This window comes from Spermophilus citellus (genome assembly GCF_964194105.1).
Source record: "Spermophilus citellus genome assembly, chromosome: 2".
Classification (NCBI taxonomy): domain Eukaryota; kingdom Metazoa; phylum Chordata; class Mammalia; order Rodentia; family Sciuridae; genus Spermophilus; species Spermophilus citellus.
Genome location: NC_138183.1, coordinates 228,470,612 through 228,614,790, shown reverse-complemented (window position 1 = coordinate 228,614,790; position 144,179 = coordinate 228,470,612). Strand labels below are relative to the sequence as shown.

Genomic DNA, 144,179 nt, shown 5'->3' with positions numbered 1-144,179 from the left:
CAACTATACAATATGATTATAAATAGTATATAATACTTGATATAGATAATAAGTGACTATATTACCAGTTTGTGTATTTACTATACTGTACTTTTCATTATTATGTTGTTTTAGAGTGTGCTTCTACTTATAAAATTTTACTGCAAAACATTATACTTTGTAAGACTGGAAGCAGCCTGGTACATCTAGGATTACTGCATTTCTTCTTCTCCTTTTTTTTTTAGTTATTTTTGTGAAAAGAATACTTAACATGCAACCTTAAAACAAGTACTAGGCACTATGTCATACAGATCTCTAGAACTTATTCATCTGGCATGAGTGAGGCTCAATGGGTATAAAGATTTTCTTTGATTTCTAACATGGTTAAGATAACTACTACTTCCCCTAAATGGTTTCTGGTTTCATTTTTTTACTTGCTTTATTGTCATTTAAAATAAATATATTGGGCTGGGGATGTGGCTCAAGCGGTAGCGCGCTCGCCTGGCATGCGTGCGGCCCGGGTTCGATCCTCAGCACCACATACCAACAAGGATGTTGTGTCCGCCGAGAACTAAAAAATAAATATTAAAAATTCTCTCTCTCTCTCTCTCTCTCTCTCTCTCTCCTCTCTCTCACTCTCTCTTTAAAAAAAAATAAATAAAATAAAATAAATATATTTACTTCATATATACAATACAAATAAAATCATAAAATATATATTTATGTGACCTTTCATACTATACACAGTTGGGTTTTTAAAAAATTTTTTTTAGTTGTAGATGGACACAATATCTTTACTTAATTTATTTATTTTTGCATGGTGCTGAGGATTGAACCCAGGGCCTCACACCTGTGAGGCAAGCGCTCTACCACTGAGCTACAGCCCCAGCCCTGTACATAGTTTTATGTATTCTTCTATATGTATAATGTATTTCAGAGTTTTCTAAACAAAAAAGAACAAAAATAGCTAGCATAGATGGATAAAAAGATGGAGATAAAGAAAGAGAAAAGGGAAACAATGAATGTGGTAATAGAGAGGCTGTTCTTGTTCTTGGTATACTCTCAGATTTAAGGATCACATATAATAACATGTGTACCTTACTTTCAAATCTTTGGGAAATTAAAAGGCAGAAAGAGGAAGACAGGGAGGAAAAGAAGGAGGGAGGGATAATCAAATAAGCAAGTTTTTGTTGTTGTTTTTTTTTCATTTGCGGATCTTCTGTTTTTGTTTTTGGTATCAGTGATTGAACCCAGGGGTACTTAACCACTGAGCCACATCCCCAGTCCTTTTTATTTTTTATTTGGAGACAGGGTCTCACTAAGTTGCTTAGGGCATCACTAAATTGCTGAGGATGGTTTTGAACTCTCAATCCTCGGCCCCCTGAGCCACTAGGATTACAGTCACACACCATTGTACCCAGCAAATAAGCAAGATACTTAAGAGATGTGATGAGGAAATCATCCTCCACAAGTCAATATGCATGAATTTTGACCCATATTTTAAGAGTTAAAATCTCTTGGGCTAGATCCTTGTATAGTATGTGCAAGGCCTTGGGTTTGATCCCAGCACGGATACAAAAACAAAAAATAACCTCAATTAAGGGATCTTTAATATCTTACTTGACTGGACAAATACAGCCATCCATTCTCTACATTGATGTTTCATTCACCCAGGTAAATGTCATACCTCTTTTATCTGCCTAATGCTTTACTGGATAGACACTGCAGCCTTTTTGAAATGCATAACGTCATTACCTTCAGCCTTTTCCAAGTGCATCAATGTGTGACTCCAAAGTCCAACCCTCCACTGCCCTCGTCCCAACTAGATGTCCTTGGATCTCATCTTCCATACTGGGGTATCAGCAGGACACTCCAGGCAATGCTGAAGAGGTGGCTTTAGTGGCTGCTCTCAGAAAGAAAAGCTGTTTTCAAAAATGTAAGGGGGAAATTATTAGTCTTCACTTTTTAACTTCAGGTAACATGACTCTCTTATCTTGTATGTGAATTTTATTTTTAAAGTTTGTGTGTGAGTGTGTGAGTGTGTGTGTGTGTGTGTGTGTGTGTGTGTTTTAATGCAATCCTCAATCAGCATCCTAGAGAGAATGAGTAAGATACACACTAAGAGAGGGGAGGGGAAGGGGGGATAGGAAGGGCAGCAGAATAAAATAGACACTAGTACTGCTGTATGTATATACGTGGCTGTATAACCAATGTGATTCTGCAACCTTTATACTTGGAAAAATGAGAAATTATACCCCATTTGATTCAAATGTATGAGATGTCAAGATCATTGTATTGTCATGAGCAACTAATAAAAAAAAAGATACACACTAAGAGCTGGGTGACTTACAAATTGATACAATCTTTCTGGGCAGTCATTTGTAAGAGGAGTCATAAATATTCATAGCTTTGACCTACCAATTTGCCTTGAAGGAATCCACCTTAAAGACATCATGGGAGAAAAATTTATGCACCAAAGTTCATTGGCACATTGCAAAATCAAATCTAGTAGAAATAACCTGTTGTTCAACCTTACAGGAATAGCTAACTTACTTTAGTGAGGTACAGCCTTACAGATAGGAAACTATATACTCTTTAAGATTATTTGGTGACACTTTAGTTACAAAGGAGTTAAAAGGAACAAGTAAAAGCTATTTTTAAGAGCAATGGAACTAAAGCTCTTGAACTGTTCTACTTCTTGTGGTCCAATTTCTAATAATTTGTTTCTTCTCTGCAATATGATTTTTGTCACTTCTAGAATTTAGTTCTATTCCTACCAGAAAACATACCTCCCTGGTTATGGCTAAACATTATCCATTGGTCATGGATTTCTAATTTGGCCTTTTATAACCCTAGTTCCCTGGAACAGAAACCCAAAAAAAATGTCAACAACCCTTAATAAAAGCCAAAAGAAGACATTACCACCACCACTGTGCTCAAAGAACCAACTTAGAAATTTTCCAATATGAACATGTCGAATATTCAGAGAACATTATTAAATTAACATGATTCGTATCCCCTACAGAATCTCCTTGAAGATAGCAGCAGTCCTATGACCTGTCACTCAGAACATGAACAGAGCCTTGTTACAAGGAAGTGAACACTTCCATGTCCATTAAAGCAATTTCCTCCCTCATAAATACAGAAAAAAAAAACCCTGTTCTGGCAGGAGCTGGGGTGAACATGATATTTTTGGTGGATGAAAGGTGAAAGTTAACTTTGGGTTTAAATTTATTTTGTTCGTAACAGTCGTAGGTATTACCTGCAGCACCAGGTAAAAGAGGCAGGTGTGCACAGAGACGGTGGGAACCTGGAATGTGTGTCCTACTTTACGTGATAGACGACTAAAAGGTGTGATAGCATCAACAAAACACACACACACACACACACACACACACACACACCCCACGTGCTTGCCCATACCATGCACTTATACAAACTTTCCATTTCCTTTGGAAGGAAGCAGTTTGTAATTTACCTAGTTTTGTCGTTGCAAGAAACTTCACCTTAGGCCATTCCCAATCTCTAAAAGAACTGAATATCCCCTCTACCCAGAAGCATTTCCATTTAGTTGTTTAAAACAAAATATCACTTCCTATGGGGCTGGAATTATAGCTCAGCAGTAGAGTGCTTGCCTAGCATCTGTAAGGCACTAGGTTTGATTCTCAGCACTACATATAAATGAGTAAACAAAATAAAGGTCTATCCACAACTAAAAAATACTTTTAAAAAGATGGCACTTCCTATAAAATCAATGTTAAAAGTTTGGGATTAGTTTCCAGGTCCACCCCACCAAAAAATTATTTTTTTCATATTGCATCTGAAATAACATTTGCAGTGAACAGATACTGAAAATAATACTATTGCATAAAAAGTATTTCAAGTAGGTTGTGGGTAATTCATGGAAATGAATCATTATTGTGTTTTGGGGGAAATTAGTCTATAAATTCTAAACAGGAACACAGGAAACACATCTCATTCTTCCGGCCAAGTTCAAGCCACCAGGTCAAGAACTTCCTGCTGCCCTATCTCAGACTCCCTCAGCTTTTGCTGCTGCTTTGAGAGTCTCCATACTAAGCAGTCGCCAGGAACATCCATAATTCAGGCTGTAATCTCAGACATGGATGAACCTCCTCCAGTTGTTTCAAAACATGGGTATACCAGAAGCTTAAATACACGATTTTTAGTGTTGTGTTACAGCATATGATTAAGATTTATTATGAAGTTCCCAGTACCTTGAAAGATTCAACATTCTCAGATTCAACACGTCACAAACATCAAACATGCCACAATCAGAGGGAGCACTATTTATTCAATATGCAAATACAAGGTAAAACAGGAGTGTTGTGATGGGAAAGCATAATTTTCAAAAAGTTAAACACAGGACTGATACAAATGCAGAGTGAACACCTATCTAAGGTTTTATCAATCCATCAATGAACAAAGAAATTAATAAAATGATCAAACTGGCTCAAAGGAGAATTTAAGAAATGGAGATTTTATTCAATGTCAAAGAAATGCTGAAATGAATTCACCTGCTCAATAGATACCAAACTGGTTAGTATCTTGCAGTACATTAACTTCTGTGGGTATATTTTTCCCAGACAGACATCTATAAGTTGCCGTGTATCTTCAATGTCTGGTCTCTAAAAAGTTCATAAAGAGCAGAGACTTACATAAGCACATACTCCAATATAGAAAATAAACTAACAACGAGGTAAGCATGACAAACGAGGCTATTGGAAGGACATGTAGACACCCTTTTGCTTTATTTTTTAAGTTCTGGCTGATTTTTCTTAATAGTAATTTCCTGAAAATGTGTTCAGAAAGGAATATAACCAAATTCATAGGCATTGTTCTCTACAGTGAATTAACATGGCCCTTAGCTCTATGGATTCTAACATTGATTTTATCTACACTGTGTACCTGTATACTATCTCAACTCATAGGAAACACATAAGCAAACCAGAGGAAAGCAATCCATGTGCTTTAGAACTATAATTCACAAGTAGATCACATACCCACCTCCTCTGATGGGCACATTCTTTTCCTCACGGAAAGGAGTTAATTGGGTCAATTTATTATCTTAACATTGCTTGCTGAGCAGTGATGAAACTAGGAAAAAATTGGTCCCAATGAAATGGAAATGTGCCCTCCTTCCCGTCTGTCCCAAGTGAAAAACAAAAGAGATTCCCTCCTTGATCCAAGAACAGGGAAAATTAGTATGGCCACAAAAAGCCTATGTTCTTGATTGGGATTTGGGCATGAGAGTAGGAAGGTACACTCTAAGACAACTCATTGCCATGAACAACTTGGAGATCGTTAGACCACGACGCAAGAAAAGACCACTGACTCCAATTAAAATCAGATTAAAGCAAGCTTATTATTTCGACCGGCCTGGCTGCCTTGCCCCTCAAAATCATGGGAGCCAAGGACAACCCCGAGGCTTCTTTGTGGCCCAGTTTTATAGCCCAAAAAGTTACACAAAGGGGGGTTACAGATAACAACACTCTGAAGAGCATAACACAAGTTTACATTTTTTGCTGGCCCCGGCATCAGAATTTATGGAGATCTTAGAGACTCAGAGAGGGTCGTTATCCAGCCAGGGAAGGCCAGAATTTATGAGGTGTCACTAAGGTTTAGGAAAGGGTTGTTATATGGTCAGGGAAAACCGGACCTGGGTGAGTTCAGGGCACGGGCAGGCATTCCAATCAGCTTTACAACATCAACTAATGGCCAGGCCATACAGACATCCTGATATTTTTACAGGAAACAGAAATGAATCCTTCATAACTTGTGACAAGCTGGCTTCTGATCTAATGAGATAACTAGGCTAGGTATATCGAGATTTCTCTAGATCCTGATGGAGTCCCCATGATTGAATCCTGATGGTTTTATAAGAAAAGGGAGGGAGACCAGAATATTCCCGCCCCCCACACACACCCTGTCTTGCCATTCAGTATCATGTGCTGTCTTAGAATTCCACCAGCAAAAAAAAAAAAAAAAAAAAAAAAAAAATCAGAATTTTGAGCTAAGTAAACCCCGTCCCTTTATAAAGTTATCCAGCCTCTGGTATTTTGTTACAGTAACAAAAGACTAATGCACAAGGCCATTCCAAAACTAAACTTCTGCCTCCTTTTGGCTAAAACTCTGCTCTCAGTCTGGACGGTTGAGTGAGACAAACGCATAGCTCTAAAACCTGTTATTACTATCTGAAGTTTCCCCAGAAGCCTTCCTGTACACACCCATGTGTCCACGCCTCTTATCTACCCTCTTTGTCCCCCCACCCCTTCAATTCTCATCACCTCCACCCTCCTCTGCTCTGAGCACTTTGCCTCATTTTGGTGGAGGAGGAGGAGGGGGAGGAGGGTGTGGAGAAGAGAGAGGATGGTAGGAGCTGCCCTGAAACTATCTGTTCTTGGAGTTTTCCAAAACCATAGTATCCTATCGGATAGCTCCCCTTCCATGTGCTCCTTTGGCTTCATTTAACCACTGTTGTCAATTATGAAACCATTCAATACATAATGACTTTACAATTCAAAGATTAATGACATCAGGATGACTCCCAAACGCCTGCTTTTGAAAACAGTTGGCTAGAGGGGAAATTTTGATCCAGGGTACCTCTTCCTCCAAACAGAAAGTACTTGGGAAATGTCTCACTGGATCTCTGACCTTTTTATAGGTTCCCTCATATCTAATTCTTCTTCTGATGAATGCATTCTTCCTTGGTCTGCAATTTTACCAAAGATTAACCTATTGACATCTTTGTTCTTCCTGCTTCTGGCATGGGTAAGATTCTGGCTCTAAAGTGCTTTTGATATATACAACAGATTGTATCTTTTCTCAGAACCCACAGTCTCCCTGGGTGATACCACCTCCAAAAGACTAACTGGGCACAGGCACCTTCTGGAAAGCATTTATGTCTCCTATTTATGGCACCTTCTTTCCACTTCAGCTGCACCGACTTGATAGATCCTGAACTACAAAGCAAGCTTATTTTAGCTTTATGGACTTCACAATCGCTGTTCCCTCTGCCTTGATCACTCTGCTTAAGGGTGTTTGCATGAAGAAACCATCAATGAGTTCAAATCTTTCCTTCCCAAAGAAGCTATCTCTGAATACTCTAAAAGGCACACTTTGTCCCAGGATTTCTGAACTTCCAGACCTTTCCACAGCATTTGTCACTATTTGACATTATCTCATTTGTTTATCATATGGTCTGTCTCTCCACCCACACTGAAATGGGAGTCCAGGAGGAACAAGTCTGGTTTATTTTATCCAGCACTGTATCTCCTGGGCTGTACACATTCTGTGTGTGGCAATACGTTCTATTCGTTATCTGTGACAGAAGAATAAATCATCCAAAATTTAAAAGCATAAAACAACAAATAATTAGTACCTCGCACCTTTTGTAGGTCAGGAATTCAGAAGCAGCTTAGCTGGTGATTCTAGCTGAGGATCTCTCATGAGGTAGCAGTTACAATATCAGCAGCTGCTGCAGTCAACTGAAGGCTTGATTGGAGCCAGAAGATGGCCTTCCAAAAGGGCACACTTAGAGGGCTTTAGCAATCCTCTGGCTATTGGCAGGAGGGCTCAGTTCCTCATCACAGGAGCCTTTTCCAAAGGGATATTTGGGTATCCTCAGAACAGCACAGGGCTACCCTCAGAGTGAATAATTTAGAGAGAACAAGCCAATCTCTTCTACAGCTTAACCTAGGAAGTCACATTATGACATTTCCACAACAGTCTATTGGTTAATGTATCAGCTCTATTCATTGGGGAGGGGAGATTATAAGTGGGCATAAATATGATCTTCAAGGCTGGCTACCACACACATATAATGGTTGCTATATAAACATCTCTTGAACTAATGAACTGTGTCAATTTTATAATTCAACTCTTAGAAAGCCATCTCATATCCAAATGGGAAAAAATCGCTCACCCTCCCAACCCTACCCCCACAAATCTTTTAATGTGTGTCCTGTTTCATTTTTCAAACAGAATGTGAAAAAGAACAATCCAGGAATGATAAATTGTGGCTATGTTTTGTTCTTACTTTATTTACTCATAGAACACTTGAACCCAATATTTAAAAATTAGCAGCACTTCAGGAAACCGGAGCATTGTGGTTGTTAAACCAATATCAGGTAACTCTCCTAGTTAAAATATGCAATTGCTTCCATCCGTACAGTACTTCCTATTTTGCAAAGCATCTTCCCATATGGTCTCATTTGAGCTCTGAAAAGAAAGCAAGGTAGATTTTATTTCAACCTTATAGATGGGGACACCTGGCCCGATTCCAATTTTAATAAGAAGCAGAACCAAAAGTACAATTTTGGTATTCTGATTCCTAGTATCAGAAAAGACTTAAAGAAGGAACTCTGCATAATAAGTTGGGTTATGCTGCAGAAAAGAAAACCCAAATATCTCCAAGGCTTAAAGCAACATAGATTTGTTTCTGATCATATTAGTTCAAGGCAGACTGGTTGACCTTCCAAGGCTATAGCCCTCGATGCAGCAATTTAGTGCCCTTCTGATTCCTTATTATAGCTATCCCATGATTTCTGTGGTTGAACACAAGGAACAGAGTATTGCAATGAAAATCAAATGTTTTGACCTATAAATGACAAACATTCATTCCACTGCCTGCTCATAGAGCAAGAACTTGTTGTTTGACCAGGACGCAAGAAAAGACCACTGACTCCAATTAAAATCAAATTAAAGCAAGCTTATTATTTCGACCGGCCGGGCTGCCTTTCCCTCCCAAAACGGCGGGAACAAGACAGCAGCCCCACCTTTCCTAAAGCCCAGCTTTATAGCCCAGAAAGTTACACAAAAGGGGGGTTACAGATAACAGAACTCTGACAAGCATCACACTAATGGTAGTTTACATTTTTTTTTTTTTTTGCTGGCCCCAACATCAGAATTTATGAGGACCATTAGAGCCTCAGAGAGGGTCGTTGTCTGGCCAGGGAAGGCCAATATTTATGAGGTGTCACTAAAGTTTCAGAGAGGGCTGCTATCTGGTCAGAGAGCCAGGCATGGGTGAGTTCAAGGCACGGGCAGGCATTCCAAGCAGGTTCAGAATTTGCAGTAATTTATAGTAAAGCCGAAATTAGCTTTTCATGGCTTTGTGGCAAGATGGCTCCCAATTTTAATAAAAGATCAGGTTGGGTCTATCATTCCCCCCTTTTCTTATGTGTCCCTTTCAAATCTTTGATAGGGTAGGGGAAGAGCACTGATGGAATTTTAATCCCTCAGGTAACATTCTCCAAATTTTTAGAACTCACCCAAAACCGGTCTCCCTGATTTTACCTGACTTAATTAATTACTTATATTGATAATCTATTTATTTTTGGCTCCATTGTTGTAAGAAGAGAGGTGTCACTCATTTTGGCTTCTTTTGAGCTGAGAAAGGATGACGTGAGGGGGCACGGTGTGAGGGACATGAGTTGCCTTTTAGAAGTCAGTTGAGGGACATGAGTTGCCTTTTAGAAGTCAGTTCGGTTTGAAGTCTGGTTGGGGAAGAACAGGTTGTAAAGTCATCTGGGGATAGGTGCTTCTATGAGAGAAACAAAAACCATGAGTACTGAGTAAATGTTGCAGCAGCTGGAACGTGTCACTGTATAGAAGTTCCCTCACCAGGCTTTAACATCCCCAGTTATCAGGACTGTAAGCATAACATTTAACTTTTAGTGTTACAGATGTCCTTCCCCATAAGATACAGTTTAATAATTTAATGTCATCTGATCTTGCAAAATTTTTTTACTAGTATGAGCTCTGTGTCTAATAGAGAAACCTTTAATTCTGTTACTCAGGGCTGGATAATCATACTAGCAAACACGAAGCCTACCTGTGTAGGTTAGGAATATCTGTAGGCCTTAAACTAAAAACTTCTGTCTCTGGCAGCTCCTCTTGATAGTCTCTTTTTATAGTTATCAGGCATTTCTGTCTGAGAATCCTTCTTTGTAGCCTCCAGTCTTACTTATTTTGGGAGGCTAACATAAAGTGTATACCTTAAATAACAATAATAATAATAATTATTATTGTTATTATTATTATCATCATTATTATTATTTAAAATGCCCAGGAATGGCTGTATTTTGGTTTTAACTGTCTTTGCTAAGTGTTTAAGATGAAGCAGTCAAACTGACTTTTGTTTCTATCTATTGTTAACAGTCAGCTGAGCTTTTATGGGAGTCATTTATGGGGAAACTTCTCAGTTCTGCTAATGCCATTTGCGCTAGGATGGGTCTAGGTCTTGCTTGACCATGTGGCTTCCCTCGGAAGCACCAGGGATGTCTCCCTTCTCTGATGACCCTCCTACTCACAGCAAGTGCACTGATTGGCTTTTTGTTCTCCAGTGGTCTCATTAGTCTCCCTGATCGGGAGGTTATGTGGCCCAGAGTTGTAAAGCTCTTTAGAGAAGTCCCCAGTTCCCTGGATTCAGACTGACTCAGAGGGCAAGAGCCAAATATTGGTTTTTCTGGCCCTTTTAATTAAATTTAATTTTAAAACTAAATTTTAAACATCCAGCAAATAAATTTTAACAGCCTTATATTAAGAGTACTGGGCTTTAATGTCTATAACTTTATAATTATTTATCTTTTATTAATTGGGATCTGTATTATCCTATACTAACCCATGTTGTGTTCTTAAAGCAACACTTCTATAAAACACTAACAGGGAATCTTTAGATCACTTATAAGGAAATTACAAAATAAAATTAACAAGAGTAAAAACACTTAGTTCGTGTAACAGCTACCCTGAATTTTTGGCTGAGTTATACATTATATCCCCTGTTTGAGATCCTAGTAATCTTGAAGAAAAAAAAAACAAAAAAACTTTTGAACATAACTTTGAACTAAAATCTGGCCTACTGCTTTCATAGTCATTCTCACATGTAGTAAGATGGGACACAGAGCCTCATCTCAGGTAAGGCAGGGCTCTTTATAAATCTTAAGTGTTTTAGTTCTAAAGCTGATCTTTGTATTTTTAAATATCATTTTACAAAGTTTACATAAATTGTTTGAGGTCACATGAACATTAGCTAACACCATATGATATCACATTTAAAACATGAATTAAAGAAAGGCTGAAAGTTTTTGACCTTTACATAGATTAGGCTCTCATTAACTTAAAAATACATTTAAATTGTTCCCCAATGTAAGAAGTAACATAAAACTTTACATATCTTATTGATAACAGGTAAATAAATCCCCAATATATTTTTTACCATACAACTTCCAAACACCAGCTTGATATAATGCTCTTTCAAAGTTTCTACCTTATAGACTTGTATACCTGGAAGATATGAGCACATTAATAGCATCACAATTACATTGATGTTTCTACATTAACCAAGTTTAGCTTTTAAAGAAATGGCAGTACAGTGCTCTAAAATAACAGTTCTCATTTAACCAGTTGTTTAATTTTTATGGTTGCTTGCTCTAGAAAAAAATAAAACTTAATAAACACAATGTTATGGGTAAACTTATGTTTTAAGAAATTTTTGTCAAAAAAAATAGAAATTACAAAAAAAAAATAAAAAAAAGAAATTTTTGTCTCTTTAACACATGACTGATTTTTACAATCTTATACAGACTTTAGTACAAACTTATACAGACCTTAGTAAATCAATCAGATATCTAACAAAAGTACTCATGAATGAGTAATCCCATATCAAATTTACTTTACTTATTTATCAAAATATTAGACAAATGTATTGAACAGTGTAAACCATTTTTTTTGTTGAAGGAAAAGTCCTAGAACCAAGGCATATTAGACATTTTATAGACATTAATATTTTATGAGTTTTTTGAACACCTATAAAAACTTGTAAGCTTAAATTTAAAGACATTTATTTTTATCTGTTTATCCAATTTAAATTGAACCATTTAAATCATATGAATTAAAGATCTTTGGATCCATTTTTTAAATTTGTTTTTATGAGCGCTCCTTATATATGCTAATTTGTATATCATATATATGATATACAGACATATGTATATATAGACATACAACACATAACAAAAGTGTGCACACATAACAATAGTAAAGGCCTTGTAGCTTTTCGTAGGTGAAATTTCCATTGCAAAGTTTCAAAAACTCCACAGTTGGTCAAAGATAGAACTGATAAGAAAAACATTAACCTAGGTCTGTAGAATCAAAATCAAGAGCTCAAAAAAATACAGAATCTAAGGAAAAAACAAGAGTCCTAGAAAAAAAAAATACTGGCCAGTAATTAGTAAATACCATACAATTCACTTTTTTTTTTTTTTTTTTTTTTTTTTTTTTTTTTTTTTTTAGGCCTCAGATCAGTCTCCTACTGAGCTTGCAGGCTTCTTTCATTTGCATTTCAACATAAGTCCTGGCTGAGGTCTGAAGGAGCAGGGAAAAACTGCTATTTTGAGCAGACACCTCAGGCCTAAGGCATTTTAACCATAAGTCATAACTTTCAGGTTCCGATGTTGAAAATTATGATAAAAGTTTAAGATACAATTCACAAAATTTTATATCTTTACATCTTGTTTTGTCAACAGATACCATACTATGGTTTACTATCCTTGTCCAAATTAATGCACTGGTACACACAGTAACATTTTCCCAGGCTACCCAATTCAAAATTGGTGAAAAAAAGACTGAATGATTGGGAAGTTACTTGCCAACTTGGAAGTAGAGTTCTTTAGTTTTCCATCCTAAGTATTTAAGTTCTCTGGCATGAATTATCTGAAATCATAAACTAAACAATTACCTAAACCCAACTTTTAACTGCAGCATTGTGCAATGCATCAAAAACCCATTCAGATTGTTACAATAAAACATCATCTTTTAGACACACCTTCAGCCAAGATCATTCCCAAGAAACAATTTATAATATCAACACACTATTGCACATGTCTTAAAGGGTCAGAAACAAAGAAACAGGACGGACAGAGAGGAGCTCCAGACTATGGCTGACAGACAGAAACCTTTAAAACAGAGCAGATAAGAGAAAAATCTCCTACACCAGTGGCACCATAGATGTCCCCACAAGGGGACCAGATGTTTTCACAGAGGGGCAACCTGAAATATAAAATCAAGGGTCTGCATGGCAACTTTACTGCATTAAGTGTCTCCTTTTTCTTTTTAAGAAGACAGAGGTGGCATAATCCTTACAGTGCAGGGAAGGAAGGAGGGAATTCCCCGAAGCAACAGGGCTTCGGCAGCTGCTGGGAGTCCCTCAGTCCCTCCTTTTACTTACAGGATTCCACCCCAAGCACGCTCCATCTCCTAACATTTCAGTAGTCAGCTCTCAAAAAGTTCCGGGGGGGGGGTATCAAAATTTGTAACTGAAAGTTCGGTTCCTGACCTTAGAGCCAATTAATGCCAATTTAATAATGAGGACAGGGTTTTGAGAAAAAGAAAAAGGGAGTTTTATTGCTTTGCTAACAAAGGAGAAACACCGGGGACTCTGCCCAAAGGTTGTGACTCTCTTGATCTGGAGGGACAAGGGGTTTTAAAGGAGTTTCACTTGTTAACCTGGGAGATACTCAGTTCTTAGATCCCCAGCAGGCATTGCCCTCTGCAGTGGGTGTGCTCCAGCAGCCAGCCAGGGGCTTCTCTCCTCCTGCTTAACAAAGGGGGGTAAAGTTCATTGCAGTTCCTTAAAACACAGTCCAAAGGGGTGTCAGGCTGACTTGCTTTATTACCCATTTTCACGTCCAATATCCTTAAGTTTTTACCACAGAAATCACACAACAAAACGCACAAAAACAAACAAACAAAAAACATATAGAACACAGAACAAAGCACAAGAAAACAGAAACCTGGCGCTGAAACAGAAAAACAGAGGAGCAAAAAGCTCCGGGGTAGGAGTGCATGCGTGCCCGTCGGCACCTCTCTACCCTTCCAGAGGAATTCCCTACAGAACAGAACAGAAGACAGAACGATTTCTCGTTACTGTCCGGACAGGAGTATATGTGAGCCTCGCCAGGCCACCTCTCTGTCATCAGAAGAGATCTCCCTTAACCGGATATCAGATGTTATAAAGGCGCCACTTACCTATGGAGGCCTCCTCCACCAGGTGCTTGCTGATAGTTTTAGTGCGGCAGTTCACTGCAGTGCTCCGGGGACAGAAGGCTCACTCCGAGGCCTTGGAACGTCTCAAGTTACGCACCCCCTAGAGTGGCTCTCCAGCCCGGAGCCCTGGAGCGAAGGCCGGCTTCAGAATTTCCAGCAGTCTGGTCTTGTGGTCTGGTCGGGCAGGGTCATCTCGCTGGGGCCTCCAAAATGTTTGACCAGGACACAAGAAAAGACCACTGACTCCGATTAAAATCAAATTAAAGCAAGCTTATTATTTCGACCAGCCGGGCTGCCTTTCCCTCCCAAAACGGCGGGAACAAGACAGCAGCCCCACCTTTCCTAAAGCCCAGCTTTATAGCCCAGAAAGTTACACAAAAGGGGGGTTACAGATAACAGAACTCTGACAAGCATCACACTAATGGTAGTTTACATTTTTTTTTTTTTTTTTGCTGGCCCCAACATCAGAATTTATGAGGACCATTAGAGCCTCAGAGAGAGTCGTTGTCTGGCCAGGGAAGGCCAATATTTATGAGGTGTCACTAAAGTTTCAGAGAGGGCTGCTATCTGGTCAGAGAGCCAGGCATGGGTGAGTTCAAGGCACGGGCAGGCATTCCAAGCAGGTTCAGAATTTGCAGTAATTTATAGTAAAGCCGAAATTAGCTTTTCATGGCTTTGTGGCAAGATGGCTCCCAATTTTAATAAAAGATCAGGTTGGGTCTATTACTTGTCTCATGACCCTGCCTGATTGCAAGCAGACAGAGAACTGAAGTTTCCTGTTGCCCAGGCCATGCCTGAGTCCTAAGACACTTCTTTACATGTAAGATAGTGGAAAAATAAATAGGATTTGTAGAAGTAGGAAAAGGCCCCTCAAAGACACTTGTGAAAACAGTGTAAAGAAATACACATAGGACATTTGATCTTTTTGAAAGCCTCAGACTGGGTTGTTTCACATACATTTTTCTTAGTTGATCCTGGTGACAGTCCTGTAAAGTAGACATAATCACCCTTTTTATGATTTTGGAAACTGAAGCTCAGAAGGCTACTTAATTTGCTCTAGAGCTCACACTAAAAAGCAGAGGGAAGTCTGACTCCCTTGCTCTTCCTTTTCTCTGTGTCCCAGTTTCATATAACGATCTCTTCTATATCCCTTAAGGGATTTATTTTTATACGGGAAGTTACTGGAGACAAATATACAGGGGCTGGCAATTCTACTGGAAATGTTTCATTTCTCAAACTGGGTGATAAACACACAATTTGTGTAACTCATTGTACTTTTTATAACAAATATTTCAAAATACATTCTTTTAAAAAGGGAGGCAATTGAGTCTGAGAAATAATCACAGATTGTTGTCTTGAAAAGATATGAATTTCTAATGAATATTGGCAGTCAAAAACCCGGAAATACAATATTGCTAATAGTTATTGAGCACATAGGATTTCCTAGATAATTTGAAATCATTTTTTTACATATATTTACTTATTCCATACAACAACCTTAATATTATCCTAGGATAACCTATTAAATCCTGGGTTTTCAATTCCACAGAGATTTCAATGAAACTGACACAGGGACATGGAAATAGGCTGGAGATCATAATCTAGCTCTTATAAATATTATATTAATATTATCATAATTGTATTCTTATTTTATAGGTATATTACATATTGAGAATTATGTTGTACATATATATTATATTATATAAGCTTTTATATGCATTCCATATTTGGGACAAAATGGGTTAATATGAGATGAGAAAACTGAAGCAAATGAAAATTGTTACTTAATCTAAAATCAGTTCATAAAGGGAAAAAGAAACTGAATTTGAGCAAGCATTCTAGTTTCAGGGTATGGACACATGACCACTACCCTGTAATACCTCCCCTAAGAGGTGGAAGAAGGATGAGCCAAATTTACAGTGATGGTTGAAAATCTTTTGCGTACCTCTTGCAACGTTCCAGTCACATTCCATAGACGTTTGCGTCCAGTTAAACAGGGAGTTCAAAATAGCTTTCCCATGACTTGACAGAGAACAGGCTAGTGTAGTTGGCAGCAATTTCAAAGAAAAGTTCCATGCTTGGGTTGACTCCCTTAGACTACATCAAGGGGAAAGGCCATGTGATTAATAGAGTGCTCTATCTATCCGGAATACTACCTGGGCAAGGAAGGTGGAGTTGGGGAGGGATCAAATAATTTCCGAAGGCCAAGTGAACTAACCCAGTTGGGAGTTGGAAACTCCCCCCAAGCAGGACTTTGATAGAAGGCTATGAAAATATAGTTTGGGATATATTGCTTTCAGTGCTGCTCAACAAATCAGTTACTCCGGGACTGATCTTCTCATCGCCTTGATTCTTATTGTAATTTACACCACCACCACCACCACCACCGCGCGCACACACACACACCAGTTCCGAAATATGGTGTAAGGAATTTCCAGAAGGGGCAGCCAAGCAGGAGGAAAGCGAAACCTGAGTGCTGCGGACTGACAGCTGGAGTTGCCCCGCGCCTGCGCAGCAGCTCGCGCCGTGGAGGACTGGCGCCAGGGGGCGCGCTCGCGATACTCCGACGCTCTGTCTACCCGCGCGCTCCACGACTCTCTTAGCCCTTAGCCGGCGGAGAAGGCGGAAGAAAGCGGCGTCAGAGACTGGGGTTGGGGCTCCCGGAGGCCCGCGGACGCGGCGGCCTTCGGCCCTGGAGATTGGCCTGCGGGCCGTCTCGCCTCGGAGCGCTGCATCTGTCCTCTCTCAGCACCTCGGCAGAGCGGAGTTGGGCAGCGGGGCTGGAGCCCTGCCCGCCCTGTTCGACGGCCCAGAGCGCTCCAGCGGTGAGTCTGTTTCCGATGTCCGCTCCTGACGGTCGGGGCCTCACTTCCCGCAGATCGGGGAGACGCCCCCGGCCCTTGCTCCACACGGCTCGGGGACGTATCTCTCAAACCCCCCACACCTCTAGTTCCTCACGGATTGGGGACGCCTAACCCCAGTCCCCTGTCCCCTGGCTCCTCACGGGCAGGGGGCCCTCTCCCCCAGCTCCCCATCCCCTTGGAGGACTCTTCCCCCATCTCCCGTCCCCTTGGTCCCCAATGGTCGCAGACGCCTCTCTCCAGGCCCCCCTAGTCCCCAGTCCCCCCTAGTCCCCAGTCCCCTTCTGGGAACCCTCCCCCGGGCCGCCAGTCGCCTGTCCCTCACTCCCCACGGGTCCGGGACGCCTCCCGTCCCCGCGCCTCCCCACCTCCTCGCCCTCGCTCCACTCCCAGGAGGGAGTCCCAAGCCAACTTCCTCTGCCCTGCTTCCCCTCACCTCGCTTTTTCCCTTCCCAGAAAAGGAAATTGCCTCTTGGATTTTCCCGTCCTTCAGAGCTGTTACCAGCTTAAATTATTAGTTTTTTTTTTTTTCTTTAAATTCCCGGCGACTCCCTGTGTCACCATCATGGGAAATCTAGTCTTGGATTCCCTGTTAAACTCTATAAAGGTCCCGGGAAGCAAGTTAAAAAAAAAATAAAGATTCAGATGACACGAATATTTCCTCCCCGCCCCTGCACTCCTTAGTTGTATGATTGTTCCAGGCTCTGGGTTGATAAAGCTGTTCCTAGTATTTGGCTTTAGGGGAACTCCAGCGAGAGTTAGGACTATCTTGAATGTGAACAGAAAGCACCTAAAGTACTAGCAGCTTGAATGTATAGTGTTTGTTTCTCGGAGAGCAGATTACTGACTGTCTTGCTACACAGATCTTTTAAAAAAAAAAAAAAAAACCTTATAAAGAAATTCTGGTGGCCTTGTGAACTTGACTGCTGGCATTTTATCCATTCTCCTTTGATACCAGAGAAGGTAGGGGGCTTTTCTAATTTTGAGATTAGAAAAATCGAATCTCAAATGGTTTAAGGACATTGTAGCCTTGTGACTCAAGGAAAGAATGTGTTTCAGGCATTGGTTGCCCATGTGATGATTACAAGGATCACATCGGACTTTCAACCTCACAGCAGAGTATTTGGTACATTTCTGGCAACTTGGACTGTGAATGAAATTGTCCAAATCCTTGCCTCTTGGAAAATAGTGTCCAAGAGGAGAAATGCAAGCTGAATTGGGATTAAAAATTTAAGAGCAATTGTTTTTGTATCATATTTTGGTCATTGCAGCACATTTCAACTCTGTATTTTAGAAATAAATTTTAAGGAGTTGGTAAATATTTCCTGTGTCTAAAGTTAGGAACAAATTGAAGGTAATTTGTTAGTATTTTCTTTTACGTAGTTTTTACTTTATGAGTACATAGCCATGTATGAATTTCATTTGACTTGTAATTGACTCATTCAGGACATAACTTGTTGATTTATGTAGGTTCACACATTTCTCTCATTAGCATCTGTTCATCTCAGAGGAACAAGTTTTGGTGGATCACCCTGTCCCTTTACCCCAAAACATTTAATAGTATTCTTTTTAGATTGTATATGCCCAAATACTAATAGGTGAATTTAAACCATGATTTATGAAAAGGGTAATTTCAATATGTATTCATATTGCAGTTGAAATAAGTTGGCACAGGTTAACATTCCACAGCATTTAATTAAGCAGTACTTAACCAAACTAGATTCCCAACTACAAAAAGAGAATGGCAGTCAGGAAGCTCTTATCATACAAGTTAAGGAACATTTGAAACTTTGTTTCATCCCCCTCTAATCATTTACATAAAAAACACATAAATAAGTAGAAAAGGAGCTGTGAAATACTTATTTTACAAAGGCATGTTAATTCATGCTTATGTTAGCGTATCTCAAGCCTGTTTTCATAATAGCTCAAAAAGTGGATCCTTGTGGTACAGAATGAGATTTTAAAAAATCTTGATGGAGTGTGATATTTTCTGTATATATGCCATATTATCTTCATTTCTACTGCAGACTCAAGTCACTTTTAGTTCTCATAGTTTTAATTAAAAATAGCTATTCATTGTAGTTAAATTAGAAAAGTGGTTTTCATTTAGGTCATTGCAAAATGTAAAAACTAAAGGAAAAAATATTTTAACTTTCCAAAGAGGAAATAAACATAAAAATATCAAAAGGCACTGAAAATACCATTTTTAGCTTAATTTTTACTTTGCAGTGTAGTTACATGAGACTATATACCGTAGATTAAGCTGGCAACTATCGGCAAAAGCTTATTTGTAAGATATAAAGCTTTTAAATCTGTTGCTTATTAAAACATGGAACATAATGTGAAAGTAATTGGGTGTCATCCAGAGTTTTTAAGAATGTGCACTTTAATGTCTGCATTTCCACAGTGGCATTCCTTTTAAGGAATTGTGACTGATTAGACAGGTTTGCATTAGCTATAAAAGGAATGCATTAGCTATAAAATATAAAATGTCTCTTCAAATCTAATGATCTTTGAGTCTTTTAAATTGGATAAGAAGAAGGTAGTATATAGACTTATCAATAAACTGAATTTTACTGATATACAAATGCTAATTCACAATGAGGGGGCTAGGGAAGAATAGAGTTACTTTAGGTAGAGGGGAGTGAAGGGAGAGGAGGGGTTAGGGGTAGAAAAGATAATAGAATGAATCAGCCATTATAACTCTATGTGCATATATAAAACTATATGACTGGTGGGATTCTACATGATGTATAACCAGTAGAATGAGAAATTATACTCCATTATATATGATGTATCAAGGTGCCTTCTACTGTCAAGTGTAACTAATTAAAACAAATTTAAAAATAAACTGAATTTTAAATTGGACATTGAGAAGAAAGAAAGATTAAATTCAGTCTTGTTTACTGTTGTTCTGGCTAGCACTTTGCTATGTGCTCTATGGCTAAACAACAAATATTTAATTTCTAAAAGGTGATTTTACTAAAAAGATAGTTAGATATAAAAGATAAATATATCTGCTATTGTCAAAGATATAGAAAATGGGCTCTCATATATACTTTGTAAGAGTGAAAAATTAGAGAATCTTCAGTATCTTTCAGATAACCAACATTACCAATCAGAAAACTTCAAAAGTTAAATACCGTTTGACCCAATTTCTAGGAAATTTACCTAAGAAAGTAATTAGACACAATAGATATATGAGAAGGGAAATAACAAAGATATACTCCTAGAGTGGCATAACTGTCATTTGTCCTCAAATCCGAATGGGCACAAAGGCGGCCTTAGACTCCATCTTAGGACTCATACATGATTAGTTCTGCCTTTTGCCAGCATCTTGCAGTCCTACCTTTCTTTCACTCTGTGAGCCTTCCCTAGGAGTACACATTAGAAATAATAAGGCTTTGAGAACTCTTTTTAATTTTTCAAAAAATATTTCAAAAGTAAGTAAAACAAAATGCTAAGTTTCTTCGATAGTTCTTTGAAACTATCAACTCAGTGTAATAATGCTGGAGAGTTTGTGTGTGATAGTTATGGTCAATACCTCAGTTCAGTGTAATTAAAGAAAAGGGCAATAAATCTTAAATGCTATTTCATTGACAGATTTGTCAAAACGCAGATAAACATGGTGTACGAAGTGCACAGTTTCCAGGGTCAGGTAGGCTTGGGGGGTGATCCAACTCTGTTACTTGCTAATTTGGTAATGTTGGGCAAATTACTTAACCTTTTAAAGCTTCATAGTTTCCGCCTTGATAAGTGGAGGCAATAAAATACTTCATAAAACCGTATGCAATAATAACACATGCATTTCTAGGCACAGTTCTAAGTGGTTTACACATAACACATTTAATCTTAGCAATAACTTTCAGGTGGTTCCTATTGTTAATTCTATTTTACAAATGAGGAAATTGAAGCATGGAAAAGTTATATAACTTGCCCAAGTTGTACACTAAGTGATTGGAAGAAAAGAGTTCCTCTTCAGCCAGAATTGTGCCTTATCCTTTGTAGGTTCTCATCATATGGTACTTGAAATCTTAGCGGCAAATAAGGTGTTGGTACTGGTAAAAAGATTGAGGACTAGTGTCATAACTCTCTGTGTAGCAAAATGACAGGCACAATTTTTGTATAAAAATGAGATATTCGTGGGGATATTTGTCTACTATGTTGACTAGAGCTTGCATTCTGCTTCTAGAGCTTATCTGGCATATATTACCCTCAAGGGTAACTACCTAAAATAGACCTGGTTACATGAGCTGTGAATTACTTTTAGACATTAGCTTCTTATGTAAGTACCATAGCAGTCTAAAACTTGAAAGCTGCTCATGAAAGTGGTAAGTTTTCCATTGGCAAAGAAACCTCACTTGTTTTTCCAGTCATTAATAATGAAGCATAGTCACTTGATCTGACTGAAGGTAAGAGGACATAAAGACATACTTTTTTAAAAAATTCCATTCTTTCTACATAGTAGAAAACCCCTCACTTGAGCATTTGGAAATAGAATTTTAAAATTTCATAGAATTTTGGATTTAGAAGAAGAAATCCAGATCCAAACATTTAAATAAGTTTAAACGTGCCCTAAATTACACATCCAGTAGTGGTGCGTGATCAGTTGATCCTTGTATACTGCTGTTCAATCACTGTCCTGCTAACCACACTATTCTCTTCAATTTAGGATACTTGAAGGAACTTCAACATGATTAAGGCCTTCAGCAGATGCTTAATGAACACCTATTAATATGAATTGGCTTGTGCTAATGAAAATTAAACGTCTTAGTCACAGGAAATAGACATGTGCTGATAATATGATATAGGGGTCTTACAATTGAAGTGATTTTCTTTTTTTAACCTGATATTTTCATTCAACTATGTTGTGAACTCCTTAAAGGACCCAGGCTTTGTGTACTACAAGTGCTTTACACAGATGATGATATATATTTTTTGAAGGAGAGAATCTGATAACTTAGAAATAGTAGTCATGAAGCAAAGCTCAAAGCACCTTAGGAGTTATTTTGTAAATAACATTAACATAGCTGATGTATATGAACTTGCATAGAGAAGCTATGAGATGTGTGTATATGCATGTTAAGGCATTTTTTTCCTTGCTATTTTTGCAGGACAATTAATAAGTTACTATGAGTCTGTTAAATTGTGAAAACAGCTGTGGATCCAGCCAGTCTGAAAGTAACTGTTGTGCTGCCATGGCCAACTCCTGTAGCACTGCAATCAAAGATGACAGTGTGAGTGGAAGTGCCAGCACAGGAAATCTCTCCAGCTCCTTTATGGAAGAGATCCAGGGATATGACGTAGAGTTTGACCCACCTCTGGAAAGCAAGTATGAATGCCCTATCTGCCTGATGGCCTTACGGGAAGCAGTGCAAACACCATGTGGCCATAGGTTCTGCAAAGCCTGCATCATCAAATCCATAAGGTATGTGAACATAAGAAAGAATGGTACCCTATATCAGAACCAAATGCAAAGAACAGTATTACATAGAACACAGGCCATCCCAAGACTCTTCTTACACATAAAAAGCTACTTAGGGGAAAAAAAAAAGCAATGAACAGAAAATTGAGAGATTCGTATCCCACCTCCTACAGTGATGCAAAAAGTTAATTTCTGTTTCTTCCATTCCCCTGACCTTCAGATAAATAAGAAAGTAAATAGCTTAAAACTATTCTAATGTAGACTAGGGGATGACTGGATGCTTTTAAGATGTACTGTAAATTATGCTCAAGTATGATAATCTAAACCATATAAAGAATGCTGATTCTGTAAGTGATTGGTTATTCTGGTTTTAGCCATGTTAAATTTTTGTTTACCTGATTTCTGTCAGCAATGTGAAGTAGCCAGTATTTTTTTTTAAGAGAGAATTTTTTAATATTTATTTTTTAGTTTTCGGTGGACACAACATCTTTATTTTATTTTTTTATATGGTGCTGAGGATTGAACCCAGCGCCCCATGTATGCCAGGCGAGCACACTACTGCTTGAGCCACATCCCCAGCCCATAACCAGTATTTTCAAAGCAAGTATTAATGAAGGCTATGCCTTCATAATATGTCCATAATCTAATCCCTTCTTACTGCCTCACTGACACTACCTTTCTGAATCACCATCAGCTTTAACAGGTCTTCCTGCTTCTACTCTTGTCTTTTCCCTGTCTCATTATAGCACCCATAATGAACCTGGTAAAATAAGTTAGATGATGTCACCTCTGCTCAGAACATTGCAGCAGATACAAGGGTAAAAGCCAAAGTCCTTAGAAGACCATGTATGATAGGCCCATGATTCATTTTCTTTCTCCTCTTTACTGTGCTCACTTTCCTTCCATTTATTCCTCCTTTGCCATTCATTGAACATGTCAAGCATGCTCCTTCCTTAGTGAGTTGCTTTAGCTGTTCTCTTTGCTTAGAACTTTCTTGCTGTGGCTAACTCTTTAACTCTGTCCACTTGCCTGAAATACCATTCTCTCGTAGGTTTGCTGGACACACTGTTTATACCACATCATGCCTCTACCTACTTGTCTCCAACAATCCTGGTCTTCCTTCCTTGGCCATACTTCTCATTTTTTTTTTACCTAAGCACTTTTACTTTCTAAGACACCAGATAATTTAAGCATTTGTTATCTGCTTGCCCAATTGAAGGTAACCTCCTTGAGAGTAAAAGTTGACAGGTAAATGAGAATATCTTTAGGTGACTAAGGATTTTAATGCAGGACAAAAAAGGTGGAAGAGGAGATTTGTGTTCTTCAATAGATATCCATCTAGTTATATTGGTGAAATCATTCCTAAGTAGATTAGTCCATCTCTGGCTATTAGACTCATAAATTTTTATTTCTCAACTTCTATACCAGCTTTTCTATAAAATTTGAAATTAAGATAACTATATCCATTCTCAGTACTTAGCTTAATTTAAGTTACATGGAAGTGTGTCTCTTTTCTCAATTTTGGAGGGCGGTGTGTTGTCCAGTGTTGAATTTATAAAATCTATTTAGAGTAGGTTTTCTCAGTCTTAACACTGTTGACATTTTGGGCCAGACAATTTTTGCTGTGGAAGAAGGTCCTGTTTGATGTGGGCTATTTAGCTGTATGCCTGATCTGTATCCACTGGATACTAGTGTCCCCTCTTATCCAGCTGTGAGATGCACTGTCTCTTGTGGGCAAAAAAGCCCCTGGTTGAGACCACTGGCTTAGGGTATATAGGATAACAGCTTTAAAAAGGCCCAACCAGGGGCTGGGGCTGGGGCTCAGCGGTAGCGCACTTTCCTGGCATGTGTGAGGCACTGGGTTCAATTCTCAGTACCACATACAAATAAATAAATAAATATAAAGATCTTTCAACCATTAAAAAAAAAAACTCAACCATTATTCTGTTTATTAAGATTTTTAAATTTATACTGTATTTAGATAAAAATGTTACCATATTTTGAATTGTTGATTTTCCTGTAGGTAGAAATGTGCAGTATTTTATCAGTTGCAACCCATGCCCAAGAAGGTAGCTAATCTTTAGCAGATTTTTAATAGCAGAATATTTATGAAAGTAGTGAGACAGTGGTCTAAAAGAAGGTAAAACCCACAAAAGGAAATGTGAGTTTTTCTCCTCCCCTATTTCCCTCTAAGCTAGAAGTGACCACTTGGCCCCAATATTCTTAAAAGAACTGCTCTGAAATTCCTCATGGGGTATAGTCATTGAAGGAATCAAAATGCATTTCAGTCTAATTTCATTTTCTTTTGGAATCCTTGCTAATATAGTGGATAAAGGTTTTCAATTTATTTTGTAAGGTTCATCTTAATTTTTTATTAGATAAGTTGCTTTAGGTTTGACGCATGTGTTTCAGTAAATTTATTCGTGGCCTCTTATGCTCTCAGAGTATATTCAATGGTACAATAATAACATTGTAAAATCCAAGAGAGGCTCCAAAAATTCAGCTGTCTTTCACCTTTATTCAACAGAATTTTTTTCCTAGCACAGCAGCTAGCACTGTTGAGCATATAAGAGGAATTCACCAAATGTTTGAGTGATTGATAAGGCTTCTGTGGCCTACTTGACCCATCACATTTTGTGATTGAGGATTGAGATATTCCAAAAAGTTAAAGGGGAATGACACTTAAGCTGGAAACAAAACACAAAAACATTGGGAAGCAGGATATAGAGGTTCTTTAACTCTACTGCACTGTACCATGTATGTACAAATAAAGGAAATCTTTTGTTCCCTTCAGCTCAAATGTCATAGTGACTGATTTGGATTAAACCTTAAAGTGAGGCTTCATGAGGATATTGCTGATTGGTTATATTTTTGCTTATGACTTGCTGTAGCCCGGCTGGCTGGGCAAAATAACTGGGGGGTGACGAACAACTTGTATGGATTGAAACAGCAGGAGTGGGAGCCGTTTATTATAGGACAACAGAGGTATTTATACATTCCACACAGCTTATCTTAATTTACATAAACTAGATACAGCAGTCAACCAATAAGGAATCTCCACACTTAATGGCTCGCTGGTGCCACCTCACAAACCACTCCCCCTGGCAAAATGCCAGGTGCCATCCTGACTTGTTTACAGACACTAACAATGACTTGAGCAGTATACTGAAGATATGTTTTAAGTATTCTGAGTAGCATATTCCATTTTACCAGTATACTCTATAGGTGCTGACAGAACAGAGGCCAGCCAAACTGTCAAAATTTGCATTCTTAACTTGACTTCATTTTATGCCAATAAAATATTTTTATTCAATTAATTATTCTGATTATTTAGCTGGAATTTGTCCCACAGTCTACCTGTACTTTGGAAGCTAGTTTGGCTTTTGATTACCTATCAATAGCTAGTTTGTCAATGGTAGAGTGCTTGCTTAGCATGTACAAGGCCCTGGATTTGATCTCTAGTACTGCAAAATAATAATACTTATTTTATAAAATAATAGTTAATAAGTTGTCCATAAGAGAACTTTTCAAATCCAGGCATGAGAGTTTATGCCTGTAATCCCAGCTGCGTGGAAGCCTGAGACAGAAAAATCAGAAGCTCAAGGTCAGCCTGGGCAATTTAGTGAGACCCTCTCTCTAGGTAAAGGAGTCTGAGGATATAGCTCAGTGGTAGAGTGCTTGCCTAACATTCATGAAGCCCTAGGTTCAATCCCCCAGTACAGCCAAAAGTGAATTAAAGGAATTAAAGTTAGTTTTTCTAATGTGAATGTTTAAATCTACTAGTTATATGTATCTTGTTTCTTTTAGGGATGCAGGTCACAAGTGTCCAGTTGACAATGAAATACTGCTGGAAAATCAACTCTTTCCTGACAATTTTGCAAAACGAGAGATTCTTTCTCTTACGGTAAAGTGTCCAAATGAAGGTTGTTTGCACAAAATGGAACTGAGGCATCTCGAGGTATTAAACTTATTTTCTAGCTGTTAGGATGTATGCAAGTCAGTTTCTAGAGTAGGAACTTTGTTGTGTTTATCTGTATTGCCAGTACCTACCATATAATAATTGGTTAAATTCTTGCCAAGTTCTTACTAATCCTTTGAAGCAGAAACCAGAAATTTTTTATTCTGTCTACTCTGGCTTTGCCCTGTAATTTAAAAAAAAAAAAAAAAAAAAAAAAAAAACTGCAAGTTTTTTGGTTAAATTTTGCACCAAATGAAATGCTTCTATAGTTTCAGATTAACTGAAGCAATCATATAATAAAAGAATTTACTTTTAAATACAAATAAATCAATTATTTTTAAATTAGTTCAATTTAGTTACACATAATATTTTTTTAATATTTATTTTTTATTTATAGGTGGACTCAGTATCTTTTTATTTTATTTTTATGTGGTGCTGAGGAACGAACCTGGTTCCTTCCGCATGGTAGGCGAGCGCTCTACCTCTGAGCCACAACCCTAGCCCTACACATAATATTAGGATTCATTTTGACATAATTATACAAGCATGGAATATAATTTGCTCTAATTCAGTACTTCCCCTTTTTCTTCCCTCTTTCTGTTTCTTACCTCTGCTTTACTGATCTTTCTCATATAAAATAAATAAATTCTTAGCTTGCAGATTTTTATCAAAAATTATTTTTAATGTTCTGTTTGAAGTTAAACGTTTAAAACAGATTTGCATCCTGCCCCCTTTTACTTAGCACTTTTTGAAGGAGTAGCCCTTTTAAAAGTACTAAATTGCTAATCTAGAAATCCTCTTTTCCCTAATTGAATGTATGAACTTGAGAATTCACATTCCCTTTATAAACATGCAGCCCACAACCATCATTTGAAAAAAACTCATTAAGTCCTTCATATTGTGAATGTTTCTGTGGTTTATGTTAGATTATATAGGTTCAGTAGCCAGCTATATAAAAGAGAATGGTATATTCTTAGAAGAAATTATCTTTAAAAAATTTCTTCAGGAATAGCAAATACTAATCAATTATTTTTTTTTCTATATTACAGGATCATCAAGCACATTGTGAGTTTGCTCTTATGAATTGTCCACAATGCCAACGTGCCTTCCAAAAATGCCAATTTAATATTCACATCCTTAAGGATTGTCCGAGGAGACAGGTTTCTTGTGTAAACTGTGCTGTATCCATGGCATTTGAAGACAAAGAGGCATGTACTAATTTGGATTTGTTAATTCCACTACTTCTTTTTTTTTCTTTTTTTTTGTTTTGTTTTGTTTTTAATAGCCAAAACCAGATTACCTGTTTATTTGACCAAGAACATTAAAAAGGACCACAAAATTAAACAATCTTTAATTAATTAAATTCTTATAGAAAACTCAGTCACAGAGCAAGTACTTAGTTGTCTTCCCCCTGTTTTTAAGGATTGAGAACTCCCAATATTCTTTGGAGAATAAGCAATAATTTTGTTGAATGTTGCCAATAGTCAGAGCATCCATTTACACAAACCGGTAGTTCCTATTGCACATATTAACTCCAGTACTTCTTAAAACAATTTTTTAAATGTATGTCTGAGGGAGGTAGCAATAGACTAGGATACGATTACAACTCAGTCTATTCTATCAATTTTTAGAAAATTGATTTTTAAGGAAGAAATGAAAGTTAGATAAATCATTATTAATATGTATGGAGTTTATATTTACATGTCTTTCTTAGAAAATATTATTTATGCTAGTTACTACTATTGTAGATCTGCAAGTGACAAGTCACTAGAAAAGGCTTATGCTACTTGACTGTTCGTTTTCATGTATTTTGATGACCATTCTGATTGTAGACAAACAAGTAGAATGGCTACTATATAAGACTATATAAATTATTTTACAAAAGAAAAAGAAGTTATTCTACAACTATTATGAAGAAAAAATTAAATTTCACAAGTGTGTTCCATAGCTGATAACCCAGTGTGCTATTATATTCACTTTCAGTATGTGTGTTATTTCAATTAAAAAGTTCACTTTTAAAAAGAAATTTCACTGTGCCTGACAACATCTTGATAACAGGGCAGTTTTTTTTTTCTTTTAGAAACTAGGTTAAATAGTTTTATATTATGTTGTCAATATCAAAATCAACACTGAAATCCTAATTCTTGATCCCTATCCTTCATATTATTGGAATAACCTACTTATAACTTTTATGTTCTTTTATAACTAATACTTAGTTCTTTAAACTTCAGTTCTTATAAATTTGTGTTATAATTTTTCTTACTTCCCTTAGCAGATCAAATATATTATACTTAGTTGAAATATTCCAAAAAAAGTCAGCTAATTTGCTAAAAATGTATAAGTCTCAGTCATATTTTGAGCAAATTGACATTTCCTTCCAAAACCTGAGTAAATTAGATGAAGTTAACCTGAAAGTTTTAATTATTCTTCAACACATCACCTAAATTAAAATCATTGTATTCTAGAAAACAAGGCTCACCCTTCTGAGGTACTAGAGCCTCATGCCCTGATAATGCATTTGTTCTTTAACAGCACTGACAAGAATTTTAATTAAATGGTCATGCTGCTGCTGAAAACTTGAAAGATTGCCTTTTATAGCATTGGTAGATGATATCCAACTAGTTATAGATAGTCTGCCTTGGGTTAAAAGGAAGTACTACCATATTCTTTGAAAGAGCTGGAATGATGAATGAATCTCATTATACTAGTAAAAGGAGATAAGTATCCTTTATATATGTTTTGCACATTTTTGCTTTATACAAATTAATGTCCTTAATTTGTGCATAGTGAAAAAATCACTTTTTACAAAAATTTTTTCAAATTTTCTCATGCTTTTCTTGTATTTCTCTGATAACATTCAGATACATGACCAGAACTGTCCTTTGGCAAATGTCATCTGTGAATACTGCAATACCGTGCTCATCAGAGAACAGGTATAATAATTCTATTTCATAAACTAGTATTTCCATAATAGCTTAAAGAAGTGTTATTTTTTTAATTGATAATTTAAATCAGTAAGGCAAAATCAATATGTATTGTAGAAGTGTTAGAATTGTGCAGAAATTTTTCATTTTTCACATGAATTAATGTAATTGGGCCAGGGGGTATGGCTTAGTGACAGAGTGCTTGCCTAGCATGCAAGTTGATGGATTCAATCCCTAGCACCACCCCCAAATTAATAATCACTTCCAAAAGAGTAAAACATTCAGTACTTCTAAAGTGCCAAAAATTCCTAGGTTGTTAACATAATAGCAAGGGTCCACATTTAAAGAAAGAAATGCATATATACACACTGAAATGAGGATCATAGTTATCCAGGGACTGGCTGAAAGAATAAATGAGAATAATGAAACAAGAGAAAGCAAATCCTGTTTGGTAGCAGAACATTAGTCATAGCCCCTGAAGCATATAGGAAGATTTTTAAATTTTCAGAATTTATGGCCCCTCTGTTCAGTTGTTCATGAGGCCACTAATGGAGTATAATCAGATTTAGCAGTTATAATAGAAAAGTATATATTTTGATTATTAATAAAGAAAATTCCATCTGATTGCTATCTTCTGGCATTCGGAGAGTTTACCCACAAAATATTAATATTAGTCACTAAACATATTTGCCCATGAAATCTGCGTACCCAGAGATCATTGTTGATTAACTTACAGAGAAGAAGCAGGCAAGACCTTGATTAAATTTTTCCATTTGTCTGTTAATTGAGTCCCTTAGTTTCTTTTTAACAAAACTAGTTCAAAGGTGTTAAACTTTTCTTTTTGCTTTTGAAGTCCCACCTCTCTGGTTTTCCTCTTTGCTCTCTTTTAATATTGAAAGAAACCATGTAGCACATTTAAAACTCAGCAAAAATAAAATTAAATGTAAGAAAATATTCTATAGTAGGAAGCATCAGAAAACCTAGGATTTGATCCTGGCTGTGTCATTAATTAGCCCTTTTATCTAAACTATAGCAGAACTAAAATTTCTAAAGAAAATTTGACACTACTTTTAAAAATATTATTCTATAATGGATCATGTTCTAAAGAATGTGTCTTTTGAGTCCCCAAATTTAAGACTTTCTTTTAGAGCTTTTAACAGTGTGCTTTTACTTTCTAACATCTGAGTCCTTCAGTATAGCTAGGATATGCCCAGGTTAACAAAATGTAAGAAATGTATGAAAGGTGATCATGAGGGAATTTACTGGTGTAGTCAGTGACTTTAATGTGTGCAGTTCCTTGGTCCTTAGTATGGCCTAGACCACATAGAGTCTTGGTTGAGTTTGCAGTTGTAGTTGTCAGAAGGTGTTTTTTTCTTGGAAGTGCCACTAGAGGGTGCCAATTCCCAACAATAGGAATAAAATGCCTTTTATGAAGTGAATTTTAGTGAATTTGTAGGGTGTGTTGTATTATGAGATGTTGATATCTTATTTCTCTCTGACTTTTTGAAGTATTTTTGTTTTAATCTTTGTGGGCTACAGGGTTCTGTAACATTTTAACTCTTCCATTATGACCCAAAGGCAATACATAGTTTTGTTTAGGTGAAACAAATTTCTTTTTAAATGTAATCGCATTCAGCTAGAACATCCTCTGCAGGGAAAAACAGTTTTCAGCCTTTGTTTTGATTTTCAGATGCCTAATCATTATGATCTAGACTGTCCAACGGCCCCAATCCCATGTTCTTTCAGTACTTTCGGTTGCCATGAAAAGGTAAGTTTTCTTTTTCCTTTGAATTCTTAAATATAAATCAGAAATATTCAGTTATATAGTCTAGTGGACAGTCTCAACAGGAATGTACATGTTTATAAAACAACATGATAAATTATATAATAAAGCTAAGTACTGATGCTGTGAACAGAAGCAAAAGCACACTTACCAATGCTTAAAGCATTTAGACAGACATGAAAAAAACGTGATGTTTGGGCTAAATCTTGTCAGAATAAAAAAAAAAATTGTTCAAGAAGACAAGAGAAACAAAAGTGAGTGTAGTGAACAGTACTAGAAATAGGTGAACCAGACAAGAAGAAAGTATTGTTATGGTCTCCCAGATTAGCTTTGAGACTACTGATCAGGAATATTGGATTTCTAACATAAATCCCAGTTTATGAAAAGCCATTCTTTGGAGAGTGCAATTATACTTTGGCTTTTCTGTATGTTTATTTATTTATTTATTTATAATAAACATACATTTAATAATTGAAAAGATAAAGTAAAATGGTATTTGGTATGATTATATTTTGTGGAAAAGTTCTGTATTCATGTACATGAAGAAAAGGACTTGAAAATACATCAAAATATTAAGTTAGGGAGATATATATAACATTTTCTTTCTAATCTGTATTTTCTATAGTATACACAGTTTCTCTTACAATAACAATTTTTGTATCATAAATGTTTTTCATACAACAGGATGTTTTTAATGATCTTAGAATAGTATGGAGACAGCAAAGATTCCAGTTGGCAGTAGATTCGTATTACAAATAAGGAATTGGGGACATTACAGTAGACTGCCATGATTAAATTTTAAAGGAAAGAGGAGAAAATGCTGTGAACTAGAAGAAGACATAAAATCAATAGCGAGGTTCATCTAGTTTTCCTAATGGGAAAGATTTTAATAATTATATTCTGAGGGAAGGGGTTAGAGGAAGAGAACATTTGGAGATAAAGGATAAAGGGGATGACTTAGTAAAACCTCTGAGGTGTTAAAAAGGGCTGGGTGTCTTAGAGCACAGGTGGAACATTCATCTTGGATAAGAGGAAAGTCATCTCTTGAGTCAGTAGAGGAGGGTAGGTATGGATACTGACATTTTTGTAGTTGGGATGAAGATTTAGCCAAGTGTGTTCATAGGTAGTCTCAGTTTTTTCGTGCACTCAGAGCAGCGTTCATCTCATTAAGAATCTGGTGAAGGCAAAGGATCCTCTACTTCCCTCTACAACTTTGTAGAGGATGCAGGGAAATATTGACACTATGTAAAAGCCTCTTATTTGTCTTGGCCAGGTCCTTTCCTAGTCTTTAACAGTGTCTGTTCCCACCTAAGGCTTGTGTTTGGTTTCTAGATGCAAAGGAATCACTTGGCTCGCCACCTGCAAGAGAATACCCAGTTACACATGAGAATGTTGGCCCAGGCTGTTCATAGTTTAAATCTTGCTTTCGATGCTGCCTCTCCATCCCAGATGCCTTCTGGGTATCGCCCAGAAATTGAAAATTTCCAGGAAATCATTCAACAGTTAGAGGGTCGCCTTGTAAGACAGGACCATCAAATCCGGGAGCTGACTGCTAAAATGGAAACTCAGAGTATGTATGTAAGCGATCTCAAACGGACTATTAGAACCCTTGAAGACAAAGTTGCTGAAATTGAAGCACAACAGTGCAATGGGATTTATATTTGGAAGATTGGTAACTTTGGGATGCACTTGAAATCACAAGAAGAGGAGAAACCTGTGGTCATTCATAGTCCTGGATTCTACACAGGCAAACCTGGATATAAATTGTGTATGCGCCTGCATCTTCAATTACCAACTGCTCAGCGGTGTGCAAACTACATCTCACTCTTTGTCCACACAATGCAAGGAGAGTATGATAGCCACCTGCCTTGGCCCTTCCAAGGTACAATACGCCTTACGATTCTGGATCAGTCTGAAGCACCTATAAGGCAAAACCATGAAGAAATAATGGATGCCAAACCAGAGCTGCTTGCCTTCCAGCGGCCCACAATCGCCAGGAACCCGAAAGGTTTTGGCTATGTAACTTTTATGCACCTGGAAGCCCTAAGACAGAGAACCTTCATTAAGGATGATACGTTATTAGTGCGTTGTGAAGTCTCTACCCGCTTTGACATGGGTGGGCTTCGGAAGGAGGGTTTTCAGCCACGAAGTACAGATGCAGGGGTGTAGCATCCCCCTCATTTGTTTAAAACAACCAACTGTATGGAAAAAACAGTGCCTTCCCTTGCCTTGTTCTCAATAATATGCAAACAAAAACACAGCAGGAAAGATGTAATACCCACCAGTGAATGTTGTTAGAGAGGTTGCTTCTCACTTTTTCCTGTTACAAATATCGAGGCAGTTTTTTTTTTAGGGATCTACGCCTTCCATGCTTTTTCAGAAATGTTATATCTAAAGTGCCTGTGGCATGCAACAGCTCTTTTGCCAATGAGTATACCTCTTTGTTGTACTTTCATGGGCATTTACTCCAGTGTTTTATTGTCACTAAGCCCAGAATTGAGTGTGGAAGCTCAAACCTTTTAATAATAATGAACTTTACTTTAAAACTTCAGCTTATTTTTATATTATTGTATATAATATATTAAATGTGAGAATCACTACTACCTTGTGCTAGTGCCAGTATGAAGAGTTGTTGCACTAGAGTGAAGTTCTCATTCTCATTTCAGAGGATTTGAAGCATAATCCCTGGAAAGCTTAAGTTCTCATGTTAACTAAGGATATTCAGGGACTAGTTTAACCCCTGAATATAACCTTACTTTTTTAGTATAAACATGTCATCTGTTGAATAAAACCCGTTGAAGTATTTAATTCTGCATTGCTTATATATTTCCTATGACCACAAAGTGGCAACTTCTCCAGAGTTTATGCTGAGAACCATATGGATACCAACTGCTCAGCATTAAGCTGTGTACCTCTTTTAGTCTGTTTAGTGCAGAGTGAATGCAAAGCCCTGCACATGGCTTCTGTGGTTTATATACACAAAATCCCAGCATAAGTAAAAGTGATTCAATTAGTCAACCATTATGACAGTTCAGATTGGTGGTGATAGAAGCTGTATGAGCCAGAAATTTTCAGCCCTTTTCAGTACCCTCTGGTTTAGTTTAATTAAATGGAATGAAATTAACTTCCTACAAAAAAGCAACATTTTTTTAAACGAGATCATAGGAGGTATGTGAATGGTCACTAAACCAAGGTTGGAAGTCATAATGGTAATATCACAAATTAACTTAAGTCCAACAGCCCACTGCAGGTTCTGAGGGGGCATCCTATGGTATGTATTGAAGTGACTAATAGGGAGAGGTGATGTTTATACTATTATATATTTGTTATAAAATTATACGTATAAGAAGTGGAATTTAGTTCTCAGGGATCCCTAAAACTAGTATGAGTGCTTATAAAGAATCTAAGAAGATTCATCCACTCTTGTTTTATACAAGATTAAAGTTTCTGGTAAAGAGAGATGGTATTGGTCTCTATTAGGTCAGATCAGAGGCCCCCCCAGCCGGCATTCAAGATCTGCCTTAATTTCAAGAGGAAGCAGAATGCTTGTCTGTGGAGAGGAGTCTGGTTTTCAGTTCACAGAAAACCAGCAAGTGTCACTATGATCTTTCCCTTTGTTTTTATAACCCTCTCTCCCCGCTCCACCCCATCTTTGAGCTTTTGCTCTGTGGAGTTTGTTATAGAGTGAAAATAAAGGTCAAGTAGAGACCTTGTTCGGCATGATGTGAGTACCACAAGCTCATAGCTAGTGACCAGTTTATTGCCTAAGTGGTTTGTATCTCTTTCCAACCAGTTTCTGAGAATATTTGTAGCACCACCTCTAGGTTGAAAAACAAGTGCTACTGGTGTTCCTGTGATTGTTTTTCAGTGAATAAATAATTATCAAGTTCCATTTTAAAAGTAAGCAGCAATCATTTTTTGTATTTGCTTAGAAAAAACCTGAAAGAGGTAAACATTTTTGATGGCTTATTTTCTTTTTGCATTCTTAGATTTTTTTTTTTTTTACATTTTCTAAATGAATGTACTTTTATCAGAGAAGAAAATTAAGTTGCCACAAAGCATCACCCCCCCCCACCCCCGCCGCTTTTAAAAAAGGAAATGATATTTAAAAGCTTCCTGGTCAAATTTCTATTAAAAGCAAGTCTGTGCATTAAATACTAAGAAGAGTCATTTCCTGCTTGGTTATGGGTTGTTTTTTTTTTTTTTTTTCCTATTCTAACTCAGGAGTCTTAAAAACAGTTTTTTGCTAACTTAAACTTTTCTTAGCTTCAAATTTCCCATCTATAAAATTAATTGAACTAGATGCTTCTAAGGTCCTCTCCCCAATCATAAAATTCTGTCTTTAAGAAATTAAGTTCTAAACACCAGAATATTGATAATACTTAAGTAAGGATTATACCAGTAGAAAATTGCTTTAATTTTTTTCTTTGCTGAGATTAATATTGTATTTCAATTTAGTGTCTGCCAACTAAGTCATATCTTAATTAAAATGAACGTTTTGGCATTTTATATCAAACCAGTTAACTTATGCTAGTAATTCATTCTAAATGCAGAGTAGAAATAATCATCAATTTGTCATTCAACTAGAAATCTCAAGTCTCAGAATCAAATCAATGACAGCTTTTACCTAAAAAACTGGGTTCAGGGGCTGGGGTTGTGGCTCAGTGGTACAGCATTTGCCTAGCATGTGTGAGGCACTGGGTTCAATTCGAAGCACCACATATGAATAAATAAAATAAAGGTCCATTGACAACTAAAATAATATTTTTAAAAACTGGGTTCATCTTTATAATTTATGAATCTCCTACCCCACTCAAACACTGGTTTCATCCAGTTGGTCTACAAGCATTTGGGCTGTGCATTTATATTTTTGTGAATTGTCTTTTAACATATTCATTTTTTGGCATTATTCTGGGTCATTGCTAAATTTTTTTTTAAAGTCATTTCCTCTTTGTTCAGAGATGTCCAGCCCAATGTTGGATGAAATTAGCTCCAAGTCAAACATTTTACTATTAGAAAATAAGTCTGGATACTGACTGATAGTTTAGTAGTTTATTACTATCCTTTGGCTATTGTAGCAATGACAGCTTCTGGCTCTCCTACAATATGCTTCAACTTTTATTTGGGGGATGAATAACAGAAGAAAGTGAAATAGTAGTTTTTACCCGAATGTGTTGGACAAGTAGATATATATTGGATGATCTCTAGCAATTAATTTTTTGTGACTAGTATAATGCTATGTTTTCCATTACTGGTTTTTTACCAGTAAGTTTCAGGTAAACCAAAAACATTCCCATGAATTATGAGTGCAGTTAAAATTCTTAGAGCAGAGCAAATGCTTGCCATTCTTTTATCCAAGAAGTTGACCAAAAAAACGTTTTTAATTATTTGAGAGATTTTTCTAACTTAAGACTTTGAAGTACTTTTCTTTGATTTAGTTACTAATATAGCTCTTTACCTCAATTAAATTCTCCTAATTATACCATCAGGTATTTTTTGGATTTAAGTGTGTGTGTGCGCGCACACACCTAGTTCCCTAAAAGCCTTAAAGAAATGAAAAAAGGAACAACAAATACTCATTTCCTTTGAAATATTCTTTTTAAATTCCTAGGTTTAGATTCACATGATAAGCTACAGTTAGTTTCTCCGTTGCTATCATGTCTGTAGAATGGGTTGGCATTTCCAGATTCCTAATATTCAGATAGGTGATCATTTGAAACCAAACTGACTAGATGTCAACAGGTTCTAACACTCTTTTACAGCCTTCACTTTGAGTCAAGGACAGACACTTGCAAGGAGATGTCTAGTTTCACAAAATTTCACCTGTTTCTTCATGTTTTAAAGCTTCACTTGCTGAAAATTCAGATTATTATAAAATAAAACTGAAAAATAATTCTTTTTTTAAAGAGAGAGGAGAGAGAGAGAGAATTTTTAATATTTTATTTTTTAGTTCTCGGCGGACACAACATCTTTGTTGGTATGTGGTGCTGAGGATCGAACCCGGGGCCGCACGCATGCCAGGCGAGCGCGCTACCGCTTGAGCCACATCCCCAGCCCTGAAAAATAATTCTTGATGGGGAAGATGTTCTGTGGAATGAGATGTGGTGCTCCTTTTCCCATCAAAATGCTTTCTCAGCAGGACACTAGGCCTGCCTCTTAAGACAGGGAAGGAGGTCAGGCATGCTTCTCTGCTCTGGAGATTTGCAGCTCTGCAAGTAGTTCGTCCTCCCAGGAAAATCACCAAAGCAGCAGTAACCACAGTTCGCTGACCTGGTACCCAGAAGAAGGTACTATATATATATATATATATATATAGGACATGGACACCGTTCTGGTCAGTGCTGAGTCCCCTGTACTTAGCACAGTGCCTGGCACTTAACACACACTCAAATATGTAATAGCATTCAGTGAAAGCAAGGGTGGAAGATCAGATAACCAGTTTGGTAGCCTGTTTGTCATGAAAGCTGTAGGTGGTAAGGCACAGATGTTACTTTTTCAGTTTTTTCCTCCCAGTACTCGATTATTAAATTTTTTAAACATGCAGAAATGTTTAAAACTTAGTGAACATCCACCACCTAGACTCTACAATGACATTTTGTTGCATTTGCTTTATCATTTAATAAACATTGCTTTTAATGAGACTTCAATTTTGGTTTCTCTTAAAAATTCTCAGTCTTAAAATAATTGAACAACTTTAATCAAGTTAAATTCTTTGGGAAAACTTGTGATATGTGTGTTGTAACTGGAATTGTAGTCCTTACTTTAAGCTAATTTTATACTTCTGTATGACTATTATGCTAAATTTTAATCTTATTTATTTGGCCTGAAGGGGTATTTGTGCAGACTATTCTAATGTTCTTTTCACACTTGATAAATTATCCAATTAATTTCTCTGGTGAGAAAGTACTTTGGGGTCCATTTGCTTATACAAATTTCCAGGATTATGTTCCTGGGGAGCTGTAGGGCTGTGTAATTTATCATATAAACCCTAATTTAGGAGCTAAGAGACACTTTCTCCTGAATGAGCATGGACAAATCAGTTTTCTTTGTTTTTATTATGGTTTATTTACCTATAAAGTGAGAACTTGAACTTGAAATTTAGGTATTATGTAATGGGTAACATTTATTAATGTTGAAATCAATTTTTAAAGATACTTTATATGAGTACAGGAAAGCTTCTAACAATTCTGTAACTGTATAACAAACTACAAAATGAATCTGACTTTTGAAAAAATTGGAACATCCAGTGGTCAAAGTGTCTTATCTGAAAGCCTTCCGTTGTTTAGAAATCATCTTCCCATGAAATATGTGAGTTTCCTAATCCATTTGGCCTTGGAAAACATGTGCTTTACAGGAGGGAGTGAATGTAAAGATGGGGATGGTGATAGTAATCACAGAAAAAACTGAAATTCAGTGTTCAATTTAAGAATAGCTTGTTTTAAAGGAACAGAGGAAGAGAATTATCCAGATTCAGTGCAACACCCACCCCTGTACTGCCCCTAACTTTACCAGGAATGGCACCTGAAACAAGCCCTATTCCTGCCCACAGCTTTGCCTCAGATGTCTTCCTCAGGTCAGTATGGTTGAATTGGTAAGAGTGACCGGTTCCCTCCAAACCCATGTCATGAAGGTAGATTCACATTTATCTCACAAAGGCACCTAGAGTTTTGATTTTAGATTGTGTCTTAGTATTTGCAAAGATATGATCTAACCAATGTTCCTGGAATGTCACCTTATTGAATATGAATTTAGAAGAAAACAAATACCTACTCCTTCCTCTCTGTTGTTATTCCCATACCAGCCTGTATATTGCACCAATACATTTTTAAAATTTTTTTGATATTTTGATTTTTTATACCTTTATTTTATTTATTTATTTTTATGTGATGCTGAGGATAGAACCCAGCGCCTCACACATGCTAGGCGAGTGCTCTACCAATCAATCCCAGACCCAATACTTTTTTGAAAAGTACTTTTAATGAAAATGAAATATAGAGCTGGGAGTGTGTCTCAGTGGTACTACAACACTTGCCTAGTATGTGTGAGACACCACTTTCAATCCCCAGCACCGCATAATAATGAATAAAGGTATTGTGTCCATCTACAACCAAAAAAGTAATAAAATTTTAAAATGAATTATATATTAAAATAGAAGCAATATTCCAGGTGGTTTTTAATAACTATCAATTTTTGCTTTAGTATTGTTCTGTTTGGGGATTGCAATTCACTCTGTTGGGAAGAAAGAATAATGCCAGGCACGGGTTTTCAATCAAAATTAAAAAATAAAATTAGTATTTTTTTTCTTCAAGAAATGGTAAATGAGGACTCATTCTCATTCTATATACAGGATGCCAGGGCATAATGGGTTACTATTACATTTTATGAAACACATTTAGGCCCAATGAGAGAAACTTCTATAATCCCTTTAAGTCCAATAGGAAAAAAAAAAAGGTAAATAAAATGTGAAACCAGATAACAGCATGAAATCTTTCTCAAAAAATAAAGCAAAGCCTCTGTTTCCCCCAGTTCCGTAGCTGTGGTATCCCTGCCCTCTCCTTAGCAAATGCCCCAAATGGAATTTTAAATAAAGTTGCCCCCATTGAACTGGAGTTTTGAAATGAAATCAGATTCCCCGCTTCTCCAATTTCCTTCTGGGTTCTTGTCACACAGATTTGAATAATAGAAGCCACAGACAATAATGGAAGGCAAGAGTAAAGAGAGTAGGATTCATGAAATTGAGAAGAGAATAGGTAGAACTCTCTCAATGCTGGAGGGGACCTGATAACAGGAAAACCACTCTGGTATACTACTGTAAGGGCTTAAATAGTTTGGGGCATGAGCATTGACCAAAACCTGTTAAACAGGCATTGAAAATGTATCAAGGCGTTGGCTGTATTCTTTGGTTTTTGAGTTTTAATCCTTCCAGTAACTCCCATCCAGGTTCACCTCCACCTTCCTTTTTCCTGCCACTTTGGGACAAAGGAGTTGGCTAAAATGTTTCCATCCATAAGCCTCATGGTCTTTACACTTGAAAAAAGGTGTTGAGGGGGCCCATTAATGTATCTACTAGTAAGTCTCATGGTGTGGACCCTACATATGAACAAGTCCTTAACGGGTATGCTATCCTGACTGCCTGGTCATTGATTATTCTTACTCACCATTGAGGAGCTATTAAAAGCATTTAGAAAACTTTTATGGGTTAACCCAAGTCTCCTTTTTTTTTTTTAGCTTTTTGCATATATCATTTCATTTTTTTCCACTTTTTAAAATATATGTACAAAATGGTGGGATTTATTATTACAAATGCATACATGCACCTGTTCAGCTCCTTTCCCCATTTATTGATTGGGTTGTTTGATATTTTGTGAGTTCTTTGTATATCCTGGAGAGGTGAGAGGCCAAACTCATTCTCTTTCTTCCTCCCCATCCTGGCCCCCTACACACACACTAACACTGCCAAGGAACCTTTAGGACCCTATGTTTGGGGGCCTTGCTCCTGTTCCATGCATACTGGCTGGGCTCTAGTCGGTCCTGCCCCTGTGGCCAAATGCCTTCTCAGGACCTGGTCCTGTGATTCCTGTTGCTCTCTCCTCCCTTCACCTGGAGGTAACCTCATGGTTTAGTGAAAGGAAAACCCCCATCTATTCTCCAAGACTGAGGACCTTTCTCCCTTCTCTAGATTTTTCTAAGAACTTAAACTTTAGGAAAACAAAATCCAGATTTACAAGCTCCTTTGTTTTTGTTTGGCCACATACCTCCCCTGAAGCAATGAGGTAGGGAGGGTCTTACCAGTTTTGATGGAGCAGCTGGGAGAAGGAGGTTGGGGAATGTGTTATATCTCAAAAATTACAACATTGAACATCTCCTTAATTAGACTGTGTGCTCCCAAGGAAAGATGATACTCTTAGATGGAAACCAGCGATATCTAATTTGACTTCAGTCCTTATGAAAGGATAATTTTTTAAAAAAGCAATATCTTGGCTCATATAGATATCAAATGAGTATGCGTTGAAGATTTTATTTAACTTTTAATGAGGGAACCAAGCAGATGTTATAACCAGTTCAAAGGAGAAACCAAAAAACAGACACATTTATGGACCAGAAATATTGAAAGAAATATACAAATGAAGGCAAAACTAGCTTCTTCCTCAGTGGAGGAGGGAAGTCAAGAGAGTAGGACATAATTTGCATTTCTTGAAATAACAATTATTTAGCATTATTATCATCAGTTATCTACAGGACTGTTATAAGATAAATTTCATTACAATCAGAACCAGATAAACCTAAAAGGTCTGCACTAATCAATGTTGAGTGTCCAATAATGCATATAGTTTTCCCCACAGGCTGTACTAAAGATAATTCAGTTGGGGTCCTTGTTTCAGCTTAGAATTGAACTCCTCAGTTACTGTGAGAAAATACCTTCTTAGAGCTCTATAAAACTCCAGATAAGGAAACAGAGCAAATCTAGTTTAAAAACCATGTGGCAGTAGGTGGCAGCAAAACTCTATGCCTAAAGAATGCAGCCTTCAAAGAAATTTGTGAAATAGAGTTAACCTCAAGTCCCTGGGCTTTCAGGAGTCCATAAATCCCCTGATGAATGTATGCAGAAAGTTGTCCTGGATTCATTTTTCTGGGAATCCAGTCTTTTTTTTTTCTTTAAATTTGAAAAAAGCTACAAAGAACTTCCCTCCAGTGATGGAAATCCCTCATCCCAATAATTGTATCCACAAATTGGTTGGCAAATCAGCTCAAGTTAGAAACACCTGAGGAGTTATTAGAGAAAAGGATACAAAACTGGCATTCTTGTAAGGTCAATAAAGAGTTGAGTATTAGGCAACCTATTATGGTTCAACCTGTGTGCACAGGTGCGTGGTTGCCCCCCCCCCCATTCCCATAGAACTGATAGATGCATGAACATCTGAGATCAGCTGGCTTGTCCAAGTTGAAGTTTAGGAGAATGAACTCTTGGATTCCAGACTCTATCCCAAGGCCTCAATGTTTAACTACAGTCACCTCTGTCCACCCTGGACAGTGAGAACCAATATGGCATTGCCCTAGGGGGCTTTTTCAAGGGGATATGACCAGCCTTCGGATCTCCTAATGTGCTATTCAGACACATGCAATCAGGCTTCACACCTCTCACTCTCTGAATTAGACTCTCAGAGCCACTTGAGGAACCTGCATTAGAGGGAGCTCCCACACTCTTCTGAACCTAAAGAGTAATAAGTAGTCCCCGCAGATGGGAGAGAGAGCATGAGCTGAGATATATCACCTTTCAAAATGCACTTGTTAAAGTGTTGAAATTGTGACTGATTAAAATGTACAATTGGCACACGTCAAAGATTTTGCTCCACTCATTAATTTGAACCGTTATGTGAGTGCTGCCGACTCCAGGAACACTTGAGAAATCTACCAGGAGAAGCATTTTCAGAAAAAAAAAAAAAAGAACATTAGAATAAGATTACGAGGTTACAGATAAAGCTGTTTAATATACTTCAGGCTAATTATACCCTAACCTTTGAAATATCTTTTCTAACCAGATAGATTAACACATAACTTCACAGTTCTAAAGTAAAAGTAATCAATTGCCAAGTCATACACAGATAGATTCTTTTGAAAATCAAATAATCCTTGGGGGGCCTTGTCAAAACATACCCCAGTATGACATTGAAAGTACATGCTGCCCAATGTTTTTTTTTTTTTTTACCTTATGTTTGAGTTTTAAATAATTATTTTTTAGAGTGAAGAAAGATAAACATGGAATGAGTGGACCCCATACCTCTGGGTGAGAACATTCAGGCTGAAACTGATGTGTTCAAAAATAAGACCCAATTAACTCAGAGGGACAAGGACTGACCGAGATTCAGAACTCATATATCTTAGAATTATTTTAGACACTAGTTATAGTCACCGCCTCTTAGTTTTTTAATAAGTGCTTTTTCATCTTTGTAATTATTTTTCTTAAAAACTAGTTATTCCCTAAAAACTTATCTTGGAAGTTTATCATAAAAGTTTGCTACAATTTTAAACTTTGTTCTTCTGTTTTTAATTTAAAAATCCAGGCTCTTTGTCTAAAGATCAAAAATATCCTTTGATTTCTATGAAACAATTGTTTACCTGGGGGATTAAGTTATGATCACCAAAAAACATGAACTTAAGTGAAAAAAAAACCATGTGTTCCAACTCCATGATTTTTTTTGTAACTTTTTTTTTTTTTTTTGCCTTTGGAGAATAGTTTAGGAATGAATATCTGTTGTGAGTAAATATATAAAGTTTAGCAACTTCTTCAATTCAGTTCTTTCTACTAATTTCAAGTAAAATTAAAACAGTAGCTTTTTTTTATAATAATCTTTCAGTGGTTATCTCTAAGTGGGATTACCAATATTTCCAATATTACCAATATTTTTCTTCTTTGGGCTTTTTTGTTGTTTTCCTCTTTCTTTAACCAAGAACAAGACTTTTTTTATTAAATTAACCTGAAAACTTTTTTTTTTTTTTGCGTGTGACAGAGATGGAATGCTGGGCTTATGTCTGTTAAGCCCATACCCTAGTGCTGAACTGCAACCCCAGCTCCCTAATTTAATTTTATTAAACTTACTTTATTGACCAAATTTATTATTCTTTATTTATAATAACAGCACCTACCATTTTTTGACTTCTTAAATTTTAAAAATGATTGAAGTTTTATTTAAAGTGCTTATATGGAGGTATATCTTACATATCATAAAATTAACCAATTTCAAGATATTTATATATCAATATTCACAACGGCACTATTAACAATAGAAAAAGGTAGAAACAACCCCAATGCCCATCACTGGATGGAGGAAGATACAAAACAGGGTATATACATACAATGGAATACTATTCAGCCTTAAAAAGGAAAGGAATTTTGACAAATCTCCAATATGGGTGATCCTTAAAGATATTATGAAATGAGCCACTCACAAAAGGGCAAATGTTGTATGGTCCCATTTATGTGACATACCTAGAATCTCAAATTCATTTAGACAGGAAGCAGATTGATGGCTGCCAGGGGTTAGGACGGAGAAAATGAGGAGCCAGTGTTTATGGGCACGGAGTATCAGTTGAGGAAGAAGAAACCGTTGGAGAGGGATGGTGGTGATAACCCAACAACCAAGTGACTATACTTAACACCACAAAGCTGCAGTTAAACATGGTTAAAGTGGAAAGGTTTGTACTACATATATTTTACCACAATTAAAAATAATAAGGAAACAAATTCTGCAATTTCGGGTGAACAATTCAATAATTTTGAGTAATTTTACCAAGGAGTACAATTATAACCATAAATCAGTTTTAAATGTTTTAGAACATTTTTCATCACTGCAATAATATCCAGGATGCCATTTATAATTAATTCCCATTCCCACCTACAGCCCCAGGCAATCACCCATAAACTTCCTGTCTCCCTCAATTGGCTTTTCCTGGATGTTTCATCTAAATCATGCAATATGGGGGCTGGGGATGTGGCTCAAGCGGTAGCGCGATCGCCTGGCATGCGTGCGGCCCGGGTTCGATCCTCAGCACCACATACCAACAAAGATGTTGTGTCCGCCAAGAACTAAAAAATAAATATTAAAAATTCTCTCTCTCTCTCTCTCTCTCCTCTCTCACTCTCTCTTTAAAAATAAATAAATAAATAAATAAATCATGCAATATGTCTTCTCTTGTGTGCAGCTTCTTTCACTTAGCAAGCTGTTTATAAGGTCCGTCCACAATTGTAGCATGTGTTTGTAGTTTGTTCTTTTGTTGTTACCAAATAGAATTCTACTATGTGGATAGTCATTGAGTTTGTCTATCCATTCAAAAAGGGATGGCTGGTGAAGGTGTTCCCAGTTTGGGCTGTTATGCATCACGCAGCTTGGACATTCACATACAAGGCTTTTTGTGGACATGACTTCATTTCTCTTAGGAATGGAATTGCTGAGTCATGTGGTAGTTTGAGGTTTAAAATTTTGAGAAACTGCCAAACTTTCAAAGTGGTTGCCCATTTCACATTTCAAACAGCAATGTTGGCAGTTTCCCAGTCTCCACATCCTCGCCAATACTTGTTATCACCTGTCTTATCTATGACAGTCATTCCAGCAGGTGTGAAATGGCATCCTGTGGTTTGAATCTGCACTTCACCGACAGCTGATGATGTTGAGCATATTTTCATGTGCTTGGTAGCTATTCATATGTTTAATGAAAGGTCTATTCAAATCTGTTGCCCATGTTTTGGTTGGGTTGTCTTTCTTCTTGACTTTTAAGAGTTCTTTGTAAATTCTGGATGCAAGTCCTTGATCAGATATGCATTTTGCAAATATTTTCTCCCAATCTGTTGAAAACTCCAAACTCACTAACTTTTCTTTTCCTTTTTAAAAATTGTTCTAGTTATTTTAGTTGTTTTGCATGACCATATTAATTTTAGGATCTGTCAATTTCTGCAAAAAAAAAATAATGCCTGTTGAAATTATAATCCAAATTGCATTGAGCCCTTTCATGATCTTAGTAGTGGTTTGTTTTGAACTTCAAAAGTTTTTCTTATTTTAATGAAGTATAGAAATGTTTTTCTTTTATGGGCCATGCTTTGGTATCTTATCTAAGAAATCTTGCCTAACTCAATGTCTTGATTTTCTCCTGTTTTCTTGTAAAATTTTTGTTTTAGCTTTCATGTTAAACCTATGATGTACTTGAGCAAATTTTTGTGTACAGTGAGGATCTAACCATTTTTTTTTCACTTGTGAGCTTCTAACTGTATCTCCATGAGTTGTTGAACTGTTTTTGAACAATTCTCCAATCAATTGCCTTGTACCTTTGTCCAAATTCAGTTGAGTATAAGGATTAATTCCTGGACTCTGTTCTGTTCCACCAAGCTCTGTGTCTGACTTTATGGTAGTAGCATATTGTCTTGCTTACTATGGAGCTACATTAAGTTTTGAAATAGAGAAGTGAAAGTTCACCAACTTTGCTCTTCCTTTTCAAAAATTGTTCTAGTTATTTTAGTTGTTTTGCATGTCCATGTTAATTTTAGGATCTATGTGTCAATGTCTGCAAAAAAAAAAAAAAAAAAAAAAAAAGCCTGTTGAAATTGTAATCAGAATTGGATGAAAGCTATAGCTCAGTTTAGGGAGAACTGCTTCATCTCCAATATGGAGACATCCAATCCATGGACATTAAACATGTCTCCAGTTATTTACATATTCTCTGATTTTACTTAGCAACATTTTGTAATTTGTACTTGTACTCCTTTTGTTAAATTTATCCTTCATTTTATTCTTTTTATGAATATAAGTGAAATTTTATTCTTCATTTCATCTTCAGATAATTTTCTAACATTAGTCTTATATCCTATGGCCTTGTATTTATTTAAAAGTTTCAATAAGTTTGTTGTTTTGTTTTGTTTTGTTTTCAGTCAGTTCCTTAAGATTTTCTACTAGATCATGCCAACTTCAAGTAAAAAGTAAAGACTGCATCCTTTCCAATCTGTATGCTTTTATTTCTTTTACTTGCCTGATTCCATAACTGTTGGAAACCCCTAAGTCTATATTGTATAGAAGAGCAGGCAAGAAAAGATACACTTGCCCTATTTCTGATCTTTGGAGGAAAGCATTCTGTCTTCTTCATCATGTAGGATGTTCACTGTAGGTTTTTGCACATGTCCTTTATCAAGTTGAGGAAGATCCCTTTATTCCAAGTTTGTTAAGTTGTTTAGCTTTTTCACATTAAAAATCATGAATGAGTGTTAGGTTTTTGAAGTTTATTTTTAACTTCTGTTTATAATAATAAAGATATCACATGTTTATTGAAGAAAATTAAAATCACAATGGACAAATCAAAAAAAGCAGTATGAGACTCATGATTTTAGTACACACAGATGGCCTGAATCTTTGGATCTGAAGCATCCCCAAAGGCTCAAGTATTAATGGCTTGGTCACCAGCCTGTGGTGCTATTGGTAGGCGGCCCAGTGGGAGCAAACTAAGTCACTGGGGTATGCCCATGAAGAAGTTATAGGGACTCTGGTCCCTCCTCTTCCTCTTTCTTTCCTGGTGGTTGTGAGGTGAGCAGCCTCCTCTGCTACACATTTCTACTGCCATGATCACTACTGGGCTGCCACAGACCCAAAGCGATGGGGTCAAGTGACCATGGACTGAAACCTCTGAAACTGTGAGTCAAAATAAATCCTTTCTCCTTTTAAGTTGATTATCTCAGGTATTTTGCCACAGTCATGGAAAACTAACTGACAATGTATATATATTTATGTACATATATCTTCATATATAAATGTGTATAAATACTTTCTAATCCTATCAGGAAGGCATAATTAGCTTGAGAATTTGAACTAAGAAATTTAAAGAAGTTAGGCTGAGATCCATGAAATGGGGAGGTCCCCTAGACTCATGTTGAGGTAGCCTTTTTAGTATTGTTTACAGAAGAGCAGAGAATTTACATGGAGAGTGTGTGTAGATAAAATCAGACAGCCTTCTTTTTTTAAAATGGTTTCCAGTCCAGAGTTCCAGGAGTTGCTGCTGAATAGCCTGCGTTCAGGTTAAGTAGTAGTCCTGTGCCCACAGGCCCTCTCCACCTAGTTCAAGCAAGTATTCCATAGGCAATATGGTGCTTAGAAAGCAGAGCAATGATTAAAAGCTCTTTGGCAAGAGATCAGACAACCTGTCTCTACTGTTTTCCAGTTGTATGACCTCAGGCAAGCGTCTCTGAGCTTCAATTTCCTCATCTAGTAAAATTGGAGTGATAAAATTGACTTTATAAACTTGGTCGGAAGACTGTGCAAAACAATGTGAATTGCTTTGGATGATGCTTGGTATATAGTTAATAAATAATAATTATGTGTTATAATTTATAGGATCCCTTTGACTCAACCTTTTATCATAATGAAATTTGCAGGATTCTGATTAGCAACACTGTGTTTTTGTGGCTAGTTTTTACATGGTGTATCTTTTTCCATCCTTTTAATTTCAATCTTTCTGATTCCTAACATTTAAAGTGTGTCGCCTATGAGCAGCATATTACTATTTTTATCTTGTCTGACTATTTTGGTCTTCTCATTGGCGTATTTAGTCCATTTACATTTAATGTAATTACTGATATAGTTATATTAAAGTTCACCATCTTATGGTGTGACCCTTATCCTAGGGTGTGACTGTTTGGGGAGTCTCATCCAAAAGCTGAGGATGTTTGCAAAAGCCATCCACTTCAATGAGACTTGAATTTCCATCTCCTTGGCAAGATGTAGGAGCTGAAATCAATTAATCTCTTTAGCATCTCAGCTGCTGCTTTACTTTTTGCTACTAGTTCTCACTGTATTTGCTCAGCTTAGGAGTCTACCACCCATGTACATGGGACTTGTGTGCAGATTTCTCATTCAGCCATCTCTGTCAATTTACCTTCAAGTTCCAGCTCCTCTGGTAACCCTGAACTCTCCTCATAGCCCAATCAAATGGCAGCTTTCTGTTATCACCTCTCTCCCCCTCTTCCTAACCAGTTATTGGGGAGAATGCACCCAGGGGAAATCCAGGAAGAATGAGAAGCTCGTCTTATATGTTGGCTTTCTCTCTGGGATCAGAACCTCTCCTGTCCTGCCTGCATTGTGAGCTCTCCGATTCCTTCAGGCAGGTTCTTTAAACATTTTGCCTAGCTTTTACCATCATTATTTTGGCAGAAGGAATAATATAAGCCATTCCCCTCTGGCCAGAACTAGAGGTCTTCCATTTCTGAGCCCTTCTCAAAACTGTTCAAGTGGACAGCAGAAGTGTCTGTTGGCAGCCTACAGAGTATGGAATGACCCCATAAATCAGATCACAAACAAAGCTCTATGAGACATTAACTGATATCAGGCTGAAATTTAGGTATTTTCTTAAAAAGTTATGTGTTCCTGAGAAAATGAAAGAATTCAGGAGTCTATTAGGTTGAATATATTTACATTGCTTAGAATTCCTCTTCAAGGTCATTAGACCTGGGCTGGAAGAGCCAAAGAAACTAAAAGCCAATCTAATGAGTGATTTAGTGAGAAAGGCATCTTCTGAAGATCAACTTAAGAGCTGGGCAATTGCACAATATGGGAACAAGGGCTATAAGAATAGGTCTAAGTTACGAAGTCACTGACTCAGCAATCATAAATAGGACTCATTGTCTCTCAGGGACTCATGAAAATCAACTGCACTCCACCTGTGAACTCAAGAACGCTGGGGGAGCAATCATCAACATTATTTAAGATGATATTACAGTTTCTTTGGGGGTGGTGAGAAGATTCACTCTGAATGCCTTCAGCTGTTTACACACCGGAGTGTGCAATCTTGGCTACCTGGAGTGATTGTTGTGAGTATTTTCAACCCTTGTTCTTCAGGCAGAGTCTAATCAGAGGACAAAAGCTAGACCAGCTATTTTAAGAAGATTTAACATCTGTCTTAGTGGTAGCGTGCTCGCCCAGCATGCATGAGGCACTGGGTTTAATCCTAGTACCCCATAAAAATAAAATATTGTATCCACGTAAAACTAAAAACAAATATTAAAAAAAAAAGAATTAGTCATCAGATTTTGGGCAAAGAAAATGGCCAAGAGGGCACAGAGAGCAATCAATCACCTAGGTGGAGACTACAGGAAGGAAATACAACCCTTAGAACTGGGGAAACAAAGAAGAGTCGTTGACATTGATAAGGTTTGAGAGGGGCTGTGGCCAGCTGGTGGTGGTGTCTGAGGGGAAGGGTGAAGTCTGGTTCTGAGAATGGGAAAACCACCAGTGGGAACCTCTGCTGCTACTGCACCCCAATGCCCTGCAGGTGACAAGGACAGGAGGAGTTCTCTGTTCTCACTCTACCAGCCTCCAAGGCTGCCTCTAGAGCTGCAGGCCCTGGCAGGGCCCCAGCTGACAAAGCCAAAGTGGTTTGCAGAGTCCCCGCCACAACCTCACAATGGGGGGCAGGAAGGACAGTAGAATGAATCGGACATTATTACCCTTTGTGCATATCAGATTACAGGACCTGTGTAACTCTACATCATGTACGACCAGAAGAATGAGAAGTTACACTCCATTTATGTACGGTGTGTCGAAATGCAGTCTACTGTCATGTATAACTAATTAGAACAAATAAAAGAGAGAGAGAGAGAGAGAGAGAGAGAGAGAGAGAGAGAGAGAGAGAGAGAATATGACTAGCCAATTCCCCAGGAGCACATAAATGTAAGTGTAGAAACTCTTAAAAGAAGCCAAACCAAAATACCAATATTTTTATGTCATCAAGGAACTTGGGCATATTTGGTGTTTGAGATATGTGTGATATTTAAGAGAATAAAGCCTACTACAGTGATAGCTTCATAACTCCACTTTAAAACGTGTAATTGAGAATTAATTTAGACTTGTGAATTTTTATGGTGACACCTAAGTAGACTATAAAATCATGTAATAGAACTTAAGGTTTTCTTTATTTATAAGCTCATTAGCGTCTGTAATTATTTAAGATTTGGAGTGATTTTTGCTTGCTATCAGAAAAACTGAAGTATTTAAATAAATATATTTATTAGTTCATTTAGAAGTGTTTGAAGGGCTGAGCTAAGCTTATAAACGGGACCAAGCATTATTCAAAGCTTTTGCTGAAGTTATTGCTAAACTCTGCTAGACACATAAGCTGAACTTAAAAGCCTACAAAAGGTCTTTGAATTTGAATATTCTAAAGACAAAATTATTATATTATTTATTTAATTATTAGTGATTAATAAACATTAAAATATTACCTTTTAAGTTAAGCCAAATTTAAACTTAATGTTAATTTTAAGGGGAAAATAAAAACCACTGAAATCGGTTACCTAAGAAATCTACTGTCCAGGACACCAGTATCTCCTCCCCCTGCTCCCTGCCCCGTGAGTTTTCTTGAAGTGGCCAGGGAAGAGCAAGAGGTGTAGCTTTGCTCTTCGGTGTTTCTGGAACCTGTCAAAGCATCCCTAACCTTGTAGCAGGCTGAGCAATTTATGCTCCTGGCTTGACAATTCCCCTTTCTCATTTTCTATCAAGCCAGGACCACTTGGATGCAGAACCTGGGAGTGAGTCCCACCCAGCTCCATCACTTAGAAGACCCCAGCCTCAGTTTCGTCATCTGCAAAATGAGGGTGATGCCTGCCTCCCAAGGTTGTGAGCATCAGCACAGAGCTCACTCGTACAACAGGGCAAAGGAATTTGAACCTCACTGTCTGCTGGCTGCCTGTGGGCAGGGAGCTGAGCACACTGGCCTGGGACACCCCCTCTTTCTTGACAAGGGGGTTTCTTCAAAGAAATGGGCTTCCACCAGGTGAACAATAAGGGCTGATTACCTTTTCCTCAAACAGATGTTCCGGGCATCGAAGAAATGTCTTACCACAGGTCTAAAGAGGGCAGGCCCTGAGGACTGAGTTAATTCTCTGCAGGAAAGTAGCTTCCACCGGCTGGAACGGGAGGAGCTCAGATCCTGGGCCCCACCTGTGTTCACAGGTTCTCTTGTCCATTTGGAGCATGCTTGGAGAGCATGGGGGGCGGGGGAGATCCCTACCTAGAGAGAAAGGAAGGGAGGAAGGTCGTTTCTGCACATACCTGGGAGAAAGGCATGGAGATCAGGATGATTTCCTCCCGTTAGTTTGCTCAATCCATGTGACTCAGAACCGTCTCTGCATCTCTAGGCCCCGGGTGTGCAAATACAAACACTAGACATCCTTGCCTTCCTGGGCGAGAATGTACCAGCAGAGAAGCAGCGGGGTTCTGGGGAGAGGGAAGAGTAGGAGCCAGGCAGGACATGAGAAGGGGGGAGATGTCTTCCCAGGGTGATGATGGTGGCCTCTGCCTTACAGGGAGCCAGAGAGCAGCCACGAGACTGGAAAGGGAAATGGGGCCGGGGTGAAAGACCTCAAAGGCACAACCAGCTCTGGTGTGTGGTTTTATTGAAAGTTGGTGCAAGTTTTGAGCAGAAGGATCACCTGGGATGTCCATAGGGAGAAGTGGAATCTGGACACAAGCACAGCAGTGCTCAGCTGTAGAAGCCCAGGCAAGGGAAGCCGCGCCTGAGAAGCACGTGGAACGGGAAAGAAGAGGCTGGAGCCAGGGTCTCTAGCAAATTGGCCACTGTGGGAGTCCGGGTCGTGGTGGGTGGAGGACAGGCCCCTGGATTCTGTGCCAGGCCTCCCCAACCCTCCTGGACATTGAGGCAGCACCCACAGCCTGTGGTCAGGTCTTCCTGGGGTCCCCGGCACACTGCATGGCGGGCCTTTCTCCCATGAATCATCAGAGGGGGCAGCAAAGGCAGAGTCCTCAGACAGCTGGATCCAGAGGGAGTGATCCAGACAGCAGCAGATCTCAGGGGAATTGGGCTGTTTGGGCTGGGGGTGCTCAAGGGCATTTGGGGACTTTTAGAAGCACTTCAGCCCACTTCCTATAGCTCCGTAGGCTGCACAAACAGGGTGAACCCGTGGGGAAGGCTTTCTGGGTCCATCTGGTTTTCCCAGTCTTCTCACAAAAGATCTCCCTGAAATGAGACCCCACAGATGTCCAGGTAGACGAGGAGTTTTCTGTCAAGAACCTTTCACCGGGCTGGGCTTGTGGCTTAGCGGTACAGCACTTGCCTAGCATATGCAGGGTCCTGGGTTTGGTTCTCGGTACCACATAAAAATAAATAAAATAAAGATATTGTTAAAAAAAAAAGAGAGAGAGAATCTTTCACCCACAAAAAAAGGTAATCAGTGGAGAAAGAAAACCTGAGGATTTTGTGGTAGGAAGAATAATACCACCACCACTCCCACCACCACCACCAAGATGTCACATTGTCATCTCTGGAACCCATAAATGTTATGAGGGAAAAGGGGCTGTGTGGATGTGACGAGGACTTCAAGAGGGGAGATTAGCCTGGTACCCGGAGGGACAAATGGAAGTACAAAGGTCTTTAAAGGTGAAGAAGAAGGCGGAAAGTGGGCTGGAGTCATGCAACCCGGGAGGCTCAAGCCTCCCTTCAGTGCTGGCTTTGAAGGGGCAGTAAGGTGGCCAGAGCCAAGGACCACCCACACCCTGTAGGGGCTGGCAGAGGCAAGAGAAGAGACCATCCATGAGAGCTTCCAGAATGTAACGCAGCCCTGACACCACCTTGATTTTAGAGACACGTCGGACCTCCAACCTCCAGAGCTGAGAGATCGTAAATGCGTGTGAAGTCACAGTTTCTTACCATCTGTTACAAGTGACAGGAAGTGAAAGCAGATGGTAAGGCTGGGTCCCTTGTCATCGGCTCTCAGCTCAAGCCAACTTGGAGAGGGACCTCTTCCACCTTCCCTCCGGTCACCTCTGGTCACCTCCCGTCACCGGCTCTTTACCGTCCAGTGTTGTTCACTCTTTGAAATGCTCCCGTTGACTTGATTTCCAGCTTCCCGACCACATCCAAGGGAGCGGGCACTACTACCATCCCCAGCACCAAGAAAAGTGCCCCCATGCAGTCGGAGCACCACAAAAGATCTGACAGAGAGATGAGCGGGTGGACAGATGAGCATGGTGGCCCATTAATGTCACAGATGCACTGATGGCATGAGATCCGCCAAGGCAAAATACTCAGCGGCTATTTACCAGAGCAACGGCCTGCAGAGGCTCAGCAAAAACGTGGGATTATTAATCAGTTCAGATCACATCTCTTCAAACACTTGTTAAGCTTTCAGAGGGCTCAGACTAATGCTGCTACAGCCCTCCTAGGAGTGTTTATGCAGAGAGTCAACATAAATTTCCTCTGCCCAACAGTATCAGAGGGAATTGCGAGGAGAGAGTCCACGAGTAAATACGGGGAGTGCCTGTCGAGGTGCAGAGCTCTGGGAAGAGAGGCCACGTTGATGTGGGGGAGTGGCCCGCCTTCTCAGATATTTTAGGGTTTCCTAAGCTGCACTGATAGGCTGCTTCTCTAGGAAGTGACTTGCCTATCCAGTCCAGGTGGAGACAAAACCCAGGGTAGATTAGCGGAGCCACGGCCGCTGCCTAACTCTGGAGAGGAAGCCTCAGGAAAAGAGGTGAGATGGCAGGACAAGGGGGGTTTTATGGTTTGGATCTAAAATGTTTCCTGAAAACTCATGTGTTGAAGGCTTGGTCCCCAAGGCAGCAGTGTTCAGAGGTGAGGTTTTGGGGAGGTGACTGGATCCTTAGGTCAAGGATCTCATCAATGGATGGATCCATGGAGGGATTCATAATTTAATGGTGGGTTGGGAGGTGGTGGACACTTTAGGAGTTGGGATGTAATTGGAGGAAATAGCTCTCTGGGGTCTGCTTTGAAGGGTCTCTCTCTCTCTCTCTCTCTCTCTCTCTCTCTCTCCTTCCCTCTCTTTCCTCTTTTTGAAATAATGGAAACAAGTGACCATGGAAACCATGACCTCTGAAACCATGAACCCAAACAAATCTTTCCTCCTTTAAGTTCTTTTTCTCAGGTATTTTGTCACAGCAAAGAAAAGCTGACTAACCCATGGATACAGGGAGCACAGGATGCACCAAGATCCAATTTGACTGCTGTGCTTTGCAGATTCAACCAAGACACACTTGAGGCACTAGGCAATGGCAACAGGGTAACATGTACAAAATTATGTTTATTGGATCCATTTTGGAAACAGACAACATGTAAAAAGGGTTTTGGTTTGTTTTCACTCAGAGTCGAGAGTTGTGATTGCTTCCTGTCATTAAACCTCAGTCATGGGAAAATCCTGGCATAAATAAAAGGAATCTTCTTTGCACAGAGGAGAGGAAAAGTGGTTAAAAATGCCACAGGTATCATACTTGCAATAGATCTGAAGGCTAAAATGCCCATAAACACCCACAAAATTTTTATGTGTATAGTCTGGAATAGTTACTATACCATCAGGTGTGTACAAAGGTGAAGTTGTAAACTGGCTACCAGTCAGCAGCAATTAAGTATACACTGGTCTATACTGACACTCCCATCCTCACCCTGAGAGGTTATATATTTAACTGATGACTGCTTGCCTCATCAGAGATATCTGAGACATGGAAAAGGCATTTTAAAAAACACGAATCATTAATCTTATAAACCAAAAAAAAGCAAACCCAAGCACGATTAATTCCTTTGCCTGGATCAATAAATATCTGTCTCAGGTGTGTACTAAATGAGGACTGAAGCCATCAGTTAAATAAATCATGATGTTCCATTTGCTAATGCAGATTAGTCAATTTGTGGACTTTAAACAACACATGCTCGGAAAATCTCCTTGACATTCCTCTTCTGTCACTCTCTTGGAAGGATGAGATTGAATCAACTTTTTAAACAAAACTTCCAAGTTGCAAACTATCAAAAGCACAGCTCTAGACATACTTCAGATCTTCACCCAGAAGGGAAATACCATGGAGGCTTAGATGAGCTGAGGAGGCCTCTTCTCCAGCTGGCAGCTTTGACAAATCCTCGCCCTCTCCCAGCCCTCTCTTCTTGCCTTGTGGCTCACATCTTAAGATTTCATAAACAAAACCTCCAAAGACCAACAAGATCCGGAAAGGCCACCATGTGCCCCACACACACACACTGGTGGAAGGAACTTTTTTTTTTGTTCCCCTGGAGCTGCTATCAGTGAGGCCAACAGACAAACATGAAGAGGAGGATGGGGACTCAGGTCGATAGGAGCCCCGAGACCTGGAGGGAGCAGTCATACACAGTACCAAAGCCTGCTGCCTCAAATAGCACTGAGGCAGGTCAGAATGAAAACAAATAAACATCCTTCCAAAAAATCTCACCCCCACTCCCGTCTTCTCGGCTGACTATCGAGCATGGCAACGATCTGTCTGTTACAGTCCTCTACTCAAGAGGCAAACAGTCTCCGCACCCCAACACAGCTCTGCCTAGAAACCCTGATGCTCACTAACGCTCACAGGTCCAGAGTGGCTCGCGCCCTGCCCACCACGATGGCTATTCTGAGCCACTCTCAGTCTCCCTTCCCAGGGGGTCTGCTTGATTTTCAGTCTGAAGAGACACACCCCATTGGAAATGGACAGTGCAAGATCCTACGTGCAAACATTTGCAAACAAGGTTTTGAAACAATACAAAAATTCAAGTCAAATCCAGGCACAGACTAACTGGTAGGTTTCTGCCAGCCCCTCCCATCCACTAGAGGAAAGCCGTCCACTTTGAAATGAGAGAGAGATTAAGGCACCAGTGACTCCTAAGGAGGTTAGTTCCTTGACCTTGGGAGGAAGCCTGAGAGGGAACTGCTGAGGTTTAATGAAAGACAGACACCAGCCAGCCAGAGGCCTCCGGGGCCCAAACCAAAGGACTCTGTGTGGGCAGCCCATGGGTGTAGGAGGATGGACCCTCGGCCACCAGTGGGCGGCGCTTTCCCAGTGATTACAAAACTAAAGTAAGGAGGGTGCGTTCACAGGGCCACGGGGACGGGCTGCAGTTGACTTTCACTCCTGCCAAACCTGCTACTGCTTTTCGCTTGGCCTCAAGGGGAAATGCCAAGGCCAACCCACTGTTGATGGCTTTGTGTGTGGTCCTGACAACCTCTGCCAGGGGCATCGGATGCAGCATGGGGAGCACCGGGCAGTCCACCATCTCAGGGGAAAAGTCCCAGGCTTGAAGATCCAAGTGAGGGGGGCAGGAGGCAACCGGGTCTGTGTGGCTGCGAGGAGCCGGTCAGTCACTGAAATGAGGGACCTCCCTTGGGCAGCTAGACCAGAGCTGTACCTTAAAAGAAATAAGACACCTGCAACCAAAGGAAGAGCCCCTCGGGGTCCGTGTAGGGCTCTCCTCGTCCTGGAGGCAAAGCAGGCGCTGGGAAGCCCTGGGAAGCCCTGGGGGAGGCGACTCAGCTGAGGGAAGCGCAGTTGGGCTCTGAGTCCTCCTGGCTGTCCCCTGCCACCTCCTCCAGTTCGTCGGGGCTGTCGGTGATGTTGGGCTCACTGGAGCACTGCCGGTGGGGCGGGGGGAAGCTGGGCGGCAGTAGCAGGCACTTGTCCTCGCTGCCGGCCTCCTCCCCCAGGCCCGAGTGCATCATGGTGGCCATGGCCAGCAGCTGGATGTCCGAGTGGGCGTTGGCCACCGTGTGCCGCCGAACGCTGCCGCACTTCTCCAGGTAGGCCTCTCCCTCCTGCTCCGTCAGTGGGGTCAGGGCCATCTCGTTCAGCGGCCGGCTGACGGCGGTCACCGGGGAGGTGTAGTTCAGGAGGGTCACCTTGGGCCGGACCCTGGAGTACCGCCTGGCTACAAGAGAAAAGAGCAGCAGAGGCTGTAACTGAGGAGAACGGGTGCTGGGGGAACCGCTGGGGGACTGTCCCCCCAGCAGTGGGGAGGGTGAGCAGGTGGCTCACCTGCTGACCAGCCCTGCAGGAGCCAGGGAAGACCAGGCAGTGTCTAGATGTCTCTCCTGCCACTACCTGTTTACACCAGATACTGCCCTTGATCTGCCCTACCCCCACAGTAGCTGGCACCAAAAGACTGTCCTTGACAGGTTAGGGAAGGGGCTCTCTTTCCCAGCTGCTGCCTGAGTTGCTGGATGTGCCCTAAATTCCCCTTCTACCAATCTTTGAAGACCTGGGCTTTGGCTGGGTTAGCTCCAAAGAAGCCTCTGGCTTGGTTCAGGATGTGGTCTCTGCAGGGCCGACCAATCACACAAGAGGGGCTTCACAGACTGCCATCCAGAGGAGGAGGGGCAGGGGGTGCTCAGCCAGGCAGTAGGACCCTCCTCCAAATTGCACCAAGTCAGGACACTAATGTCCCTCGCCTCCCATGAGGTGGATGAACTGAGACCTGTGTTCCAGTCAAGCCAAACCTCCTGGATTCAGAGAGCCTTTGGCACCACTAGAGAATGAGCTGGGCTTCCGGGATGGCCCCAAGCAGGCGGGCTCAAGGAGGAAGGCAGGATAGGAATACTATAAAACTGCCATTTTTTGAATGCTCACCATATTCTAGAAACTGCACTCAGCCTTGACATGCATCTTTCGAATCCTCCTAGAAATGGGACCTAAGTTATGATATATTATTAGCTCCCACTTTACAGACGAGAACACTGAGCCTCAGCTAGAATACAGTCAAGCAGAGACTCACACAAGCTCTGTGTCCCCCCACCCCTCAGACCCCGCTCTTCCTCATGCCCACACAAAGAGCACTGAAGCTCTAACAGAATTACCTCAAGGGAAGGACGAGTCAGTTTATGGCATTCAAAGGTAGGGGAGGATATCTGGGAGCTACCAGGAACTTGACCGGGAGGATGGGCACTAGACACAGACCTTGTGGGTGGAAGAACACTGAACCAGGGGGGAGAGGGTGGCAGCATTTGATGGGAACAGCCTGAGCAAGCTGCGAGACGGCACAGCCCTCAGGTCAAACCCTGGCTGGGACACAGAGTCCATGGAACAATGGAGCTGTGTCCACACGGGCAGGATGGGCATGTCCTAGGGGCCAGATGGCAACATCTGTGGTGCACCACAGCCATGGGGGTAGGGGGCCAGGATGCGGTTGCTTGCAGAAGATTGCTCTGGCAGGGATGTGAGCATGGGATGCGGCCAGCGAGACCAGGCGGGAGGAGATCCAGGGAGAAGGCTCAGGCATCATTTTCTATCATAAATCTGGATTGCACGTGCGAGAGAAAATAGTGTCAGAGTCAAGAGGAGAGGAAACTGGGAAGACCAGGACAGGAACTAGCATGTGGCAGTGATGGGGGGGAGTGGGGGGGCAGTGAGGGAGACGACAGGATGGAGACACTAGAGAGCCTGATGCTACAGAACCCAACAAAGGAGGGATGTCGGACAGGACAGGGCGAGGAGGAAGAGCAGTCGGGGTGGGTGATGGGCACTGAATGGTGGACAGGACAGCGCCAGACGCAGCACAAGCTGACCTGGGGAAGGGGCTGAGGATGGGAGGAGGCAGAGGAAGCAGTTCGTGAGCCCCAGTTGGCCACGCTGACCTTGACCGTCAAATGCCTCCCTGGGCAGACACATAGGAAGAGATGTTCAGAAATGTGGGTATTTTCAAAGTTAGGACATCAGAAAATGTTCACAGTTATGGTTTTGGGTGACAAAAGCAGAATATAAACAATGCTATTATATGTATTTTTTTTCTTTTCTAAACGACACATTATACTGGTGTTACACACACACACACACACACACACACACACACACACACACACACACTGAGCTGGGAACACTATACCTGAAAATACCAATTGTAGTTACCTCTGAGTAAACAGGCTATCAATAATTTTTAAAATTTCTTCCTTATCCTCTTTTTGATATTTTACAAATTTGATTCTATGGGCATGCTTTCCGGAGCCATTTTGGAGATATAAAAGCTGCAGTCTCCTGGACCGTGGTAATGGCCAGAGCCCTTGAAGTGATGGAGACCTCTCTGAAAATGGAGAGGGGGTTCGAGGACTAAATTATTCTTGTGTATGCCTGTGTGCAGGGTGAACAAAATGAGAAGGGCCACTTAAAATGACAATAAAAGCACTGGTGGCTAACATGGAGCACCTTGTGTATACAACTATATAAACATCCAGTCCAGGGAGGAGGGACCATTATCATTATGACCATTCCATACATGAGGAAACCAGGGTACCAGGAGGTTAGATAACTTGCCCAGTGTCACAAGACACAGGCACCGGATTCTGAAATTTGGGTATCTCAAGCTCTGCGTGACGGCACATGCCTGTAATCCCAGCAGTGTGGAAGGCTGAGGCAGGAGGATCATGACTTCAAAGCCAGTCTCAGCAACTTAGCGAGGCCATAGCAACTCAGAGACACCCTATATCTAAATAAAGTACACAAAAGGGCAGGGATATGGCTCAGTGGTTAAGTGCCCCCGAGTTCAATTCCAGTACCAAAAAAATAAAAATAAAAAATTGGTGAAGCTCCCTGCCTTCTTCCGAAGGAAGGACTCCCTAGGATGGTGTGAGAGGCTGGAAATTAACTAAATAGTTGAGTATCCAAGGTCTCAAAGGCGAAAGTGAACGTGACACCCCAATTCCTGGGGCTTCTCTCTCCCAACCTTTACTGGGACCATGTCGGTCCAGAAGCCCCGAGTCTGGGGCCACAGCTGGCATCGTGGGTTGGTGCCAGGCCTCGGTGAGGCAGGAGGTGCCCGCTGTCACAGGTCTAGCCTGGGAGAGAGCCAATTTGAAGGAATGTATGGAGGGGCCAGAAGCACGGTGGAGGGCTGAGGGTCAGGCAGGTTCTGGTCAGGGCCTTCTCTCTTTCCAACCTTCCTCCCCTCCAGAGCACAGCTCTCCCCAACCTTTACTGGTCACCGCTTTCCACAATGCCCTTCCCTGAAGACCCCCAAAGAGCACACCCCTCTCCTAGCAGGCCAGAGTGACACCATGGGATACAGCAGAGAGCAGAGAGCAGCATTAGGACCCCACACGAATGGATGGGGTGCCCACTCTCTAAAGGGAAGGCGCACAGTGCTGCTCAGAGACTGGCCTTGGGGACACTTACTTGGCCCAGGCTACTTTGGTTTGCTCTCTGCTCCTCCCATGGATCCCAAGGGGCCTGGGCATGTGCCCACCTCTTCCAGAGCTCATGCTCCTGGATGCATACCACAGTGAGATCTGCATATGGCCACCCACAAAGCTCACAGCGGCTTGCATCGAGATGTGTGTGTGTGTGTGTGTGTGTGTGTGTGTGTGTGTATGCAAGCACATGCGAGCACACATGTTTAATGACAAGAGAATGAAATTCCAACCCTTAAGACTAAATTCCCAAGTCTACTGGCTCAGAACCATAAGGGAGCTGTTTGGTGGTAACAGTAGGAATTTTTCTGAATCAAATGACAATGTGCAGAATTTGGAGCTTAGAGTATTCCCTTCCACAGCTTCACTGTTCATCCCAACCTCCTCCCTCAGAAACAGGCGGGCGGGGGCTCGTCATCCCCACTGCGCAGGCGGGGAAGACCAGGGTGCAGCCCCCGTTCTCTTGGGTTCTCAATGGCAGGCCCAAATTTTCCCTACTACACACCACTACGATTCAAGGCGCTTTGCTGTCACACTCCAAAGACAAGCTCCTCGAGCCAGCCCCCCATCTCAAGTCAAGTAATAGCAAACACCACCCATTCCCACTGCTGCTGCATAAGAGGCTGGGGATGTCCAGCACAGGCAGGGTCAGGGTCATTGCCCACCCCTTTGAGGGCAGGAGACACAATGCCAAGGAGCGAACCAAGAAGAAAGAGTCTATGCATGAGCACTTGTCCCCTCCAAGCCACACATTTCTATATTGTCCCCACATTCTAACAATAACCATACGTTACTTTTATGATCAGAAAAAATCGATACCCATAAAACAGAAGCACTGGAAGAGTTCAAAGCAGCAAGGACCCCATTAAAGAACCATCCTTTAAAAACAATGCCCTTGAACACAACTCATTTCTCTCCCGCTGCTGTTAAAAGCCAGCACTGGGATTGGCTGGAGAGAAACCCGTGTTGGGGGTGAACACTGCAACCAGCCCAGGTGCAGACTGGACGGAGCAGGTACTACATGCAAATAGTTGTGCTCCTGAGGGTCAGGTCCATCTGCTAGAGGGGTGCAGAGGGCAGAGCCAGAGGCAGGTAGGAGCTACATCATTTCTACTGTTGGTAGAGACTCAGATGGTTTCTAGAGGTCCGGGAAATATTCTGTTTGGGGAAGGGGTATATGAAAAGCAGCAGTATTGATGTTAGATGTTACAACATAGCTAAAACTTGGGAAAGGCTCATCTGGCCAGAATGGGCTCATCAGGCCATAACCTTGCCTTTCTGTGTACTTTATTTAGAGACAGGGTGTCCTTGAGTTGCTTAGGGCCTCGCTAAGTTGCTGAGGCTGGCTTTGAAGTCATGATCCTCCTTTGCCCAGGAATGAGGCTGGGCAAAGTCTGGACATGGGGTGAGTTAAGAGGGAGGGGATTTACAGGGCTGACCCACTCAAAGCATCCCCAGAGAAAGAGAGAACTGGCTGACCGAATTCCGCAGGCCCCAACCTGCAGAGGTCCGGCAGAGGTCTCTAAGGGGTTCCTGGACATCATCCATCCCTCACTTTAGTCACAGGCCAAAGTCCTCGGAGCGCTCAACAGGCTACAGATTGACAAAAGAGGTTGCTCTGGATGACACTGAGCAGGGCTGAGAGCAGAAGCCAGCGTGAGGGTGGCCAACCCTGGAGGAGAGGGTCCCAATGGTGCCCACCCATCCTCCCATAAATGCTTCCTGACCTGCAGCACACATGACACTGCAGAGCTGCTGAAAGCAGAGAAAGGTCAGTGTGGCGTGTGGGCGGCCACCAGAGGCTGGGGCCCAGCCCACAGCACATGCGAGCGCTGAGGCAGGGTCTGCAGTATCAGGAGCAATCTTGTGCCGTGTGTCCAATAGGTGCGAGGTGCTGAATCAGAAAGGAAGCGGGTTGCAACACCATCTCCTTCTCAGATGCAGAAGACCCTGAAGTCGAGCTGCCAAATGACTCCACAAGTCGTCATTAGTGACGAAATCAGGACCCGAGCCCAGAACCAACAGCAGAACTCCTGCTTGTGAGCTTCACACTAGGAATTGCCAGAACAAGATCGTACTTGCAAATGTCAGGGCAGAGCTACAGACACACACTGGAAATTCAGAGGAGGGGAAAATCATAAGGAGAGGTCACTTCAGAGGGGCTGTGTTCCTTGGGTGATCCACAGACTGGACCTAGACTGGCCACTTCCTCGCTCACTCACAGGAGAGGTGTGTGCTAGGTCCTGGGATACACCAGGCCCTCATAAACTCAAAGTCTAAGAGGAAGGTAACAAATAGTCAGCATGACAGGGACCGGCAGGTGGCTTGGGGTGCAGGGGAAGAATAGGAGGCACCTGGGATGATCTGCGGGGGTCCGTGACGCAGCAGGTAGCAGCACTTGCTGGCCTTCCTGAGACAGGGCAGTTTCTTCCTCTGGCTGCCCCACCAGGACAGGCCTCTGCAGCTCAGAGAAGTAAAGTAACGTACTCCAGCCACATGGCTGAGCCTGGCCCTTGTGGTTTCCAAGGCCCCACTCCTTCCACGATGCCTCCACCCCTCTCGCCCTGCAGTGACTCATGGGAGAGGCCTACAACTCTTCTTTCTGCCTTCTGGAGGGATGTTTTGGTTCCCAAGATTGGGTGTGGGCAGAGCTGAGACCACAGGGGACGCATGGCTAAGTCAAACCCGGGGGGTGGGGGGTGGGAGACAGTGCTTCCCTGCTAAGCTCCTGCCAGACCCAGAGTCAACCCTCTGGCAAATGAGTCAGCAGCGGGCCTGGTAGGGTCAACCCCTGCTGGGTGCCATAGGAGCCCTCAAACCAATTGCTAGGCCTGGCTGATGGACAGCTGCCCACACTTGCTTCTTGCTCTCTGAAAGCAAGGCTGAAAAGGCAGGCTCAGTCACCCAAGGAGGGGCAGCTCATGTTAGAGGTCAATTAGACTGCAGGTCAGGTGCCCCCCAGGGCTAAACACTGGTCTTTTCCGTGGCTGGGAGAGGGCTGGGTTCCCACCCCAGCCTTGCCCACCTCCAGGCCCTCCGGGCCCCCTCTGCTTCCTCCTCCTGGCCTTTTGCACGGGGTGGGGCGTGGCATGGGTTCCTGCCTCCCTCCTGGCTCCCCGCTGAGCTCTGGCATTCATCCCCAGGGAGCCAACAATGGCAGCTCCTTTCAAATCCCCACAGACAAGCAAAGCCTGGACTGGGCTGGCTGGGGCCCTGACTGGGGACTGGCTCCAAGGCCTTTGATCCCCAGGCTCTCCATAATGCAGCCATTGTGACCCCTGCACACGAGGCCCTTTGTGGGCTTCTTCTCCAGGCCCCAGGCCCCGCACCTGAAAGCCCAAGAATCCCTCCTTGTCATGCAGGAAAGTGTCAGCGTCCAGCACTGCACTCAGGAGAAGGGCTGCCCAGACACCATGGAGGGAGGCTTGTGGGAGGCCAGGGCTTCTGTGAAATCAAGCCAGCAGCCTGAGTGCTTGCTGAGGGCCCCTGGGCAGCTCAGGAACTTGAAAGGTAGGACAGGGCCCCGGCCTCTGACAAACCCACTTTTAAAGTAAGATTCCCTCCCCTCCCCTCCCCCCTCTGCTACCACTGCTCTAGAAGAGATGGCTGTGGGGTGGGGAGGGCACACACGCTCTCCCTCTGGGGCCTGGGAGGGCCCCTGGGTTCTCTCTGAAGCCAGCCTCACGTATTCAGGGCAGGGGCCTGCGGGAAAAGGGACTTCTCCAGGACTCAAGGATTCAGGGACTGTGGGACAGGGAGACACACCTCTGAAGTGTGTGACACACTGCTCTGGCCTGGGATGCCCCTTGAGTCTGAGGTGACCATAGCAGGCCCCTGGGGGGGGGGGGTGCGGGGCTGTGCGAGGGAGGAAGGAGTGGGTGCCCAGAGCCTGGTCCACACACAGTGTGGTGGGCATTTGATGAGTGACTTTTGAAATGAAGGCCGCAGCTGCCCTTGACCACTCCTACCCCCACTCAAGTCCTGGCCGAGCCCTCCGTGGGTGAAGGGATTTCTCAGGCCCACTGTTATTAGTCGTTATTTCGCCATTTTTCTTAGTGCCCTCTTGCCCAGACTGGGGAAAGGTGACCATCCTCCTCCTGGGGCGGGGCAGAGGGAACTCTCCTACCTGAAGAGGTGGGCTCAGAGAGGAAAAGCACCTCAGCTTTTTGATATCCAGAGGTTTGATATAAAAAGTCTGGCTGAGGCTACCTTGGACTAAGGAAGAGAAGGGAAGGACATCTCTCGCCTGTCCCTTAGTAAACTCTAGTCCCACATGCTGCCGGAGCTAGGGCGGGATGGTGGCAGAATGTGTGGGGCAGCTGGGGCTTGAATCCTGGCTCCACCAGCCAAGTGGCCTTCATCCTCATGTGCCTCACCTGTCAGATGGGAACAGAAGCACCTACGTGGCAGCACGGTGTCCAGTTCACCTGGCACAGTGTCCAGTGGCTTCCCTTGCCCCCCACCACGCTGCAATTCTAAAGCCTTTCAGTCCATTAAATGGTCCCCCCTCTGCTCACTCACCACCTTCGAGTTCTCCCAGAGATCTACCCCTCTGCCTGGTGCTGGCTTCTCTCCCTGTTTCCTCACCTAACTCCTGTTCCAGCCATGTCTGGCTCCATCACAGACATGGCTGAAGCCAGAATTAGACAGGCAGTCAGCATAGTTAGGTAAATCGAGTCAGGTCAGATCCAGGAGGCCAATTTTGAGTGGGTCCTAGAAGTTGGAGACTGTCCCCTGGGGATTGAAATGTTAATGCCTTCAGAGCCCTTCCTCCACCCTGATCAAGAACCTGCCCCTGTGCCAACCTGTTGCTGAGGTAACCTGTGCCAGGAATTGTCCCTCCTACAGAGAACCAGAAGGTTAATAATGTGTCCTTGGCTGCTCCATCCTGCCCTTCCCCCTTCAGCCCACCTGTTTCCCACCTTGGGCCTCCCACCCAGAATTCCTGGGCCTAGTCACATACACAGGAAGGATAAAGATAAGCGGGGAAAGGCAGGAGAACAAAGAAAGCCTAGACATATAAAAAGGGCAGAACACCTTCTTGGGATACCAGGATACCAGCTATGGCCCCCTTCTCCCTCCTGGGAGAAGTCTATGCTACCCCCTTTTAAATAAACCCTGCTTTATAAGCTTACCTCAGCGTGCTTCTCTAATGTTCAAACTTCAACATGTGGGGAAGCAGGACTCAGGATAACCAGGGTATCAATGCCTCTTCCAGGAAGCCTCCTCTGGTTTCCTGGCCCAGGGGAAGCTCCTGCTGAGGTTTTGGAGGCCCCTGTGCCTTGTTTGACTTCCTCCCTAGAGGGCAGGATGGGCCCTATTTGTTCACAGACGCACCTGCAGCACCATGCAAGGTGTCTGGGATAGGGTCACAGGGTGCCACTGTCCTTGGTACAGTAAAGGCTCATACCACCAACTGATACATTTTTTTGTTGTTGTTGGTTTTTTGTTTGTTTGTTTGTTTGTTTTTGTACTGAGGATGGAACTCAGAGATGCTTCATCACTGAGCCACATCCCCAGGCCTTTTATTTTGAGTCAGTGTCTCACTAAGTTACTGAGGCTGGTCTTGAGATCCTCCCACCTCAACCTCCCGTGTAGTTGCAGGTGTGCACCATGGTGTCCGGCTCCAGCTCTGCCTTATCATTTGACAAAATGGATATTATTCTTTCTGTAGATTGAGTCCTCACAGATTACACTTCCAAATCTACTCCACCCACTCCAGTCCAGGTGGCTGAAAGCAGGACATGGACTTCCAAAGACAAAGGTAGCACCGCAGACGACTTCACACCTTGCCATCTGGGGATGACCAGGGTCTGCACTCTCAGGCTTTCCCAGCCGGCCCTTAGCTACCACTCGACATGTGGCTTCCCACAAGGTGCTGCCCTTAGAGACTCATTTCCCTTTGTCTTGTCACCTCTCTAAAAAGTCCCTGTTCTTCATTGAAGATGCTGTGACAGCCAGGATTCAAAGCTGCCTATTTGAAAGCGACTTGCTCCCTGGCTGTCTTCCATGTAGATATGAAATGTAGATGTTAAGAAATTCCTTTTTTTTCTTTCTCTCTGTTAATATGATCTAGGAGTCTCTTCCAACTAAGAACGTAGGAGAGTTAAAGAAAAATGACTTTTTTTTTTTCTCTCCCTGTTCTGGCATTCGGCTCAGATAGTGGTCAGGGCCCAGCTAATCTGGTGGTGTCCTGACATCTCCCTGGGACCTCCCCCCACAACTCCATGAGCCAAGCCAGTAGCGGGAAGGTGGGTTCCAGGGAGACCGCAGCAATAGCATGCCGGGCTCAGGGCTGGAGAGGGCGGGCGAGTCTCCCTTTGTGTCATTTCCAGCTCCTGGGTGGGGTAAGAGGAGTGGGGGGTGGGGACCTGGCAGCAGCAGGCTGGGCCGGCACCCTCCTATCTGTGGTGTCTGTGGTTAACCTGGTGTCTCCAGAGAAACACGACCAGGGCTGGGAAAACTGCCGGCGAAAGGCTCTGCCTTTTTCTGCAGTTGAGAGGCCCAGGAAGGGCAGGAGCCTTTCTGCACTCCGCCTTGGCTTTGAAGCTCAGCTACAACTCCATTTCCAGGAAAAGAGGGGCAACAGTTTCCAAATGCAGGTATGCTTCCTGTTCCACACCTCTCTGTGGGTGCCAAGTGCCTGGGCTTGGGTACAGCCAGGCACCATTCCAGTTGCTGGGACAGAACACTGAACAAGTTCCTGCATCTTAAGGGTTTGCATTTCAGGCAGTCACTGAGGAATGTCTTTTATTACAAATCCTATCACAGAGCTGTTTCTACCAGGACTGTGGTTTCACTGAGAGCTACTTGAGATTCTATTACCCAGCAATTTCTACTGAGACCATCTAGACTGTGGCCTGAGAAGAAACAGACCTGATTCATCTCTAGGTTCTCCAAGGGACCTAGTACAGGGCCTGATGCCAATATAGCTTCAGAGCCATCAATAGCCAGGATTTGTCCCCACACCCAGGAACCCCTTTCCTTGCAGTGCAGGCCTGGTAGTGCTTACAGAAACAGAGCAGGGGACAGCAGCTCCAGAGCACCTGGCTATGCATGTGACAATCTGGCTCCACATCTGAGCTGCTTTCATCAGTGGGTTTTCCACTCAAGCCTGGGAGGGTGGAATAAGGCAGGGTTTCTGACAACCGATAGAGACATAAATGTCTTTTTTTGTGTCATGTAAAAGATCAAAGTTACTGATCAAAGGTGTGGATCAGACAGGCTCCACCACGGAGAAGGCTGGGCTCAGTCCTTGGGGAGGAATCACCGGGCGGGAGGTCACTGCCACCCAGGCTGGGAACATAGTGATTAAGATACACAGGTTTGCACTGACCCACACTGAAAGCAAAGTGCTCAGCGTGCAGTCAGTGCTCGGTACAAGGTAACTGGCATCCGTGCTGCCCAGGCCCCTGGCAATGTGGCAGCTGTGCCCCTTACCCAGTGAGTATGTGGGTCCTGAGAAGCTTCGGTCCCCACTGATGCCCAGGAAAGGAGAAACCACTTGCTTCACCAGCTCCTCCAGCTGCAGATAACCCTCACTTGGACCAGTGGGCTCGTGAACACTCTGGAAAGAACATCCGAGACACACAAAGGTCAGTCAGTGAAAACTGGCCCGTGGACGCGTGTCAACGCATCCCTCCTGCCCTTCCGCCGTGCACAGGCAGTGTGGCCAGCAGGCACCTTCTAGAGATTAGAATAAAGGAAACTGAGGCCTGGCGCCCTCATCCCTTGTCTCAGATCACAGGGGTCAGAACAGCACCTGGTGAATACATGGCGGCCTCTCCCAGGGGGCCCTTCCAAGGCAGCATGGGTGGGACAGACCCAGCTCCAGCTCCAAGGCCAAAGTCTCACTGGTCCCATGATAACCCCACCCACTATGGCGTGACAGTTTGCCTACAGCGTACATGCATTTTATATAAGCGCTTCATATGTATTAATGCAGAGGCCTCCTGACAACCACGGGGGAGGCCCCCCATCAATCCCCTTCTACAGACCCAGAGAGCTGAAGTCAGTTGCCTGGCCAAGCACAGCTGGTGGATAAAGCCCCGAGCCAGAGCCCAGGCTATCTGTCTCTGAGCCTATCCTACTATCACTTATTAACAAGCTTAGAAAGAGGAAAAGAATATGGGAAAGTCCAGAACAGCACAAGAAAGGGAGACTGGTTCTAGAAGCAGGCAGACGTTTTGCAGCAAGATAATGAGCCCGTTCAAAAGCCCAGCAGCTCAGGAGTCCTCACAATCAAACCCCAAATAAACACCAACCCTAATAACTCCAAGGGCCAAACCCACAGAGGAGCCTGTAACCAGCACTTTCTAGAAGCCCAGCGAACTCCTTGGGAATTCAGCTTCTCCCTGCAAAGGAAGTGGAGGCAGGCTCTCCTGTGGAGGGCCTGGGAGGAAGTAGAGGCTGCCTAGCAAGAGACAGGGTCCTAAGCAGGAAGAAGCCAGGTTCTGGGGGGCTGTGCTCAGCCTGAAAGGTTATCATTGTCAAATTCTCAAGACAGATTGTCAATTACTTTCACTTAAATGTAAGAAGATGGCCAGGCAATGAGGCAGGAAGAGCCAACTCCTATAGGCTTGGGGGTCCTCCCAGAGAAACAGCTGGACCTGTCCCTTCTCACCTGCATCCCACAGAGATAGGTGTGTGTGTGTGGGGGGGGTTGGGAGTGGTGCAGGGAGGGGCCGCTTAAGAAAATAGAAGGAAGTTGGGGAGGGGCAGAGGATTTGGAGATTGGGCTGGGAAGGGGTCTGGAGGGAGGAGATGCAGAGAAAATAGGTGATCCTGACACACCCCGGGCCAGGCAGCCGGGGTGCTCTGTGCCCTCTGCTCCATACTAGACAGAAGCACCCCGAGACTCAACAGTAGAAATGAACAGGGAAAGCGAACGAGCTGCTCAGCTCAGGGAGACACAGCTGCCCCAGGTGGAGGGAGGCCTTGAGGCAGCAGAAGGGAAAAGGGGAGCCCTGCTCAGGCGCCCCAGGAACCACACCAGGCCTCAAGAGCAGAGCGGTTTCAGCCACAAAACCACCTTGACTGGGCCTCAGAGCCCAGGAAACTTTCCCATTGTCTCTCTCTTGTTTTGTCCTTGACAGTTCTCATCTGGGTTCTTCCATGGCCCCTTTCCCCCTAGAATTCCTGAGCACTAACTGGGGAGAGGTGACAGGAAAAGGAGAGGCCGCACAGGTGGGAGAGAGTAGGCCAGGAGCATGTGACGTGGAGCTAGCGGCTGGTTCTTCCAGGACACAGCCTGGAGAGCTGGGCTGGCAGGTGCCCCCGGCCAGGGTGCCGCTCTCTACCCTCCATTGGTCAGCAGACTGGCTGTGACCATTTTGTCACCCAGAGCAAAGTGAAAATCAAGGTCCCTTCCTCCAAAAGCTATCACGAATGCCGAGTGGGTGATGGGAGACAATGGAGCCAGGCGCAGGGTCCTCCAGGTCACACACCCTGCCCGGCATGGAGGGCCTCCAGGGTCCAGCACATGGCTAAAGTCTCTGGTTCCGCCACTGACCAGGCCAGCCTAAGCACAGACCCCTCGGCTGGCAGAACGAACACCCAGTGTATTGAAGGAGGGGAAGGGTTGGCTCCAAAATATTTTGGAAAAGGGAGAGTTGAAGTCTGAAAAAGGGCTCTTTTTCCTAGCAGTCAGGTGGCTTTGGAGAAATCAGCCCCAGGCCTCATGACCCTGGGGAAAGTAGGGGCCTGTGGAGAGAATGACAATTCTAAGTACAGAGACCCAGGGTTCCCAACAGGAATGGCCCCAGGGCAGCGCCACCTGAAGTGCCACTCAGACCCAGGCTGCTGCTCAGGAGGAGGGAAGGCTGCTTTCAGTCACCATCCCTGCCCCGAGGCTCCTGAGAAAGCCACTCCGGGAAGCCCTAAGGGAACTGAAGGGTGGAGCTGCGGGGGTTCTGAACATGGAGGGGGCGCTGCAGGACGAAGGCAGAAAGCAGGGGCCCGGGAGCTGCCGAGCAGTCAGCTGGCTACAAATTAGTATGTGGTCCTGAGCCTCTGAGCCAGCTCCTCTCATCCCCCCTCTCTGCTTGAAACGGAACAAACAATGGGGTAGTCACAGGAGGGACCATTTCCTCGCCCAGCTCTCCAGAAAACTGCCGAGACCCTGGACCTGCTCCAGCCACACTTCTCTCAGCCCTGTGTGATGGTCATAAGCCATCGTAATCTTTGGGGACGGGGACCTGGGGTCAGTCTCACTCAGTCTCTTGCTAGTTGGTGCTACCACTCAGTGAACAGTGTTTAACACCTACTATGTGCCAAGGACTGGGCTGGGTGCTGGGACCCCGGGTGAGATGGAAGCCCAAGGATCTGCCTTGATGGAAGGGGGCTTGTGAGTCCCAGAAGACAGAGTGCTGTGGGCAGAGGGAACAGTGGGCACAAAGGTCCTGCTCACTCCTTATGCAGAGGCCAAGTTCAATCAGGTGGGAGCTGTACACCTGCATTCCAGCCAATTCCACTCTCCCTCTTCCTATTGGCAGCCCTTCCTCCTCTGGGATTACAGGGAAGGGGGATGTTCCAGCTTAGAGAAGGGAAAGAGAACAGCAGCTGGGGGAGGCAGGTCGGGGGCCCCTGGCTGCATGCTCCATGCCTGCTATGAGGGCAGCCTAGGGTCCCCTTCAGCCTGATGGAGGATGGAACCTGGGAGAGCAGCGCTGCTCTGGGAGAAGTGTGTGCCCACCCACAGGAATGGGCTTGCTGAGGCCAGGTTTGGACTACTTGATCCCACTCAAGGTCAAAGTCCACCAGGCAAAGAGGTCACCTAGCCCAAGGCCAGCCACTCAGATTCTTTCCTTTGGAGAGGAACCAGAGTGTGCAGTTCTCAATTGTATTACCCCTTACTAGCTGGGGTAACAGACATGTTGGTGAACTTCCTAGGTCTCAGTTTCCTAGTCTGTGATGGGAGTGACACACAATGCCAACCTCACGAGGTGGTTGATTCCTTGGCCTGAGGCTGAGGTGGTTGATTCCTTGGCCTGAGGCTGCAAACACCAGGGACCAACAGTGTTGGCTCACTGTCCTGTTACTGACTGAGGGTTGGGATCAAGAGACACAGGGCAGCCATCTGGGTGGTCAATCTCTTACTTCGGCCTGCCACATGGATCAGGCGGGAACCAATGCACTGGACGCGACCCCACGGATCGAGAAAGACCAAGAGAGTCTGTGCAAGGCCAGGGAGCATCAGAGAGAAACACGCAGACCAGGTACAACTAGAGACCAGGAAGTGAAGAAACGCTGGTGGCTTTGCAACTTGACCAGTGTCACCTTGTCACAAACCCCATCTGCCTTGGGAGCCTTCCATTGAGGACCTGGTCTGGGTTGTGCTAGGCAAAAATGGATTCCTTGTTGTCCCCTGCAGCCCATGGCTCCCTGACATAACTGGGGAATGTCCATTTCCTGAATGAAGGACCACGCTTCTTTCACGCCCCTCTACAATTCCGGCAGTGAGCACAGGACCAGGGACCTAGCAGGGACCCTGTGAATGCACATCAAACAAATGAACTCAGGGACGTGGCCAAACGAGCTCAAAAGAATTCTCAACTAAGCTCAGGTGCTTGGTCACTTGGTCCCTTCCTGTTAGTCCCACAGCGTCTGTCTCCTCCCTTGGCCTCCCCCAGGGCCTCACCTGCAGGATGAGCAGCATCTGGACGATGGAGGAGGGAAGCTTGGATGGCGGCCCCAGAAGCAGCAAGTCACCCAGCTTCACCTTCAGCAGGACCAGGTCTCGGAAGCCCAGGAGGGAGATCTGGCGGATGGTCAGCTCCTGTCCCTGGAGAGGAGGGAGGAGGGAAGGTGAGGGGTGACAGCTTGCTGCATCTGCCCCCAGCCACGTGCAGTGGAGGGCACGTGCTTACGCAGCACCTGGATGGGACAGGACCAGATGTCTGCAAGATCCAGAGGTGAAGACCCAGCTCCTGTCCCCTGGAACTGACGTTTTGTTTAAGTCAGGACAGGATTCGTCCCATTTAAATGTCCCCAAGACAACACAGACACCTGGAGCGGGGCCATGCTGTCAATGGTTAGGAAGGAGGACCGAGGAAGTGGGGGAGACACTAAAGCTCAAATCCACTTCTCCACGTCCAAGGTTGCTTCCCCAACCTTGTCTGCTAAGCACTGAGGTGCCCACCAGATGCCAGGCAAAGGAAACAGCAGTCCTCAGATGCTTCCATAAGATACTAGATTTCTTACGGAAATCCAAGTAATGGAGGAAGAAAGATAATTGGAAAAGTAGAAGGGATCTGTGGAAGGGGCAGGATGGGATGACAATGATCTGTCATCTGGCCTTTGGTAACCTCCGACTACATGCTGGGTGTGAGAATGGACACTTTAGGTGGAAGTAACACATTTAATCCCCATGGCCACCTGTGTGGTTTGTGTCTCCCCCAAATCATAGGTTGAAATCCTAACCCCAAGGTTTGGAGGTGGGACTTTCGCCAGGTGATAGGATCGTGAGGGTGGAGCCCCTTAGGCATGGGATTAGTACCTTTATGAAAAGAGGCTACAGAAAAGCCCCAACCCCTTTCACCAAGTGAGGCACAGCAAGGAGGCACCACAGGCCCGCATAGACACTTACTCTCCCTGCACCTTGATGTTGGACTTCCAGCCTCCAGAACTGTGAGAAATGCACTTCTGCGGTTAACAATCTATCTAGTCTGTAGGGTTTTGTTGTAGCAGCCTGAACAGACTAAGAAAACTGCCCACAGAGATAGCTACTATTATAAAAATCCATTTCATAGATAAAAAATGATAGATTCAAATTGAAATTATTTGATTTTAAGAGCTCCCGAAAACTGCCAAGACAAAGAGGAAAGGAGCTAATTTCTCAGATTCTCCCTCTCATACCCATGCTCATGCACACACACACACACACACACACACACACACACACACACACTCACAAAGCACATGTCAAAAATGTCTTGCTCCTGGAATAAGCCAGAGGTATCATTCCAAACAGGATGTAGCAGTCCATGCCCCAAGGCTTAAGGAAATTTTATATTCCCTGTAACCCTTGGGGTTTATAGGAATCCTTGCCATCGCTGCAGCCCCCTCCCCCAATGCACACACGACCCCCTCCCATGCTGTGTGGGCTCAATTCAACCACCTGGGACCTTCCTGATCACCCCCAGTGGCAGCGTCCCCCATGTCTTAGGGTTTCCATTTCTCAAACCACGTCCCAGCACTCAGTTACTTGTGCCTTGCTTCATTTCCGGGACTCCTTTCCCTGTGCCAAGGTAGGAGAATGAGGGCCAAGTCCCATCCACAGCCCCGAACATATTATGGCACTCAGGGAGGAAGCAGGACTAGTGAAAACCAAGTCCTGACTCCTGACTAGTGCCTCTGACTTGGTGTTCCCAGAGTCGGGGTCTGAATTGCTGTTAATTTTGGTATAAACTTGACTGGCCCTGGGTGCCTGGATGAAGCATGGTTTCTGGTGTGTCTGGAGGGTGTTTGGTAAATGCTGGAGAGAGAAAGCAGGCTGCTCTCGCCCACCTGGGTGGGCTCCATCCAATTAGTTGAGGTGCCAAATAGAACAAAAGGAGGAGGAAGGGGGCACTGGCCCTCTTGCTTCTGGCCTGAGTGGGAACATGGCATCTGGCCTCACCTCTTCCAGCCCTTGGATATACTGACACCACAGCCCCCTGGTCCTCAGGCCTCTGGACTCAGACTGAACTACACCCCTGGCTTTCTGGGTCTCCCATTTGCAGAAGCAAACTGTGGGGCTCAGCCTCCACCATAGTTTGGACCTGGAAAGCTTCCAAAGGCCACGTTGAGGGCCTGGTCATCAGCTTGGGGCATGACTGGGAGGAGGCGGAGACCAATAGAAGGAAGTCAGGTCATTGGGGGGCATGCCCACGAGGGGATATTGGGGCCCCAGCACTTCCTGTCTCCTCTTGGCTTCTTGGCCACCATGAGGTGAACAGGCCACCTCTCCCACTGCTCCTGCTGCCATGACATACTGTGCCCCCACCGTCCCAAAGACAGCATGGACCAAAACCTCTGAAACAATCTCTCCCTCTTTTAAGAAAGTTGATTATTGCAGATATTTTGTCACAGAGGTGGAAAGCTCACATGGCCTCCACAGCCACAGCAGCCAATGCTTCATGATACCCGCACGTCACCTACTGACAAGGGTGCTTCTGAGGAGTCAGGCAATTTCATCACTGTGCAAATATCACAGAGTGTACTTACACAGACTAAGATGGCCTGTCCCCAGGTGATATCATCTCATGGGACCTGCCACAGTACATGCAGTTTGTTGTTGACTGAAATGTTTCTCAGGAGTGTGTGTGTGCGCACACACACACTACTGGTTCTGTTTCTCTGGAGAACGCCTACCAAAGCCTGAATCAGCAGCATCACTGTTGCTGGGAAACCTGGTAAAAATGCAAAATTCTCAGGCTCCACTCTAGATATACTAGAGCAGAGACTCTGCGGGAATCTGGGTTTAAAGGAGCCTTCCAGGTCATTCTGATGCTCTTCCTGGCTCTGATCAAGTCATGTGATGAAGGCCCCAGGATGAAATCGTTCTGGATTTGGATAAAAATTATTTAGCAATAATAATACACAGCATTAGGGTTTGAATCTTGAAAGGTCCCTGCAAAAGCTCAGGCATTAGGCAATGAAGAAATGTTCAGGGGTGAAAACACTGGATTGTGAGGCTGGAAGCCCATCAGCGGATTAAGCCCTTTGATGGCTTAATCATTTGAAAGGGCTACTGGGTGGTTACTGTAGGCAGGTGGGTGTGGTTGGAGGAAGTAGGTCACTGGGATTATGGCCTGGATTATATCTGTCCCCTGGCTCCTTCCTCCTTCTCTCCCGTCCCCCTTCCTATCAGCCCTGAGCTGAGCTGCTCTCTTCCTCCACACCCTCCCTCCGCGATGTTCTGCCTGACCCAGGCTCTGGGCAATCGAGTCAACCAATCACAAACCGAGACCTCTGGAATGTGAGCCAAAATACACTTTTCCTCCTCTAAGTTGTTCTTACAAGTATCTTGGTCACAGCAACAAAAAGCTGACTAATCCAAGAGGGCTCTGAGAAGGACAACAAGCCACTTCTTCAGCCACCTTCTGTGGAGGCCGGACACTGTAATGCCTGCTGCATGGGAGACTGGGTGACGTCACCCAAGCACTGCTGCTTGGAGGAATCCCGTGGATGAAGCGAAGGGGCACAGAGCCCGGCATACTGTATGTGCTCAATAAATAGTGTTGACTTAGACGCATTTGTTCTCTTCAAGAGCATGGGTTTTTAAAACTTTTTTATATATATAAGTGGTGTTGAGAATCAAACCCAGTGCCTCACACTCGCTAGGCAGGTGCTCTACCACTGAGCCACAACCCCAGCCCAAGAGCATGTTTTAGTGAAGCTTTATCACGTCCTGTTATGAAAGTAGCACGTTCAGGCATTATAAACATCCAAAATTTGTAAAGTGTCCCGAGATACCATAGCTATATTTTATAGTTTTATATGTGCCATGGTTTAGATGTGAGGCGTTCCACCAAAGTTCATGTATGAGCCAATGCAACAAAGGTCATGAATGCACTAATGCACTAATGAATGCACTACTCAGTGCATTAATCCCCTGGCAGGGATAACCAGGTGGTAACTATAGGCAGGTGGGGTGTGCATGAGGAGGCGGGTCCCTGGGAGTGTGCTTTGGGGGTATTTATTCTGTTCCTGTTGAGCAGAGCTCTCTCTCTGCTTCCTGGTTCCCTGTTCTCAGCTGCTCTCCTCCTCCACATTCTTCTGCCATGATGTCCTGTCTCACCTCGAGCCCCAAGGAACGGAGCTGGCTGCCTACGGACTAAGACTTCTGAAACCATGAGCCCCCAAATAAATTCCACCCCCCTCGAAAACTGTTCTTGATTTTTTTAATCATAGCAATAAAAGAACTGAATAGGAATAAAACAGAAATTGGTATGGAGAGGTGGGGCCATTACTGTGACAACCCTGACCATGTGGTTCAGAAGCTTGGGGAGCTTTTTGGAGACTGTGGGAGGAAGTTTTTGGAAAGTTTAAAGGGACAAGCTGGAAAATCTGTGGGTTGTGGTAAGCGGAGCTGAACAGGCAATTCTGGTGGGCGGCGTTCAGAGGCCAGATGACAAGGAGGCTGTGACAGGGCTCATGAGGTCTCAGGGGAGGAGGACTACGGGAAAGTGGACCAGGGGCCATTCATTCTGTCCTGACTGAGAAGCTGTCTGCATTTTGCCCTGTCCCGGGACTCTGTGGGGCTGAGTTGATGGCAATGGACTCCTTTAGTCTAGCAGAAGAAACTGCCAGGCAGCGTGACATCCAGGCGGTGGCATGAATATTAATAGGGGCTTTTTGCCAAGTTTATTGTGATAATCTGAAGCGGAGAGCAAAGCAGAAAAATTTGAAAAATGTGTCTTTGGGCCAGAAGACTGTGAGTAAAACTGGGACGAAGGAAAGTGTGGTGGTTAAAGATATTACAGTCAGTAAAGAAGTGAACACTTTCCTCAGAAACCGTAGGAAAGATGGTTCGAGGGCATCTCAGGAGCTGGCAAGACCACGCCCATCTCCGACTCGAGGACGTAGAAGTAAATATTCCCCTGAGAAGAAACCAGTGGGCAAGCTGCTTGCACAAGGGGGCCTAGGGAGTTTTTCAACATGCTGAGCCCCCAAGCACTCAGAGGCTGTGCAGCCAGGGTCCCTGAGGCTGGGCTACTGTCGTGATGGAGAACTTGGTGGGGACCACATACTACCAGTTCTGCAGGAATGCAGGATGCCGGAGCCAGGGGTGCCCGGAGGCTTCTACCGAGATGTCCAAGGAAGGCCTTGGAAGCCAAGCGAAGCAAGGCAGGGTCCCTGCAGGCTCTCCCTGAGAGGGTAACGTGTGGAGATGTGAGCAGGAAGCCACAGCAGCCGTGGAGACCCCCAAGATTAAGAAATGCCCGTACTGTGACATCTGCTGAGGAAGGCTACAGGAACGGGCAGTGACAAGCCAGCGAAGAGGCCACGCGGGCTGCAACCAGCAAGGCCACAGGGGCGGAGCCACCAAAGCCCTTTGGAGAGAGCTTCAGGATGCCGCATGCCCAGATGCTGGACGTGGAGCTACAGGACCAGTTAGATTTCCGTCTTGCTTTGGCCCCATCCCTTCTTTCCATGTCACCTATTTCTTCGCGTGAAAATACTTACTCTGTGCCTTTATATCCTGGATGTATGGAGCTAGTTTTTAATTTTTACAGAGGCTGGTGCTCAAAGTTTGCCCTGAGACTCAGAAGAGACTTTGAACTTAGACTTTTCAGAAATCCTGGAACCATTACGACCTGGGGACTCTTGGAAAACAACTAAAGGTATTTTTGCATTGTGAGGTAGGCATGAGCTTTGGGGGACTAGGAGCGAAATGTTATGGTTTAGATATTAGGCGTCCCCCAAAAGCTCACGTACAAGACAATGCACGAAGGTTTAGAGGTGAAGTGATCGGGTTCTGGGGTTCTGAGAGCCTGAACATAATCAGTGCATTAATCCCCTGACGTGGATTAACTGGGTGGTAACTGGACAGCAAGGGTGTGGCTGGAGGGGGTGGATCCCTGGGGGGCTGCCTTTGGGGTATGTATTTTGTCCTTGTTGACTAGAACTCTGCTTCCTGGTGCTGCATTCCCTTTTGTCACACTCTTTTTCCATGTTCTGCCTCACCTCAGCCCCAAGGCCTGGAGTCGGCCATCTGTGGACCAAGACCTCCGAAACTGTGAGCCCCAAGTCAACTTCTCCTCCTCTATATTGTTCTTGTCAGGTTTTTTGGTCGGTCACAGAAGTGAAAAAGTTGACTAGAACAATATCTATTTCATATCTTTACATTTTTTTCTGATAACATTAAAATAATAACTTCAAATAGAGCAAACACTATGTTGCATATTTTAAACAAGTGGTCTTAATTCAAAGCACTTTTGCTTTATTTTATTATTCTCATATTCCTGAAAAATTGGACAGTGGTATTATCTCTGTATGATGGATTGATGGACAGGTGTGCAAAGGAACTAGTACCAGACCCCTTATTCTGTTCAGGCCCTATGATGCCGGGAGGTGATAGGATCTATCCAACTTATTCCCCGCCCTCCTGTGAACAGTAGAACTTCGTGATTCAAATGAAAGAACACAGGGAAAGAAAAGAAGGAAGACCAGGCAGGTCAGGTTCTAAGGACTACTCGTGAACAGCAATCTGGTGGAAAGACTGCAGGGTAAGAGGAGGCGATTCCAAGAGCCCCACCCAGCAACTGCCAGAAAACTTCACAGAATGGTTTCCCAGACGGTCCCTCCAAGGCCAGCCAGGTGCTCAGAGGCCTTTCCACCCCTACTGCTGCACCCCACTAGAGACAATTTCTGTTTCCTTTGCCTTTTCATTTTTTATTTCATTCTCATCAAGGTCATAGATATTTATGGGCAAAGATTGAACAGAAGAACTCTTCTTATAGTCTCTTATTTTTCCAGAAAGTTTCTACATCTGTGAAATTACACATATAATCTTTAAAAACACATAGGGAGTGTATGCTTTCTACTGTTCTGAAACCTGCTTTTGTTTAATGTAGTATATTTGGGACATCTTTTCATACCAGCACATATTGCTTGTTCTCCTCACCCTCTTTTCAAGGCTGCATGGTATTCCATTGCATAAACAGGCTATATTTAACTGACATCTCCTCAACCAAGGTGCCTTTTTTTTTTTTTTACCAACAAACAATGCTATAATAAACATATTCATCCATGTGTCTCTGAGCACTTTTATCAGTGTATTCAGATTAGCAATTCAAAACAAAATTGTGTGATCAAAATATGCCTTTAAAAAGTCTTGATTACAGCAGCTCTGGAGGCTGAGACCAGAGGATCAAGAGTTTAAAGCCAACCTCAGCAACGGTGAGATGCTAGGCAACTCAGTGAAAGCCTGTCTCTAAATAAAATCCAAAATAGAGCTGGGGATGTGGCTCAGTGGTTGAGTGCCCCTGAGTTCAATCCCTGATATCTCCCCAAAAGTCTTACGGATACCTCCATGTTGTCTTCTGAAAAGACTGCATTGATTCACACACCTGCTGACAATGGATGAGAGCCTATTGTGTCACAGCAATGGAGAAAACGATGGTTTTTTTTTAAAAAAGAATGATGATTACATGGACATTCAAAAATAATATGTTCCCAAAGCAAACCAAGAAACAAACAAAAAAGACGCATCCATTCCAAACTCATTAGCTTAGTCCATGACATGTGAAAAGTAGATCCAGATACTTGGGCCTACCAGCTAAGCTTCTGACACCTTTTGATTGACAGAGAATACTAGCCACACGGATGGTCAGAACCGCTGTTCTGAAGCCCTGACTGTACGTGCTATGCTAACCCAGCTGCTTTCCTATCATCACACTCTCCCTCCTCCTCACCCCTCTGGAGTCGACTTTATTGTTTTATAGAAGAAACCAGAGGCTCAGAGAGGTGAGGCTACCTTTCAGGGGATGGACATGGTGCCTGGTGGGCTGAGGACTGAGCACAGGGCGGCTGGGGTGCTGCTCAGGCCCTGAACCACTCCTCTTGGCTGACCCCCTGCTCTGCATCCTCCCCAGCGAGCTCTGTGGCCTCACCTCTTCCACAACACCCACAGTCGTGGAGCGTGGCTGGGCACGAGGAGTTAGAGCATTTGTCTGCAGAAGGTGAAAGATTGCGCCTTCAGAGCTTCCCAGCTCAGGGGGGAACCTCCAGCCCAGATTTAAAATGACCAGAGGGACACCTCCTGTGTTAAAAGGCAAACTGAAGCAGGCTCAGGACAGCTACGCGGTGCCACCATTGACATGGCAAGGGCTCCAACATCCCATGCCATGGCTCCTGCCTGCCCCAAATAGAGGGCTTTGGGTTTTTTTTGTTTTGTTTTGTTTTGTTTCTGAGAACCTCGCTGGTGCCCAAAGCCACAAAGGCCTTTTCTGTATATAAGATCTGGCCCCTGACGTGGGCACAAAATGTGTTTATGGGGCCATGTGGAAGACCCTGTCCTGAAAACAAGTTGGTCATTGCTTTCTTAGAGGACCATTGGGGACACTGACTTCAGTTTGTCATGAATCAGAGGGAAGTCATGCTCATCCAGAATTCTCTTTCCCCTTCTTGTTTTAGGTCGGGGTGGGAGAACACCCAATCCAAGCCTCTCTCCTCATAACCTCTGTCCTCCACCAACAGAGGACAAACAAGACTCACGTCCACGGTAACCAAGGTTCCATCCATTTTGTCTGGGCTTAGCCAACCTGAAGGCACAGCGTTCCAGAAAGCCATGCATATGTGACCCTGGGTGGGTCAGGAAGCACAGCTCCCTCCTTCCCGGGACCCCTACCTGGGTGCCCCTTTGCTCCCATCTTCCCCAGTCCACAGTGTGACTCTGTCAGTGCCCTGCCCAGTCTCAGCGAACTGAAGAACAAGGGCCCGCACATGCAAATGTCCACAGAGGCTGACAGGCAGGGCAGCAGCCAGCGGGGGTGGGGGTGGGGGGTGGGGGGTGGGGACTGGGGCAAACTAGAGCAGAAGCAGACTTCAAGTCCGGCCTGGAGAGGAGAAGGGAGAACAGGGCCAAGACGACGATCGCCAGACCTTACAGGTTTTCAAGTGAATCAGGGCAGCCAGTGTAGACCTGTAGGACTGGACTCCTGCCTGCTCTGGGCCTCAGAGGCCCCTCGCTGCCCACCTCTGACTGCCCCGGGGCCATGCCCTCCCAGATCCCACAGTCCACATTCTAGAACCACGCCAGCACCCTGCAGTCCCTGCCCAATGGCCCTTAGAGAGGCCCAGGTCTGCACGCCCTCTCCTGCAGAGTTGCCAGATAAATACAGAATGTCCAGCTAAATTTGAATCTTTTAAAAATATAACTATGCCCCCAGTGCTGTGCTGTGTTACTTGTTTATATGAAATTCAAATATAACTTGGCATCTTGTGTTTTTATTTGCTAAATCAGGCAACCCTGACCCCCAGGTCTGTCTTCCTAGGACAGGATCCCTGTACGGCAGCTGGGTGACGATTGCAGAAAAAGAAGCAGACACAGCACTGCACTGGCCACATAAATGCAGGCTAGGGCTGAGGACGGGTTGAAAGAGAGGGGCGAGCTGTGGGCTAGGGGCTTCTGGCTGTTCTGTTTCACTAGAAACATCAGGGATGGGACTCAAATGGGTAATGAAATCTGCAAGCACAGCCTCCCAGGTTTTAAATATTAGATGCACTTCCAAGTTCCTTTAAAATACCATCAGACCAAACAGTCCTGTGGGCCTTTCCCCTGGTAGGAGGAAACCCTCCATCATTGCTCATGGCTCTGTTCCTACTCTGCATATTATACACTTCAACACAGCCAGATTGTGTGAGGAGCCCCAATCCCAGGGGTGAGAGTACAGGTGAGCTCGGTGCCACCTATGTGAGAGAGGGTACCGGGGAGACGGATAGCTATGCCAGGCTCCCTGGGGAGGGGGGCACTGCTCTGACCTGGCACCACTGACAGTGGTATTAACCTCTGTAGGAAGAAGAAGAAAGCCCAGGGCAGTGGTGAATATCTATAATCCCAGGGGCTTGGGAGGCTGAGGCAGGAGGATTGCGAGTTCAAAGCCAGCCTCAGCAACTTAGTGAGGCCCTGAGCAACTCGGTGAGATAAATAAAATATAAAAAGGACCTGGAAGAGGCTCAGTGGTTAAGCACTCCTAGATTCAATCCCCAGGACCAAAAACCAAACTAAGAAAGAGGAAGGAAATTGACACAAGTGGTCAAATGAGCTGAGGTCTTAGAATTAGAACACAAAGGAGAGTGTTCCTTTTACTCCAGATTCTTCATTTTGCAGGAGGTGGAGGGAGTTGTGCAACGGGAGTTCATGACGGCTCAAGCCATCCTGAACGCCCACCCTGCGCGCCCATCATGTGGCTCCTTACGAGGACAGGTAACAGTACTCCTTCCCCACCATCCGGGGACAACAGCAAACTTGCTTAGAAATTATGCTTCAAAAAGAAAAGTAAGGACGGAAGAAAGGGAGAAAGGAAGGAAGGGAGGGAGGGTGGGAAAGAAAGAGAAGAAAAAAGAAAAGCCCCTCATCCCCAGGCTTCTCTACTTTGGGAAAGTGGAAACCAAACCCCCCCAAAGCATGAAAGCACCCTCAACGCCAGGAGGGCAGCAGGAGCCTGCGGACTCTAGTCCTGTGGCGCTCTTCTTTGCTCCAGGGCTGAAGGTAGCACACAGGGCTCTCAAAGAGCCCCCACGACCCTCGGCCAACTCAAGCAGCCACCTCCGGTTCTCCCCCGTTCACCTGCCCCCCAGCATCCAAAGGCCACGACAGAGGCCGGCAGGAGGTCGAGGGGGTGACACTGACCTGAACTGGGTAGAAGATGGCCTGCAGGGTGGGCAGGGTCTCAGTGAAGAAGTGGTCCCACACGTCAGCCAGAGCCTTCACGAGGTCCTCACCTGCACGGGGGGCGAGAGGACGGGAGGGGAGAGGGGAGAGCTCGGGTTAGTCCCAGCAGAGGCCAGAGACAGTCCCACCTCCAAGGTGAAGTCCTACGTGATGGACAACTTGCAGCCGGGGCTGTTGGGACCCGGAGGCCAGAGCTGTGGGGCTGCAGGGTCTGGGTCCCTGGCCTAGGAGGAGGGACCTTGTGGAAGGTCTTGGTCAGGTCATGGCAAGCTTTGCCCTTGGAAGGGATTCAGGCTGGCAGTGCAGACTTGGTTCTCTTCAGAGTGGATTATTGTAAGATCGAGTCAGACACCTGAATCCTGTCCTCCTGTCTTGGCTGGTGATCTCTTCTGCTGTTGTGATGCCACCCACCAGAAAGCCCTTACCACAGGCTGAACCAACGAACGGGGCCACCAGATTTTGGATTTCTAGCCTCTGAAACAGTGAGCTAAATAACCTTTTTTCATTATAAAGTACCCAATCCTGGACATTTTGTCATAGCAATGGAAAATGGATTGATACTGGTGGGAAGATTTAACTCAAACTATGTAAACATGACTTTCTATCCTTGAATTCAAAATAGGTGGCTGAAAATTTAAAATCACATAATAATTGCTATCATCATGTGAATGGTTACAGTATCAGACAGTGTGTTAAGTTGCTTATTAACAAGCTATCTCATGAATCGACTCTGTTACCCCCGTTTCACAGGTTCAGAGAGGCCAAGTACCCGGTGTAAAGTCACACAGCTTGAAGGCAGAGCTATAACTCCAGAAGCCATGCTCTTTACCACCCTAACCTGGGAAATCACATGTACAGCCATATATTGTTTTGTTTTCTTAGTCACGAACAGACTGGCCTTATTCTGGAATTGAGCTGTCAGTTGAGAGAGGCAGAAAGAGGATTCTGGGAAATGTCAGCTACGCCCATGGCTTCACAGTAAGTGAGAGGGCAGCATGTTCTCCAGAGGTCACCTGGGAAACACGGGACCCCTCTCCTGATTCTGTGCCTACTCACCCCGGACCAGGCAGCCTAGGCTATGGCTCAGTGCCACCTGCAGGCTGGGGCACACGTGTCACCTGATGCCACGGGGGTGGGGACAGAGAGGAATTTGCACCTGGGGAGAGGCAGGCGCTGGCAGAAGCAGCCGGCTTGGCGGTGGCTGCAAATGACCTAGATATCAGAGCTGACTGGGCACTGTCTGCTCGTCCCCACAGAGAAACTGGGTCAGCCAAGACCAGACACCGTTTGGCAAAACCCCGCTCGTTTCACGGGGCAAGTCCTGAAAGTCCTCCCGCGTCTATTAGTTTAATGGACAATAAAAGCCGTCGCTGTGGAGAAGGAAGAGAGCGGGGGCTGAGGAGTCGCTCAGGGGCCCAGAGACTGCAGACCTTTGAGGTCAGGTGACACACGGTGGGAGAGGGGCAGCCCGGGCGCCTCCACTCCCCTGGCCACTTGGGATCCTCACTTTGTAGGAGCTGCTTGTCACTCCCTGTCCCCTCCCTTAGAGCTGGCAGGCCACACTGTACTGCTGTACCAACAGTGTGGGGCACAGTGCCAGATACACGAACAAATCTGTTCTAGAAAACTTCTCGGGATGGAGTGGCGAGTGCCAGGTGTGAAGGTCTGGGCAGGTGCTTGGCACCGTGAGTGGAAGGAGGGACCGTCTAGCCCAAATATGAGGCAGTACCGAGAGGGACTTAATCACAAGCGGAAATAAAATGCTCTTAGGATAAAGAAAATGTCTATGTGTGGCCTACTCTCTGTGTCTTCATCCTCTCGAATATCTGCCTTAGCCTTTGGGCTTCTTGTGGATTTTATCTTAGCCGTTCACTGTCACCGTGCTTCCTCATGCCACAGGGCCTTTGCACATGCCAGTTTCTCTTGCCTCACCTACTTCTGTTTATCTTTCTGTTTTAACTGAAATTTTACTTCTACAGAAAACTCTTTCCCCATGGTTCCAATCCCTCTGTGATGGATTGCCTTCACAGTACTATCTAGTCACAATTCTCTATTTGGTGACGACTTGATTAATACCTGTCTCCACTACCTGTTTATGAGCTCCATGGGAGTCCATGATGGTTTCATTCATCACAGTGTCCACAGCACCTAGCAAAGAACCCAGTATCTACTAAATCAGCAATAAATGTCTGATTGACTCAAATACCACCCTCTTTCAAATGTAGGTTGGGCTCATTCACCTGGGGGGGGAGGCAGGAAGTCAAAAGAGCCTTATAAATGTTAGGTCACCACTACTCCTAAAACTAAGGTGAACTCCAGCACCTAAAGAGTGTACCCCAAAGGGCAAGAGGCTCCTCCGTTGATGGGCCTTCTCTTGAGCCCTCCACAACAAAGACAGAGCAGACCCTGGGGCCCAGCTGTGCCTGCTTCAGTGCCAGGCACGTGAGGGGAGCCTTGAGCCCACCAGGGAAGTGGGCCAGGGAGCAGCAAGCAGCTCCCTAGCTGCTGGCTGCAAACTTCAGAGAATAAGGAAGGTTTAGAAAAGCGTTCAAAAAACACCAGCAGATGGACACGGGCCAACAGGACAGGAAGGCCCTGGGGAAGAAAGAGTTAAAGGAAACAGGTGACTGAGGGAAAAGGCCCAGGAGCCAAGGACCTAGCTCCCTGCAAAGGGGAAGGGGGTTTGCAGAGGAAGGTTCTCAGTGGCTCCTGTAACGTACCACCAGAGCTGAGACCCCAGAAGATTATAGGAAGGTAGAAGAAGCTTCCTGAGGTCAAGGTCACTGAAGCTCTAGAAAAGATCACCGAGAACACCTGTCTCCTGCCACAAAAGTGCCACCAATGTCCTTTCTGCAGCCATCCAGCAGGGGTGTGCAAGAAAGTAAGGTTCATGGGGCAACCGGAGAGATCATATTTGTTTTTCCCAAACTTCGCTGGATAGCCAGAGAATTCTTTTATCCAGACAAAATCTTTCTTGGGGGTTCTAATGCGTAAAAGTAGAGATGTCCTAGTTGGAGATGGGAAAGACCTTTGAAGTTCCCAGAAGCCCATTCCTTGTGCAGAGAGGCCCCGGCACCAGAACCTGGAACTACAGGAGACCCCCAGGGACGCCCTCGCTGGTGCACTCTGGCTACGCCTTGGGGCGCAGGCCAGGATCCAGGATGATCTCTTCACTCTGCCTCGCTCCATTTCTGGATTCTGGTTCTACATTGAGGACAACCTGGACGAGAGACGTCAACTTCCTGTCAAGGGCATGTGAACGTCCAAGCATTCTGAGTACCTCTTTCATACGGCTGGTTCCCTGCATTTCCAAGAGCTTGGAGTAACTCCCTCAGTGACTGACAGATGAGGAATGTGGCCAGGGACCATGCTTCTTGTCCCCCCCTTGACTGCCTCCTCTACCTATGCACTCGTGAGACTCCAAGATGCACAACCGCACGGAGTTCCTGGACAGAGCCACCTCAAAGTCCAGCCTCCACTGATGGGTGAACGGGTAAAGGAAGCACAGTGTAGCTAAGCTGGAGTATTATTTGGACTTTTAAAAAAAAATAGAAGAAAAAAGGGATAATATGATGCCTATTGGGTCTAGGTCCAGAAACCAGCTTGACTGTAAGTCAAGATCAAGGTCATTAGGCTAGAGCAGGGGGAATAAAAAGCCCCAGTATGCATCCTACTATGTGCCACATACAGTGCTACACCAGCTATGGGCCTTCTACTCCCTGCAAGACCTCAACCATGTGTCATCGCTTTAAATAGGATAAAAACAAACTCGGAGAACCTGGCAACTTGTCAAGTCGCCCAAGAAGTCAGAGCTCAGATCATGCTCTGGGTCGGGGGAGCCCAGGCACAGGGTCGACCTTCCCTGACTCTCATACCAGCTTGTCCGTTGGCTTCTAAAATCAGCATAGACCAGGAAATTCCTTTATCTATCAAATCCCCCCCATTGAGTGTGCGCCTGCTTATCCTAATGTCCTCCAAATAAGGGGGACACTGCTGTCTACCAGGATCCCAAGAAATATTACAAAGGCCAACAGGAAACAGCCAGAGGCAGAGCCAAGGGACTAGCATGGCGGAATCCACAGACAACCGCAGCCCTTCCAGGGAGACCATCAGAATGCGCCCTGTGAAATCCCTTAACAAGGTCTCCAGAGCAGCCACCTGTGTCCCTTCACTCTTCAAAACACCTTCTGATTGCACTGCATGAGCGTCTGACTCAGACCCAAGTGCCACAGCAGAGCTGAGGGACAGGGTGACTCACTCGCGTGCAGCCTGCCCCTTTTGGACAGAAGCATCTCAGCTGTCCCAACATCAAAGGCTGAGTCACAGGGCCCCACTCCACCAGGGCCGCCTTGTACTTGCCTTCGCACAGCTTGATCTTCTCCTCCACAAACGACAGTCCCTTTGCAAGCAGCTGGTTCTGCCAAAAGAGAACAAAGGACACAAGAATTGGCGACTCTGGAGCAACCAGCAACCAGCCCTCCTCCACCTCCAACAGAGGCTTGGCCCTGCCTGAGCGCAAGTCCTGCCTTCAAGGCCAAGGAGGCTTTTGTCCTCTTGGAAGGCCGAGGCCTGGGGAGAACCAGGAGACACCCCAGAGCCAGAGCAGTGAGCAAGCAAACAAGGGAGCCCGAGCCGAACGCAGCCGCCACCCCCCACCTTGGGAAGAGATACGGCACAGCCTCTGCTGAATTCACTACTGCTGCCACCCCATGTCCTGAGATCCCGATGATCTAAACTCACAAAAGGGAGCTTTGAGGTGATGGGAAAATATGCAGAAATAGGCGTTTAAAAAAGATAAATTGAGAGTGTGTCACACTAGCACAAAAGAGATCGCATGCAAAATCCTGAGCAGCAGCAAGTGGGGGTCCATGAGTGCCCCAGGGCCTGGGGAAGCTGTGGACAGATACCCAAGTCCTCCTGCCATGGCAGCTGGCCATGGGTGAAGGTCTGCATGGATCCCAGGCTCTTTCAAGTCATTTCATTCCATCCTGAATGGGTGAACTATTAGCCTCACCTACTGGTGGGAGCCGGGCCCACAGGACACGGTGGACCTTCCTGCTTCTGGGAGCTAGGCTCTTCCTACTCTGCTTCTCCGTGTTCCAGCACGTCTTCCCACCCAGACCCCCTCCTACCCTCCCAGGGCTACAGCTGGTCCCTCTGTGAGTCACAGAAGCTCAAGGATCAGTGAGAGCTGGCGCCTCTCCACTCACCTCTCCTTAGATTACTGGAGGCCTGTTCTTGTGGGGAGGTGAACAACGAGGGCATGCATGCTTACGAAAAAAACAGTGTAGTCTTTAACACTGGCCTTTACAAAACCCTAAGGCCCTTTCACAACAGTGATGAGAACATAGCACAGTGGAAAGAGCCTGGGTACCAGAAAGTTCAAGTTCCAGCTCAACTACTTTTCCCCCCACTTACTGTATTACTGTATTCTGTTTTTAATTTGTATTTTGGGGGGAGGGTACCAGGGATTGAACTCAGGGGCACTCGACCACTGAGCCACATCCCCAGCCCTATTTTGTATTTTATTTGGAGACAGGGTCTCACTGAGTGGTTTAGCGCCTTGCTTTTGCTGAGGCTCGCTTTGAATTTGGGATCCTCTTGCCTCAGCCTCCTGAGCTGCCGGGATTACAGGCATGCACCACTGCACTCAACTATATATTTGCATTTTTATTTGACACATAATAGTGGTATCTACTTTTGGAGAACAGTGACATTCCAATATCTGTGTACAATGTGTAATGATCAGATGAGGGTAACTAGCCTACCTGTCACCTCAGATATTTACCATGACTTTGTGCAAGGAACATTGCACATCCTCTCTACTAGCTATTTTAAAATGTACAGTTAGTTGTTTCCAACCATAGTCACCCTACAGAGCTACAGAACGTTAGAAGCTAGCCCTCCAATGGCTTGGCTACTTCTAGCTATGTGAGTTGGAGCTTAATTTCCCTGAGCAAAAAGTTCCTCATCTATAAAATGGCACAATATCAGCAATGTCATAAAGTTGCATAATCATTGCAAACCAATGATTATAAATACACACACAGTATCTCATGTCTTCAGTAATCAGAGGTGGTGGTGGTGATGGTAATAGTTACTATCTCAGCCCAACCACTTCACAAAAGAAGTGGGAGGTAAAGAGAGTCAGTAATGAATGGACCTTATCACATATGCTCAGAGTTTATCAAAGACACCATCCCCTTTTTGTGGCTGGGACACATAAACTGAACTTCATAATCCTATCGAGACTTGCAAGATATGACCTAAATCTGGAGAAGTGATTGGGCCACCCCACTTGGTTTCAAGATGGCGGCAGGAATCCCAGATCAAAGTTGGAACCACACGGTGTAGGAGGACTTTGCTAAAGCAAACAAAAACCAATTCCTTCACCAAGAATTATAGAAGAGATAGGATTAGGATGTAGCCCTAATCCGTCCTCTAGTCCCCAGCCAAGCAAATGAATCCTGGCAGCTTCTGGGTCAGAAAGCAAGATCTCCCCAGCAACAAAAGCAGACTGGCAGGACCTTGTGACAGCTGAGCAGGATGTGCCGGGATTGCTCAGGGGTCCAATGATGTCAATCGCTCTGTCCAAACATTTCTGACACAGTCCCAGTTGTGGTCTGGAGTCTCTGCTTAGGGTTGAAGGGGCCTTAGGTATCATTTAGTCATCCTCCCCTCTCCCCAGTCCTGTGGTCACACACACACACCGGTTTTGTTGTTGTTGTTGTTTTTGGTACCACTAAGTCACATCCCCAGCCATAGAAGTAGGGTCTCCCTCCCTCAGATTCTAACACGTGGACGTGAGGCTCAGCCTCCCCCAGTTGGCCTTCATTTCAGTATAGGCTATCAGGAGTAAGGACCTTCTGTCGGCTTCCTGCAACCCCTTTTTCTGCAGACCTGTACAACAACCCGACCGAGCTGCCCCTGCCTGTCCACACACCAGCGCACCCACAGGTGCAGCTCTGGCTGCCTGAGGGGCCCCCTCCCACTCTATCCCATCCTGGCCCTTAAGCTGAGCTGCCTGGCTCTCCTCCCAGGAGCACAGTCTCACAGTTTCCTGTGGCCAAAGGGTCCTCATTCCAAAGGCCTTGTGCTCCAAAGGACTCCCAGCTGGGGCCTAGCGCTGCCCACTGCCCGCTGCAGGTCCTCACATGTTGATCTTTCAGTCTGTGCTTTCTAAGCGAAGTCTGAGGAGACCCTGTGATGAGCACTGTGGCTGGGCCTCAGCTCCTGATGGTCCTGCCTCCCTCAACCTCCCTGGGCCTGCTCATCACACCCCTCTCCATCCTACCACCCATGTCCCCCTCCTCCTGGGTGGTGACAGGGTCATGTTGGCCTAGCTGCTGGTGCAGGGAGGGTCAGGGTTGGCTGTGTGCCTAGGGCAGAGGCCTCTAAGGGGCTTAAGTCTGCTCACAGGTCCTGAGACAGAGAGAAGGGAGGAAGGAAGCCTGGCCTCGGGCAGGCAGCAGTCCTGTATGTTTAGTCTAAGTGCCTATTCTTCCCAGATCCCACCTCTCCGTACTCCCACCCCTGTCAAGTGCTGATTCCAGAAGGTTCTGAGCAGTGGTGAGGGAGCCCATAGCCACAGAGTGAGACAAGACCCCCTTTTCCCTAGTGAAACTGCAGACCCATCACCTCCCCAGCCAGAGAGCCCTCAGCCAAAAGCAGTCACGTTATACAGCGGCCACCTGGGAAACACCTTGGGCCTCGGGAAGGGACCGGCGTTGCTTAGGGCACCCTCCTCCTGCCCCTCAGTGAACTCAGGCATGGACTAAACAGCGCTTTAATGAAGAGGCAGAGTGGTCCGGAAGGGAATAAATGGTTGGCATTTTTTCTAAGACATAAAAAAGTGGGCTGTAAACAGAGAGATGAGGCTCAGATAGAAAAATGCAAACAAAGTCACCTTGGGAACGGCACCTGGCCACCACCACCCAGCCTGCAGGAGGAGAGAAAACCCAGCCCATCTGGGGAAGCCGAGGCAGGGTGGAGACCAGGAGAGCAGGGTGGGGCTCCTCGGCCTCGTGCACCTCCTGTGAAACAGACACCCCCACAACCAGGGAGCACAGAGGGGTGAGGGTAGCACCAACCACCTCTTCTTGCAGGAGGGACTTTCAACACAGAGCAGCGACTCTACATGCCGAGGCTGCCGGCAACTGCAGTGTCCCCTGCCTCAGCCCTGATGGTGACCACAGTAAGAATGGCCGTGGGGTCATTCACTGTTTTCACTATCAGGCTCCGAATGTCACTCTCTCATGCATTACCTCATTTTACCTCTACCATGCACCTATCCCCTTTTAACAAAAGAAACTGAGACTCAGAGAAGCAACCAGCAAATGTGGGATCAGAATTTCTACCCAGATGGCTCTGAACCCCAAATCCATGTATTTCCCCCATTACAGCATATTCCTCTGGCTTACCTTAGCAAAACAAAACAAAATAAATAAAAGCTAAGATGCAAATAGCCATCCTGTGTTGTCGGCTCACTATGTACCAAGCACTTTGTGTCTGTCACCTCCCTTAGTAACCACATTAACCTTATGAAGTGGGTACCATGATCACAACTAGGTTATTGCTAAGGGAAACGAGGCTCAAACAGGTTAAGAAACAAGCCTAAGTTCACACAGCGGATTGGACTCCAGACCCACCTGGCAGAAGGGTTGGTGCTTTTTGTCATCATGCTGTCCTGCCCTGAAGAGGTTTCTTGTGTCCTTGCCCACAGAAGAAGCAGATGGAATCCACTTCAGTTTAGACCCTGGGGGCAGCTGGCCCAGCCATCGCAGGCCACGTAACTAGATTCTACCCCAGGCCTTCCACCCACCTTGGTTCTTTCTGCAGCCCAGTCCTGCTATCAGCTTTCCAACTCCCATATCTCCAAAAGGACTCTTCCAGGGCCCTCCTCTCCACTACCACATTCCGTGTCCGGCCCAGGTGGATCCCATTCCCAAACAAGACATTCCTTCCCACCCCAGAGGGGCCTCGTGGCTGTGCTGCTCTGCCTACGGAGAACATGTGCGAGACAACAATTCCAGCCAGGCATGTGTTTCCGGTGATATCCATGTCTTCAAAGGTTCCTGTTATTGGCAAGGACCCAGGGATGGAAATCACAGGTCACCCCCATTTCAACCCGGCACGACTTGGAAAGGCCAGCATGATCTCTAATGCTATCTGCATTTCCCGTGAACCTGGTCGCCCTCCTAAGCAAGCAATAAAAGTCTCACAAACACAGTCACCCCCAGGCCCAGAGAGTTCTTAATAAACCAGTCCTGGTGTGGGCGGGTGGGATGAGATGGAGCGAAAACCCAAGACAGAGACTGAGAAGATCAGTCACTCAGCAGTAATCCTGGTTCTCCACTGAGTACCGTTTTAGCCACCATGAAAGGGAGAAGTGGGGCTTCTAAAAATTATTTTTTATCAGGAATCAGGAAAACAGACCATATCTGATTTGCTAGACACTCAAAACAAACAAGCCAAATCCCTGAGCCTCCTCCCCCTGGGTCTTTTCTCAAGGGATGCCTGGAGGGCATTTTTACATTTTATGTTCTAATCCAAGAAAGAGGCTTTTCTCCTGTGGTCAGATGACCTGGGTTGGATCTTTGCTCTGTAATTGACTATGAGCTCAAAGAACCTCCCCCTCCTCCTTGAGCCTTAGTAAGCGTCTATAAGAAGGGGATATATATAATAACAGGATCTCTCCGTCCTGGGTTGTCAGGAGGGATAAAGGATTGTCAAATGGGTTGTCATACTCAAGATGCACCAGGATTCCGGACGCTCATGAAAGCCCACAATGCTGGGTCCCAACCCTGCATTCCTCATTCAGGTGGTCTGAGGGAGGGCCTGAGATTCTGCTTTTTCACACGTTCACAGGTGATGCTGCAGCTGCTGGTCCAGGGACCACACTTTGAGAACTGTTGTCTCAGCACAACACCTGGCACAGGAGTACTTGAAAACACCGGCAGACAACACTGCTATGATTTTCTCCTCCCTGCAGCTCTGAAAGAACTTCAGAGAAAAGGCTTTCCAGAGTGAACAAAGGTTCCCAGGGCAGCCTTTGCTCCTCATGCAGGTTTACTCTTCTTTTCAGTACTAGATTTGCAACATCTCCCCCCGCACCTTCTAGGCCTCCCTCCCCCTTGATGCCCTAGACCTGGATCTTGCCATTCCTTGCATGGTGTACAATAAATCAGCCAATTTCATATATAATGGGTTTCTGAAATACATCCTCATATGGAAGAACACACTCACGTGATATAGGGGAAGTCCCTTCCACAGAGCACGGTAAACTCCCTAATCACCTGTCTCCGGAGCCCATCTCTGGATGACATCTCAGCGTTTCATACCTATACACTCCTTTCTCTCACAATTGAATGTGCGATAACCTCAACGCAGTGAGGCAGAAGATTTGACATTTCGGCGTGCCTATTGATTTTCACCTTTGTCTCAAACATGTTAAGGCCGTGGCTGTCCATTTCAAGACCCATTTTCCCACTTAGCTTCATTAAGTATGAGAAAATCGCAATAAAAATTGCAAATAATTGCTCAAAATTCAAGTCACTGCTGAGCAGACTAAGCACAGTGAAGCCACCTCTAAGTGACTGCTGGCTGGTGGGCAGCCTCTAGGGGATGGGGGGCCACCAGCAAGCAGGGTAAGCTCCCTCTCAGCCCTGGTGAGCTCAATCCCATTTCCTCCCTCCAGCGGCCAACAGGAACTATCTGGGCCACCTCAAAGTTTACAGCCTCCACCAGACCTTGACGGTTCCAAGTACTGTCCAAATCCACAATGCAACCTTCATGACCTTCCCACCCAAATAGAACACAAGGCTCACCCATCCCCGTCCTCTCGTTGGAGCCCAGCTCTGTGTATCCACAGCCCCATTGTATATGGGCCCCAATTCTACCTCCAAAGCAGAGCAAATGTGGAATTCCCTTCACTCCTTGAGTCCACCAAATGACCTCTTTTATCCACTGGGGGAATCCTGCTTATTAGAGAAGCCTTCCCAAGTTGATCAAAGAAGAGCCAACATTTTTCTCCCTTGTTCAACTTGTGTTCGGAAATTACTTTTTTTTTTTTTTAAGAGAGAGAGAGAGAGAGAGAGAGAGAGAATTTTTTAATATTTATTTATTTTTTAGTTCTCGGCGGACACAACATCTTTGTTGGTATGTGGTGCTGAGGATCGAACCCGGGCCGCACGCATGCCAGGCGAGTGCGCTACCGCTACCGCTTGAGCCACATCCCCAGCCCCCGGAAATTACTTTGGCCACTCTGTCCGCTCTCCACCCCATGTGCCCTGAGTCCTATCTGTGTCCCTACAAGGAATGTCCCCTTATGCTGGACCTGTTTTTTTTTTTTTTTTAACTGCGAATAAAAAGTTTGATTTTAGAAACTAAAACCATCATTTGTAAATACACTAAAGCAAAGTCTACTCAAATTGAGAGTGAGCGAGCGTAGTTACAGTATTAATAGAAAGACAGTTTCCTAGGGGGCCATGGCAGAGGAGCGAGTAGCCTCACCCACAAAACCTAATGGTCTGAAATGACGTAGAACAGGAACCTTTTTCAGATGTTAAAGCAAACACTTAAAAGAATCTGACAACTAATAATTTCACTCTGATGTCCTCGGGATTCTAAAATACCCTAGTGATGGTTGAATCTTCCCTTATTATAAAAAAAGAAAAATCTAAATGCCTAAGGCTAGTCTCACGGCTGTAGCCTGCCAGATGCCCCCGTTGGTCACTACAGCCTCCAGGGCCCGGCTGTGGTCCCAGCACCTGGGTCAGCGCACACAGAGCTCCACTGCTCAGGGACACTCGGTCAGAGGCGCCAGACGAGGTCAACTGCCACACTCTGCACTGGCTGAATCCTCAGCATAGACACACACAGGACTCCGATCTCAAGGAGTCAGGACAGACAGTTGGGGACCTCTGAGTGAATGAACGGACTGTGCAACTCTGAATGCAAAGACCTGAAATGGAACCCTGAAATGGAACATGTCCGTGACCACGTTACTGCAACTGCACACTCCATGACTCACCCAAGTACAATTTTGTTTTCAAACACTTTGTCTCTGGATAAACAGCTTCCAGAATGTTCTCTCCACTCCTCAACACATTTAAGAGCCTGCCCCATCAGGATGGCTTAGGCTCCACCTCCTATTTACAGGTTTCATTTCACAGCCACAAGAGCTGTTTTGTTGCAATTAAAGCAATATTTAACTAAAAAACAGTACCTGGTTCATGGTTTTCACACAATTGAACAAAAAGCCTACAGGATAAAACTGTTTACATCTTGTCTCCATTCAAGGAAAACTCATTTCTGACCTCTAACTTTTAAAAAACATTGCAGTCATTAATTAAAACCTAATCACCCCACTTCATAACCAACGAGACAGGCTGCTTCCAGTGGGCTCCCCAACATGCTGTGACCTGGCCCGACAGGAGTAAGGCACGTGTGATGTTTCGGTGCAAGCCGGCAGGTGGCCCCAGATGCTGGCCTGGTGTCCCAGATGGCCCTGTTGGGCAGGTCACAGCCCTGGTACGACAGCCAGCCAGCACTGCCGAGAGTGAGTTCAATACTGAAAGTAGATCAAGGGAAGATTCACTTTCAAAAAGATAAGTTTTTCAAAATGCTCCATCATGAGCCGGGGCTGGCCAAAGCTGCCATTCTCCGTGGGCGTGCTGAACAGCTTTTCTGAAGGGATGATAACTTCTGAGGGCCAAAAAATCTGACGGCCAAAGTGGACAGCCCAGGCCAGGATGACCGCTTGAGGTTCCAGTAGGCCAGTGGGTCGCAGCTGTGCTCCAACACCTCCTCCTCCAGGTAGCACCATGTCTTTGAGCAGCCTCTCCCGCCCGTCTCACCCCTCCACCTGGCCACCAACAACCACAGGCTCTCCCCTCCGCCAGAGTGTCTCAATGTAGGCCCTGAGTCACAGCCATCGGAGGCGGCTGTGTCCTCTGAGGTAGAATTCAGTATTTCTAGCTCCCTGATTAGATCCTGCCTGTACTGCTTGCTTCCTCCTCCGTGAACAGGGAGGCTTTGTAGAGAGGGTTATGCTGGACCTGTTTTTACATCTTTGCCACCCAACCTGCTCTTCAATTCAGGCTGTGCTGTGCGTTACCTACCCATAAAGATGCATCTTTACCCCTGTGCTGTCTCCAATTTTAACTTCCTAGGGGTCTCCTCCTTTAGCTCCATGCCAGGTGCCATATGTCCTTAATATTCTTTGGTGATGATGAGCTAGGGGAAATTGGCTTCCTGGGACTCTTGCAGATGTGAGAAGCAAATTGAAAAAAATACTATATGTTTGTGTATGTGTTATATATGCACACATAGGCACACACACACACACACACACACACACATATATACCACACACTACATGGCACCTATGACCTACTGGCAAATGGGTGACTAAATTTCCCCTCTTCCTAGAACTAGCTCACTCAGGCTCTACACAAGTTTCTGTACCAACAAAACTCTAGTTTCAACAAAAGGGATGGAACTTTCTGGGGCAGAAGAGAGGCCTTTAACAAACAACGCAGCCTGCTGATGGCAGACAGTGTTCTGTGTCGCCCAGGCCCACCCCTCATGCCTGAAGCACCAAGGTACCCAGCTAGGAAATTAAAAAAAAATAATAATAATGCAGAATGTTTCACATCATCAGTTTCAAAAGTTATAAGGGACCAATTATCCTCCGGAGCTGGTGCTAGGATATAGAGTTCCACTTGGAAGCCTTAATTTTCCTTCCGGGCACAATTCGAAACAGACAGAAGGGAAAGAAAAAATCGATACTGGAAATGTCAGAGATTTTTCCAGCCAGTGTCTCGTGGAAATCTTTCCAGGCTTCTGCGGATCAAACAGCCTGACTTCTCTGTGTGCAGATCCAAGATAAATACCATTTTTTTACCTGCTTCCCGTGCCCTCACCTCGGGTCATTTTCATTATTCTTCACACTCGGATATTCTTTCTATGAATCTTTCTTTAAAACTGTAAAATGAAAATGCTCAGAGCCTCTCTGTGGCTCTGCAGGTGGTGAGCTGAGCTGGAAGGCGGGTCCCAGGAGGGGACAGACCTCACTGCCGAATGCATGTGCCTGGGGGGCGCCCATCGGCACTGAGGAGCCCAGCACCCACCCTTCACTTTCCCACGAAGCCATATCCACAGTTGGGGTGACTTCCCTGCCCACCCTGGGCTCTGCTGAGTTGGGGGGACTCCCCTGCCCACCCTGGGCTGTGCTGCTCCTCTGCCCTACACCTTCCTCTCGTCCTCTTGCTGGGGAGTTTTTTCCCCCGAGCCCTTATTAGCTTTCCTTCCTGACACTCTCAATGGTAGCTAAAGGCCAGCTTGCCCTTACGAGCCTGGATTGCCCTCCTCACATGGAGATTTCTCCTGAAATGGGAATGGCTTTGAAACAGCTCCTTTTCAAGTAGCACCTGGCACTGGGCTCTTACCCAACTCTCTTGAACCACTTTCGCAGATGGGGCCATAGTTGGGGCCACTTACCCTATTATTCTTTGCATACTGTTTTTCTTAAATCCAGTCACTTTGTATGTGGGTGCATGGGTGTATGTGTGTGTGTGTGTTGTTACCGGGGATGGAACCCAGGAACATTCTATCTCTAAGCTACTTCCCCAGCCCTTTTTATTTTATTTTGAGACAGGGTCTCATTAAGTTGCCCAGGCTGACCTCAAACTTGGAATCCTCCTGCCTCAGGCTCCTACAAAGCTGGGATTTCAGGTGGGCACCACCAAGCCATTTTTAAAATGTCAGTGTGTTTAAAAAGGAAACTGTAGTCACATCATTTACCATAAGCACAGTATCATTCAATGATCAACTTAATGCAAACAAATAATGTTACAAAATCCTAACTAGACCATGTCCCTAGCACAGGCACCACATTTGAGGCCTGCTCCTACTCCCTCCTTAAACACAGGAGGTTGCCGAGTCCCAGAGAAGGGCACAAGACACATGACATGGCCCAAGAATCTCCGGGACAATCATAAGGGCTAAAGGAAAATTTAAAAATGGGAATACTTTTGAAACACAAGCTCTAACATTATCCAGTGCCACTGTGTATTGTATCACCTGTAATCATTTTGGGTATCTCTGGTAAACAGCCCCTCCCTGCTCTTCTAAGAATCTATTATGCACTCTACAGAAAGTGGGGAACCAAATATTTAAAAAGCAACCAAAGGTTCTGCACCCACATTTTGAAAAACCATGTCTTCAAGAGCCTTCTTTCCTTAAATAAGAAAAACCCCAGATTCAAAATTACAAAAACCATGCTGAGTACGATGGTGCACACCTAATCCTAGAGGCTTGGGAGGCGGAGACAGGAGGATCGTGAGTTCAAAGCCAGCCTCAGCAAAAGCAAAGCACTAAGCAATTCAGTGAGACCCTGTCTCTAAATAAAATATAAAACATAGGGTTGAGGATGTGGCTCAGTGGTTGAGTGCCCCTACGTTCAATTCCTGGTACCCAAAATAATATTTTTTTTAAAAAATAACCCTACTAAACCCAGCCCCCAACTCCCACACCCAGAAAGAGATTCCGTAGATATTCGCCAAGCAGCCTCTCTGATTAAGCCCCTGATAGGAAGTCACAAGTGGTTATTAGTTTTTCAATGCCTGACATGCTTTGTAAGCAGTATTAACCGCCCCCCAAAACCTCAGGGCTTCCCAGATAAAGTCCCCACCCAAACATCCCTCCCCACACGACCTAGGGTAGCCCCCAAGAGACGCTGACATTTAAAACCTGATTGAAACCACACCAAACCTGTCTCCTTCAAAGGTCAAGGAGGAAGGCAGCCCAGCCCAGAGGGCCCCTCCAAGACTATGAAAAACCACTCTCTGTAACTGGACGAGAAGTCAATCCACAGAGGCAGCAGGCAGTGAGCCCAAGGCTGACCTTCGGGTCAAGGGCAAAAATGATTCACATCTGCAACTGATTCTCTGTCTGGTTCTTCCTCTTCATGCTTCTCTCCCCCTGCACAGGAGTCTGACCCCATCAAATTCCAGGCTTCTGTTGGGTCCTGCTTTGTCTCCATTTAGAGGAGGCATGTTTTGGCTGATATTTGTCATTCTTTTGAAGCGTACATAAAAGTTTAAGCTTCCTGAATCTTGGAAAGAAAAATAATATAATGGAGACTGCACTGTTTTTTAAAATTTGAAATGTCTTTAAACTGTCTTAAAAAGTATGCTCCACTTGGAACCCACCTGAAACCAAGAACCTTAAGCAGTGCTCTTATTTTTCCACTAAAAAGAAGGCGTTAACCTGGACACGGTGGCACACTCCCATAATCCCAACAGCTTTGGAGATTGAGGCAGGAGGATCACGAGTTCAAAGCCAGCCTCGGCAATTTAGTGAGGTCCTAAGTAACTCAACAAGACTCTGTCTCTAAATAAAATATTTTAAAAAAGGATTGGGGATGTGGCTCAGTAGTTAAGTGCCCCTGAGTTCAATCCCTGGTACAAAACACACACACACACACACACACACATACACACACACACACACACACAGGACTCATATAATAAACATGATTACTCTCTCTCCTGCTTTTTGGCAGTAACTAAGCACTTTATAAATAACTTATCTTTAGTCTTTATCACAATCCTATAAGGTTAGGTCCTATTACCCCTTTTTTTACAGAAAAGGAAACTAAAACACAGAGAGGTGAAGCAATCTGCTCAGGGCCACACAGCTAGTGAACAATTATGCTGGGCTCTGAACTCATGTAGTCTGCCTCAAAGGTCCATAATCTTGATCACTAGCTTCAGCTCCTGACATGCTAGGTGCCCAGCGCTTCAAGTGTGTTATTGCATGCAAACCATACAGTAACCTTATAAGGTAAGCTGTATTTTATTCCTGTTTCACAGATGAGGAAACTGGGGCACAGAGAGATAAAGCAGCTTTTCCAGCCCACTCAGCACACAGTGAGAGGTGGGGACTCCAACTTCACTAAAGTGTCACCCACTCAGTCACCGTTGTTCATCGTCTCCGCCCACCGTCCCCCACATACTTGCCTCGGGTTATTCATGAAAGCAGCTTGTGTCTGTGGATTAAAAATGATCCTCTAAGTGGATCTGGAACCTTGAACTCATTAGCCCCACAAGAGTGTGTAGGCAGGAGGGAAAATTGACGTCTAATCCAATCCTGCCTTCAACAGAGCAGCCCAGGAGCCTGTGACAGGAAATGGCTGGCTAAAGGGCACGTGCTCTTACACCCAACTAGCTGTCACCCACAGGAGTGGGAGGGGATACCCTGAGAGCAGGGATTCTCAGGGAGTGGTTGGGGACCCTGGGGGGCTCCTCTAGACCCTTTCAAGGGACCCACATGGTCACAGCTATTAGCTACCTTTGCGTCTCCCTACATGCACAGTGGAGTTTCCCAGAGACCACGTGACCTGCGCTATCCCAACAGACAGGAAGCAGACAGGAGAATCCATCCATCTTCCAGGAAGCCAGATAGCACTGAGATTTCCCAACACAGAAGACGGTGTCCATCCTCTCACTATTTTTTAATTCTGAAAAAGCTATTTTTCATAAAAGTGATATTTATATGACAATGTAATCAGTTTCAATGAATTAAGACATATTTTTTAAAGCTTCTTGGGCTTAATTTCTAGTATGGTAAAGATTGACAGATATAACCTGAATAAGCAGCAATTTCTAAGAGCATAAAGGAGTTCTGGGACCAAATAGCCAGAGCAAAACTGCAGGGGGGTCGCTGGAGTCTCCATTACCTGCAGGGGTCACCTGGTGCCCTCGCAGCAGCAGCCCTGCATGGCGCGGTGTATATGTGGGTGTGGGTGTTGAAGAACACCCAGGTGTATAGAACATGGCCCGTCAGCTACATGGCCCCACATGTGTGACAGTGATGGATTCTCCGACGCACCCAGCTTACCTGGAAATAGTCTGTAATAAACGACCCAAGTTCACTCTTCAGCAGGCGCCTGGGGAGAGAGAAACACGGTCAAGCAGGCCTCGGTGACACAGCTCATAGTGACCAGTTCTCAATGCAGGGCCATGACAATGTGCTCACCAGTGGCATAAGGGCTGAGGCCCAGCCTGAGCAGGGAGGGTACTTTCCTGGGTCCTAGTAATGCCCTCCACTCCCAAGGTCATCACAGCTGTGAAATCCTAGAAGGAGATTTGCTCCTTAGTTTGCTCTGTAAGGGTGACCCTCAGCAGAGGGCGGCTGCAGGAAATCCCAATTCTAATAGAGCCGGCTGGGGCAGGCCAGGACACCCGACTTTGATGAAAAAAAGAAAAAAGAAAAAAGCAAGAAGACAGACACAGCATTTTGCAACCTTCCACGTTTATAGAGCCCTTCATAGTGTAAGAAGCGCTTTTCACACATTCTTCAACTGAGGATTTGGTGTATATGTGGGAGGGTGTAATTATTATTCCTCCTGTACCCATAAAGAAATTGGGCCTCACAGACGTGCCCCAAATAGGGGCAGAGCCAAAACTGGAGCCCAGACTTTCTGCAACATCTTTTCCCATAACCCCATCTGTCTCTCCTCCAAATCCATCAGAGATGCCCAGACTTGACATTCAACTGGGCACCATGGTTCGGGCAGTCTCACCACTGATCACAGAGGGTCTGAGGCTGTTTTTAAAACGGACCACAAAGGAAAGAACAGAGAGATTCTATTGACCCAGGCGAGACATTTACTGCGCTGTCCTGTATTTGCCACATAACATCATGGCACCAGGAGTACAAAGGTAAACAAGACAGACAAGACCCCCGTGGAGTTTCTATGTTTCTATTCATGGGTGTGTGGAGAGGGGTAGAGATAAATAGCATTTCAATAAATATACTCACAAGGTATTTCCAAAGTCTTAAGTGCTAAAAAATGAAAATAAAAAATTGGGAGTTTGGCATCCGATCTCATTTCCCTATGACAAATAAAGGGACCATCCCTACTGTTGTGTCGACACATCAATCCAGAGAAGATGAAGCAGCTAAAAACAAGAATAACTGGTTCCCAAGGTCCAATGTGTTCTTGTGGGAATAAGATCATCACGACTTCAAATGATTTCCTTTGCTCACCCCACCAGCTCTGGGTCTTGAAGAGCAAATGCTCAAACTTCTGACAACTCTGAGTATGAACTAGCTCCCCCAAACATGCTGGCACATGCCACTGAAGGCTGAACGGGAGGTTGTTACAGCCAGACGTTGTTAGGTGCAGAAAATAAGCAAAAGAATACTGAGAAAAGAGAGAAACACTCATGATCTAAAAATTTAAGAGTGAGCCCCGCAAGGATACAAAACGTGTTGAACAAGAAAAATATCTTCCTTTTGCCTCAGCAGAAAATATGTCCCATGGTAGATGGAACATTTTGAGATTCAAGTTAATGGCAGGTCCCTAGAGAGCTACCCTCTTGACACACCCCAGGGGTTCTCCCGGATCTGGTCAGGGATGGGGAAATCTTCATCCAAAGTCACTGCACTAAGAGCAGGTGGATCCCTGCTGGTCTTCCAGGCTGAGGCCAGGACAGGAAACAGCCCCACATAGAGGGAGGAAGAAGAGATAAGGAGTCTGCTTCTGACCACAGGAGAGAGAAACACCTCCTAACAAAGCCATGGTGGCTACTGGGAAGTCTCAAAACCACAAAGAAGCCAAGCTCATGAAAAAGTAGAAAAACAACTCCTGGTAATGGCCCCTTGCCATGGACATTTACAAGGTTGGCTTGGGCGCTCACCATGCTAAGGGCACACTGTGGAACTGGGGTCCTGGAACCTGGGCTCAGAAAGCACTGTGCCCCTGATGCTGTGGGGAAGACGGAAAGAGAAGGCGGTCAAGGAGAAGGAGAGACCTTCAAGATCCAGAATGAGGGCACTTCTTGGAGCAACAGGGCGGCAGGATCTTGGCTGGCATGATGATTGTGACTTGGAGCTGGACATGGCTTCATAAGTGACAGCTGTCCTGGGACATGTACAGTGGTACTCAAGGAGTGTGTGATGCCACCCAGTTGAAGATCCCCAGCAGCCTCCCTGGCTCCCTCCAGGGAGAGCGAAGAAGCTCCCCCCTATGGGGGGTGTGAGTGCAGCACCCACTCACGATTGCCAGGGCTGCAGCAAGCCACAGAGCACGACAGGAAGGCCAAGCTGTAGGTCAGATCAGCTGATTCAGGAAAGAAGTCAAGAATGGATTTGATACAACTGCCAAGACAGACTTAATCAAAGGGCCCTGGAGCTAGAATCAGCCGTCCCAGGGGCGAAGGGATGGTGGACAAGAACACAGTGGAATGGGAAGAGAACTTCTCTACCATCCGGATACTGTGACAATTACTTCTTTACTACTCCAGAGCCAGACACAGAGGTGGGAACCTGCTTTAGACACTTGAAATGTAGTGGACTACAGTAGAACCACATGCTCATCCTAATAACCAACCCTGAGTTCAAGACCCTCTTCAGAGTGATGGATAGAGTTATCTGAGCAGAAAAGACCCATCTGAGAACCTATGTCAAGACTTTACTTTCCTGGGTGGCAAATCAATATGCCCTGTTTCTCTGTCCCTTACAAAACCCTATCTTCTGTCTGAGCAGGTTATGAGGCAGGATCACTGCATATATGTACAGTTTTCACTGCAGCCAAATAGGAATCAAGTAAAGAGCTAATTTAAAAATCATGGTTCATCCATACACACATTCTTTGCAATTCTTTGAAATTGTTAAAAAAAAAACCAAGAAGTACTGTAAGCAACAATATGAAAATATGTAAGTTATATTAAGCATAAAGACAATAAGATGTAGAATAGTGTGTACACCAAGGGGCCTTGTGGAAAGAGAGGATAAAAACAGGAATACGTATTTTTATTTACATAATACCTGGAAATTCATTGGTTAATTCTGCTCTGACAACCTGCTGTTTGAGTCTGGATGAGCTGTATAATTTGGTTTCCAGTAGGCCCTTCAAACCAAAATAGATGACACTTTGATTTTTTTTAACACAAAAAACACATGTGTTTTTAAAAATCACATATAAAAGCACTGGATCATGTGTCCTCTCAGTGCCCCCAGGCAAGGAATTGGAGAAGGTTGAAGCTGTCACTGAAATTTAAACAAGGCAACACTTTAGCAAACGGTATTTCCTGAAGTTAGAGGGAGATGCTGGCCAACAGATATCCCACCCCATCAGACCCCAAGTCCAGGCTGGGGACCTCATATATAGGGACCCATGTTGTCAGCTGTGTTTCCAGATGAACTCCTTACAAGGGCAGGAAGAAACTCTGGAATTATCAGCTACTGTTACAATACTTATCTTTGAGGAGGAGGTTATGGGAACTGGGCTTCTGGGAAGCGGGTGAGAGATTATCCACTGTGTACCTTGTTAGAGGTTTAACGGTTGGAACCACATGAATAGAGTCCTATTCAAAAACAAGTCCCAAAGATTCTAAAATGAACAATAACCACTGCCAAGGTCACCATGGGTGGCCTAAAGCCTGAGAAGGAATGGTAGGAGGGAGTCCCCAGCAGGGCACATCAGGAAGTAGGCTGGGGTCAGGGTGACAGAGAATTCAGAAAGCCCTGGGAACCTGCCCATCCAGGCTGGTCACCTGAGAACCTTTGTCCTAAGGTGACAGAGAACAGGAGGAGGTGAGGAAAGAGGGGCCAGGGCCACTTCCACACTCCCCATCTAATCCATTCTGCTTGTACTTGGTGTACAAGGAAACCAAGTTTGGACAACCTACCCTTGCCTCAGCTGAACTGAGAGGAAGGGGTCCTCACACCTCTGTCTTGATGATGCCATCTCCAGTGGAACTTGGCAGACACTTCCCCACGAAACAGACACTCTCCCCCTCACCAGAAAAAAAGGAAAGAAAACTGAGAGCAGAAACCCCACTAGTTAATTCTTTGGAAACCTGCTATGGGTTAGACATGGAGTTTGATTCAAGGAGACAAGGACGAGACAGAACTCAATGACTTTCTCCTCCCCAGGGCACAGGAGGTTCATCTTATCAATGATTATCCTCAGAAGTCGAGAGCAAAAAGTATCAAGGCATCAGAGACACACAGACCCGAATCACAGAGGGATACTTTTCCTGCACCGTAATCTGGCACACTGAGTTTGCCCACTTAATTTGAAAAGCACAAGAAAGAAGAGAAAAGCAGGAGAAAGACAAATTTAAAAGAACATGGTTTATAGTTCCCCAGATGTGAAAAAAAAATGAAAATTCTGATTCCCATTTCTGAGCACCTAGGTTCCCGTGAGGCTCAGAGGCCTAGAATTCAGCTGCCTCCCATCTACTTTTTCCATTCTTTCCTAGGGTTTCTTCCCTGTGAGCAGAAAAGCAATTACTTACCAAAAATAAAAAGTAAAATAAAATAATGAGGCATAAGAAACAGATTCCTCCTAGGGTGGAGCCTGACTTTTTTTCCAGTTCAAGCTTACTGAGCACTTGCTAGGCGCCAGGCACCAAGGTCAATAACGTGTGTTTCTACATTTAGCCTGAACCACAGTGATACCTCTGCTTTCAATATGCAAGGACACTGACCCCAGCATCTCGCTGAGTGCCAGAAGCCTGGAGGCAGCTTACCTGGGTCTGAACCTCCATAGCTGCTTCATAGCTGTTGTGAGCAATAACCTGAGCAAACATTTTTCTCCTTCCCACCTCCATTTCCTCAGTCAGAATGTGGGGATAATAAGGGAACTTACTCCACAGGATCACCGCAAGGGCCAAATGAGTTACATCCCACAAAGTTCCTAGAACAGCACCTGGCACATAGCAAGGTTCAGTGAGCATGGGCCCCGGCGTTCTACCCGGGTCTGCTGGACTCCAAAGCCCACATCCCTAAGGACTCCACCCTCCTCCAGCTCCTCAGCATTTTCTTCCCAGTACAGCCAGACCAGCATTTTCTGAGCTTGGGATTAAGGACGCTGGGGAAAATCATAAAGGAGGAAGTCTATCAGGGCCAGACCATCCTGACCAAAGGGTTCAAAGGTGGAACACTGGAGACAGCGCTGGAGAAAAGGGTTGCTGGGGTTGGGGCTGACATGAGAGCAACCCCTTGGCCCAGGCTGCTCCCTGCGGTCGGTGAAACGACATGTTGAACTTCCAGACCTAGTTTCATTTGAAAACAGAATTCTGCTAACACCAGCCCTACCACAAGCCACTGAGCTAGAAGGAGAAGGAAGCTAGGGAACTGAGACTCATGGGATGGGACCCAACCAAAAAGGGAAACGGCCTGAAGTTCAGTCAGAAGTGAAAAGGAGCCACACGAGGGAAAAAAGGGGTAATGACTCACTGGCCTCTATTATCTCACCACTGCTGCCCCCAGACTGACCAGCCACGTCGCCACCCCAGTTGATGGGATTTCCTGTTATTTATACGGAAACATCATTTCACTCCTTGCCATCTTGACGACTCAGGCTCCATGCCTGTGGGCTCGAAGGTCAAGGAGGCCCGACCCACGTTGGATTCCGGAGGGTGGAAATGTGCAGGGACACAGGCTGAGCTGGGCGGGGACAGAGAGGACTTAGAAACCACCTCAAGCACCGGATGCAATCCCCCTTGCACACTAGGGAAGATCCAAGGCAGCAAATCTCTCCACTGGCTGTGCTCCTCCTGGCAGGTAAGGTTAAGAGGATGAGGCAGTGTGGATGGTCGTCCAGGATGCGGAGGGACAGCAGTATTGACGGCTATATCAATGTATCTGTCTGTTAACAAGTAGGGGTGTCCCAGGCCCCTCCAAGTACGGCTCCTTTATGGGATCCACTCAGACCACCTCAAAAACAAACAAACAAAAATAAATCTAGGAACAGCAGGGGGTCCCTGCGACCCTGTGCCCAACATGGCAGCCCCGTGGTGCCCAACCCACCTGATGGCTCCACTCTGAAGATGCCCCACCTCACTTCAGCAACAGCACGGGGTTCAGGGAGGCAGCATCTCTTAGGCAGTGACACTTGAAAATACGCCTTTACTCCCTTGGCCCACTGCCTTGCAGACCATGGAGCTGGTGACTCAGGTGTGACACTAGCTGCCCCAGCTCTTTGCTGTCTGTACCCCAGTAGGGACAGTGGGAAACGGGGACAAAGCCTCAAGTGGGAGTGTACTGAGCTCCTAGCTCTCTGGCTCATGCTGTGCTGGGCAGTTTGCACAAAATATCCTGAATTCTCCAAGAGCCTCCCAGGTTGGAGTTGACTCTCGCTTTGCAAATGAGGAGAACAGTGCTCAGTGTTCAAATGGAGGCCTCCCTGAACGTTAGGGGCAGGCCAGGAAGGTGAGTGTGGGGAAGTGGTGTATAAACGGTGAAAACCCCTCTAGCGCCAGCAGCCAGGCCTGGGGTCCACGGTCAGGTCCAAGCCAGTGTGGCCAGATCTGAACTTTTCCAGAGAGGCCAGAAACCTGGAGTTTTGGGGGTGTCCAGATTTCTAAACATGTAGGCCATGCCCCACTTGGGCTGGCCCCATAGGTTTCCGGTTGCCACTTCCCTCTTCCGGTTACCCTTCTTCCCTTCCAAGGCAGGTCTATTTCTCAACCACAGCAGGCAGAGCCTATCAGAATAAAACCCTGTAGAAGACCGCATCTTAACTCCTGCCCACTTGGGGTCCTCTGAAGAAGATGCCTCCACTCCCCTCAAGGTCTGTTGGGAACTCATGCCCGGGTGCTCACAAGGCGAGCCCTGTGTTCCTCCTCAAGCCTGCTCACGACCAGAAAGTTCAGGTTCCAGTCCCAGCCCAGGCCAGATGTCTCCCAGTGAGCCATTCCACTTCCATGGGCCGCACCTTCTCCTCCATAAATATCTCCCGTGGGGCTGTGGGGAGTCCTACAGAGTTATACACATCAAGCACCCAGAAGAGCTGGGCTGGCAGCCCAGGCCAAGTGTCTGCCATGACCATGACCTCATGGCTCCACCGTGCCTCACATTAGCTGGTGTCCTCTGCCAGCCCTTCTCATCTTCCCCCAGCTCCTCCCCAGCCATGGCTCCCACCCCAGTAGACAGACCCTAAGAGAGACATGGAAAAACCTGGGGTGGATTTCCCTTTGGGGTTCCGGCAGCCAGCTGAGTCAGGAGGAGGAAGTTCCACCTCAGCCCTGTCAGAGATCAAGCAAAATTCCTGGAACCTCCTCTTTCCTTGAAAATCTCTGGGGTTTCCTTCATGCCACCTCTCCGTCCCCAAGAACAGAAGCAGGGTGGCTGGAGAGGAAAGGAAAATGTGTGTTTCCTGCCTCAGGCCAGCTGTAGGTAACTCATCTCTGACTTCCCGGAAACCTCACCTCTGAGCTTTTATTTCTGCAGAGAAAAAGCCCTTCTAGGGAGTCGAGGGCACGGAGATAGAGGTAGCATGACGGTTCTATCCTCAGCTGCCCTTCCCCCTGATTCCTATCTGCTCATCCTTCAGATTTCAACTGAGGGATCATTTCCCCCTAAATCTAAGCATGTGCCCAACCTCTGCACACCTCTGCACTCCAGATTCTGCTGCCACCCCATTTCAAATATCAGACGTGACTGCCTGCTCAGTTGCCCTCCCTCACTGCCGTAAGCTCTCAGAGCAAGAACCACCTGCCTCAATGGCTACCCCAGATCACAGCCAAGGACCTGGCAGCACATGTCACAGACATTCATTAAGTCACTCAGTAACAGAATCAATCACCCTTCCTTCCACACCATCAACCAATCAAAAAGGGAAGGCACCCCTAACCACCTATGTGCAGAGGTCCTCACTAGAACCGGTTAGCATGGATCTTTCCATGCTTTTCTAACTCTTCCTGGTCACATCAGTCAGCAGCAAAGGTGCCAGTTTAGGAAGAGCGAGGTCCCTGTGTCAAAGTTCAGCCACCCCCGGTTAACTGGAGGCCCCACCTCGAAGCCAGACCCCAGCTCTACAGCTGTGTGACCCTGGACAAGCTATTTCATTTCTGTCATCCACGATCTTCTTGTCTGCAAACCACTGATAACAAAGGGCTGGATGTGCTGGTGTCTAGAGCTGTCTGGGACGCAGCACCCCCACCAGCAAAGCCGCCCCTGGCACCTTATGCAACGGGTAGCTTGTTGGCCACACTCAGCCCACAGATGTATTTTGTTTGGCCTGCATCAATGTTTGGAGAAATTTGGACTATTTATGAACACTTGAAAGTCAGGAAATTTCACATAAAAATCTCAATTTCCGGTTCTTCTTGAGAAATAAGATGAAACATCACTGGATCTAGGTTCCCACAGGAGAATCCCCTCTGGACCAAGGGCAGGACCCCGCTCCATGCACCCAGACCAGCTCCACCCATTTACAAAACATGCTTGGCACCTCAAGAGATCCCAGGGCTGGCGAAATCTGGTGTGGCCTGGACTTTTCCTTGCTGCTCATAAATAGAGCTTTTAAGTACAATTTCAGGATCAGTCTCCCAAAGTGAGGAACAATTAGCACATTCCTAAGTCGCTGTTTTATTTATTTATACTTCTATTGGGAGCTGAAGAACCTTAGGAAAGGCCAGACTCTCAGTCCTTGGAGTAAAATGAGCTCTTGCAACAGGGGTTGGTGACCAGCTCTGCCCCTGTCACTTACCTTCTTAGGCCTCAGTTTCCTCCCCAGTAAAATGAGGCCTTGGGCTGGATTCTCTTTCCTCTGTCTCTTTTCACATTTATGTAATTATGACGTGAAATTCAAGCACATGGATGGAAATGTAAAACAACTCTGTTTACTGATGAGCTGCAAAGGTTTTAGTGAGAGGAGAGCTCTTCAAACACACCACTGACCTCAACACAGGCCTGAACTAAATGGAATCAGGGCCCCCACAGTAGCCTGTCTGTTGTTGTGCCCACTCCGGGGTTGGGTCATTACCCTTGACGTTCTAGGCTTAACATACCCAGAGGGAAATGTACACCAGGGCATTAAAAGATGGGCTGGAAGCCAGGCGCAATGTCACACGCCTGTAATCCCAGCTACCTGAGAGCTGAAGTGGCAGGATCATGAGTTCAAGGCCAGCCTGGGCAACATAGAGAGAGCCCCATCTCAAAAATAAAATGATATAAAATAAAGACCAACTGGTTCAACCTTCTATCTTTAGCAGAGTCTGATGAGCCCCACCTGATTTTCTGCCCCCACTTCAAGACACAAACCCAACCACACTACACAACTTCTGGTGCTTTCTGCACATGGGCCCTCTTTCAGTTCCTTGCTCACTGCAACCACAGGACCTTTGCACCTGTGGCATCCACCACCTGGAACCCTGTTTTCCTAGTGAACTGCCGCTGACCCTCAGATCACAGCATAAGCATCACCTCCACCATCCCTGGCCTCCCTGGCAAGATCACATCAGCTGTGTTGAAGCAGCTTTCATTGTTACACGTTTACATTTTACATGTGTGATTAGTTGACACTAATGATTATCTCCCCAACTGAACAGAAAGTTCAGGAAAGCAGGGTTCACATCTGTCTTTGCTCTATAGTACCTGGCCATCAGTGGGGCACCCAAATGTTTGCTGGTGACTTCCTTATGGAAAGGAGGAATGGCAATAAATTCCGAGCAGTCTGGTTCCAACCACCAAGTCACATGGGCTACTACGGTGCCTAAGGGCTCAGCAGAGCACAGTAAGTGTTTGCAGAATAAATCACAGCTACCATCTACCAACCTCTAACCCCAGCCCCACAAAACACACTAGATGCGTGAACTTTCTCTGGATCATAAGTCTAGACAGATAAGGGTCTCAGAACTCGACGGCCATGGGAGAAAGAAATAGCTGAGAGAAAAAACAACGAGAACCAAACAGGAAATAAAACAAAACAAAAAACATAAGCGAAGGTCCCAGCTCAGGTCCACAAGGCCTGGGTGTGTCCACCACATACCTGATGTTTTCATTCAGGACATACAGCTCGTTGCTTTGCAAGCCGCCCCCTTTGAAAACGTTGATCACGGCTGTCTGGACACTGCAAGAAACAGAGACAACTCCTGGTTAGACAATCTGTTTCCTGGGGCCATTTCCACAAGCGGCTGGGAGCTGAAGGCAGGTGGCAGGGCCAGGGAGCCCATGGCACTAACATGGCTAAGCCTTCTCTCTCTGGAATCCATCACTTCCTTCTCAGGGTCCTTCTCAGGGTCCTTGGGGAGAAAGGATGGCTGAAGCCCAAGGGACTCAAGAGTGGCCCTCACCTTCTTGCAGGTCATGTGGGTCTTCCTTCCTCACCCCACTGAGAGCCCTGCTGGTGAGCAGCAAAGGGTAAAGGGCAGGCAGTGGGGTCTGTACTCAGGAAACTGTGGACAGCAACACTAGGCCTGGGAGAGTCCAAAGTGGCACCTGCTGCCTGCAGGAGCTGTCCCGAGCCGGGGTGCTTTCAGCTAGGGGACCACTGTCTCCCCAGGGCAGTTTGGCGGCCTGAGGTTAATGTGAAACGAAGGTTCCCTGTCTTTCTTGGGGAGAATTTCCTGTGTGCTAGCCTTCTTGCCTGTTATTGTCCCCTCGAGGTGTACAGGCACTAGAGTCTGGTCCTTAAGGGCCACAGTTAGGGCTTGAGGCCACATTCTCAGGGACCATAGCCTACTCTAACAGCCCAGGAGCTGATTATAATCTCGTTTGTGCCAGGAGATCTGGGCCTGTTTTAAAGCACAGGGGACCACTTGGCACCAAAGCATTTCTGAGCCCCCACTTTACCCCTATCCGTGGAGCTGAGCTTCCTGTGTCCACTCATTAAAAAACTCCACACAGACCCAAACTATGTGACTTTAGTAATGTGCTGAAAGACCAATGCATTTAATTTCTCCAAAGAGTATCTGCATAGGTGTGGATACCAAGCAGCCCACAGAAGCATAAGACAGTACTGGTGAACCCTGCTTGGTGTGCAAGGTCAGCTGGGCACCTGCCAAAAGCTCTCGGTGTCCCCTCTCCTGAGCACCTGTGGCTCATAGGTATGACAACCTTTGTCTCATGCCATCACTCAGCTTTTCACAGACACATGTCCAATCTCCACCAATGGGTAGCAGGTTGACACATATGACTCCGTCTAGGTGTGACTGAGGGATGTGGACAGTAACTGTAAATTCCAATCCAACTGTCCTGGCTGGTCAACCGACTCTGACAGGCCAGGGCTCGCGGGAGTCTACTTTATCACCTCAAACAGAGCAAGCTCACAGATGCGTGGGACGTCAGGAAGCTCGCCCTCTTTGTCATTTGCCCCATCCATCACCACCACCTTCCAGAGCAGAGATCCCAGAAGCAGCAGAAACTCAGACAGTCCCCAGAGGTCCCCTGGTGCTGGCCTGGCCACGGCAGCCCTCCGGCCCACCCCTGCGCTCTTTACCTGTTCCAGGCCGAGTTGGAGCTCAGCTGCAGGGCCTGCCGGGCAGCTTGGAACCGGGGCAGGTCGCTGAGCACCGGGGAGCTCATGAAGCGCGGTCTTGGCCTGCGGAAGGAGCCCATCTTGTGGAACTCGAGGGGCAGGATGGGAGTGAGGCCACGGGTCATAAGTCCTGGTGACGGGTCAGCTTCACCTGTAGGACCAGAGCGTTCCAGCTGCCCACAGAAGGGCTTCTGCCAGGGCTGCCTCCGGCCCTCGGTCTTCCTTAACACCACAGACTCAGCCAACACCTGGAAACAGAGGGCAGCCTTTATCCAGAACTCCTGGGGCAGAGGAGACCACATCTCACAGGACACTGGCCGGGACTGTCCAGCCAAACTCTCCCGAAAACAGAAAGAGCCTCTATTTGCCTCTTGTTCCCATTCACAAGTTTTTACAGCCTTTATTTATTTATTTATTTTGGTGATAACCATGTGGTCACCCCAGGGTGGGAAAGCAGTGATCCCAGGGCCCATAAGAGCAGTCCCGTGAAAACCCCTTGCTGTGCCTGACTCTGGTTCCCACGCATGTGGATCACTCTGAGCACCACCCAGGTTTCTGCAGACCCCACAGTGTCATGCACTAAGTGATGGCTTTGAAGACAAGGCCTTCAGGAGAACACAAGGGCTCACGTCCCAGCACGGGAAACCTTCCTTGACATGTCCTGTCGTCTACAGGTATTGTTCAGTATTTCCCAAAGAACCAGGGCCTCCTCCTTCACACCCGTCTCCTCATCAGGATAGAGCTACCAAGTGCTTACTCTTGATTAAACACGGTAAGCATCCAAAGGTCTCTAAGACCTAGTTCCTGCCTCTACTCATGGTCCGAGGAAAAGATATCCACATATATCTATCTGTGTGCTCCTTCTGCAATAAAGATTTATTGAGCCCCCATATGTACCAGGAACTCGCTCGGGCATTGGGAGATACAAGGATGGCCCTGAGACCACGTGCCTGCCCCATGAGCTTACACCACCAGGAATTGTTCCACACTTACTCCTGCTTCCTGGCTCTAGATCTTATCTATCGCCACCCCCCACCCCCATCCCCGGCCCAGAATTGTCTTTCTTTTGCTCTTTGCTTATCTAAATCCAACTTGTTCTGCAGGGCTGGGTCCCAGAATACTGTTTCCCTGTAGCAGCCCAGGAGAGATTTTATGGTTTTGTGGTTAGAGGGAATGACCCTGGGTTCAAATCTTAACTTGGCCGCTCCCAAGTTGTGTGACTTTGGACACACAGAATCTAAAGTCCGCAGGCGTTGACAGTGCCAACCTCCCAGGACTCGGGGGAGAGATGAAATGAGATCAGGTGTCATGCCCAGCAGACCCAAGGGCCTCAAGGGCTGGCCATTTCCTCCAGACCTATCTTCCTCTCCTTGGCACTTTCAGATCTATAATTTCCACATCATTGTTTAATGAATCCAAAGTCTGAGTGCATGACTTGAAAGAATCTGAGTGAAAGACAAAAGCAGACACTGTGAGGTTCTATCTGTAGTTGCTTTTCTCTTAAGGTAGTCGGCTTAGCCCCGAAGTGTCAGCCGCCCTTCTCATCAGCTAACTCTGAGGATGCTCCAGAAACTAATGATGAAAGCGGGATCCAGCCGACAGTGTCAAGCTTCAGGTTGGCAGGGGGAGACAGTTTTTCAGCCCCATCCGTAGCCTTTGAAGAAAGAGAACAGACATGGCCAGGTCCAAATCAAACAAGACACTGGGGTTGGCAGAGGAGCTAGGCGGCTGGAGCAGGCCCCAGGGTGAGACAACTGGAAGGGCAGAGAGGTACTAGTGGCCGTCTGTACACAGTGGACACAGTGACAAAGCACCTATCCTAGCAAGGGCCAAAAGAGGCATGGCTGCTCTAGCCTTTTAACTTTTTTCTTGAAGGACAGGAGTCTTGTGTACCATTTTCTCTGATTGTCTTCACCCCTTCACCCCATGCTCAGAATGAGTCAGTGGTTAGTAAAATTGATCAAGAGATGCAGGGGAAGTCATGATAGGCCTGTGAGCTTCTGAGAAGGTCTCAGTAACGCCCCAAGTGCCACAGAATTCGTCAAGACCTATGCGCACAGAGACAGGATGAAAAAAAAAGCAGATTCTCCTTCAGGATCCTTAAGCGGGTCCCTCTGGGGATTTCATTTGCCAGCAAAGTCCCTTTGTCAAGACAGGACTCGTCTTGATGTCCTTCTTTCAACGGGCCTGTGGAGTGTGGCTCATCTGTGGAATCATGGACATTAACTCCCTTTACAAGGATCTTAAACCCAAGGTGTGGGAGGAGCCTCTCACTCCAAGATCCTAGCACAGGGAAGCAGATGGTGGGCAGAATGGACATCCCCATGTTCACCTTCCACTTTCCCACCCAACACCGGCTTGCCCGAGGACATTGAGACTCTGAGGGTCTCTGAGAATCCCGACCCCCCTCCACACTCGGCTGCGCTCCCTGGTCTCTACCCAGCCTTCCCAGGACCCTGCAAAGCACCGTGGCAGGTCCACAGGGCCACCTTGCAAACAAGGGTGATCTTCAGCCCAAAGGACAATGGCCACAGCTCCCACGCCTCCAAGGCAAGAGCTCCACACAGCACGAGTGGCCTCTGACTTGTTTCTCAGATCCCAACTGGTTGAAGAGTGACTCTGGAGGAGGTGGGGAGATGGAGGTGGGTGAGGTGTTCCTAGCTGAGGACCAAGCCACGCGGCATCACCAGAGCGCCCCCCAGAGGAGGGCATTGGAAGCGCAGGCAAGGAGGTCTAAGGAGCGGACCCGTTGCTGTTCCCCAGCAAATATGACAAATCGGGAAATGCCAAGAGTCCAGCCTGGTCAGGCCCCACTTACACAGGACAGAAGTGGAGCGAAGGAGGAAAGAAACTTGTCCAAGATGTCCAAGGTGTAGAGAACTCAGGTTCCCTAATGCCTGATCCAGAAAGTTCCCCAGGCCCCTTGGAGGCCATTCTGTAAATTCTAAAAGATCAGATGGGTTTATTTACCTCTGACCCCAAGCCTGAACTCACTTCCTAAAAGAAAGATAAGAAGACAGCTTCAGCTGCCTGCCTGACATGATGCCAGGTGCTGTGGCAACAGGTGAACTTACTCGCCCCTCACAAAATGCCATTTGAAGATGAGAGCAGTTAAGTAAACTCCCTGCAGTGGCACAGCTAATAGGTGGTGAGTCATTGACTGGTGCCAGGATCAGCCCAACTCTCCAGACCATTCCCACTTGGCAATGCTGTCAAACTCATCAAACCAGAATCAAAGCTACTAAGTTAGGAACATCAGTCAAAAAGTTCATATTAAAATTACATATCATGCCCCTGAGATAAATAAACTGCTCTAAGGAATTCTATGGCCACAAATGAGGGGGACAGGAGGAACAGTGAGGAGAAAGAATAACAGGAGAAAGCTCAGACTGCTTTAGTTAAACAATCATTTATTACTGGCTGGGTGGCCTTGGGCAAGTTACTTGGCCTCTCTGAGGTCTGATGTTCTTCCACATGAAATGAGCATGCTAATAATGACTGCCTCGGGATTGTAGATATACAAATATATCTCTCAGTATCAGGCAAATAGCAAGTGCTCATAAGCTCTGGCTAAATAAATAAAATAACATGTTTGTTCTTTCTAAATCGCCAAGACCTGACCATGGTAGGGAAACATGCTTCTGGTGCCTGGGGAGCAGGTGAGGCCTCCGAGCTCTGTGGTGGTCACAGTACATTCACAGCTAGCCTCTCAGGCCTGAGGTACCTCAGGACTTTATTCTAGTAGCATGCATGTCCTAAGGCCCATAACTCCGGGAGTCTAAATCTCACTCCAACCTCCTAGGGCAGGCAGAGCAGGCAACCTCCCACAGATGAGGCCCAAGCAGGCGAGGTGACCTGGCCAAGCCTGGAAAGCCAGTTGGTCAAGGACCCAGCCCAGCTGAGAGGCTCCAGCCTAACCAAGAGATTCCTTTTGTCTTCTTTCCTGGTATATTTAAAAAAATATTTTCATTATAAAACATACTTGGAAAGCATATGCACACATAAACACACATTTAAAGAATGCCAATAAATCACCACCAGCTTCAGAAATAGACTGCTACCTTGGCAACCCCGTGTGCTCCTGTTTGGATAACAGCACACGTGCTTATTGATTATAAAAAATGCAAATATTCACCCAAGTCTATCACATCATGTGAAAGGCCTCTTTAGGGCCACTTAACAGCAGAGAGTACAGCTGGGCCCAGGAGTCCTTTCTGAGAGGACAGCAGTGATCCTCAGCTGGGCTCACCAACGCCATGGCCAACGGCCCCGCGAGCTAACAAGTACCTGAAATGTGGCTGGTGCCACTGAGACGGAATTTCCACTTTATTTAATTTTGAACAGCCACACACATGGGCACATACAATATTGTGGCCAGGATGGGTTATTTTTTCTTCCCTTTTTATAATACATCATGACTACCTTCTCGCATCAGTATAGATCAATGGATTTCATTAGTTTGAATGGTAGCCTAACTATTCCACCTAGGGAATGTATGTTTATTTAGCCAGTCCCCTCTGGACGCATGTTTAGGAAGTGTTCAGTTTTTTGTTATGGCAAAGAACACGCATACCTGAATGTCTTAAGGACCAGGTGACTGTTTTTGCAGAGTATGTTCTCAGCAGTGGGTCAAAGGGCCAGTCATTCTTCACTTTGTGGCTCTGATCCCCGCCCCCACCACAGCTCAGATGTAGCACGGCAGGAAAGAGGTTGAGAGGCTAGGCCCCTAGCTCCCAAGATAGGCAGCACTGGCTGTCACTCAGGGGTCAGGCTTGCTCTGTCACTCACTCACTGTGATAGGCAGAATAAGTGTTCTAAGAAATCCTTCATTTCTTAACCCCCAGGACCAGTGAATTTATGGCAAAACACGTGACAAAGTTAAAGACCTTGAGCCTTGGATTGTCCAAGTAAGTTCCAGAATGCAATCAAATACACCCCCATGGGGGGTGGGGCTACAGAAGGACAGCAGAGAAGAGAGACAAGCATGGGGGGAGGGGAGGCAATGTGAAGGCAGGTGGAAACTAGGACAATGCAGATCCAAGCCCAGGAATGCCAGCAGCCACCAGGAGATGAAGAGGGAAGAAACAGATCTTCCCCATATAGTCTCCAGAGGATGAACAGCCCTAAAACACCTTGGTTCTGGACTTTGGACCTCCAGAACTCTGAGAGAATAAATTTCTGTTGTTTTAAGCCATAACAGTTGTGATAATTTGTTACAGCAGCCACCAGAAACTAATGCACTCACTATGTAGCCTTGGACCACTCTGACCTGCAGTTTCTACATCAAAGAAGTGGAAAAAGGGGGAGTTATCTTTAGAGTTGCAAAGACCAGAAAGACCGGCTGTGAGGTGCCTGTCTTAATTCCTGAGACAGGAACTGTGGAGTTTCAGGGTATAGGTACCAAAGCCAGCCTGGTGTCATCACTTCCTGTGAGGTCCCTGAACCAGTGACTTGGGATTGGTATGAGGATTAGATGAGATGATTCAACAAAGGCACACAGTAGGTGTTTGATAAACACTGCCTATTATTTGTTTTTATTGCCACCACCACTACCACCACTGTACTGGTCTGTCGGAGCCAAAATAACAAAATACCATGGCCCAGGTGGCTAACATGACAGAAATACATATCCTCACAGTTCTGGAGGCTGGAAGCGCAAGATCAGGTGCCAGCAGGTCTGGTTCCTTCTGGGGCCTCTCTCCTTGACTGACACACTCTTTCTCTGTCTTGTTCTTTCCTCTGCGCATTCACAGCCCTGGTGTCTTTGTGCCCAAATGGCTCTTCTTCTAAGGACACTAGTCAGATTGGATTAGGGCCACCCTCACAGCCTCAGTTCACCTTACTCCCTTCTCTAAAGGCCCCTTCCTCAATACAATCACATTCAAAGGTGGTGGGAGTTAAGCTTCAACATATGAATCCGGAGGGGGGCACGGTTCAGCCCAGGGCCACCGTCACCACCATCACAATATATTCGAGGCCTAAGGTCTTTCTGTGCCTTCAAGAAATTAGAGTGTAGGTGGGCAATCTCTCCTGAAGGGCTGCTGCAGTTTTAATGTCCTTCTAGTTGAGGTGGTTGGTTTGGGTGCTGAAGGGTTTGCTGAGGTTATGTGGACAGCAGGGTCCTAGATCCACGGAGCTCCGAGGTGGCTGCGGGGTTCCTGGGGGTTCCTGACCCAGCTCGAGAGACTCACCTCCCATGGGTTTCTTGGAAAACCTCTGCACTCGGGATCCAGGATGTGTTTGTTGGAGAAAAAGGCTGTTGTCTCAGTTTCTCCTCACAGCTGCCAGGGACCGGGCAGGGCTCGGGGGCACGGCCCAGCCTGCCCAGCCTGGGGTAGAGGAGGACAATGGTGCCCTCAGTGGAAAATGCAAATGAATTCCACTAAGGCTCCAGCCTCTGACTCTGAAAAGGGAAGTAGAGTCATGGCACAACAACTTGAAATCAAGAAGTGGGCGGCTTAGAATAACCCTGAGGCTTCCAGGAAAAGGCTATTCTGAGTGTAAATAACAGAAAACTGAGCCACGTGGCCTGAGGTGACTGCCCAGAACCTGGGGAGAGGACAGTTCCCAGGGAAATGAGAGAGATGGCCATGGACACCCGCCCCTCGGAAGCTCCGCAGCCAGGGCCTGTGCAGGGAGGCTTCCCCGGGCCCTGAGCCCAGAGGTGAGGCCCAGATGTCCTTCTGCACCCTCAGGCGGGCCCTAGCTACTGAGCGGCCCCGACTCAGCTGACCCACCCCTACTTAATGACAGCCAGAAGGGTCTTTCTAAGGATGATGATCACCGCACCACTGCGCAGCAGACGCGTGACATGAATTACCTCAGTACTCTAAAAACGGACCGAGGGCACCGTGACCTGTAACAAAACAGAAGAGAACAAGGTGGCAAAGTGCCTGGCATTTCAGGGAAATGCGCACATGGAGTGTGCGCCCAGGTTTACTTTGAGTCAAAGCTATAGCATGTAGCGCTTCAAACTCCACCAAGGCCCCTGGGTCTCACCCTCGACACCACCCAGGCTGGCTGCGACTACCAGACCCAAGACGTTAACTTGCCTAAGGGCTTGAGAGGGAGGGTGCTGGAGCAAAAGCCCAACAGTCCAGGGCCCAGAACACTCCCACCACTCTGTCACTCCAGGACTCTTCAGGGCTCCCCCAGCTCTTAGAAAGAATCCCCAAGCCCCAGCCTAGCACCCTGGCCTCCCACCCCTCTTCATGCCAGCTTGTTGGCCTTCCTTTCCTGCACCACTACCTCCTCCTTCCCTGCCCCAGGACATTTACATATGCCATACCCTTTGCATGAAATATTTTCCACCCAATTCTCAGTGCTCAAACCCACACACTGGTTATCGTTCATCTTTTCTTGTTCAGAAAAGCCCTCCTTTCCCTTCAGTTTTGATTAGTTCCATCTCCACCTTGTTTGTAGTCTTATCACAAACTATCTCACCCAAGAACGACAGAATTATTTGTCATAGTGTTTGCAAGGCCCACAGGCAGGGACTATGTCTGTCTTGTTCTCAGGTACATCCCCAGGTCCGACTATAGCACTGAGTGTAGCAGGTGGTCACTAAGGAGGGGATGAGCCAGCTACATGAGGCACTCCTGCTGGGTGCCCAGGAACCGTAAGCCAGTGTCAGCTCAGAATATCCACACATAACGTTACACATACGAATACCCAAACACCGTGCTGTTGAAATCTGTCCAACCCTGGTTCAAGTCCAGGGTCTACAACTTCTCAGCTGGGGACCTGGGTAAGTTCACTTTTCTCCTCTGTCAGATGAGCCTTATACCCATTACACTTGTCTCAGTGTCATTCAGATTAAAAACGAGATCCCTTAGATCATGGCCTGGCACAGAATAGGGACCAGCGACGTTGTAACCAGCATTATTATTTGTGTTCAACACTGTATTCTTCACAAAACCCTCTCAGGCTCCAAAAGGTGGTGTGTGGGCAGGGTGTGGGGAGACGGGCGCTCTGCTGCAGTCTGGGGCAATTGCCACAGAGGGAGGGAAATTTGACAGGCGCTACCAAAATGACAAAGGCCATACCCTCTGACCCAGCTCTGCTACTTCCAGGAATATTACCCCAGGCATGTTGAGCGGCTTATGGAACAAGGGTTTCCACTGCAGCCTTCCTTACGCAAGCAGTGGCCTGGCAATGACTTTAATGCTCACTAACGGAGGCTGGCCATGCACCCCACAGGTCCAAAAGCCCGAGGAGCTCTAGAGAAGAGAAAGCTCTGTGTGCATCAGCTGGGGTATTTTTTAGGGGAGACTCTGAGCAAAGAAACAGGGTAAGCACAGGTGTATCTGATGCTGCCACCTACGTAAAACACAAGAAAGACCATTTACAAACTCTGCTGCACGTACACAGAGATCTCCAGGAGGACAAACTGGGAACACTGGGAACACTGGTTTCCCCCGGCAGGCAGCTGGGTGGCAGGGCCACTGAGGAGAGAGCCTTTCTCTGCAAGCCCTTCTGTGCTTTCTGAATTTTGAACCTGAATTATTATTCAAATAAATAAATAAAGACAACAGTGCTCTCCCCCCACCAAATAAAAAAAAAGAAAGACAAAAATAAATAAAGCCTCTATGATTTACTCAAATTCAGGAGGGTCAGGACTGAAATTTGATTTTTGATCCCAAAACAGGGCTATCAATTACAGTCCATCACTCGTTCATTCATATACTTAATACAAACGTACTTATTCAGCACTTACTCCACAACAGGGCTGACTTGTGTAGGGACACAGGAGCCAGGAAATAAAGATTGGTGGAAAAGAAGATGAAAGGAAGAACTATTTTATTTCCCCCTTTTGGGCAGCATATACCACAAAGGGGCCAGAGAAACTGGGTTTGACCCTCACAGTGAGTGAATGGACGATACCTTTGTCACCAGCCCCTCCCCAGCCTAAAGGAGGCACTGATACTCAATCCAAGCTGGCTTTTGCCATCTCAGGTTACAAGCCCATTTTTGCCAGACCTGATTTTTCCTGAGAAGACTCAAATTCATATATTTTTTTTTAAATGTGAAACCTCCTGATCTGTAAGTGTTGGTAACTGGTTCAGCCAGCGGGTTGGCACTTTTTGGAAACAAACATATAGGTTTGTGACTTTATTCTATCGCATCACAGCTATAACACGTAGGCTTCTCGGACCATTGACCCAGAGCCTAAGCCAGGTTTTGTGTAAGCCTGAACTCACCAGCCGCTGTGGCCAGGGGAAGTCACTTCATTTCCCTGGGTCTGTGGACTAATCGGTTAATTAAGGACTTGGCCTAGCGGATGGCCAGGATGTTAACCAGCATTGCCAACTGGGCACACTGGTCACCTCTGAGACTGGGTGGGGCCCTTGGACCCTAACACAGCACTAACCCAGACCCAGCACCCAGACATGCTTCCACTCCACCTCCCATCACCTAGCTGACTCACCTCTTGACTCAAAGCTCACCTCACCCCATTGCTGGTTCTTCCACAGAGCCCCAGGCACCCCTCGTATTCTCACACACACACACACACACACACACACACACACACAGTCAACCATACAACCAAGAGACAGGCCAGCATCACCCAAGGTACGGGCAACAGACACTCACACCAAGCACAGCCCTCCAAGCCAATACAGGAAACTAGATCTGGACTCCATGCACACCCCCCAGCCCCACTGGATGGACACCAGGTTGAAGTAGGTTTCAAAGAACAGTGGGCCACTTGGTCAAATCAACTGCCTCTCATGGCTTTTTTTCTTTGCCATCATTATAGCTGATCAGAATCATATCCACTGCCAAAAGAGGCTGGTGACGATGAGCAGGATTGGGCCAATCTTCTATTTGCATTTATTATCTCAGTTAATTTCTACTCCAAACCAACATAGTAAGTTTTATTATTCCCATTTTTCAGATAAAGAAACTGAAGCACCGGGATTTCAAAGGCAGAAAACCATGAAGAGGGACTAAGAGTCACATCCTATGTGATCCCAAAGTCTGAGCTCCCAACGCTCCTGCTTTACACAACACTCAGGTCTGCCACACACTGAGGCCAGGGACTGGGCACTGAGCACTGCTTCTCTTCATGAGCATCACCAACAGCCCCTTACCTCTCTGGGACAGCACACTGTCCCTTCCAGGAAGGAGGCTTTGTTTCTGCAGGGCACTTACCCAAGAGGCTGAGGTCACTGGGTTTGTTTACTCACTCTTCAAAGACAAAGGCTTGGCCTGTCTTGTTGCTACTGTATTCTGATGCTGAGCACAGCGTGGTGCACATAAAAAGCACCTGACAAATATTTTTAAATGATGGGAAGAAAAGTGGTCTTTCAAGCCTCAGGAAGAGCAGCCTTCATTTCTGAAGGACCAAAAGAATAATCTTCAGGGCCCACCTAGCTCAGGTCCACCTAGGCACTATTGCATGCAGGGATGTGGACCTAAGTCACACGGGCAAGGAACCCCGGGTCTATTTTGCAGAACCTACAAACACAGCAGTGCAGAGGAGTGGGCTGCCTCGCAGGGCCCGTTTATTTTTATTAAGGAGCAACCTTCACAAGTCTTAGGAGACAAAAGCCAGCCAAGGGACAAATACTGACTCTTCCAAACAAATAAATGTTAAGGGTCAAGTGTGCACCATGGAAAAGGCTCAACAGGAAGCATGAGACAACTTTCTCAGCACTCCCCTGGAAACCAAACGCAGACAGAAGAGTCTGGGAGTCCAAATTTGGGCAGCAGTAAATATCACAGCAAACAGGATGCAAGCCCCAGGTTTATCTCTGCTCAACAGCATTCACTAAGTGTCCCCGGGACTCAGAACGATTTATCTTCACCTAGAAGTAATTATATGATCACATCACCATTTGGATCTGCAAACCACTGTATAATCAACAAAAACATCCCCTTCTTTGGAACAAGTTAAGCAAAACCGTGGGAAATGCCACACATCTTATTTACTCCCCCATAAGCCCCACTTTAAATATCAAGTTTCTTGGAATGCAAATTGTTTGGGTGTGGCCCATAAGTGTCATCTCAAGTGATTCTGCTGTGCCTACCAGATGATAAGACAAAATGTCTAGACACATGTGCTAGCTAAGACTGACCATTGTGGGGAAATTACATTTTTGACACATCACGCATACAAAACCCTGGGGGGTAAGAGAGCTAACACCACGGCGGCCAGCCAGTAAGAGTTTCAAGTGTGGGAAAACGGGCTCTAGATTAAAATGTTCTATTTTGTTAAAAATCAGCTTTACTCTCTCATTGCAGAAATGCTTTTCCATGAGAGAAGGAGTGAGGGAAAAGAAAATTCTCACCAGGTGGTGTAGCCAGGTGTAGAGTGTTTAAAGAGGGCTAACCCAACACAGATCACTTCGTGAAGGCCTCGAGTCCTGTGCAAATCCACTCAACCAAATGCATGAAGGTCCAGCGAGTGCCAGGATCCGAGTAAAGAAAACCACAGAGGAAGAAAGTACCTGCTTCCAGGGAGCTCAGAGTCTCACAGCAATATCCAGAAGTAATACTGAAAACGCAACTCCACACCCAGGGCTGTAACTGAAGATGGGCCGTTGAGACAGGACCGAGGCAGAAAGGTTAAATCACATTCTAGAATTACAAGGCAAAGCTAATGAAAGGTCAACTCTTCTTGGGTTCTCTGTTTCCTTGCCAGTGACTCTAAAGAACACAGGCACTGGGGCAGGCAAAGGAAATTTCTAGAAGGAAAAGCAAACTTTAATAGGCAAGAGATTTAAGAACTAAGCAGTGGGGCTGGGGTTGTGGCTCAGTGGTAGAGTGCTCGCCTAGCCCATGAGAGGCCCTAGGTTCGATCCTCAGAACCACATAAAAATAAGTAAAATAAAGATATTGTGCCCAACTACAACTAAAAAATAAATATTTAGAAAAAGGTGAGGAGTACACAAGGTCTTCATGAGAGTCCAGGGTAGGATGAAAACATCCCATTTTAACACCTAGGAAGCACCTACTGTACTGGCTGGAGGAGTGAAGATTTGACTCCTAAAAATAACAATAAAAGGGGGAGAAAAAGGGGAGTTATCTTAAATTAATTATCTTAAAAATAAGAATTAAACAGACAGGAAAGTCTAAAGAAAGGATGGCAAACTCATCAATGTCTACAAGGGCCAAGGTCAAGAACGTGACCAAAATTAAAGGGCCCGGTGGGGTCTGTGGCAAACCAAGGAGCATCCTCAGTCTTTGTTTTTTAAAGAAAAAGGTGAGAAACCAAGTTTACATTCTGACTCTCCCAACTTTTAAAAACTGAAAATATTTTTCTTTTGTTTCTCTTCAAAATAGGATGCAAGCCAAACAATTTATGAATATGTCTCATGCCAAAGTCTGGCCCACAGGCTACCAGTTTGAGACCCTCATGTTAGAGTGGGTGGAAAAAAATGTAAACAGTTGGTGACCTTGAAAGCTAAAGGAACAGTAAAGACAGATGTTGTGAAGGCTTCTGACTGAAGCCTGGGGGTAAATGAATGAAGTACTCGGAAAAATAAATAAAGTGAATGAATCAATAAAATGATCTCCAGAGGCCTGGGGCATTCCACTCACCACAAACATCTGCACAGCACTTTAGAGTTTCTATAGCTCTTCCCCTCAACAGCCCAAGAGATAGGTGTTGCTGGCGTCTCTATTTTAGAAGGGAAGAAATTCTAATCAGAGCATTTAAACAGCTTACCTGTGGTACCACAGCTACAGCACCAGAACTCCAGTCTAGGACCTATACTTTTCCAGAATCTCAAAAGGGAGCACTCTGGAATAGCTCTGTCAACTTTTTATTGAACAAAGTAGTGTCCCTAGAGGACACATTCCAAAACCCCAGTGGATACCTGAAACTGCAGGTAGTGGCAAACCCTGTATACACTATACTTTTTCCTATGAGTACATACATATGATAAAGTTTAACTTATGAAGTAAGCATAGTAAGAGATTAACAATAAAACATAAGTGCAACAATATACTGTAATAAAAGTTTGCACGTTGGAGCCATTAAGTAAAATAAGGGTTAAAACTGAACACAAGTACAGCAATGCTGTGACAGCCCATCCAATAACCTTAATGGCTACTGGGTGATTAATAAGCAGGTAGTATATACAGTAAGAATCCATTGGACGAAGAGATGATTTGATCTTGAGCAGGACTGACCAAAACAGCACAAGATTGTACCACACTGCTCAGAGGGGTGCATGATATAAAACATGAATTTCTTATTTCTGGAATTTTCCATTTAATACTTTCCAACTATGATTGACTGTGGTTAACTGAAACTGAGGAAAGTAAAACCACAGATAAGGGGGCGATACTGGATAGATTCCTAGGCCCTTCCCCTGGTGATTCTGACACATTAGGCCTGAGGTTTGGTACAGAAATATGTACCAAATTTCTTCCTGAAAATCTGTTGTATAACCAGGCTAAATAATTCTGGTCTAGATCAATGTTCTCAACCACGGGTAATTTTGTCCCCCATTCCCCAGGAGATGTTCAGCATGTAGGGAGACATATTTGATTGTCACCCCTGTTGGGGGTAAGGGCAGAAAGTGCTATGAGTGTCTAGTGGGTAGTTGCCAAGGCTGCTGCTAAACATCCTACAGTGCACAGGACGGTCTCACAACAAAGAATTCTTCAGCCCCAAATGTCAACAGAGCCAAGGCTGAGAACCTGCATTAAAACCCTTGTGACTGGGAACTCACACAGGAGGCTGAGAATCAGCCCAATCAACATCACCTGGGAGTGTGTTAGATGTTCAGGCCCCAGCCCAGCCCCAGTGACTGGCATTCTGTGGTGTAGTAGGACTTCCAGATGATTGGCGGGCACTTTGAGAAGCATGGCTCCTGAGCATGCTTCCTTAGCCTTGGTGGAAAGGATCCTCAATGGCAGGCTGGTCTCACTGGTTTATAGATAGGAAAACTGAGGTCTAAAGTAATTGAGCAAGCTGCCCACGGGCCTGGAGCTAGCTCATGTCAGAGCTGAATCAGAGTCCAGGTCTCAACTCTCTGACCTGTGTTATCTCCCAGATGTTAACTAGGACCCAACATGGGCTCATTCAACAACCCTGCTCCGCTGGAAAGCTGATGCTGACTTTGGAAGGTGTGTGTGTGTGTGTGTGTGTGTGTGTGTGCATGTGTACGTGTGTGTGAAGTGGGTGAGGGATGAGGGTTTCTTTTTGATGCCTGAAAGAAATCTATTGTCCTGCTGGTGAAGAATTAAAAAAAAAAAATTATCTCAAACACCATGGAGGATTACCATGTTTACCCACTAATTTTGCCTCCAGATACTTTACAAGGAAAACAGCTTTACCGCTCCCTAGTGGGGGGGGGGGGGCAGCAGTCAGCAAGATGCAGCCAAAGCTCTCCAAAATGACGGCAGCAGCCATTGCGGTCTCCCCCAAAGACATCTGGAGAATGATGCTGAACCAGTTCCAAAGGAGGCTTTAGAATTAAACAGCAAGCGTAAAACGGTTTACCCCCAGGATTTACGCAGCTGAGGTCATGAGCAGGTTGTGACAGGGTCCGAAGCAGCTTAGCTCAGACTAATACAGACACACATCAGAGCCAGGGGGAGATTTCTGCCCCCGGCCCTTGGGAAGAAGACAAAAACAAATTCTCTGAGCTATTCTTCCAGGATCCACTTACATTGACATAACTCCAGGGCCCTAAACCAACCGCCAAAGGAGCCCAAACCAGTCCCTTAATCCTTGTATTTGCAAGGAACCCAATTGCCCTAAACCAAACACAGAACTCAATCAGGGTTGAAAAGAACCAGAAAAGTTGGAGAAAGTTCTGTAAGGAGGGAAGCAAGCAGAGAAGCAAGAAACTGGAGGTGTTTGCTGTGTTTGGCAACACAGTGAAGACTGAATACTGATGGGTAGGTGAGAGATTGAGTGACAGTGTGGCCACTGTCCCTTCCCAGGCCAGTGCTAGTAACTCTCTATATTCAAAATTGAAGAAAGGGAAGGAGGATGAAAACCCACAGAGAGAGAGATACACAACGAGTAAATACATGAGCTTATGTACCACATAATTCCACGCAAAATAAACTGCACAAATAATTATGATAGGTCAGATAGCGGCAGATAGTGGCCACCATTCTTCCCACAGTCCATGGTCAAAAGAGGAAGAGCAATCTGATGTGTCCCATCCCTCTCCACAGCCCTTCTGGATTCCATCTGAGCTCCGCAGAGGCTGCCGGAGCTGGCTGAACATACCCATGAGCCTCTGTTTCTTATCGAAGCCAATGTATAATGTATAATAATGTCATGTATTTTCCTGCTATAGAAATGTAATATTTTTAAATGGAGGGACAGAGACTGTCCTCTATACATTTGAAGAATAAGTAAGGGTCTCTAAAAATTCTTGACTCTGTTACAGCTGGAAATATCACAGTTAAAATAAAAGTCAGCTTAAGTTTAATAGACTTTAAAATTCCTAGTTGACAGTAATTAGACAGCAAGAAGTATTTCTTTAAACTCTGCTAGAGAGAACTTAATCCAATTTAGGTAATCACCAACATTTGCTTTTTCGTCTCTCTCTTTCTCTCACCCTTCAATGAAATCCAAGGATTGATCTACAAAGGCCATAAACTGGCAAAGCATAAGAAAAGAATATTTAAAGAGAGAGATTGGAATGACTCTTACCTCAAAGGGCCAAGTCCAATTAACACGGAAACAGGTCCCACAGGCTCTCTAATTTAGGTGGACTATAAGCTGGCACTAAATAATAGGAGGTCTTCTGAGGAAAGAGGAGGTACTCCTGATTTTTGCTGACTGGGAGCCTCATGCAGCACATTGATCAACAGGTCTTGCTCTGCATGTGACCACTGTCCCTTCCCAGGCCAGTGCTAGTAACTCTCTGTATTCACAGTATCTTCAGGCTTGGTGTCTCCTTTCATGGAACTGCTGTAAGAATTATCCAGACCATTGCTTCAGCCCCCATTGTTCCACCATCACCTATCCCCTCATTTTAGACTTTCCACACTGCTCTGGCTTTGACTTCTGATCTAGAAACTTCCATGTGAATCATTAGGACCTTCTTGAGAACTTAGGACACTGGGTTCTTCATGAAAGCCTTTCAGAGGTATATGTCAAAATGGACTGGAGGCTGGTATGGTGGTACTTGCCATAATCCCAACTACTTGGGAGGCTGAGGCAAGAGGATCTCAAGTCTGAGGCCAGCCTGGTCAACTAGTGAGACCCTGTTTCAAAATTCAAAATTAAAAGGGCTGGGAATATAGATCAGTGGTAAAGGGCCCTAGGTTGTATCCCTAGGATTAGAACAAACAACTATGTTAAGAAGAATGAGAGACTTAAGGTAATGACTGTGTGACACTGGGAAAATAACAAGGCTCTCTGAGGCTGTTTTCTTATCCTAATACAGATAAAATAATATCTACCTTCCCAGATTGTTGAGAGGCTGAAATACCATTACCATACCTATACCCGGTTCACTGTAATTACTCAATAAATTAGCTCTTTTGTTCTAATCATTCAAGTTTAAAGGAAACCTTGATCCCCAGGCCCTACTGAAAATTTGAATTAATTCAAGGTGGCCTCTGATGGTCTATTACTGTCTTGCATCCTCTAGACCAAAAGCCTCCTTCTTGGCTCCAGTGTGGAATCTACCCTTACAAAACAGTGCCTTCTGCTTATCAGGTCTATTCGGCTATCTCTGTTCCAAATTCCAAACCTCGTGTCCTGTACAAAATCCACAAAGTATCATGCTCCAGAATTTCATCAAGTGAGATATCAATTCACACACTGGCTTATTGACAGATGATCATATCTATAAGCATTGCCTTTAACAAGTATTTACATTTTGCATATAGACAGGCAACTCTGGGACAAACCTTTCATGATAGACATTATAGGGCCCTTTCAGAGGAACCTCTATGCTATTTCTCAAAATCTAGCCCTGAAAAAAGGATTAGGAAAAAAGTTCACAATTTAAGAAAGATTCCTGCATATTTTATCTGTATGAGGGTAGTACAAAAAGAATGAAGCCAGGGAAATAGGTACCACATACACACCTACAAATCATTAGGATGGAGAAATCTGGAAAAAATAGGTTAACTTAGTGAACATACTTTAAATCAACAAGCAAGCTAAGTAGTATGACATGTAGGTCTGAACCGTCAGCAAGAAATTTTCAAATACTCAGTGTAACTATTCTAAAGACAAGATTGGGGGCTTTTTCAATAATTGTGCCACTTTGTGATATTTCTTGATATTAAAAAAATAAATAAAAGTCCACCAATGCAATCACCTATAAGATGATCTAATCAACAACTGGGGAATCAAGACATCTCCAGTCTCTAAGCCTGGAGTTACAACTCGAAATCCATTTTGAGTTCCATGCCCGTGTGTGGAGCTTAGACAAATTATTTAAATTCCCTGAGCCTCAGTGAGCTCACATATAGAATAGAAATGTGATAGTGCTTACATCAGTTTTTCAGTGAGGATCATAGGTTATCAAAGTGCAAAGTTTGGTATAGTAAGATCTGGAGAGGTGTTCGTAACACCCCCCCCCTTTTTTTTAAGAAGGGGAATATTTTTGTAATGCTCCAACACAGAACATTATTGAAATCACACCCTTTGAAATAAATATACACTATGGCTCTCTGGACAAAGAAATGAGGCCCCACTCTTGAGAAACACCCTAGACTGAGGTAAGAGCTAGTCTAACTGACCTATTTCTGGTGCCTTTCTTCCTTTATACATGAATAGTTCCAGCTGTTGGCAACATCTCTCTCTCTCTCTCTCTCTCTCTCTCTCTCTCTCTCTCTCTCACACACACACACACACACACACACACACACAACCAAACCTGAAAGGACTGTGTCTGAGGATGGAAAAACTGAAGACAACTTTGAGGATGGATGACCAAGCATCCCTTCCTTACCTGCAAGGTTACATTGGATAAAAACCCTTCTCAACAGCTCCTTTAATCAATTCTAGGGCTCAATATGGCCACCAGAGAAGACGGTTCTGCCAGGTTCCACTGAGAGGAACCTCCCTCAAGTGCCCTGGGAATCCCAGCAGGGACTAACTTCAGAATGTGGCCAAGTTTGTTTCTGTGAGCTCCATTTCCCCTCCTGACCCACTTGGTGCTTCGTATTGTCAACAAAGCACCTTCCACCTCGAGAGACATTTACCAGAGCTCAGCACTATGACATTTTGCAGTATTTAGGGCAATGAAATGTGAGGGCTGCAAATCTGCAGTGATCAGAATCGCCGAAGGGAGGTAAAAGGGCGGGGGCAGTCTCCAACTCATCTATCTGTATAATGGGGGTGCAACAGAAGGATGGAGGCAATCAGGACCGTGGCCATCTGTGGACTGCTGTGATCCTTAAAAGGATCATCTGATTCTGCACATATTGCCTGGGCAACAGGTCCAGAGCTCCTCGCGAATAGGAATGCCCAGAGACTAGCCAAGCGCAGAGCTTTGTCCATGCGGGTCTCTGGAGCAGACAGTCTGCTGAACTGCCTCGCGTGAACCTCCCGTCTTGTGCGGCGCATCTCACTGCTGTAATTGAAACCTTGCACACCGCAGGATTGCAGTGGCGTCTATAAATACTCACTGCCTTACTGCTGACAAACAAAACGCGGGCTCCCGGCACCGCGAGGGAAGAAGCGGCGGCATGTGATCTAGGGCAGGGGACTGGTAGAGCTGGGGAAACCCCTACTGCCAACCAGGGAGGCACCCTATTTCTGAAGATGTTTGGGTCAACCCCGGGCGGCAGTCCTAGGAAGGGAAGGTCCGTGCCGCCCGGCTGGGGCTCCGGAGCGCCCCCTGCGCGCAGAAGCATGCCGTGCGCGCACAGTAGGCGCGAGAGGAAAGTCTGGCCAAAGTGGTGGGAGCGCGAAAGACCAAGTCGAAACCGGACACAGACGAGCAGACCACCGTGCGTCGGTCGGTCCCCCTGGGTCCTTGCCGCTGTCCTCCCCGGCTCTGTCTCCCGGGGGCTGCTCCCCTGTCCGCCCACTGCGAAGCGTGAGAGCCCAGCGGCGCGGGACAAAGTGGCTGCCTTCCCTCTTCTTCCACGCCACCTTCCAGAAAATAGGGGACTGCCTGAAAAGGGCTGTTTCGGGGGCTCTCAGTCTCCAGGGCCTGAGCATAGGCAGCTCACTAGATGGGCCCCGCCGGCCGAGGGAACCAAGCAACCAAGAAAACTTTCTCTTTCGACCTTTTGACTCAGTCTGAGTCCCACGACCAGCAGCATCCCCCAGCCCCACTCACAGCGGTCCCTCGCCACCCGCAGGCGCCGATCGCGGTCTCCCCCGTCCCCGCCCACACCTTGGTGGTCGCAAGTCTGGTCCCCTACGCCCACCTGCAGCGTCCGATCGAGGGATTCTTAACCATTCGGGGTCCCCACACTGTTGCCCCCAAAGGACGCTTTCCCCCTACTCCTTCCACCTCCGTCCCCCGCCTGAGAGTGCGCGGCGATTTTCTTCTCAATCCTGGGCCGTTTCTGAGCCTAGGACTGCGGCCCCTCCCGGGGACTTCCCCACTCACCCCCTTGGGGTACCCGGCGTGAGTCACCCGCAGCCGCGCATACCCACCGCTCGCCTCTGTCCCAGACTCCACGCGCCTGGGAAAAAGTTTCCGGTGTTAGGAAGAACGTTTTCTCACTGGAGAGAGACGAGCGACCTGGACGGTTCTAGGCGCCGCGCTCTGCCTGCTCTGCCTGCCCTCCCTCGCTCCCTCCCTCCTCTCCCAGTCCTGCCCTCCTCTGCCTCGCATCCAGCCTCGGCTCCTCTCCCGCGCCGAGTCCGCAAACGCTGCGGGCGCGGAGCTCCCAGCGCCCGGCTGGTGACACGTTTCCCTCCTCTCTCAGCTTACGGCCGCCTCCTCCCCGCCGTTCCTCCTCCCACTTTTCCTGTCCTGTTCACAAGGCTTTATTCTCTCTCCAGCGACCCCCGCCCCACTTCACCCCATTCCACTCCTTTAGCAGCGACTCTCACCCTGCTGGGTAAAGGGCGCGAGGGGGCCCCTGCGCTTAGATGCAATTCAACAATTTCAGGAAATCCAAGTTCTTTGACTTAAAAAGCCCGGGAAGATGCAGCACATCAAGGCAGCTCTGGGCTGCATTTCTTTCACCCAAGAGCAGCTCTGCCTCCCGTCTCTACCCCAGGATGAGAGACTGCCAAGAAGCCAAGAGGTGATTCTGGGGCTCGCTTTTGGAGCAGGGCCCAGCAGAACAGAGGACTACAGACTGGAACTAACACACACACACACACACACACACACACACACACACACACATACTTTCTCCTGCTTCCTTCCTTCCTTATTTTTCCTTTCTTTTCTTTCTTTTTCTTTTTTAAAGGAAATGTTCCCAGACCCACTCCAGAAGTTGTTTTAAGTGCATTAGTGAAAATATAATTCAAGCGAAGTCTCTCCCTTAGGTTTGCAAAATTCGTTTCAAGCTCCCAAATCTCCAGCTGACTTTGTTTGGTTTTCTGAAATCAACAGAAAACCAACCAATCTGAAAATTAAAAACAATGTAAAACTATTTTCAAATGTTTTTCTCTTTGGCAGGTGTTAAGAATTTGATGCAGCTGTTCGCAGGACCCAATGGCTTGCACAATTTCACCCTATGGTTGAGCAGGAAATACTTTTAAAATGCTGCCCGATCTCATATCACACTTAGGCTTTGAAACCACAGTGACATTTGCTGAGGAAAGGATGTATGTTTCTTTTTTGGCCAAAACTGAGCATAATTTGATTTAGTTTTGGGCACTGTGACCTTACAAAACCAATGCCTTGGGGTTGCTCTGGGGGTGCTGCAGTGGATGAGTGTCTGAGCGGCTCACTTGCCCAGGGATATTAAATAAAGCTAAAGGATTCTCAAAACAAACTCTAGAATGAAGTGCCTTTGAATCTCACTCCAGGAATCTCATACAGTGCAAGGCAGGTAGGTGGTTTAAGGAAGGTCTTAGAGGAGGAGAGCCAAAGCCTGCAGCCCTAAGGGCAAGGTTTAGATACGCCTCTTCTTCTTCCCACTCTCAGGATAGTAGCCAGTTAACTTAAGGCTGCGGTGCCTCAGTTTACGCATACAAAAATGGGGACAAAAGTATTCCCTAGGGGCTGGGGATATAGCTCAGTTGGTAGAGTGCTTGCCTCACATGCACAAGGCCCTGGGTTCAATCCTCGACACCACCAAAAAAAAAAAAAAAAAAAAAAAGTATTCCTTAGGGTTGTTAGTTATATTTAATGAATTCATAGGACTTCTGCTATGATTCAAAAGATAGTAAGCCAATATGATTTTTATTATTATCCTTGGGGTCTGGGAAGTAAAAAGAGAGCTAGTTCTGCAGGGTTGCAGGGAAATCCATTTGAGAACATCTATTTCACTTTGCTAACTCTCTTTTCTCCTTCAAGTCTTTGTTCAATGAGGCCTTCCGCATTCTATCTACTTAGAATTATAATTCCTTCTTCCTTCCAAACCCCCCCTTGTATTCTACTTTTTCTTTTTTTCTGTAGTATCTGTCAGCTTGTAACATGAAATACTTTTTTGTTGTTGTTGTTCTTAACATATTGTCTCTCTCTCTCTCTCTCTCTCTCTCTCTCTCACTCCCTCCTACTTCCAGGATATACCCATTTGGCTCTATAAGGCACAGATTCATTTTGTCGACAGATATCCACTGATGTGGCCCAAGTTTCTAGTGTCAGGTATTAGCATAGCATGCACCCACTAAAAATTATATGAGTGAATCCATGAATAAATTCATTTAGCAAATTTATTCCATACTGACCACCTGCAGTGGGTGGGTTTTATGCAATAAGAAAATGTATTAATCACTAAGCTTGCCCAGGATGAAGAAGGCTCCCTCTGGAAGAAGTGTACTTCCTGGTAATGAAAATATTCACAATGTGGGCGGAGCCAACTTAGTTGGAGCACCATTCAAGAGTATTCAAAGCCTGGAAGGGAGGTTTGAAAAACTTAAGTCAGCTGGGCACAGTGACACAGTCCTGTAATCCCAGTATTTTGGAGGCTGGGGTGAGAGAATTGCAAGTTTGAGGCCACCCTGGACAAATGAGACCTTGTCTCAAAATAAAATTTTAAAAAGAGCTGGAGATGTAGAGTTTTTACTTGGCATGTGTGAGGCCCTGGGTTCAATTCCTAGCATCTCCCTCAAATAAAAAGAAGTTAAAACCTTCTCTAACACTAAGGGTCACTAATTTAGTAAACATAATATTCTTTTTTTTTTAATATTTATTTTTTAGTTTTCGGCAGACACAACATCTTTGTTTGTATGTGGTGCTGAGGATCGAACCCGGGCCGCACACATGCCAGGCAAGCGCGCCACTGCTTGAGCCACATCCCCAGCCCAACATAATATTCTTAAAGTGAGAAATAGCCAATAACTTTGGTGTAAATTAGAGCTTCTCTGATGCGAATATAGTATGCTTGTCACCACTCAAATTTTGACCACAACTCTAACTAAATACCAATAGAACATTGACTTTTCTTATTAAGGAACAGAATCTTATTAGGAGAAACCAATATAGATAATTCTTACTAAATATTCAATTATGGAGGAGGAAATTTTAGATCTTAATATTTGACGTATGAAGTTCACAACTTGCCATATCCAGTCTCTAAAATGAAAGTTGGCCCAATCAAGGCTGCTGTTGAAAGGGTAAGTGCCGCAGTCTTGCAGGCACAAACCACAAGCCACTCAAGCAGGAACAAACTTTATTTCTGAACTCCACCAGCACACTCCACACACGCTCCCTGGGAACTCTCCCGAACGCCACCCACATGGTTCCTCCAGGAACCCCACACACCAACCAGAACTCCCACCCCCAGGACTTCACCAACCAATGCGAACTCCTCAGGAATCCCTGCGAGAGCTCAACCAGAACTCAATGGGAACTCCACGAGAACTCAAAGGTCATCATCTTAATGGCTCGCTGGCATCACCTCTCAACCACTACTTCTGGCAAAAATGCCATGCGTCATCCCGACTCGGCTGTGGCCCTCAACAGGTAAGCTTTAGGCAGCCCTTTTAGATCTAAGGATAAGATACCTGACCCAAGTGTAGCCAATCCACAGAGTTGTCCTATGACATACACTGACCCCCAAATGTACTGAGTAAATCAGATTCTATTTCAGGAATGTGAACATAAGTATAGAGAGAATGAAAGAAAGAGAGGGAGAAAGAGGTGGCAGGGGTGGGAGGGAGCACACTCATATGTAGAACAAAGCAAAGTCATGATTTTATCTGAATTCTAGATTCTAGAAGCTGCAGGCTGGCTGCCTGTGGACCAGTAAGATGTATTACTTGAGACCTTTGTTGGATATTTTTTGAATGACTTGCCAATATTCAAATATTAGAAAGCTTCATGCAAAAAAAAAAAAAAAAACAACAACAACAATGAATTTTCAGCTTGCCTTGAAAACTCGGAAAGACCTGGCATCCTCTCACTGCGGGCTGCAGGACCAAAGTGGGCTAACTCAGCAATGCTCTTTTCCCTTTTAGGGAGGACACTCAGTGTCCAGCTTGCCACAATTCCGGCCCCTCCCTGCTTCTCTTGTTTCGGGCCAGCCCACCATTTCCCTGCCACTCCCGATGCAGCTAGAGAGGGGTGCTGGCCAACGTTAGGAGGGGCCGGAGCTATGAGCAATCAGAAATTATGCAACGGAATGGCATGGGCTCAAACCAATTTTTTCTCCTAGTAAGAGAACCCAGTTTTCAAGCAAAACTTTGTTGGAGTCCTACAGTTTGAGCACCTCAGAGGTCAAGGAAGCCACAGGGCAGACCAGGAGGCAGCTGGGCATCAGTCAGGACAGGGAGAAGCAGGGGCTCTGCAGCGGCCTTGGAGTCAGAACCACCTTTCAGGTCTTGCTCTTTCGGAGGCCTGTTGTTCCACTTTTCCTTTGTTCCCTTAACAAGGCCTCTCTCCTCATCCCCATTACTCTTTTCCACCCCAAGGAGCTTAACCACATCAAGTTCAAAAGGGGTGAAGTGACTTGACCAAAGTTGTACACAAGCAAGAAAGAACGGGACAGGGGACCCTGCTACCAATTCAGTGTCCTTCTCTGACACTAAACTGATTAACTGCTTCCCTCTCTGAATAATAATGCAAATGACTTCAGTTTACAGAATCATGGTGTCATTCAATACCTTAGGATCTGGCATCACACAGGAGTGAAACTATCTGCCAAATTTATGTATTGAAGGTCTGATGTCCCATTCAGACCAGCTTCCACGAGGCCTCAATGTCCTTGATGTCTCACGCCAATCAAATTATTCCAACAAAAAGGCACTGTAGCCACCCATACATGTTTGTCTTTTTATAGATGGGAAACAGGAGACCTTGAAAATCCAAGAGTCTGTGTTGCTCCCTAAGACAGTGCTTATGAGGAGCACCGGGAGGACTCCCAGGCACGAGCACTCGAGAACACAGTTGTTCAGGTCCTCAGAGCCCAGTGATAAACGAAGTTAATACAGTGACACATGATACATGCCAATCTACATATGGAACTTGCATCAGCGTTCAATATACATCCACAGCACAGCACCAGCCATAAAAACAGGACCATCTGAGAAACAAGTTCAGCGTCTGATCTAACACCAGGGTGTGAAATCAGTGACCTTTGGTACAGCAAGAAGATTTAGCCCACAACTGGAAAAAACTTTCCTTCCTTCTGCCTCCTTCCAATATCTAGTAGAAAAACTGAGTGCCTTGAAGCTTGGGGTTTTTTTTAAGGGGGTGTCATTTAGGTGACATAAACAAAAACAGAATTATTTTGGTCCCTGTTATTCTTTTCTTGATAGCAAAGGGGTCTTTCCAGTATGTTGGTTTTTACTATCTTTCTTGCCTTTTGGTATTGAGGAGTATCTTCCCTCCATTCTAAAGGAATTGGTATTTAATTAAATCAGCATGTTTTTTTTTTTAAGAGAGAGAATTTTTTAATATTTATTTTTTAGTTTTTAGTAGACACAACATCTTTATTTTTATGTGGTGCTAAGGATCGAACCCAGCACCCCATGCATGCCAGGCGAGCGCGTTACCACTTGAGCCACATCCCCAGCCCAGTCAGCATGTATTTTGAGAATAACTTGAATCAGCAATCTTAAAGTGAAAAGAAATTGGGTGGTCTTAACATGAACTTTCCTTGGAAAATCCAAAATTTAATTACCCCTTTCCACAGTTGCAAATTTGGTAAGTGGTCAGCAAATATTGGCTGGTCACTTATTTGTGTCAAATACTACAGATGGCAACAGCAAAGGACAAGGTCCCTACCTTCAGGGAACAGAAGTCAAAACAATTGACATGGAAGGAAATACACAAAGGAGATCATCTGAAGCACAGATAGGTGCTATGAAGAGGATAAAGTGAAGGATGGGGTGGAAGAAAAAGAGAAGCGCTCCGCCTGGTGTCATCAGGGGTGGTCTCCCTAGAAGGCGACTTTGGGGTGAGACTTAACTGATGAGACAGGCAGGGGGACAGAGTGGGAAGAAGCTGGGCAAGTTAGAGTGGGAGGAGGAAGGACATGTGGTTGGAGCAGAGCAAACAGATGGAGAGAGGACCGAGATGAAGTCTGAGAAACAAATCAAGGGCAGATCAGAGAGGACCCTGCAGGACATGGTGGGTTTTGGGTGATGCTATGGTTTGGATCTTGAGTGTTCCCCAAAGTCCATGTGGTTAAGGTTGGCACCCAGTGTGGTGCTATTGGGCTTCGTGTGGTGCTAAGAGGTGGGGCTTAAGGGTAGGTCCTTAGGTAACTGGGGACATGCCCTTATAGGAGGGGATTGTGGGACTTCAGTCCCTTCCTCTTTCTCTTTTTCATACCCCAGCCATGAAGTGAGCACTTTTGCCCTGCCATATGCCGCCGCCATGATCTGATACCTTACCTTACCACAAGCCCAAAAGCAATGGTGTCAACCAAGGAAACCATGAGCCAAAATAAATCTTTTTTCTCTATAAGTAAACTGTTCCAGGCATTTGTTATAGTGACAGAACAGTGACTAACACAGGTAGGAAGTACCGTGATCCTTCTTATGCGTGGTTTTACTTTCCACGGTTTCAGTGAACCAAGGTCCAAAAATATTAGTTGGAAAATTCTAGAAATAAATGAGTCATAAATTTTGGGTTGCACATATTATTTTGAGTAACATAATGAAATGTAGAATTCTGCTCCATTGCACCCAGGACCTGAACCGTTCCTTTGCGTAGCATATCCATTCTGTATGAACTACCCGCCCGCTAGTCATTTAGCAGTGGCTCTGTTATGAAATGGACTGTCAATGCTTGTTTTCAAGAAATCCTTGACCCAAAGCACAAGATTAGGGATCCTGGCTATTTGGATATGCCAAAGCGAGGCCATAAAGTGCTTTCTTGAAGTGAAAAGATGGAAGTTCTCAACCTTAATAGGGAAAGAAAAAAAATTGTATAGAGGTTGCCAAGATCCATAGTAAATATGAATCTTCTCTCTGTGAACTTCTGAAGAAAAGGGCAAAAATTGTTTTCATATGCTGTTGTACCTCAAACCAAAAAAGTTATGGCCATGGTATATGTTAAATGCTTAGTTAAGATGGAAAAGTGATTGAGTTTGTAGGTGGAAGACAAGAATAGATAACAAGTCCCAACTGACAACAATGTGTAACCAGAAAGCATTAAGTCCATAAGTGACTTTGGCAGGGACCCCTAAATTGAGTGACACTAAGCTATTTACTGCAAGTAACGGCTGATCACAGAGATTCAAGAATAGCTTTGGGCTGAAAAATATAATAATTATGTGAGAGGCTGTATCTGCCAATAAAGAAGCTGCAGCCACATTTCTGGCAGAGATGAAGAGTTGACTAAGGGGAAAAGAAACCATCACATAGCTAGTCTTCAATTATGACAAAACCACAGGGTTCAGTACTATCAGGACTTTCCAGGATCTTCTGGTGTCTTGAAATATGTCCCCTGCAGAAATGGGGGACTACTCTAATGCAACCTGATTTCTGCATTAGAAAGATCCCAGTGACTGATGTGTGTGCTAGATGAGCTAGAAAAAGGGCAGCCGTGAGGACCATGGATCCCTTTAAGGGGGTGGTTATGGTAGACCAGGGATAACATCGTGATGCATAACTAGCTTTGGAGCAATGATGACTTTGATCCATTATAGAATTGGAAATGCTAGGACTACATGATGGATTGGGTGGGCAAGGAAAGGTAAGTGGGCTTGGGTGATGCTTCAGTTGTTTTGTTTGTTTGTTTGTTTGTTTTTGCTGGAGCAACAGTGGATTGTTACAACGTCAGGTCAGCACATGCTTAATTCATCTCCACACTGGACTGAATGGAAACTATTCCAAATAAATAAGAAAGTTATCCAAAAGAAGTGTTTTAATCTTTCTCAATCATTACAGAAGGCATTTGGGCATAACTTCCTTCATCATATCCCCTTCTCCAGGAATGATCACATTCCTCTGACTCTTCAGGGTGGAGCAGTGGATCGTCCCATGACTTGTGTCAAGTTTGCCCATCAAAATCCCCTTAAGGAACTGAAGCAAAGAGACTCAAAGAGTGTGCAAGATGAGTGGCCTCCTGGCTTTATCCTGCCCCAGCAGAAGTGGTTCCACATGCTTCCTGGAACACTCATAGTCTCATCACCTCTCTGCCATGAGGTCATCAGAACTAACCCCTTGTGACCTTCCTCTCTGTTGCTGTTAATCAATGCAAAAAAAAAAAAAAAAAAAAAAAACAGAGTAACAGATCTCTCGATCTCCCTAGACTGTCATCATTGTGGGCTTCTCTTCTATATCCATTTTGACCTGTCTCTCAGTCCATACCCATTCTCAAAAAACATTCTACTGTGTTCTCTGGAACCTAAAGTCCACCACCAGCAAAAGTCCCTAGACTTCAGCTGCTTCTTCTTCTTTATTTTTAGTTGTAGATGGACACAACACCTTTATTTTGTTTATTTAGTTTTATATGGTGCTGGGGATCGAACCCAGGGCCTCATACATGCTAGACAAGCCCTCTACCACTTAGCTACAACCTCAGCCCATACTTCAGCTTTTTATTGGAACATTTCCTTGGCCTTTTGCCCTAACTCAGTTCTCAAACAGTTGGATCTCAGAACACTCAAAAATGAGATGAGCTGAGCACAGTGGCACAGTCTTAGAATCCCAGTGGCTCAGGAGGCTGGGGCAGGAAGGTGGCCAAGTTCAAAGCCAATCTCAGCAACTTAGCAAGGCCCTAAGCAACTTTGTGAGGCCCTGTCTCGAAATGAAAAATAAAAGGGCTGGGGATGTGGCTCAGTGGTTAAGTGCCCTTGGGTTCAATCCCCAATCACAAAAGAAAAAAAAAGATTGAAAGACCCCAAGGAGTTTTTATTTGGATGGGTTATATTTGCCAATACTCACTGCATTTAAAATTAAAATTAACTTATCAATTAAGAAATAACAATATAAAATCACCACATACTAAATGAAAAATAACTATATTTTCTAATCAATAGAAACATACTGGGAAGAATGGTATTGTTGTGTACATTTCTATAAAACTCTTTAATATCTGGCTTAGAATTCTCCTTTCTATTTCTGTATTCGGTCCATTGCATTATCATGTCTCATGTCACCTAAGGAAGGACTGAATACTTATGGGAAAATTGAGGACAGAAAAGGCGAATATTATTTTAATATTTCTATGAGACAGTTTTGGGGTTGGTGGATCTCTGATTGGGGTTCTGGAGACTTCCTGTGGCCCCTGAACCACACCTTGAGAAGCACAGTTCTAATTGAACTCTGCTCTGCCCTGAGGCCCCATCTCCCCAGATCCGCTCAGATGATGGGAATTTCTCTACTATATTCCTGTGTCCCTGAAAAAGGGTAGAGTGTTTGTCTTCCTTGTCTTATTTATTTATTTATTTATTTATTGGTTGCTCAAAACATGACAATGCTCTTGACATATCATATTTCATACATTTGATTCAAGTCCCTCCCTAGAGATTCCCAGGAAACCATCAGGGTCTGCTACTCACTACCTCCCCTTGTGGTCATTGGAGATCCCTGCATCGTCACTTGTTTCATGGTCAGTGTCTCAGATATTGCTCCTGCCATAATTCTTGGTGGTTTCAATATCCATGGAAAAATCTTCCCAGTATCCTGGCAGCTGAGATCCTGGACCTCAGCCCCAATGATTTGATCTCATCTACAGTCACGGCTTACTCTAATGGTGGGGCCTGACATTGTCATTTCCTATTGACACCCTCTCCTACTCTCGAACCACACCTCCCTTCCTTCCAGGTTGCTCCCTCTAATACTCTGAACCCCATTAACCTTCATTCCCCTGGGGTACCCTACCTTAGCCCACAGCTGCTCACCCCACTGCTGGTCTCACTTCCCGCCTCACCTGGATGAGATTCCACTACGACATGAACACCCTCACATGCGTGCTGGACTCCCTTGCCCCTTAGTTCACTCGGTTGTGTTTGCTTTGCTAAGTCAAAGCCTTGTTCAGACAGATTCTCCTCCTACTCCATCTCTGTATACACCCTGGTACAGACATAACTGAAAACATTCATAAAACACACCACCTAATTTTACTTTAAATTCAACTCACATGGCCGGGTGCAGTGGCCCATGCCTGTAATCCCAGCAGCTCAGGAGGCTGAGGCAGGAGGATCACGGGTTCAAAGCCAGCCTCAGCAACAGTGAAGCACTAAGCAACTCAGTGAGACCCTGTCTGTAAATAAAATACAAACTAGGGCTGGGGATGTGGCTCAGTGGTTGAGTGCCCCCGAGTTCAGTCCCCAGTATGGCCCCCCCACCAAAAAAAATCAACTCACACTCTCCTGGGCCCAGTGTCCCTCAACACCACCTGTATGTATCTAGTCCACATTCCCCTTTCACATCATCTATTTTCTACCATTCAAATTTTCTCCCACATCCTCACTTTCACTTGAGACCCTTCCCTTCCCTGTTTGCCTGAGAATATAAGACCAACTCACCACAAATGGGCTGCCACTGCCATTCTATCCACCCACTAGAACTTGGAGCCCCACTCTGCCTCCCTCCTGCCACTGGGCCAAATCTGAGGCCAGCCTTCCATTGTCACCAGATCCTGTCCTGTCCTCTCTTTCCTTCCCAGGTGGGGCATGCAGGAGTCTCCCTCTACCCTCTCAGTGTGCGTAGAGCGAAACACCTGACCTAGCCATGGTCATTACCCCCAATTTTTCTTTTTCTTTTCTTTCTTTGCTCTTTCCATGAAAGAATTCTCAGATAGTGAGAATCCTACAGCAAAATCCATACCCCTAAGTGTGCACACACACAGAGATAGAGACCGGGAGAGGAGAAAGAAGTTCCTGGGCCCAGTTCCCATGAGGCCTGACTTGGTCTTGTTTCTCTGAAAAGCCCATTTTATGTGAGGTGGTGGGGCCCAGGGTCCAGGTAAGGTTAACCTTCAAAACCCATATATTTTGACCATAGCAGTCAACTCATTTTGCATGAACCAAACCTTAGAGTTAATAATGGCTTCTAGTAGGGACCAAGCCTCAGCTTTCAATTGAGATCTGCACTCAGGAGCAGTTCCTCTCCATTGGACTCATTCTAGTCTTGCCTGCAGAAACAACCTGTCTCTTGGTGATTTTGTGAGATCTAAATGAGGCCATATGAAAGCTTTGTGTAATATAATATGGCATGGTGCTTGGCACATGGTAGTTCATTTTTTGTTGTTGTTGTTTTTTAGGTAGCAAAAGAAAAATAATTAAGAGAAACATTCAAAACAAGAAATCTTTGTATGTTTATTGCCCATATGTTGTTTCCCCTGATGAATAACCTCAATTCCTTTATGGAAAAGCCTATTAATACACCCTATTCTTAATTTGGTTAACATACATTTTAGCCTTTCTTTATACTCTCACATGAGTTGTAATACTGTATACCATTGAATATAAAAGAGACTTCAGTAAGTAGACCACAAATATGAAAATAAAATGTAATCATGAAAGTAAAGCTTAGCACTTGTACCTGCCTACTGGGGGAGAATAAGGGGGAATAATCACACAAATATAGCATGAACCATGACAGAAGATGCAAATCTGCACTGGATGTATATACAAAGGTAGATGGGGTAAACAAGAATAAATAAGAATGCATCTATATTTACTATCTGTGAAAGAAGGGAGAAGAAAGGAGGGAGAAAGGAAGAAGAAAATAAGGAGGAGTTCTGAAATCTACTGTGAAAGTGTCACAATCACAGTCCAGCTGTGCCAGGGCAATGGGACAGGTTGCTGACAAACCAGAGAAAACACCTAGAGATGGCACACCGCAAACTCAAGGCTTTACTGAGAAATGCTTATGGGTGAGGTCCAGCCCTCGCCCTGCTCTGCCAACCAGTGTCCCTTTCCCTCAGTGCCCTTAGTCCAGTGGCAGCTGGCTGGCTGGGTGACCTGGATCCTTTCCACAGTGCCCTCAATTCCATGCCAATCACCTCTGAGACAGGGGTTTCATATGTTAGGCTCCAGACAAGTGACAGAAATGTGACATGATCAGAATTAGCTTGCTTAGTTTGCTTGTCTGACCAGCATCCCAAGGAGCGACTAACTGTCCTGGTGTACATGCAAGAATGTAGCTTTCTACAGATAACACAAACTTGTCCTAGGTCCCAGTGTCCTTTGAGATAATGCGTACCTGGACATTCCAGTCCAGACTTGCTCTCCTTGTTCCCTTAACTTGGCTAGGTTTGAGGAACAAAAAGAGGGCATTCAAGCACATGGTTTTACTGATCTTCTCCCCTCCACCACCTTTTTTTTTTTAATCCACTAAAGGCTATGGTCAAGGACCCTGATCAAAAATCTCTCAGGTAATATAGATCTCTTATCTCAGAGTCAAAGCCCACCACACAACCCTCTGAGCACTTATTTAGTGTCTTGGGTACCATAATACACCCACCAGATACGTCCCATACCAAGTAAGCTTTGCTAACTAAATTCTTTAGAGACTGATGTATATGTATACATTAAGATATTAATGTATAATGTATAATCAGTGATATCGATTTCTAGAAATCTCTGCCTAGAATCACATTTATAAATTATCTCTTTAAGTGAAAGAGAAACCATTCATAGGAAATGCATCCTTTTTCCA

At 45.0% G+C, this 144,179-nt stretch overlaps 2 protein-coding genes across 3 annotated transcripts; one reads left to right on the top strand and one right to left on the bottom strand.

Moving 5' to 3' along the window:
* Window positions 1-16,639: 16,639 nt before the first annotated feature.
* On the top strand, window positions 16,640-35,090 carry TRAF6 (TNF receptor associated factor 6). The gene is made up of 7 exons (XM_081274099.1): window positions 16,640-16,865; window positions 22,016-22,329; window positions 26,134-26,284; window positions 27,334-27,492; window positions 29,146-29,217; window positions 30,899-30,976; window positions 32,324-35,090. The coding sequence occupies exons 2-7, from the start codon at window positions 22,034-22,036 to the stop codon at window positions 33,158-33,160; spliced, it is 1,593 nt and encodes a 530-aa protein (XP_081130225.1). The 5' UTR covers window positions 16,640-16,865; window positions 22,016-22,033; the 3' UTR covers window positions 33,161-35,090.
* A 19,543-nt stretch (window positions 35,091-54,633) lies between these two features.
* Window positions 54,634-131,794, bottom strand: PRR5L (proline rich 5 like). Of its 2 annotated transcripts, XM_081282185.1 has the most exons (9): window positions 131,652-131,794; window positions 112,064-112,350; window positions 110,615-110,695; window positions 100,726-100,774; window positions 87,181-87,238; window positions 82,780-82,871; window positions 72,079-72,222; window positions 67,881-68,007; window positions 54,634-57,193 (listed from the first exon to the last, which is right to left on the bottom strand). In XM_081282185.1, exons 2-9 carry the CDS (start codon window positions 112,225-112,227, stop codon window positions 56,799-56,801), a joined length of 1,110 nt encoding a protein of 369 aa, XP_081138311.1. In that variant the 5' UTR covers window positions 112,228-112,350; window positions 131,652-131,794; the 3' UTR covers window positions 54,634-56,798. The 2 variants fall into 2 exon arrangements, with proteins under 2 accessions (XP_081138311.1, XP_081138312.1); XM_081282186.1 differs by lacking the exon at window positions 67,881-68,007 and having other exon boundaries at window positions 57,030-57,193.
* Window positions 131,795-144,179: the final 12,385 nt, after the last annotated feature.

Bases quoted from the DNA above. Each gene is read 5' to 3' on its own strand.
- TRAF6 (XM_081274099.1), top strand. From the start codon at position 22,034: ATGAGTCTGTTAAATTGTGAAAACAGCTGTGGATCCAGCCAGTCTGAA. The intron at 29,218-30,898 runs GTATAATAATTC...TTTGATTTTCAG, and splicing joins CCGTGCTCATCAGAGAACAG to ATGCCTAATCATTATGATCT. The intron at 30,977-32,323 runs GTAAGTTTTCTT...TTTGGTTTCTAG, and splicing joins CTTTCGGTTGCCATGAAAAG to ATGCAAAGGAATCACTTGGC.
- PRR5L (XM_081282185.1), bottom strand. From the start codon at position 112,227: ATGACCCGTGGCCTCACTCCCATCCTGCCCCTCGAGTTCCACAAGATG. The intron at 87,239-100,725 runs GTAAGCTGGGTG...CTCTTTTGGCAG, and splicing joins TTATTACAGACTATTTCCAG to AACCAGCTGCTTGCAAAGGG. The intron at 72,223-82,779 runs GTCAGTGTCACC...CCTCCTCTCCAG, and splicing joins CCATCTTCTACCCAGTTCAG to GGACAGGAGCTGACCATCCG.